Genomic DNA, 136,221 nt, shown 5'->3' with positions numbered 1-136,221 from the left:
ATGTTCAGCTCAGAAGGGGGATTGGCTGATGAACTGCAGGGGCATAACTGCATAAAAGACTCCCCCTTTTTTTAAGGACAGCCAGGGACCAACCAAAGAAAACCTTCCCAAAGAGAAATAATCATCCTGCAACTCAGAGTCATCTGTCATGGATCCCACATTCCTCCTCACCTCAGTGTACCCAGTGGCTTTGACTCCTAGCTCCATAGGCAGAACAAAAACAACAACAGACAATGTGTAAACTAATGATGTGGCCATGTTTCAATAAAATTTTATTAATGGACACTGAGATTTGAATTTTGTATAATTTTCATGTGTTATCTTCTGATTTTTCAAATCATTTGTAAACGTAAATGGGCCATGCAAAAGCAGACCAGAGCTGAACTTGGCCCATGGACTATGTTTGTCCATCTCTGCCAAAGAGCACAGTTCTGGCAGAGAAGAACTGAATTTGGTGCATTTTTTTAAAAAAATTCCCTGTACACAGTGTATTTTGCATTCATAAGCACCTACTGTGTGCCCAGTGCTGGGCCTCATGGCAAAGACAAATATGAATTGTCTGATTTGGGGGATGTGGATGCACATAACTATAATACTGGACTGGCAGTGATAAATACCCTAGGAAAGCAACAAACTGAAATTGCAGCTCCTGGTTGAGGGGACAGAGAATGCTTCATGACAAGGTGGCATCTGGAAAGTGAGAAATGGGTCAATTGCCTTATGCACCTAGTAATTATGAGCATCCAATCTGGCTGTGGTCCAGGATGAATTCCCCAGGGAGTCATGAACAGGCTGCGATGTCCTGGTCAGGCTGCGCAATGGCCCTCCGGAGCTAGCATGGCTGGGTGACCAAGAATTAATAAGGATAATTCAAATGGATACTATCAAAAATATATCAGTTTTTTAAGATTCTAAATTTCAAGCCAGTAAAAAGCAATTTTTGAAGTTATTTGAATCTTTTTATGTTTCTAATTTACCAAAGAATCCACCTGGCTAACTGTTCTGGAAATGAATTGAGTTCAAGGAATCCTAGGAGGGGAAAGTGCCACCGTGTACTCCAGCAAACAGTGTGTCCCCAGGGGCCCTAGTTTTCAAACGGAGCCATTGTATGAAAGCAAGCATAAAACAATCATTTCAAATATGCACTAGAACTCTGAGCTTCTATCAATCACACTATGCCCTTCCTGAATCCTTATTAAACAAGAAACCCCCATTTTGTGCTTCAGGAGATAATTACTAAACATTACACTGCCCTTTCCTTTTGGCTTTGAAATGGAAGTCTTTTTGGAAATCATGAATAGGAAAATAATAAATTACTCATCCCAACATAAAATAGGCAGAAAAAAAAATGAACTTGTACTGCAAGGATGAGAACTGAATTCTCCTTCAGTTGGTTATAAAAATGCCACTTTGCTCACCCAACAAAAAATACAGAATGAATCTCTCTGAGTGCCTCATATGAAAAAGATACCATCCTGGGACCTAGGATGCTCAGAAATGGAAGTGACATTAATCTGCATGCAGTGATCACCTCCCTCAAGCTGACGCACAGGCTGTCTGATGGGAGATGAGCATTCCAGTTGCTGGCACCCAGATGAGCTGCACTGGGAGGAAGCTCAGGCAGAGCGCTGCAGTCCTGCCTTCCCACTCAGGCATTCACCGGCTGCTCCTCTCTCTGCCAGCTTCATCCATCACCTTTCTCCTTCGCCTGGTCATTGGATTAGTAGATAAGAAACCCAAATGCAGGCTGAGTGCTAATCAGTAATGAACATGTACAAACTACAGTGCACAAGATCAACACTTCAAATTAAATTCATCATTATTTTTTTCTTTCTTTCTTTTTTATCTGTCTATATATCTATTTATTTGTTTATTTGTGTGTGTGTGTGTGTGTGTGTGTGTGTGTGTGTGATACTGGGGATTGAACCAGCACCCCACAAACACACACAAATAGGCAAGCACTCTACCAACTGAGCTGTATCCCCAGCCCTTATCATTAGTTTTTGAAAAATATTACATTTATATGGTTCAAATCTCAACTATTCTAAGTAGATATCAATTAAAAACAAAATAAGACTCCCTCCTGTCCCCCAGCCTCTCAGTTCCCCTCTTTCAACATAGCCAATGTTACTAAAATTTCCAAATCTCTTTTCAGAAATATTCCATGCATATTATAGATTTCTAAAGATACTATTTTAAATTATGAAAATAGTTACATTAGTTGAAGTAAAGAGCTAGGAAGAAGAGATACAAAATGCAAAAAGCTCAAATAAAAATATAAGTTTCTTCTAGCATGCATGAGGCCTTGTGTTTATCCCTAGCACCACAAATAAAAGAAAATAAATAGGAATTTCTTTCTCATTTAACAATCCAGAGTAGGTGTTCCAGGTCATTGGGTGGTTCTGTACTACAAAGTCATTCAGGAATCTAATATTCCTGAGAGCTGTGCCATCGTCATCTACCAGGTAGTTCCCATCACTGCCACTCCTGTGGGGGAAGAGCAAGTAGTCAGGTACCTTCTGTTGTGCACTTCACTTCCACTCTCTGATGACAGAAGCTTAGTCACCTGGCCACAGCAGTTTCAAGGGAAGCTGGGAAATACAGCCATATCCCAGCTATAACTCTGCTACCACTCTTGTGGGTGTGCCTTGTCACTCTAAGGAGCTGGGTTGTTTAGTCCCTGGCCCCTTCTCTACAGGTCACCCACAATACTTTTCCAGGCTGCTGTCATGTGTCTCTGCCGAATGAAGGCATCTGACCTTCCCTAAATCCTCTAAGGACAGCTAATATCAGATTGCAATGCTTAACTGTAATGTTTACCTCAAAGGAGGATTACCATGCAGAATAACCATGCATAATGGTTGGCCATACTAAATGCCTATCCAGTGGATATTCTGCCCTTTATTGATTTATCTAAAAATACTTTCATAGTGCTATGTTCTGTGTGCTTTATAAACATGAGCTCATTATATTCATGATAACCCTCTGATGTAGGCACTATTATGGTCCAATGTTCATATTGCAAATGAGGAAAACAGAGCCAAGAGAGGTTAAATTGTCCAGGGACACTGGTAGAAACATGCAATCCTGACTTTTTGTACTCACAGAATCCTGATTTCACTGAGCTCAGTAAATGACTCTTGCTTCCTTTAAAGGCAGAGATAGTCACATGACCAGTTCAGGCCAGTGACTGTAAAGTAGAAGTCAGAGGTCAGGAAGGAACCAAAGAAATCTTTTTTTTTCCCTGATCAAATAAGAGAAATATGGGACTGAGGCTATGGCTCAGTGGTAGAGTACTCGCCTAGAATGCATGAGGCACTGGGGGGTTCGATCCTCAGCACCATGTAAATGTAAAATAAAGATATTATGTCCACTTAAAACTAAAAAATAAATATTTTTAAAAAAATAAGAGAAAAACAGTTGTTACACATTGTTTGCCTTTTGACCCTTACCCTTCAGGACTATAATATGGATATGATGTCTAGAAGATAGACAGCTATTTTGTGATCATGAGAACAAAACTATGAACTAAGAATGACTGAAAGGGAGAGAAAGAGAAAGAGTTAGCCTTAGATTCTTTGTTATGTAATATGTGTGTGTGTGTCTGTGTGTGTGTGTGTGTGTGTGTTTAGTCCCATTTGGTTAAAACACTGAAATTTGTCCAAAGCTACCTTAACTGATATTTAAATATGGACTCTGGTCCTGATCATCCTGAAGTCCATAGGTCAATTGTCCTTTTTTAGGCGTACCCCTACTGGCCTCTCCTTCATTAGACCTGCCTTGTCCTCTTGTCCAAGACTTATTCTCTCTGTATCAGGCCCAATGCCAACTTTTCCTAATGCACAACAGACTAGCTTTTCATGACCTTGAACATCTGCATTCCAGAAAAGGAGTTTGGATATAGCCATGTAAATCTCAGGATGCAATCCCGAAACTGGATAACCCCATCTCACAACTGCTTCTGAAGTTACATTTACTAAACCCTTTATAAAGACCAAGAAAAGAATCAGAGACATCTTCTAAACTTTGAGAAATTATAGCCTTATTATAAAGTCAAAGAGGAAAATTTGTTGAGAGACCAAAGAATGAGACTCTCATCTCTGAAGGACAGTTTTCAATTAAAAAATGAGCCAAATTAGGGCTGGGGTTGTGGCTCAGTGGGAGAATGCTCACCTAGCATGCATGAGGCTCTGGGTTCTATCTTCAGCACCACATAAAAATAAAATAAAGATACTGTGTCCACCTAAAACTGAAAAATAAAAAAGAGCCAAATTAATACACATGCTGTGCAATATTGACAGACAAAATCCCAGTTCCTTTCGCAGAGAAGATGGTCTAGCATAGTGATTATGGACTAAGAACCAAGAATCGAACAAAAAATTTATATTCCATTGCTATTTGGGAGACTCCCAAAGACTATTCTGAAGCCAATCTTTTCTGTCACTTTTCCTTTGTTCTCATAGTGAGGGTGCCCTGGGCAGCACAGGAGAGAGGTGCATGCAGCTGGGATTCCCTGTTACTGAGCACAGCCAAGTTTAAGGGTTGTGGATTTTAAGCATAGAACTCTTGAAAGGAAGCATTAGCCCTCACTACTGATCTTTCTAGCACATTAGAAGCTTTTCTTTTCTTCTCAGAGCAGGGAAGCAATTATCTCCCAAAGATAAATCAGAAAAAAGAAAACTATAAAAAAAAATCCCCACTTTAAGCTGTTAGGATTCAGAGAACATCAGGGAAAGGTTGAACTAGAATGTTGAACAGTGAGGGGAAAGGGGGACCTAAAGAGAAGCATGAAAAGAAACCAGAGGAAGAAAATTATTAATATAAGAAGCAAAACATGCTCTGCATTGCTCAGTGTGACTAAAGCTCAGTGTTCAACACTTTCCTGCAGAGCTTCTTGTCCTAAGGAGAACTCCCTCCAAAAATAGATCATAGTCACTGTACCAAAATCTTTTCTTCAGTGAAAAAGGCCTTCAAAAATGTATTTGCATCTCCAGAGCCAAAGCAAAATACTTTCCTGTATTTTAAAACTAAGAGGATCAGGGGCTAGGTCCTGATGATCAGGGGCCAGGCTCCACTGGGATGGAGCTCCACGTTGCCTGCCACAGATCCAGGTGGAGCCACCTCCACAATACCCTGTGGTCCCAAAGCAGGAGAGGCCAGAGCTTTGGAGGCCAAGCCAAAGTCGAGGCCCACCACAAGCAAAGTCCTGTAGCCTGAGTGATCCATTCAATTCTCTAGGACAGATCTGGAAATACTGAGGAAAAGCTGAGAACCTGTCATTAGAGATGGGAAGAATAAGGGTTGCTTTTCTGAATTTGGGTCACTAAGGCTTTTTTTAAAATCATTTTATTCATCTCCTGAAAGAAAGAAAAAGCTTTCTAAATAAAAATAAGTTTCTCAGGAGACCAAAACAGGGGGACCAAAAGTTCAAAGCCAGCCTCAACAACATAGCAAGGCTGTAAGCAACTTAGTGAGACCTGTCTCAATATAAAAAATAAAATAAAAAGAGCTGGGAATGTGGCTTAGTGATTAAGCACCCCTGGATTAAATCTCTGGTACAACAAACAAACAAGCAAACAAAAAAAATGTAAAAAAATGTTTCTTAACTATTTGGAGTGGGGTTGGAGGTGGGTGACAGGGAAATGTATTGGGGTAAAACCGCACCCCCCCCCCGCCACACACACACTAAACCAGTTAGAATATGTGTTTCTAAATTCCAGATGTTTATTATTGAAAAATGAAGGAAGGAAGTTTGGTTTCTTTACCTGTAAGGTGAGGATAATAAGAGTTGTGAGGACTAAAAGGAATAGTGCTTGTCAAATGCTTACCTGTACTAAATACATGGTGAGCACTGAATATCATTAGTTTTTCTTACTTTTTATTTTGAAATAATTTGAGGCTTAAGAAAGGATCTAAGAATAGTAAGAATTCTTACATGCTTGATCCAGATTCTCCCATCATACCCATCTTACCTCTCTCTCTCTAGCTATCACTAATTTTAAAATTAACATTTAAGTTGTTATTGACGAAACACCTGTGCATGTCTTGTGCAGTCAAACAATTGCTGTATGTCAGGGCTTGGACAGAAAACCAGTAGCCTTTGACTGACATTCCCACCATGGTGCCACTCCCCAAATGAAGCCACTTAAACTCCATGATTATGCCTATACTCAATTCTTCCTGTGAAGACTCCATATTCTTGATAGTGTGCTTATACTAGTTATTGTTTTAGGTGTTACCCATTTGGGGCTTTAGAGAGCACATTCTTCCAGATGTTCCCTTTTCCACAGTTATTTTTATGGAAAGATTTAGGCACTTAAGCAAGCCCTTCACATCTGGAAACATGTTGTTCATCTTGGGGAAATTTTCTTGGATTCTTTTCTTCCCTATTTTTTCTGATTTGGGGGATTGAACTCAGGGGGTACTCTACTGCTGAGTCCCAGTCCTTTGTATTTTTTATTTTGAAACAGGTTCTTACTGAATTCTGGCCTTGATTTTGCAATTCTCCAGAGGAAGAAAATTATTAATATAAGAAGCAAAACATGCTCTGCATTGCTCAGTGTGACTAAAGCTCAGTGTTCAACACTTACCTACAGAGCTTCTTGTCCTAAGGAGAACCCCCTTAGGGGTGAGATTACAGACCTGTGCCACTGCACCCAACTTTGGATTGGCTTCTTGATAATTTCTTCCTATGTTATCCCTTGTCCTTTCTTTCTGAAACTCCTATTGGTCAGATGTTGGACATTTTAGATTCATCCTCCATGCCTTTTTATTTTCCTCCATGCCTTTTTATTTTCCTCTCTCCCTTTCTCTGACTGTCCTCTCCCTCCCCCTTTTTTTCTTCAGAGATGACTTTATTTTTATTATGTAACCTTTCTCTTGAGATTATCAACTTCATATTTTCATATCTGCTCTTTAAAATTTCAAAAGCCTTTTGTTATTTCTGATTGTTTCTTTTACATAATACCTTTTCTTGTCTTATATTGCATCTATTATATTAGTGACGGGTTTTATGTTTTCTTCTTCCTACATTGTCTATTTCCCCCAAATTTTGATATTTCTGTTTATTTATTTGGTTTAATTTTTTTACATTTGAAACTTTTTCAAGTCAGAAAATCCTAGATGGTCAGCTCATGTTTAAGAGAATTAGAAAATGTAAAGATGTTTGGGAAACTCTGAATATGTATGAGAGATTTCTGGACCATGAACTTTATTGGTGGTTAATCTGAGGGCCATTTGGAGGGAGCATCTGGCAGAGAGGTCTGTCTTCAAACTCTCTGGGAATGCAGCAAGAGGGTAGATAAATAATTCTCCTAACATTTATATTACTCCTGTTTCCGTCAGGATGATACCTCCACCCCAGCTTAGAAGGACAGGTTTTGGCATCCCATCCACCCTACCTTACCTCTCCTGCTATAGGAAGTCAGTCCTCACAATCCCATCATCAATCCTGAAGTAGATTCATCCCCAGAAATGGATGATGGAAAGGGACATGATGGTATGTGGGGGACATTCCACACCACAAAGCCTTGCCCACAATGAAGCATATGTTGTGTTGAACACTGCCTTCCTGCTGTTAACAACTAACAAGTCTTAGTCTATTAGTGTTGCTACAGCAAAATACCATAGACTGGGTAATTTACAAATAGTAGGACTTTATTTCTCATAGTTCTGGAGGCTGGGAAGACTAAGAGGTTCAATTTCTATCAAGAGCTACTCTCTGTTTCAAGATGATGATGCCTTGTTGCAATATCCTGGCGGGGGCTGCTGGGATAGTGAACACTGTTTCCTCACGTGGCAAAAGGACAGACAAGCATGAACTGACTACTTCAAGCCCTTTTAAAGGGCCCTAATCTCATTCTTTTTTTAATATTTATTTTTTAGTTTTAGTTAGACACAATACCTTTATTTCACTTATTTATTTTTATGTGGTGCTGAGGATTGAACCCAGGGTCTGGAACATGTGAGGCTGCTCTACTGCTGAGGCACAACCCCAGACTCCTAATCTTATTTTTAAGGGCTCCATCCACATGAATTAACTCTTAAACACACTGTCTCTTAATATTATTACTTAGCAATTAAGTTTCAGTATATGAATTTGGCAGATGTATTCAGATGTATTCATACCACTCCACAAAGCAGAGTCTGCTTTCCCTAATGTTTCCCTCAGCATTGGTCCCCAGCCCAAGCAACCCAGACTATCATTCTCTACATGAAAGCCCTTGTCTCAGACATGGTAGTGGTGGCAGGTTGGTGGTGGCCAGACATTATGTTCCAACATCAGCTCCCTCTCCTACCAGCCTTAACACAGACCAGGTCACCAGGGAAAATCCTCTTATGGATTTTATCTCAAGGCTTTGTTTTTGTAGACATGATTAAATTAAGACTCTTGGGGCTGGGGTTATAATTCAGTGGTGAAATACTTTTCTAGCATGTGTGAGACACTGGGTTTGATTCTCAGCACTGCATATAAATAAATAAAACAAAGGTCCATTGACAACTAAAAATTTTTGAAAAAAATAATCTTGAGATGGCAGATTATTCAAGTGAACCTAGTATAATCACAAAGTTCCCTATAAGTAAGGCAGGGGAATCAGATGCTTCCATGTGACAATGGAAACAGAGATGGGAGGAGAAAAAGAAGAGAGATTTGAGCTTGGAGGAAGGAGCCACCAGCCAAGGAATGCAGGGAAGCTTCTAAAAGCTAGAAAAGTCAAGGAAACAGATTGTCCCCTAGAGCACACAAAAGTAAGGTACCCTGCAGGCAACTTGATTTTAGCCACATAAAACCCAGTTTGGACTGTTAAAAAAAAGAATTGTATTATTTTAGGCCACTACATTTGCAGTGATTTGTTTGTGGTAAAAAATAACAAAAGGAAGGCTGGGGCTGTTGCAGAGCACTTGACTAGCACATGTGAGGAACTGGATTCAATCCTCAGCACCACAGAAAAAAATATAAACAAAATAAAAGCATGCCATCCATTTACAACTGCATTTTTTAAAAAAAAAAAATAGCAATAGGAAACTAATAACATAGGAAGAAAAATTGGATTACTTTAAAAAGTTGTTTGGCAATATCTACAGAGCTGAACATATGCCTACTTCGTGACTCACAATTCCAGTACTAGGTATGTACCCAACAGAAATAGGTACATATGTTCACCCAAGGATATCTAGTATCATGTTTATAGCCATATTGTAATGTCTCAAACCTGAATATTACCCAAATGTCTATCAGGAGTAAAATAGTTGAACTGTATTCACATCATGGAATACTATATAGCAAAAAGAATGAACAAACCACAACCACACACAGTATTCATCTCTAAAATTTAATATTGTGGTAAATTAGTCAAACAACAGGGTGACAGGGTGACAAGGTGATTCAAGTGCCAAACAAGCAAAACTAATGTATGCTGTTTGAAACCACTACTCCCCACAAGGGGGAGATATAAAGAGATCTTCTGGGGAGCTGGCAGTGTTGTTTCTTAATCTGGATTATTCAATTAGTGCAAAATCACTGAATTTGGGAAATGTGCACCTTTAAATATGTACACTACATATACATAGATAAAAAGCTTTAAAAATAGACAATGGGAAGAGACCTAAGACTTCCAGCAAATTTGCCCATTCCTTTCTGGGAACCTCCAAACAAACCATGGCAAAGGGCAACCCAGATCCAGGACTTCCAACTCCCACCTCTAGGGTAAAATGTCCCATGAACTTGCTTCTAAAGACTCCGAATGATAGAAAACAGTGAATCTTTTCTCTGTCAGACTCTCCAAGATAAGCACAGAGTTAAAACCATTTCCTTAGTATGGGGATACAGCTCAATGAGGGGTAGATCACTTGGCTCATGTGCAAAAGGCCCTGTGTTTGATCCCCAGCACTACCACCACCACCACCACCACCACAACAACAACCACAAAAACTGTTGTTTTAATTTCATCTTTCTTGATCTTTCAGCGGAGTTTAATATATGAACTGTATTTTTGGTGAATGTCATATTAAGCCTTAATAGCAGTGTAATATAGTTATGAATTCATAAAAATAAAAGCAAGAATGATTGTTCCCACTAACACTCCAACCAGAAGTGAGGCTCTGGCATTGCCTAAGTGATCAGGATAGAGCAGAGTCCCGCGAGGGCAGATTCACTGACCAGCCGCATGGATACGAGCTGGGCAGAAAAAGGGGCGCAGAAGCCGACCAAAGATCCTAGGGGCCTTGGGGACCCTACCACCCTAGCTCTAGGACGAGTCAAGTCTTTGGGGCCAAAGCGCAGTGGCCAGAGGAGGGGCGGGGCCCGGCTTATGAGAACAGAAGGCGGAGCTTCGGAGAAAAACCTCTGGCCCCCGGGACTGGACTGGCACGCGGCCCCCACCTGCGGCGAATCCCCAAGTCCGCGCGTCACTCCCAGCGGAATCGCCGCACAGCCCCAGCGTCTGGCGAAGTGCGCGCCTCCCGGCTCCCACTCCAAGCTTCTCAGCCCGCCGCCTGCCTCTCTCTGCCAACCAGGGGCGGGGACGGGGAGGCACCGACTAGCATCTGAGATTGGCGCCGCTAAAGACCAAAAACCATTACCCATTTCCGACGGCAGACTCGGGTGGGCAGCTCGGTCCGGCTTTGCTCCCTGGGGCCACCAGTTCGGAGGGTCAGAGCTGCCTGAGGGAAGCGACGGGCGCCGCTGCCAACTCGACAGAGAGTCTCAGGTCAGTGTGCGGCGCCTTCTCTGCCGGCTGCACTTGGGGAAACTTTGGGTTGCCGTGGCAGCTGCTGGGAGGAGGGCACCGAGGGCGCAGCCCGAGACCCCGAGGCCGCGTGGCCTTCGTGCGCCCCGCCCTCGAGCTCAGGCTCCGGATCTCGCACCTCACGTGCATCCTGACACTGCAGTGCCCCTAGCCAAGAATGAGACCCGGCCCACCGAGAGGCAACGGGCTTCACGGGCCTCCCCAGCGCCTTTGCCCCGCCACCCCGGGGTGCGCTCAGCCCGAGCATACCCTCTCGCCTCCTGCAATCCTCGCCGGTTCTCGGGTCCCGCTTTGCGGGGGGCGGCTGGGGCTTGGACCCCGCGGGATGCGGGTTCCGCCTCCTTCTTTGCCTCACGGCGCTGGGGGAATGTACCCGAGCCGCGGAACTGCTGGGTGTCGGCGGCGCGCGCTCGGCCGCAGGAGCGCGCGGGTCGGAGGGTCCAGCTCGAGCGCGTCTCCGTAGGTGCCTGGGGCCGCTGGGCAGCAGGAGATGCAGGCTGGGCGCAGATGGTGGGTTGTGGAGTCCTTTGCAGCCTCTGGCTCGAGCAACCGGAGTCAAACAGAGGTGGGCAGCTGGGTCCCTTGGCTCTCCAGCGCGCACATCCTTGGTGCCAAGGATGTGCGCGCTGGAGACCCCCTTCACGCAGAGCCGGGGTGCAGAGGTGCGCCTTCCCTGGGATAAGGGCAATGGCTGTCCTCTCTGGCTCGCCATTCCCCAAGGGTGGGCTGCATCCTCCCAGAGGGCTGGAGGTGAGGAAACCACTCTTCAGGGGCCCTGGTCAGAATCCCCTTTCGTGGATGGCAATAGCTTCAGCCCTCCAGCCGCTGCCCTGGCTCACAGAGGAGGTGAAGAAACATGCGCCCCGCCCCCATCCGTGCCCCAACGCTGTCGCCCCAGTCACCTTCCTTTGCCCTTCTCTGACAGCACTTTGGGCTTGCTCCCTCCCGTTCTTGGAAAAGCCTGAAGAGACGCCATGGGGGATCCAGAGACGCTGCCAGCATCCTCAATAGCTCGGAAATCTAGTCATCTTGGTTCCCTGAGATTGGAGGTGCAGGTTTGTCCTCCACCCACCCCTCTGTTACCTGTGTGTGTGTGTGTGTGTGTGTGTGTGTGTGTGTGTATGTGTGTGTGTATTGAGGGGGAATCTATTCAGAGATGTAGGGGTGTATATATCCCAATGATTTTTCCTAAAGGTCCTGGGGACAGCCCCAAGGTAATAGAAGATAACCTAGCCCTTTGTGGGTATGTGTAGGGAACAGTACTAGCTACTCCTTCCCTTAGGCATTTTGTCAATAATTCTTAGAAACTGGTGCTGGGGAAGAGCACTCTTCTTGGCCAGTCCCTTACATTTCCTGGGACAATCTCAGATGCATCTTGCTGGGTAGGAGAGGCATGCTTTAATTGTGGCTGGCAGGCTTTCCTTACTCCAAGTTGGCCTGGGCATCCTGGCCTTAGGCTCCCCAAAGGACCAGGTTTTTTCAGACTTGTTTGGGAAGAGCAAGGCAGCAAACCTCCAACCCCCAGGGCCTGTTCTAACTCAAGGCTGTACTCTGAAACCGAAAAAGGCTCCCTTAACTCCTTTCTGGGCTAACCATCTCTACCCTTCACTCCCGCAGAGGAGTTGAGCATCAAACCACTTGAAGACCTGTAAGAGTTAGAGGTAGGGGTTGATAGCATATAGGAATGAAGAGACTGCCCCACATTTTCTTGAAGTGGGCAGCAAGCACCTGGTATTGAATATCTAGGAATAGAGCCTGGAATCTTATTTTTAACAGATTCTCCCTGTGATGTTTATGCCCACAAAAGGTGAGAACCCATTGGTAGAGGAAATTTGGCCTCATTGTCCAACCCCACCAGCACAGAGGATTCACATGCAGAGGACCTGTATTTGCTGATGCATGTTTAGAAACTGTCATATGTTGAATTCTTCAGCAACAAGTATATTTGAGTATTTTTAAATTCTTAGAACTGTCTACTGTGACATAGATATTATCCTCATTTTAGGGGTGAGAAATTACTTCCCAAAGGTTGGTAACTTGAAGAGAGACAGCCCAGGTTCTTGACACACACACCTTGCTGCCTCTTCTGCATAAAGGCAGGACTCGGGTTAGTGGGAAGGACTGAATTTGAGCTTCAAACCTATTTGTGATGTTTCACTCCCTCTCTCCTCCACCATAGCCAGACAACTAACTTTATGGTGGGATAATGGATCCAATTAGAAAGTATAGTAAAAGGAACAAAGGAAAACAACTTTTTTGACCTAATGAAAGGAAAACAGGGAAATATTGGGAGAGAAAGCCATAGGAAAGGCCTAGCCTGTCACCTCCAAGACAGCTTTTAAAGTACCTCAGCCAAAATGGCACTGTCACGTTAGACACTGCATGAGTCAAGTTCTCCAGACAGAACCATGCTCTGCAGCAAACTGGTCATCCAAGAGACAAAGAGATGTTAAGAAAGGACAGAGAAACGTGTACTTAACCTCTGACAGGCAGGTGGATAAGACAAAGGACCTTGGGAGAATTCCCTTTTCTTTTCTTTTCTTCCTTAGCCTTCTCGCCTGGCTGAACCAGGTAAGGGCCTGCAGGGCAGGCTCCATCCTACAAACAGACACCCACCAGTTTGCTATGCATAAAATCTACTCCAGGCGCTTTTACAAACTCGTAATTGGTGAAATATGATAAACTGAACAAACACTGTAGAGATTTCTTAACAAGGAATTAAAAAACTAGACTCTAAATGAGAAAGATGCTTGCAGCAAATCATTGGTGTTTATGTGCCTCTGAATAGCTTTGATTTCCTTTGGTAGGAACTGACAGCTGGCTGCCAGGAGACTCATCCAGGGACAGAAGAGAAAAAGTGAAGTATGAAATTTGGAATAATGTTTTCAGGTAACTTTCTATTTCCATTTGGAGTGGGTGTGTAGAAGGGTGAGTATAGTTATGGTTTGAACTGCTTCATTTATCCACAGATATTTTTAATAGGACTCATAATTTTAAAATGCAACGATTTTCTTTCTTCCTGGCTTCCAGTCTCCTGGTAGCAGGGCAGGCAGAGAACTGGGGATCTCAACTTTCAGCCTACAGATTCTCACTTTATCCACATTTTCAGCTTGCTGCCTTCAAGTTCAGACCCTTTCTGATCAGTTTGCTCAGGTTATCAATCTTTGTTTTCTTGCAGTTAGTTGTCTGCTACTTGGGACAGGGTGAAATAGCTGGAGGCCCAGGTACTCTGTCTGCAGATTTTCAACTGTCCTCTCATCTTCAGTCCTGTGCCTCCCTGCCACTTTCTGCAATGCTTGGAATCTCTGAGTGCTCAACTTTATGGGCCCTGTTAATGGGTGGGCTCCCTTCTCTTTGAGCCTCCTCCCCTGGCTCTTTATTTTGCAGCTATCTACCATTCCACCAGCTCAACTCTCTTCCAGGGCTTATTTGAAATTACTTATCTGATGATTCGTCCCCTCTAATTTTCTTTGTTCTTGAGAATATATATATATCTTTTTAAAAAATTAACCAAGTAGTTCTAATTTTGATGGGGTCTTGGTTGTAGAGAGAGATACTGAAAGATTGTGATAAAATGCCATGATGAATTGTAATTGATGTTAAAGACATTCTAACTTTAAAATAAAAATGTTTGTGCAACTGTTTAATCATTAAGGTCTTATAAAAACATAGGATTTAGAAATTATAAAGAAAATGTACTTAAAGGATATGTTCTTTCCATTTCTCACTGATTATATTCCACTTATGTTTACAAAATATTATTTATAGATTCTGAAAAAGCATTTTTAGTATTTTATCTGTTACTTAAATAGGCTTCAGGTTAGAGATGTGATAAAAATAAAAGGAGTCAGAATTATGAGACAATGTTTGTGTATGTGCTGCTGAAGATTGAACCCAGGACCTCGCCTGTGCTAGAAAAGTTTTCTATCACTGAGCTACATCTCCAGATCCCTGAAATAAAAAAAAAAAAAAATTTAAGAAGGATGTAGTGAGTAGGAAGGCACAAGAAAGTCTTCTAGCATTGTTTAATTTCATGTTTCATCCACATGGAATATTATGATTGTCATTCCATAGGGGAATGTCATGAGCAGCGCTAGTAATAATTATTCAGAGGTGGATTATCTTTAAATACAAGCATATATTCGGTCACACCAATCACCAAAAACAAACAATTAATGCAAAGCTCATTGGGTGTGCTGGAGTACCCCAACTAGCATTCAAAGCACATTAATTAAACACTATAAACAAATCACACAATCCTAGGGCAACCATGAGCCCCCAAATACCTCCAATGCCACGCGACTTCTCTTAGTCAAAGAGCAGACGTTGTCCTTGTCTGGTGGTTCTCTCCAGCCGATGGCTAGACGTCAGGAAATAGTGGAGTCAGTCCAGGGATGGACGGCAAGGTGGCCATTCTCACTGATTTCTTAGAGCAAAACACTTCAATGTGGCAGGACCAGCAATTTAAATATAGTTTCATGTTGGTGGTGTACCTTGATGATTGGTTATGCCCAGTGAAAGTCAACGTCCATTGGTTATATCCAGTGAGGTAATATATTTGCAACTGGACATGTTCTTTGCACATGCTTATGGAGCTGCACTCCCTATCATATGTAACCAGTCATTGCTAAGAATGCCTATGGCTAGTGCCCCTTATAGCTCTTTATCAATTGCAAGCAGACATGTCTAAGCAGTTCAATGGCTGCTGTTCCTTATGGCCAACAACTTAGTTAGTCCCAGCATGTCCCAGCATGTCTATGGCAGATGCACCTTACAAGGAAGAACCCAACACTCTGATAGACTGAGCCTTTACCAGGACATATAGCTCATTAGTAGGTGTGTCGGGATTGAAACCTGGGCCTGCGAGTCTGAACTTCTTCCAGTTGGAGTGTTTTCTGTGTGGAAAGTAAAACTGAACTGGGGGGTTGCTTAAACACTACATATAATGAAGAAGTTGACTGAATTTTAATATCTCAGCTCTGGGTGCTCAGTCAGGATGTTTCTCTCAGACAGGAGAAAAGAACATTCTAGGCAAGAGAAATGGTCTTAATTAAAAAGTAAATTTAGCTCTATGAAAAATAAGTCAGACTTAAATATCAGAATATCAGCACTTTGGATGTACAAATAGATAAGGAAAGGTTAAAAAAAAAACACTTGAAAGAGGATGAAGGCCTAATGATAGGAGATTATTCCAGTAAGATACTGATTACAAAATGTGACCTTAGGGACTCAAATATGTACTATACATTTAAAGAATAAAATATCTATGGCTTTTTTTTCTCTGAAAAATTTAATGTTCAGAATTGTCCTACTAAATGTTAAAAAGTAAGCAAACCAAGTGACTTTAAAAGTCATTATAGCCAGCTGCAGTGATATGGATCTATAGTCCAAATTACTTGGGAGATTGAGGCAGAAGGATCGCTTGAGCCCAGGAGTTCAGGGCCAGCCTGGACAATATAGCGAGGCCTGTCTCTTAGAAAGAAAAACAAAAGTCGTCATAATGAAGAAAGAGTAAACCTCATGGAGTTGTTTTTGCTAGCCAGCCCTCCAGCCCTTGAGAGAGAGGATCTACCATTGTATTTATGACAGATAACTTAGGCAGCCAGTTGATACCATTTATTTGCTTCTTTAAGATCTGCAGCCCACAGCATCCCGCTTTCCACAGGACTGAGGTGGACACTGTGCCACTCAGGGATCCAGGTTGCCCCTATTGCCAGCTCCCTTTCTCCTGGAACCTCTTGACACCAATCTTAGTGAAAGAAAAGTTTTGACGGGAAGTGTTCAGATTTAGTGTTGTGGACAAAGGCCTTTACTTGAAAAGTCCAGAGACTTCCCAAATAGGTTCTTATGAGAGTTTAAAACAACAAAACTCCAAAGCAAGATTTCCCAAATAGAAAGCATATTTCCCTATATGAAAGTATAATATTAAAATATGGTACCTGGCAACTTGTTCATATTTCAGTGTTTCTTAAATGCTACTTTTTTCCCAAAGATTTTTAAAAATGACCATTTACTGTATCTATTATTACTAGGTGATTTATTACTAGTTACTAGTTACTAGGTGATTTCTATTTTCGATGTTATGTTCCAAATCACTTCTCTAAATTTCTTTGCTGTATTAAATGCATTTATAAATGAAAAATACTAAAAGAAGTATCTTTTATGATGGCTCTCTCACTGTGGCTCTTTTCAAATGTTTTGCTTTAGAATAGATCTTTTGAGTTGGAACCCAAGCTACTAGTAGATTCTAAATTCCTATGTTCCTGAGTCACAGGTATGTTTATCTCTGGAATAGTTCTTACAGAATGTGACAATGAGGACGTAAAATCAAAATGTTTACTTTTGTTGTGTTTACATATATATTTATTGAGTAGTTGTTCTTTGTTTGCATCACGAATGATACCAAAGTGGAGAGGAACAAGTTTATTCTTCAGAATGCTTCCTTTCATGGCAACTGCAATGGAAAGTTTGTGCAAAAATACTATTGATAACACCATGAATTATGTTGCAAAAAGAAGACCTCGTATGACTCTGTAAATTTTGCATGTATGCTATGCTTTTTTTTCTGAATGCATGTTTTATTTTACAATAAATAGATAAGAGTGGCATTATATGGAAGAGTATATGAAATAGGTACCGTTTAAACAATAATAATAAAATGACACCCCTATACATAGCACCAAGATTCAGAAATAGAACATGATCATTTTCTCTTAACTTTTATGTTTATCATTCTTTTTTGCTTTCATTTTAATTTCCTACTTATAAATGATCTGTAAGTAAAATAATTGTATCTTTAAAAAAACTGGGCAACAAGCACACAATTATACACATCAGGAAAGAGCAATATTTGCCAATATATGATGGCAGCTCTCAGAAGATAAATTGGACAGTCTCTGCATCTTGGTCTGGCTCAACGTCCAGGTGTGCTTACAAGAACTCCTGTAGGCAAGGTCAAGAGTGAGTGGGTCCTGGGAAGCGTGGGGCTCAACATTACAGAGCTGCTGGCAGTGCACAGTGAGACCAGTACTGGTATCTAAAGGGAATGAATGGGCTGTTCAGTCTTTCTCCTCTGAAGCCCACTAGAGATGAAATGAGCACCATGATTGCCACAGAAGACAAGTATAGAAGAGAGAGGAGCGACGTGGTTGGGACACAGCAAGCAAAGACAAGAACTGAGAGCAGGCTCCCCCTGGGATGTGGTCCTCTGCTAACAGATGGAGAAATGACCAAGTGATCTTAGAGAGGGTATCTTTGGTACTCATTATCCCAACATTTCCCTTCAGCATTTTCCTGGGGGTGGGTGCCTTTCCTACCTGAAGATGTCTAGCCCTTGGTGTCTCATGCTCTCCTTTTTCCTTGTTTCACTATTTCATCTTTGTCAATTACCTCCTCCAGTAAATTTTTGAGAGTTTGTCCTAGTTCTTGTCCAATGGCTTAGCTAAATATAGAATTTGAAACAGGTTCATTTTCCTTCAGAATTTTAAAGCTATTCCTCCAATGTTTTTCACCATTATTATTGGTAGATCTGAAACTATAGTAATTCTGGATCCTTAAGTATGAAACTTATCACCACATTCCCTGAACCCTACCTCTAAACCTGTGGAATCTTCTCTGTTTTAGAAATTTACAACCAGGTGTTATAAGTATGGTTGGCTTTCATTTATTGTGGGATGCTCTAATAGAGCCCTTTTAATTTGGTTATTCATGTTCCTTGGACATAGAAATTCTTCTTGATCTCGTTGATTTCTCCCCTGTGCTCCTACCTCTGCCCTCCAGTATTTTTTCCTTTATGCAGCTTCCATTATTTGAATGTTGAAGTTCCTGGTCTGGTCCTCTAATTGTCTTCCCCACTCTATTCATTTTGTTTGACTACTTTAAAGATTTTTTTTCTCTTTGACTTTTTTTTATCTTAAATTTACACAGAGCTTTCATGCAATCAACTATCAATAATTTTAAAAAATTTCTAATTAAAAAAATTACTTAACATTAAAAAAATTTTTCTAATCAGTTATATATGACAGAAGAATGCATTTCATTTCATTGTGCACAAATGGAGCACAACTTTTCATTTCTCTGGTTGTATATGATGTAGAGTTGCACCATTTGTGCAGTCATACATATACCTAGGGTAATGATGTCCTTTGCATTCTACCATTTTTCCTACCCCCATGCCCCCTCCCTCCATTATGGATCAGAATCCACTTATCAGAGAGAAAATTCAGCCTTTGATTTTTGGTGATTGGCTTACTTAGCATGATGTTCTCCAACTCCATCCATTTACCTGAAAATGCCATAATTTTATTCTCTTTTAATGCCAAGTAATATCCCATTGTGTATATATACCAGAGTTTCTTTATCCATTCATCTATCGAAGGGCATCTAAGTTGCTTCCACAGTTTAGCCATTGTGAATTGTGCTGCTATAAACACTGAAGTGGCCGTGTTACTATAGTACACAGTTTTTAAGTCTTTAGGGTGTAGACTGAGGAGAGGGATAGCTGGGTGAAATAGTGGTTTCATTCCAAGTTTTCTAAGGAATCTCCGTACAGCTTTCCAGATTGGTTGCTACCAGCAATGAATGAATGTGCCTTTTTTCCCATATCCTCGTCAACACTTATTGTTGCTTGTATTCTTGAAAACTGCCATTCTAACTGCCATGAAATTAAATCTTAGAGTAGTTTTGATTTGCATTTCTCTAATTGCTAGAGATGATGAACATTTTTTCATATATTTGTTGATTGATTGTGTTTCTTCTTCAGAGAAGTGTCTGTTCAGCTTCTTAGTGCATTTATTGATTGGGTTGTCTGTATTTTTTGGTATTTTTTTGAGTTCTTTATAAATCCTGGAGATCAGTGCTCTCTATCTGATGTATGTGTGGTAAAAATTTGCTCTCTCATTCTGTAGGCTCTCTCTTCACCTCATTGATTGTTTCTTTTGCTGAGAAGCTTTTTAGTTTGAATTCATCCCATTTATTGATTCTTGATTTTATTTCTTGTGCTTTAGGAATATGATTAAGGAAGTCAGGACCTAATCTGACATGATGAAGATTTGAGCCTACTTTTTCCTCTGTTAGGTGCAGGATCTCTGGTCTAATTCCTAGGTCCTTGATCCACTTTGAGTTTTGTGCATGGTGAGAGATAGGGGTTTAATTTCATCCAGTTTTCCCAGCACCATTTATTGAATAAGCTATCTTTTCTCCAATGTATATTTATGGTGCCTTTGTCTAGTAAGAGATACTTTAGAGATCTTATCAGCCTTCTCATCCAGCTTTTCTGTTGAATTTCCCAGATCTGTATCGTGTTTTTGCCTTTTGAGAACTTTTTTTATGGAATCTCAATATTCTTTTTTTTCATATGATTTTATTCTTATAATGCAGTTACAATATCTTGTTCATGTGAGGATAATGAGTTTTGAAATTTTCATTTTCCTAACATCTGTTTTCTCCAAGTTGCTTATTTCTTTTACTATGATGTCTGTCTTCAGTGTAGGAGGCACTTTGGTTTGTTTTCGAGCACACAGGTGAGGCTTGTCACGTGTAAGCTTCACTGTGGGATTATCTGGTGGCATGTAGAGGAACCTGCCTAGATGTTTTCTCTTAGCAGATCCAGCTCTTGAGAGGAGAGTATAGCAGGGGTAAGGGATGGCTTCCAGCCTTTTTGGAACTGAGCTAGGGAGTCTCCCAGGCAGTGGTCAAAAAGTGAAACACTTATTCCCGGTTTTCTGTTGTTGTTCTCAAATATGCCTAGTGTCTCCAACCCAGAAACCTGTTTCACCATTTCAGCACACCTCTGTGTAAGGAAAGAACCAAATGAAGAAAAGAGGGGGGAGAGATGTCCCAATAGTAACAGGTTTATTAGGGACAAACCTGCGGAGGGGATCCAGTGGAGACTGAGACCTGTCTTCCAACTTCTGCTTATAGCCTGGGGTCATTATAGGGACTTGAGAGAGTGGGAGAAATTTTGCATTTAGGCTGTTGGTAGGGGGTTGTCAGGAAAGGATGCTTGTGGTCTCACCTCCATTGTTGAAGTGGTCATTGTTTCAGGCCAAACCAAGATGACAGAGTATTGTCTGGGGGTTTAGTCAGAGTAACTGGGAGGTGACTCTTGTTCGAAGATGAAGGATATGTTTCAAAATGGCAATACCTGTGTCAAGTTCTCCCTAACATTCTGGACATCCAGAATAAGAGAGAGACACTGGTCTACTGCCAGTGACTTGGAGTTGTGGGAACCACCTAAGGCAATGCTTCCTGTGCACACAAATCATATGGGATCTAGTGAAGAGGTAGGTGCTGATGCAGTAGCTCTGGGCTTGAGTCTGAGATCTGCTGTCTAGTAAGCTTTTTGCTGCTGGTCTGAGGTGAGATCACACTTCCAGCAGCAAGGACCCAAGACTTCTCTAACAGCTTTTCACCTGGCCTTCCTTACTTTCCATGAATTCTTCATCACTATCGTCACCCCAGTTCTAAAGCTTCTGGCTGCTGCCTTCAGGATTCCGCGGTGTGTGTGGAGTTGGTTCTCAGCTTTATCTTTATCGTTGCTGACTCAAGGCCCAGCTTTCTCAGGTTGATAGAGTCAGTTGCTACTGGCTTACCAGCTTACTAGTTTCCAAAATGTCACTGTCCCCTTCTTTCATTTTCCCTCTATCTTTTGGGGGTGGGGGGGGTAATTCTTTCATTTTGTGGTGCGGTGGGGATTGGTCAGGAAGAAGCAAAATTGTGTGTGTTCTGCCATATTAACCCTAACTCTAACCATCTGCTAAAGTATTTCGCTCAATTTGGGTATATCCGTGTAAACAGAGTTTGTTTTGTAATTCATAACTACTGTGGTATGCCTCTGGGTCTTTGCATACAGTGTTCTCTAATTCTCTCTTTCTCTTTTGTATGCCTGCCAAATTCTTTGGTTTTTTAATTTTTATTTTCTTTGCAGTGTTGGGGATTGCTAGGCAAGCACTCTACTACCTGGATGCACTCACAGCCCTATCTGACACAGTCTTCAAGACCCAGATCCAGGGCTGGCTTCTGTGAAGCCCCCTTTGTTTCAGAGTTGTTGAAGCTGTTGTGTTGTCATGATTCTTCCTGTAGCCAGATGATTATACAATAATCCAGCTATGCAGTATTTTCCAAAGATTGTGAACTCCTCAGGGTAGGCTTGTGTCTTTGCATCTCAGTACCCAGTACATTTAAGAGCTTATGGATACCTAACAATTGAATTAATTTCTGTGCATGTCTATATTTTTCTTTTTTTAAATTTTCTGCTCTCTCTGTGTTTTCTTTCTATTAAGAGGTTATTATATCACATGTTCAAGGCCAACCTGGGCAACTGAGCAAGACTCCATCTCAAAACAAAATAAAAAGTTTGGGGATGTAGGTCAGTAATGAGGCACTTGCCAACATGTGCAAGGGTCTCAGTTCAATCCTTCAATCCCCAGTCCTGGGCGGGGAGAAAAGTCAATGATTAGCATAAATATAAGTTCTCAATTTCTAAAAACTACCCTATTAAATTAGATTTAAATATTACATAGACATCCATTTTACATCTAAATATCAATAAAAGACAAAATTTCCCTTAGCCTTAATGAAGGCATAATTATTACCCCTGACTAAAGTGATCTATTGAAGGAGTTTGAATTTAAAATATTTAAATAAATTAAATGTAAATCTTTTTCAGTTTCAATGTTTTTTTTTTAAGTCTACCAAGCTTCCAGGGCTCCTTTCAGATTTCTTGCCTATAAGACCTTTTTAGAGCAAATGAAGTACCATTAAAATTTAACCCAAACTTTGGATTGTGCAGAGGGGAGTGAGGGGAGGGACCGGGGAATGGGGATGGGAAAGATGGTGGAATGAGGTGGACATTATTACCCTATATACATGTAATGGTTGTACTTCTGGTCTGATTCTGCATCATGTTCAGCCACAGGAAGGAGAAGTTGTGCTCCATTTGTGTACAATGTGTCAAAATGCCTTCTACTGTCATGAATAACTAACTAGAACAAAAAAAAATTAACCCAGAAATTGTTAATAACACCATAGTCTAGTCAGCATGTAATTTAAATAATGGAATTAATAAAAATGTACAATCTCGCTCACTATTGCTAGCTTAGTGTGAATTTCAGACATCATGTCAGCTCTCTTAAAGTTTTGTAGACCAAATAATTTTTCATCACCTAACAAAACATAAAAATGCCTTTCAAATTGAAAATCTAGTATCACTTGCATTATTTAAGGGCATGTTTAAGTAATTTAATATTAGAGCTTTTACATTAAGCTACTACAAACATGCTATATTTTAGTTGATTCAATTGCAATTATACAGAACATTGGCATTTTTACTTAAATTTACTTTTTACTATTATTCATTTAAAAATACTTTTCACTGCCAGACACTGTGGCACATGCTTGTAGTTCTAGTCCCTCATGAGGCAAAGGCAGAAGGATTGCGAGTTCAAAGCCAGCCTTAGCAACAGTGAGGCGCTAAGCAACTCAGTGAGATCCTGTCTCTAAATAAAACACAAAATAAGGACTGGGGTTGTGGCTCAGTGGTAGAGTGCTTGCCTAGCATGCACGAGGCACTGGGTTTGATTCTCAGCACCACATAAATGTAAAATAAAGATATTATGTCCACCTAAAACTTCAGAATAAATATTTTTAAAAATAAATAAATAAAAAATAAAATACAAAATAGGGCTGGGATTTATGTGGTTCAGTAGTTGAGTGCCCCTGAGATTAATCCTCAGTACCAAAAAATTATATATATATATATATATATTTTCTTCCACAGGCCTGGGCTGTAGCTTAGTGGTAGAGCACTTGCCTAGCATGTGTGAGACTCTGGGTTCAATCCTCAGAACCACAGAAATAAAGCTATTGTGTCCATTTACAACTAAAAATAATTTAAAAAATATGTTTTAACAGGTAAAAAAATAAGTGGGTTATTATTTAAAAATGAGCTTTAGGGAATAACATGTTGGCATTCCATCATAAATATTCAAGGATGATTTCAAAAATACATTTTAGTTTGTAATTCCCTAAAGGTCATTTCTTTTCTAAAATTTACTTTGCAATTCATGATTTTTCTCTGCATTTGTTAATAACATAATCCAATGTATGTCCCCTTTATACCTATTTCAGAAATTGTGAGTGACAAAATGAATGTAAATTGGGACGTTGATTCCCGCTAATCTTTTGGTCTTCATCTTCTTTGATAACCAGCTATTGATTTCTGACTTTTGAAGATGGATGAAGGTACAAAAATTTCAAGTGATGGAAATTCCTTGATCAAAGCAGTCCATCAGAGCCGACTTCGCCTCACAAGACTTTTGCTAGAAGGTGGTGCCTACATCAATGAGAGCAATGACCTCGGGGAAACGCCTTTAATGATTGCTTGTAAGACCAAACATGTGGATCCCCAGAGTGTCAGTAAAGCCAAAATGGTGAAGTACCTGTTAGAAAACAGTGCCGATCCCAATATACAGGACAAATCTGGGAAAACTGCCTTGATGCACGCTTGCTTAGAAAAAGCTGGTCCAGAAGTTGTTTCTTTGCTCCTAAAGAGTGGAGCTGACCTCAGCTTGCAAGACCATCCTGGTTACTCAGCTCTTGTTTATGCAATAAATGCAGAAGACAGGGAGACCCTGAAAGTTCTCCTTAGTGCTTGCAAGGCAAAGGGGAAAGAGGTCATCATTATAACCACTGCAAAATCACCCTCTGGGAGGCACACTACCAAACAGTACCTAAACATGCCTCCTGCAGACATCGATGGGTGTCACTCCGCAGCCACCTGCACCACTCCTTCTGAGATAGACATCAAAACAGCCTCATCGCAACTTTCACATTTTTCTGAAACTGAACTGACCCTTTTTGGCTTTAAAGACCGGGAGGCCTGTGGAAGCAGTGATGATACCTGGGAACCAGGCTCTCCCGTGAGGAAGCCTGCAGTGTCCCCTAATGGGCCCAAGCTATCCCAGGGTCCAGCCTGGATCAAAAGTACCCCGTTATTAAAGCACCAGAACAGAGTGGCCTCCTTGCAAGAGGAGCTCCTGGATATTACACCAGAGGAAGAATTCTCCAAAACCAATGGGCTGCCACTTTCTAAGCGATTCATCACAAGGCACCAAAGCATTGATGTAAAAGATACTGCGCATTTGCTCAGAACTTTTGATCAGGCTGGTTTGAGGAAGATGTCATATGATGAAATAAATTATCAATTTCTGTTTCCAGATGGAAATCAGCCATGTGCTGAAATTCCTGTTGATCAGGACCCAGATCCTAACCAGACAATATTTACCTCCACCTTGAGAAGCATAGTTCAAAAAAGAAACTCAGGGGCGAATCACTACAACTCTGATTCCCAGCTCTCCGAAGGCCTTATTCCACCAACTTTAGAATATGGCAAAGCATTTATAGGAAAAAAGAAGATCCTCTTGCCATCTTCTTCACTGTTGTCAGACTCCAAAGAATTGTCAGAGACCATCCCCCCAGGGCCCCTGAGCAGGAGAAATCCTGCAGTTTTAGAAAGGCGGGGTTCTGGAGCTTTCCCTTTAGATCACAATATTATGCAGACCAGGCCTGGGTTTCTGCCACCCTTAAATGTAAATCCTCACCCTCCCATCTCAGATATCAATGTCAACAATAGGATTTGCAGCCTTCTTTCTTGTGGTCAAAAAGTGCTTATGCCAACAGTTGCTATTTTCCCTAAAGAATTAAAAAGTAAAAAAAAAATGTTGTTAAGGAGACAGTCTTTGCAAACAGAACAAATTAAGCAATTGGTAAATTTTTAAGAGAAGGCTACAAAACACATTGTCTTCAGATGTCTGTGTCAGAGAAATACACACCTAGAAAAGAAAGCTTAAATGTCCATCCTTTTATGTCTTGTAATTAGTTAGCCCATTGTGGTTAGATAGACTAAAATATTATGTTTTGAATTAAGCACTGTGAACATATGCATATTGTACAGCTTCTGCTAAGGTAATTCTCTCAAACAAAATGAAAGCTATTTTTCCTCAAAGCTTCCAATATTTATCAGCCTTCATGTGGTCCAGGTTTTCCATTTAAACAAAAATGAGCAAAGAAAGGTCACAATATTTTGAAGATTTAAAAAATTTTTTCAGAATGTTTTTATTAGGAAAAAATGTTTTCAAGTCATAATTATTTACCATTTTATGTCAACAAATAAGGTGATTTTCCACAATGCAAAAAGCATAAAAGAAAATGACAGCTCTAAAATGTTCTAACTTCAATCAACTCAAGGTACAAAGAAAGAAAGATCAAATTCTGAAAAAAAAATGTTGACTGCAGGTAAGTTAAGAGTTAATTTAAAAATTTAAAAGGTCAAAACACTATAGTTAAAGTAGGCCACCCGTATTTTTGGTGTCAGCTAAATCAGTATCAATCTGGCAGAGTCAGGGATTTTACAAGCTACTAATATCCTATGCCAAGTTTTTTGTGTGCTTTTTATTTTGCTTTGGTTGTTTTTAAACAACCTTATATACAACTGCTGTCTTATGGTATTATTCTTGTACCACATCTTTTAATTCCTGTTATTTTTGGAAGTAGCATCTACAGGTTTCCAATAACAAGGTAGTACAGAATTCAAAAAGCATTCTTCCTAAATTACATCAATATATACTTGTCTTCCAAAAAGAAAAAAAAAAACAACCAACAAGAAAAAAAAGGTTGACATTTATCACAAACAGAAAATAATGCTTGTTTCATTTTAAAAAAGAAAGGCCAATTATTAGATTAGTTTAGGTAAACTTAAAATTAAGAAAGCCAGTAGAAACTTAATGACAAAATGTATTAAATATTTGGTCAATATTAAGCAATATCTTTTAATTTCAATATGCAGTTATTAGACATTCATATAATAAAGATACATAAGGATAATCTCAGTGTGACATTCTAATCACGTAGTATTTTTGGACCTATGCATAACTTCTAAAAAGATAAATGCTACTATTATAAAATATTTAAAAATGATTACATTATCTACATAACTTTAAAGTATGGTGTTTATACAAAGATTACTTACTTTTTTCTAGCAATTCTAAAACAGAATAAACCAAACTATACAAAACCTGAGTGTACTAACCAGAATATTGTCATATACAATAGTATTGCTTTGCATTCTGTAATGGGGGAGATCTTAACAATAGGCATGATGCTCTTCTTGGTAATTTGACAAAAGCAAGTTATAATGTATATAGTGATTATTTATGTCTCGTGGCTTTTATTTTAAAAAGTAATGGGAGGTTTTTCATTTGATGTTTTGAAAAAATTAATATTCATCACATTAGAAATATTTTTATTCAGAACTTAAAATTGCACCAGAAATTCTTAAGTAGGTAAATGTTTTTTGTGAGTTAATGTCAAGAAAAATGCTTGTGTTCAAGTTGTAAGGATACAGTTTAAATGAATATGTAAATAGATTAGTTCATAAACAAAATGGTATCAATAAAAATTTAAAATATCATTTTGATTATTGCTGATGTTTACTTCTTAAATACTAATAATAAATATTTCTACAAATTTCAATGGAAACAGCCATATATGTTACTTTGAAGAAATACAAAATCAAGAAAAATCTGATATTCTCATTCCAACATGACAAAATTTTTATGGGATTAAAAATTTGGGGCCATATTTGGAAGAATTTTTCACCTGCTAGCCATCTTCAGAACATTGTAGGTGCTGAGATTTTTGGAGTCCAATTGTAAAGTTATCCCATGGGACTTTTCACTCCATTAAGTGGAATATATACTGTGGATACCAATGTGCAGATATTTGCAGTGTGTACATGTGTGTGTGTGTATGTGTGTGTGTAAGATCTATTTTAAATTATATTTTTAACTTTATGTAAGTATGATTTCATGTGAAATTCTGATGGTACTTCTTTAACTAGTTTTACAGGTACCATTTTCAGTCTCTTGGGACTGGTACTTCCAAGAATGTAGCTGACACTAATGGTAAGAATTGTTCAGTAGAGGACATCAGGCAGTCTCAGTTACTGAGACAAATGTTGACAATGTGCATCCAATTTGATTCTCATATGGCTTACTTGAGAGAGAGAGAATGAACTAGTGAGGGTGATGAGAAGTATATTCCTCAGGTTTTTAAAATTTTTTTTATTTCCTGATGCTTTAACTTCCTAGGGTCTTGTTGTTACTCTTACCTGAATAATGATAAAACTTTTTTTTTTAAATGAGTCTTGCTGTGTGTTACCCAGGCTGACTTCAAACTCCTGGGCTCAAGCAATACTCCTACCTCAGCCTCCCAAATAGCTGGAACTATAGGTACACTCAAAACCTACATTATTAAAACAAGAAGGGTCTAGCCCAATGAGAAGTCATAATTCTTAATAGATTAACATTTGAGTTTATATAGCCTTCTTTGGTGCCAGAACTCCTTATATTGTGTACCTTCTTTGAATGTGTCTATAGTATCTTTCTTTCTTTCTTTTTTTTTAGTTGTAGATGGATACAATACCTTTATTTATTTATTTCTATTTGGTGCTAAGGATTGAACCCAGTGCCTCCCATGTGCTGAGCAAGCACTCACTGGAGCTACAACCCCAGCCCATTTCTACAGTTTGTTCGTTTGTTTTGTTGTTTTTTGCAGTACTAGAAATAGAACCCAAAGGTGTTCTACCACTCAGCTATATTCTAAATCTTTTTTTTTTCAAGTTTTGAGACAGGGTCTCACTAAATTGCCAAGGCTAGCTTATGATCTCCTGCCTCAGCCTCCCGAGTTGCTAGGATTACAAACATGTGCCTCAGATACAGAATGTCTTCAATTCTTAAAAGGTAGGAAACAAACAAACAAACTGGAAAGAATAGTTAATATTGCAATTAACAACATTAACAAAAAAATTTTTAAAGAACCTTAATTGGCTAGAACACTGGAATAAAACCAATAGCCTAAAAGCTTAACAGTCATGGATCTCATTAGTTTAGGGTTTGAAAATCAGTTGCATACGATTAAGATGATGGACAATTAATGAGGGAAAAATATGACACTTATTTAACTCCTAGCTTAATATAATTCAAGTATGTTTGGGATTGCCAACAGGGATAAGACTATGTTATTAAAAGATTAATCAGTGCCTTCTACTGATTCTGCACTCATAGGTCATATCTGAAACAGTGGTTTTAATTCAAGATACCAAATCTTAAACCAAAGTATATACACAAGAAAATGAAAAAGATGGTAAAGGCACTTTTTTTTTGTTTTGTTTTTGTTTTTTGTTTAGTACTAGAGATTTAATCCAGGGCACTTTACAACTGAGGTTACTACAGAGCCACCTCCCCAGCCATATATATATATATATATATATAGAGAGAGAGAGAGAGAGAGAGAGAGAGAGAATTAGTTATTTAGGGACACCTTAAATTGCTGAGGCTGACCTTGAGCTTCTGATCTTCCTGTCTAAGCCTCTGAAGTTGCTGGGATCATAGGTGTGCACCATCACCTACCCTGAAAGTGTTTTAAATAGGTTGAATAATTAGTGTTGTTTAGCCTATAGAGAAAAGGACTCAGTTGAAATGAGCGAGTTGGCCTACAATACTCTAAGGACTGATGATTGACTTAGTCCAGAATCCTCCAGATAAAAACAAACTAGGACCAGAAAATGAAGTTACAGAAACATTTCAGTTCCCTTGTAGCTACTCAAAACTCTCTTTCTATGGAAAAGCCTGTTCTAGAAAGATGTGAACTGCCATTTCTGGAAATAAGCAGAGAGGATGTTGATCAGACATTTGACAAAAGAGATTCTATAAAGTCCTTTCAACCAGAAGGTTCTTTGAGATAGCCTTTTCTTATTAATAGCATTATGTAAAGTTGGGACAAGTTGAAAACTAATTGTCAAAAATAGATTTGGGGATTTCAATCACCACAAGACTTTTTAGCCATATTTTTGTGTTTATCAAGGGTTGATTATAATGGCACAAATTTTGATTGCCAGGCAAAATATTTCAATTAAAAGGGGCTTCCTGTCAATTTGAAAAGAAATTTCCTTTGGCATCCAAGGGAAAAACACTTCTACCAAAGGACATAATGATACTTCTTCCACTACTCACTCTGGATTCCTTTCCAAAAGGGGTCATAGTGTTAGTTGGAGTGATTCTCAGAACTACAAAATCAGAGATAGAAGGAATGTGGATGGAATCTGAGGCACACACAGGGGCACCCTTCTGTTATCATGTCCTGTGGTAAACATGAGCTATCACAACCCCATTAACACCACCCTCAAGTCCTCAGAACCCGCAGGGTTGGGGCACACCACCATACACTTTTTCAACTATCAGTCCCTACACAAAACTGTCAGCAGCAGAAAAAGTCCACCTCTGTCTGGGGAAGTCATGGAAGAATCCTTGAAGGAGCCCCAGCTTGGAAGCAGAGCTCAACAGGTTCTGTGAAGAGCACAAGCCCTCTACTCTAACACAGAGGTTGCTTGGTTTGCTGTTTCTTTTTTATTTTATACTATATGGGGACTGTATGGGCATCATGCATGCTAGGCAAGTCTACCACTGAGCTACACCTACACATTGAAAGCATTTGTTGTTGTTGTTTTAATTGGCCCTTGAATTGACAAAAGTAGCAACAGACTTTCACAAACAAAATTTCAATTAAATTTCCAAAACTGTTATTCTTTCATTCCACAGAAGGGATTAAGAAGAAAGGGACAATGACTAGCCTTATTGAAGCTTTTGCAGCAGCAGCCAGACGGATTCAGGACAGTTCAGTCACCAGGTGAGTCCGACTGGTACTTGTAGCAAGACAGGAACATAAGCAACCTCCTTAAGAGGACAGGAGGCTGGGAGTCCTTCTAGCCTGCCTGCTTTCTTTCCCTCCAATCATGGGACCATGTGGGTAGCTTTATTAAGATTACTGTGTTAGTCAACTTTTCAGTGCTATGACCAAAAGACCTGACAAGAACAACTTAGAAGATGAAAAACTTATTTTGGTTCATGGTTTAGAGGTTTAGTCCATGGTCAGATGATTCCATTGCTCTGGGCCCAAGATGAGGCAGAACATCAAGATGAAAGGGCATGGTGCAGGAAGCTGCCCAGTTGATGACAGCCAGGAAGCGGAGACAGCTTTAAAGTAAAAGAAGCCAGACATAATATAGTCCCCAAGTCCATGCCCCCATGACCTACTTCCTCAGCCATGCCCTATCAGCCTACAGTATCACCTATTAATCCATTCAAATCATTAATTCATCAAATGGATCAATCACTAAATTAATCTAATAATGTCCCCTCTGAATGTCCCTGCATCTACTCATCCATGAGCTTTGGGGGCTACCTCATGTCCAAACCGCAATAATTAGGAAATAATTTAAATATGTAGTAAAGTAAAAATTACTTAGGTGGGGAGAAGTATATACACACTGGGGAGAGCAGGGAAGATGGTATTTAAAAAACTGATAGGATTAATTTTTTTAGAAAAATCTTTCTTAAAATGGAAGATAAGTTCAGAATCAGGCAGATGGAGTTTTCATTCCCCCTCTCCCCAAAGTTGGTATGAAGTAGAAAAATCAGTGAGCTACTGAGAAATAAAGCCACACCCTGGCCTCTTTTCTATTTGGGTTCAGTGGCATCACCTGATCTTCTGACATACAACCTAAAAACGCTAAACCCCTCCCTCTCCCCCATACTCATTTGACTAGTTTTAAGCTTTGTAGAATTCTTCCTTTTTAGCCTTTCCTCTATCTGTTGAGCTTCTCCATCCCCCTCTGCTTCCATCATAATTCTGTCCTTCATCTTCTCTCACTTTTGAGAATCCTGAGTCTCCTAATTTGTCTCTCTCCTCCTCTGTCACTCTGATCACTTTTCTAACACTCAAAATTGATTATAACCTTTCTCTACTTAAAAGGTGCAGGGCCGGGCTTGGGGGGAATGGGGGGGATGGGGTTGTGGCTCAGCAGAACGTTCACCTAGCATGTGTGAGGCCCTGGGTTCGATTCTCAGCACCACATAAAAATAAATAAAGGTATTGTGTCCAACTACAACTGAAAAATAAATATTAAAAAGAAAGGTGCAATGCCTCCCACTGTTTAAGACAAAAGATACAAAGTTTAGTTCAGAAAAGGAATGCAGGCCCTGCCTCAGAGTCTAGTATGCCACAGGTAATTTTTAAAAATGTCTATGTCAGATCAGTATCTTCCCCACTGGCTGGTGTGCCCCCTCCGACTGCAAGGCCCTTCCTATGAGTGAACCCAATTCATCCTTCAACACACAGCCCAAGCGTGCCCTCCCTGCTGTCTCCTTTGGGCTCTCACCACACCCAGATCTGAGGAGTTTTAGCAAGTGTGCAACTCATCATTCACATCTCTCTCTCTCTCTCTCTCCCTATTAGAACATAAGCTCCTTAGGTTAGGAACCTTAGCACATCAGACAGAGATATTTGATGCCTGTTTCTTTCCTTCCTCAGAATTCCTACTGAGCTGGGAGGATTCATGGGATTCTCATTAAAAAAATAAAACAGGTGACTGGTGCCCAGACTAAAGGATGATGGGTATAAAGAGGGGAGAGAAGTAATTACAGCAAGTAGAAGGCTGACATTGATTGGGCTACTCAAACACTATACCCTGAACTCCTGCTGCTGAGGTCCGCAGAGCTCCCTAGGATCCCTCCCTACTACTTGAAGACCTCATTATCAGCTGTTCTTGGCTCCACTTATTCATTATCCTCTCATTTTCTATAGAAAGGATTTCTTTACACTACTGTCATTTTTCTTGCATTGATTCATGACTGTATGACTATAAGTAGGTTATAAGCTCCTACTAGGGAGACTTACATCTTAGTTAATGAAGTTAGAGAGCATTTTTCTATATATTCACTAGATATCCAATTAAATATGGCTGTGTGTGTGTGTGTGTGTGTGTGTGTGTGTGTGCAAAGAACCAAAATCTTAGCAAATAAGCAAACTGTTCCAAATTACTTTTAATAATTTCCCACTGGATAAATTAGTACATATTTGAATAATTAGCAATTCTATCACTCTTACAGGGACAAAATCATCTGTGCTTTTCTTGAATTTTTTATTAGTTCATTATATTCATACATAACAGTGGAATTCATTTTGACATATTCATAAATGCATATAACATCATTTGTTCTATTTTAATACCTTGCTCACTCACCCCCTCCCCTGATTCCCTTTCTCTGCTCTATTGGTCTTCCTTCTATTATTCATTATTTTTAAATTGGTGTGTAATAGTTCTACAAAATTAATTGTGATATACCCATATATGCTCTTATGGTTTAGATATTTTAGATGTTCCCCAAAAGCTCACATATGAGACAATGTAAAATGATTCAGTTATGAGAGTCTTATCCTAATTAGTGCATTAGTACCTAGTAGGGATTAACTGGGTGGTGAATGTCGGCAAGTAGGGTATGGTTGGAGGAGGCGGGTCATTGAGGGCGTGACTTTGGGGTATTTTTTCTGTCCCTGAAGAGTGGAGCTCGCTCTGTTTCCTGATGTCATGTTCCTAGCTGCTTTCCTCCCCTATACTCTTCCACCATGATATTCTGCCTCACCTCGGGTTCCAAAGAAAAAAAATTTCGGCAGGCGATGGTCTAAGACTTCTGAAACTGTGGGTCCTAAAGTAGACTTCTTGTCAGGTCTTTTGTTCACATCAGGGAAATAACTGACTAAAATCATGCACATAGCATAAGTTAGTCATTCTGAATTTTTGAACAACTGAATAAATATCTTATCAGAGTTAGGGTTAGGGTTGCTTTGCCAGTCTTGGGCAATAGCATTTGGAGGCTTTGGGATTTCAATACGTTAGACTGGAGAACTAGAGAAGGGACAAATAGTTAATACTTAACCATTTACCTATTTTAGTGTTTGAACTTCTTTCCAAAATTTTTCTATAAATATAAATACATACAATTTTACATAAATAGTATGATACCATAATGTTATTTTACAACCTGCCAAGATAGATTGTAACATCTTTCCACATGAAATTCATATATATAATTTACATACAGTAAAATGTACAGTTCAATAATGTTTTGACTACATACACATTGAAATAACCAGAAGAACAAGATACAGAACATTTTCATCAACCCCCAAACATTCCCATATGCCTCATCTTAGAAAATAACCTACCCATGCCCATGGGTAACCACTGTTCTGACTTCTATCCCAATATACTGGTCTGGGCTCTTCTTGAGCTTCATATAAATGGATGCTTATACTATGTGGCTCATGTAAACTGTTCCTTTTGCATGTTTTTAATATTTACCTTTTTTTTGTTTTACGTATCAGTAGTTCAAACATTTTTAGTGATTTTGCCATTTAGCAATCTTCTAATTGATGGAAAGTTGGTTGTTTCTAGTTTATTTTTGGCTAAAAATATAGTTGTTATGAACATTCATTTTTAAAATTTTTTTTAGTTGTAGATTGACACAATATTTTTATGTGGTGCTGAGGACAGAACCCAATGTCTCACATGTGCAAGGAAAGCACTGTACCCTTGAGGTAGAGCCCCAACCCCATGAAAATTCTTGTAGAGATCTTTTTATGCACACATATTAGCTCTTTCCTCTTGAATTTATGCTACAGTGAGAATGGCTGGGCCCTGGGTATAGATACTATCTTTATAAGAAGCTGCCAAACTGCTTTCCTTTCTTTCCTACAATGCACCATTGGTCCTCATTAACATTCTTAGCCTTTCTTCAAGGCAGGGTGTCACACGCCTATAATCCCAGCAGCTCCCTAGGCTGAGGCAGGAGGATAGCAAGCTCAAAGCCAGCCTCAGCAACGTGGTGAGTCCATCAGCAAATTTGAGAGACCCCATCTCAAAATAAAATAATAATAAAAGGTGGCTGGGGATGTGGCTCAGTGGTTAATGCCCTGAGTTCAATCTCTGGTACAAAAAAAAAATTAGCCCTTCTCGTTGGTATATATGGGTATTCCATTGTGGTTTAAATTTGCCTTTACTGGATGAATAATTCGATTGTGAACCTTTTCATATTCTTTTGGCCATTTGACTATTTTCTTTTGTGAAGCATCTTTTCAAGTCTTTTCTCATTTCTAATTAGTTTTTTTTTTGCTTTTTCTTATGAGTTTACAGGAATTTTTCATATATTTTAAATATAAGCCCTGTCAGGTATGTGTCAATGGTGGTTTTTTGATGAGAAGTTTTAAAATTTGATAAAGTTCATTTATCATTTTTTTCTTTTCTGGTTAGTGCTTTCTGGTTATTAAAAAGCAAAAAAAAAATCTTTTGCCTATTCCAAAGTCACAAAAATATTCTTATTCTCTTTTAAATGCTTTATAGTTTTAGCTTTCACATTTAGGCCTAAGATCTCAAATTACTCATGTATGGTGTGAAGTAGGGATTCAAGGTTATTTTTCCCATATGGATAGTCATTCAAAATTTACTTTAACAGAATACATTTTATAACTTCCTTGGGTGTTTTTGTTCCTAAGAACACCTTTACATCTTAACCTAAGTGCTATTCTGCTTATAGATTTCTCAATATAAAGGAATTATAATATTAATATTTAAAAATATTATCAAGGGTAAGATAATCAAGTAGCAATTTCTTCTGGACAAATAAATTTTATTTCAAATTTCATCAAAATGCAGTTTATTTATTAAGTCAAGTCTTTGTACAAAAGTAATTAATATATGTCATTGTAGAAAACAAAATTTTTACTGTAATTAAAAAAATTTTATTACAATTGTAAAAATTTTAATATGAAATTGCACCTTTCATTTTGGCAAACAATCACAGAAAATGAAATTTTAGGTGTTATATGACAAATAGCACTGTGCTCAACTAGAGATGAATATTAAAGTAGAAATACTATAACTATTTAAGTATATGTCTACAGTGTTTTGTGTTGTATCTTTTAGAACCATCTATCTATAATGCACGTAATCATAAGATGTCTTTTTTTGTTTAAAGAAACTATCTGTAGGGCATTAACTGTGTGATAGGCATTGAGTTAGATGTCTGTGTAATGTGAGTCTCACTTAATCCCCACAACTTTCTGAGAGAATGCTCAATTTACTCCCCACTTTATGGATGAGGAAAGGGAGAGTTGATGTCATTAAAATTGCCCAAAGTCTGTGGCTAGTAAAGGACAAAAATGGGGCTGTAAAGAAAATCTGTCTGCATTCAAAACCAAAACTCTTTTTTTCTCTATAGAAAACTAATTGATTTTCTGGGAGAAAAAAATAATTGATTAACAAAAGGCAAATTATACCTTAGGGCATTCTCTGGTAAATCAAATTTTACTAAATCAAAAAAGAAGCAACATATTTTTCTGAATGCCTTGCTCAGGACCATGCCAGGCAGAGCAAAGGATACAGATGTATGTACCCTTACCGTGAAGGAATTTACAATCTAGCTTGGGAAACATTTGGTAAATTATTATTATACTAAGCCCACTGAAGTCTCTTCTTATCAAATCTTTTATATAAATGAAGCATTACAAGGACATATGTCTAAAAGAGTAAGCATATAATAAGCACTTTTTGATTAGAAAAACTGAGCACAAGCCTATAATCAAGATATGGCAATTAATTCAGACCAAAGCAGAGGATTACAAAACCAAAACAGAAAATAATTTAGAAGATGTTCTTCTTAGAGAGTAAATTTGATTCCAATGGCCTGTTTAAATTCATGGTTTTGTGGTTCCAAAATGTCATAGAAAACTTGACTTTTATTAAAATGGTCTCAAATATGAAGCAAATCTTCAATGGAATAGTTATCATTTTTTCCAGCCCAAATTGTCAGACCTGTACCTGTATTAAAATAAAACAGAACTATATTGTTAAAATGAAAATAAGAAACATAAATGAGCAATTCCCATAAGCCTAAAAATATTCCAATTTGTCTCTGAATCAAAAGCACACAGATGAAAAAATTAATTAGCAATGGTGTAATTAATATTTTTCTATTTCATTCCTTCATCAACATCAAAGAGACTAAAGACAAAAAATTCACACTGATGTTGTCTAAATTATATCACCTCTCCATGTGAATTAAATGGCTTTGGAAACTCATACTGATGGTAATGAAAATGGGTCTAATTTGGGGAAAAGGAACTGAAGAGACTGTGTTGCTAATCAAGGAATTCATCCCCCCACATACAAATTCCACCTATAACCTGGTCAGAGTACAAAGCACAACTGGAAAAGAGCATAAATGTTACTGACATTCCCAACACTCATAGTCACCATAGTCAACCCATTCACTCACTATGCCTTTTGGGGGTTTGTATGAGATGTGAGAATGCCAAGAGATGTCATTAAGAATAATAGAACACTGGGCTGGGATTGTGGCTCAGCAGTAGAGCGCTAGTCTAGCACAGGCAGGACCCAAGTTCGAACCTCAGCACCACATAAAAATAAAGGCATTGTGTTGTGTCCATCTACACCTAAAAAATAAATGTTTTTTTTTTTTTTAAAGAATAACAGAACAGTGGCTGGGGTCCTGGCTCAGTGGAAAAGCACTTGCCTAGTACATAAGGGGCCTTGGGTTTGATCCTCAACACCACATATAAATAATAAAGGTTTTGTGTCTACCTACAAGTAAAAACATATTTTAAAAAACAATAACAGAATAAGTTTATATCACCTTCTGAGGAGTTAAAAAACAACATATGCAAATTTGTGTGGATATATGAATATGCTCAGAATCTAAATGTTATTTACACTCCTCATTTTCATTTCTTCCAGTGATAATACCACTATTGCATTAGAGTCTAGGGAAATGCAAAGCTGTTAAGCTCATATTTATTTTCTCATAAACATGTCAGAATTAAGGGAAAAATCTTTAAAGCATTTCTTCTACTAATGATAAGAAATAACTGCCTGAGGCATCTGGTCTTAAATTGACACATTCCAGCCCTTAAAAATAGTAACATCATTTTGGAAATATAATAACAAAAGAAAGTACTTTGGATTTTGTTGCATAGCAGCATCATATAACAAATCAAAAAGAATTTTAAACTACATCAAAGAACTCAAAATAGAAAAAAATGAAAATTAGTTTTGAAACCTGTATTATTATTATTTTTTTTTTGGCTAAAATGGAATCTACTAATTTATGGGCACCATGGTGACAAACCTTATAAAAAGACACAGATATGATCATTTAGGTTAAAAGAATAGCTTTCCAGTGTTATTTTTTGTCATTTAATATTCCTCTATTGTATTTAAACTGAAATGGGAGAAATAAAATTGCTGAATATTAAATTGAACTCATTTGAATCAAGTCATAGGCTTCATTTATTAAACTTTTTTATTGTGAAAAAACATGCATGGTACATAAAACATAAATGTAGATTTTAACAAATCATTATAAAATGAATGCCACTGTAGCCAAAATAAAAAGCAAGAAATAGCACACGGCCATCACCTAAGAAGGCACCTGTGCATCCCTGCTCCATCTCAGCCTCCTCTCCTTGCATGGCTCCTCTTCTACCTTTCCTCCTTCTCCCACTTTGAGAAGCAAAGTGTATAAAATAGGTCTCTTGTTTTAAAAGGAGAGGGAAATAAGAATAAATTCATATTTTACTCTGATGTGCATGAAGAGAATAATAACTGTGGTTAACAAGAAGCTAACGATGATGGTTAGTGAGATTGGGCAGGAGGATTAGGCAGATGGAGAGAGGATTTTCATAGTGTAACCATTTGTTTATTTGGTTTTTGAACCCATGCATTACATATTTAAATAATTATATTAAAAATAATTCTGAAAGACAACAAAAAGGCACAAAAGAAACAGCATGTAATTGTGTGAAAGAAGCTAGTAGTTTTACTCAATATCAATTTCCTTTTTATATCCACAGTACTAGATGACTTAACTACTGAATTCTACCAGATGTTTTAGGAAGAATTAACATCAATTCTTCTCAAATCCTTACCAGAAAATTAAAGAGGAAAGAATACTTCCAAATTCATTTTAGGAGGCCAACATTACCCTAATATCAAAGCTAGAAAATGATACTACAAGAAAAGAATAATTCAGGCTGATAACCTAAAGAATATGAATGAAAAATTCTCAAAAAAATATAGGCAGACTGAATCCAACAGCACTTTCAAACCATCATATATCACAATCATCTTTATCCCTCTGATGCAAGACAGTTTAAAACATGCCACTCAATAAATGTGGCATGGTACATTAATAGAATGAATGATAATAATCATATAATTGTTCCAATAGGTGTAGAAAAAATATCTAACAAAATTTAAAATCCTTTCATGATTAAAACTCAACAAGTTAGGTGTACAGAAGGAAAATTCCTAAACATAATAAAGCCCATATATGATATGCACATAACTAACATCATACTCAATAGTGAAAAGCTAAAAGTATTTTCTCTAAGAATAAGAACAAGACAAGGATGCCCATTTTCACCAGTTCTCAACATATTACTGGAAGTCCTAATCAAATCTATTATGGAAAAAAGAAGAAGGAGAAGGAGAAGGAGAAGAAGAGGAGGAGGAGGGGAAGGGGAAGGAGGAGGGGGAGGGGAGGGAGAGTGGTAGGGAGAGGGGGAGGGGAGGGGGTGGGGAAGGGGGAGGGGAGAGGGAGGAAATTAAAAATTTACCAAATTGGAAAAGAAGAAATAAAATTGTCTGTGTTTTCAGATTAAATTATCTTATACATATAAAATGTTAAAAGATGCTGGGAACAGTGGCACAAGCCTGTAATCCCAGCAGCTCAGGGGGCTGAAGCAGGAAGACGTGAGTTCAAACCCAGCCCCAGCAAAAGCAAGGCGCTAAGCAACTCAGTGAGACCCTGTCTCTAAATAAAATACAAAATACAGCTGGGATGTGGCTCAGTGGTCGAGTGCCCCTGAGTTCAATCCCCAGTACCCACCTCAAATCCCTAAAAGACTCCCCAAAAAAGCTGTTAGAAGTAATAAATTTAATAAAGTTATAGGATATAAAAATCAACATATAAAAATCAGTTGCATTTATTTACTATTATTATTATTTTAGTTGTAGTTGGACACAATACCTTTATTTCATTTATTTATTTTTATGTGGTGCTGAGGATCAAACCCAGGGTCTCACACGCATGAGAGGAGCACTCGACAGCTCCGCTGAGCCACAACCCCAGCCCTCACTTGCATTTCTATATACCAACAACACACTGGCCAAAAAAGAAATTAAAAGAGACATTCTGATTACAAGAGTATCAACAAGAATAAATTACTTAAGAATAAATTTAACAAAGAAGGTGAAATATCTCTAGACCAAAACCTACAAAGCATTAATGAATGATATTAAAGATGGCACAAATAAATAGGAAGATAACTTGTGTTCAGGGATTGGAAGAATTAATATTGTTAAAATGTCTATACTACTCAAAGCAACCAATAAAATCACTATCAAAATACCAATGGCATTTTTCATAAAAACAGATCAATCCTAAAATTCATGTGGAACCATGGAAGATTCAAATAGCCAAAGCAATCTTGAGCAAAAAGAATAAAATTGGAGGCACCGGACTCCTAATTTAAAATGACATTAAAATTAATTGAATATGAATGAAAAATCCTCAAAAATACAGGCAGACTCCTAAAATTACATTATAAAAATTACAAAAAAATTTTAAATTACATTACAAAAAAATCTACAGTAATCAAAATAGTACGGCATTAGCAGAAAAACAGACACACACACATCAATGGAACAGAACCAAGCCCAGAAATAAATCCACAGATTTACAGTAAACTGATCTTCAACAAAGTCTATAAAGTATGAATATAGACATTATCGAGTTACAAGACAATGAAGCTGGAAATTAACAAAATGAAAAAATTCTACCACTGAGGTGCCTAAAAAATTTCCTTCTAAATACCTTTGAGACAAAAGAGAAAAAGTTACAACTACAGATTATTTATAAATTAATAAGATGAAAAGCTACGTAACAGTGATAGGATAGAGCCAAAGAAATGGAGAGAGGGAAAAAAACAGTCTTAAATGCTTACATTGATAAATATAAATAATGACTATAAATATATTATCAAATATAAAAATGAATATAAGTAAGCTAAGAATCCAAAGGAAGAAAAGAAACTACAGAAAGTAGAATCTCTATTAATAGAGATAAAAAGCAGAAAATAATAAGTCAGAAGCGATAAAAATAAATAAATCCAAAAGTTGATTCTTAAAAACAAAATAAACTGGGGCTGGGGTTGTGGCTCAGAGGTAGAGCTTTTGCATACCATGCGTGAGGCACCAGGTTCGATCCTCAGCACCACATAAAAATAAAATAAATATATCGTGTCCACCTATAACTAAAAAATAAATATAAAAAAATAAAAATAAACTAAAAAAGAAAAAAAAATCACATAATCCAATCAAGACACTAGTGGAAAAGCTCAAATAAACAAGGGAATTATCTTAAAGACTTAGAAGTGGAGAGTAATAAACTGTACTTCAGTCAACCATATCTGAACAAATTTAAAAACCTGGATGAAACGAACAATTTTCTAGGAAAATATAATTTGTAAAAATTGATTTCCAAAGAGATAGAAAACATAAAAAAATCATTTACCAAGAAGAAAATAGACTCGGGCCTGGTGGAACATGCCTGTAATCTCAGTTACTTAGAAGACTGAGGCATGAGGATTACAAATTTAAGGCTAGACTAGGTAATTCAATAAGAACCTGTTAGAAAATGTTAGAAAGGGTTGGGGATACAGCTCAGTGTTTAGCATGCTCAAGGCCCTGGGTTCAATCCCCAGTACCACAAAGGGGGTTAAAATAGAAAAGTCATTTAGTTAAGCTTTCCCCAAACCATTTTACTATTGAATTTACCAAAACAAAGGTTCAGGCCATTTCATTATTATTTTAATACATCCAAAAGGAAAGATCCCTCGTTTATTTATGAAATGTGCATGACACTCATGCCTAAAACTGAGAAAGGAAAAAAAATTACAGACTAAGCTCACTTCCTAATGCAGAAATTCTAATTACAATATTAGCAATTAAATTGAGTAGCAAGTTAAAAGACTGATATATCATAATAAAGTGTTGAATGCAAGGATGGTTAAATACTATGAAATATCAAGATAATTTATCTTATTAATAGATACAGAGAAAACATTAGTATTTTTATACAAGTTGGAAAGGTATTTAGTAAAATTCAATTATCCATAAGAATACTAATATTTCTTTAGACTGTTATCACTAGAAACTACTAAAAACTTGTACATTAAAGGTAGAGAGATGTATATGTTTACTAGCAATACTATTATTTAATACTTTTCTAGAATTCTCAATCTTGACACTATTGCCTTCTGTGTGGGGCTGTCCTGTGTAATACAGGGTATTTAGAGAAGTGTGGCTGGCCTCTGTCACTAAAAGACAAAGGAATCCCTGTCCCTGCAACACACACACAAGCTCTGACAACTGAAATGGACCTCAGGCATTGTCTTCTGGAGAATTAAAATCCCCATAGTGACAATCTCTGTTATGGAGGTACTAAGCAACATACCTAGAAAAGAAAAAGAAATTTTTAGAGGTATAAAGGTTGAAAGGGAACAAATAAAATTAATATGATGGAAAAGAATATAATTTTTTGTTTAGAAATTAAAAAAAAATAATCTGAAAGACTTTTAAAAATGAATAAGAGAATTTAGTGTATATATATATATATATATATATATATATATATATATATATATATATATAAGGTCACAGTGTAAATTTACAGAAATCAATAACACACACACACACACACACACACACCCATGTATACTATATATATATAAAAAAACAACCAGTACAAGATAAAATGGTAGCAAAGAACCTATTTTAAATAGCAACTTAACATAAAATACTAAGTAGGAAAAAAAAACTTCATAAACAATGTAAAATATTGAAGTAGAGAAAAGCTTAAATGCTTTTGAGAAATACAAAAAAGGAACTGTACAAATGTATGTTTAATATGTCTTTAGGAAGACTTAACATAATAAACCTTCAATTCTCTTGATGTTAATTCAAATTATTCTTCAAAAAAAAAAAATAACAGGGTTTTTCACTTTTGAACCAATAGGTTGATTCTAAATCTCTAGTAGAAGAGGAAAGCAAGCAAAAATAACCAGTATGTTTTTTTGTTTTGTTTTATTTTGTTTTGTTTAGTGTTGTTTGGTACTGAGGATTGAACCCAGGGGTGCTTAACCACTGAGCCACATTCCCAGCCTTTTTTTTAAATGTAATTTCTTTAGAGACAGGGTCTCACTAAGTTGCTTAGAGCCTCCCTAAGTTTCTGACACTGACTTTGAACTTACGATCTTCCTGCTTCAGCCTTCCAAGCCATTAGGACTATAGGCATACACCACTGCATCCGGCTGCCAGTATGTTGTTTAGAGCACAGGTTAAGCTGTTTTAACACGGAAATTTCAAAATACAGTGACTCAGACATGACAGACTTTGTATTTCTCTCCCAAATTGTCCAACGGCAGGAATGAGGACTCAGGTGGCTGGGGGTCTCTGTTTCCATGGTCATCTAGAGCTCAGGTTCTACTCTATCTTCTTCCTCTACTAACTCCAAGAGTATTCTCATGCACAAAAGTGAAGGCTGCCATTTACCATCTTATTCACATTCTAACCCACAAATGTTGAAAGAAAAAGGAAAAAAAAAATGTTGTGAACAGATATGATGTTTGCTGGCCAAAATGTGGTCCCATAAGCACACCTAGTAAGTTGAGATCAGAAAACAGACTCTGGCTACATGGCCAAGATTCTAATAAAAGCTTATATCGGTCTCAATTGCTTCTGGAACATTTACAAGTAATCAGAAATTCAGAGAGGTTTTTATTCTTTCTGCCTTCTGGTTTGCTGATAATTCAGCATGTGAGATTTTGTTGATATTATTGTCATTCTCCTTGTGTTTTTTATATTTTCCAGGAAAAGGTGTAAGACTGGGAATTAAACCTCTGCCATGATCCTGCTTGAACTATAAGTCCCCATTATACAAATAAAATAATATGAATAGTCTAAGAGTCAAAAGAAGTTGAAGGGCTGAAGTTGTGGCTCAGTGGTAGAGCACTTGCCTAACGTATATAAAGCAATGGCCTCAACCCAGAGCAACACATTTAAAAAAATACATAAAATAAAGATATTGTGTCCATCTACAACTAAAAAAAATTTTTAAAGATGGTTATATATTTGTTTGCTTGTTTAAGATTAAAAAAAACTTTAAAAAACTTCAACTTCTCAGCAGAGCAACTGTTCTTGAACAGGTATGTTGTCAAGAATTGGAACCTCTCCATGCTTTGTGGCTTCTACAGCAGGATGAGTTCACCAGCTGCTTAAGCAAGAAGCAAAAACTGATTGGCAGTTCATTGTTATAGTTCCCTGACAAAGAATGAATGCTGTCCTACTTCAATGGCTTTCTCAACATCACAAGATTCATTCATGTACTATGCATTATTGACTGTTTCAAGATGAAGATCTTGTTTAAAGGTGAATGAAACATTGCTGCGCATCTTCTGGGAAGTGTTATTTTTTTAGAAGCCACTCCTCTTTTGTTTTAGTCAGCTGTTTTTGCAGCTGTGACTAAACAACCCAACTAGCATGACTGTAGAGGTCAAAGTTTTTTTCAGGGCTCACATTTCAGAGGTCTCATTCCATGGACAGCTGGCTCCATTCCTTGGGGCTCAGGGTGAGGCACAACATCATGGCAGAAGAGTATGACAAAGGGAAGCAGCTCACATGATGATCAGGCAGCAGAAACAGAGGCTTCACTTGCCAGATACAAATATATTCCTCCAAACCACACCCCCAATGCCTTACCTCCTCCAACCACACTCCACCTGCCTTCAGTTACCACTCAATTAACCAGCAGGTGGTTAATTCACTGAGCAGGTTTAGGCTTTTGTAACCCAATCATTTCCTCTCTGAATCTTCTTGCTTTGCCTCATGCATGAGCATTTGGGGTACACACACATCCAAGCCATAACATCTTTGTAGTATACTATTTATATTGTATTGTACAAATAATGTACTGTATATATTTATATTGTATTTGTCATGTATCATGTAGTAATGACATTAGAGCATGCCACAAAATGATTTATGCAGCACCTGACACCAGAGTAATCTAAATAACCTCTAAAACTCTTTGTTTAACATTGCTGCTTGTAACTATTTAAAAACCAGAAAATTCTCTCCAGAAGGCACTGATTTCTAAGTCTCTATGATTAAAGAATGCCTATGAGCATTTGGTTTTTCCCTTTAACACGAGTTTAGTAAATCCCTGTGAAGTGTGCTAGGCACTGTTCTAAATGCTGAGGATTCATGTTATCAAGATAAACAAGGCTGATGTTTTTATGTAAACTCCAAAACATCAGATAATAAGAGATAATTATTAGGAACAAAATTAAAACACCTACATCCACCATGAAGATAATTCTAACCTTCAGTCTTCTGGCAGAATCTTATTCAAATTTTGTTGCTTGAATCACTAATGATTGAATAAATATCTCAGTGATTTTGCCCTAATTTAAAAAAAATTAATTTACTATTTCTTCCTATCTCAAACAATATAAGCCCTTCCAGGACTCTAAGAATGACAAAAATGTTTTATAGTTTTTTCTATAGGATAATTAGAAAAACAGTCAAACTACAAAATTAGAAACTTAGTAGAATGAAAAATGATCCTATACTCCATAGAAAGAGTAACTAGGTAAGTCTAAAAACAATTGTACTAACCAAAGGTATATTTGGACCATCAATTTCTAAGCGCCAGTAGTTATAAGCCATTTATCCCACTGGTGACAGAAAGTTCCCAAAAGGCTTTTTTTTTTCAAGTATGACATCATGATCAGAATTGCATCTTGGAAAACATTCAATTTTAGAATGGGTTGGTGGCAGTGTGGAAAACAGATTAAAAAGGGACAAGACCGGAGACATGGGGACCAGTTAATGATAAGAGATGATGGTAGGAAGGGTGGCAAAGCAGAATCTGTGGAACTTGGCAACCACCTGGAGGAATAGCATGAGGAGAAAGTGGTATGGACAGTCTCTGCACACCCCAGACTATTAGGTTATAGTCTGTTGCTTCCGACAATGAAGATCAGTGTGTGGGGAAAAGAACTCGGACTTTTTGCATTTATCTTTGATTTCTTGTATTTTTTATTCAAAGAACATGTATTCCTACTGTATTTATTGAGGGGATATTTAATTTAAGGAAACCAGTAGCTGTATGACAATAACTAGATACAACCTCCGAATTTTCAAATGTTTTCTTTCTTAGTAGTCTAACCCTATAGGTCAGACATCATTTAAATAAATGCTCATAGAAGAACTGAAAAAAAATTAATTGTACTAATATTGTGTTGGCCTTTTATGCTGGCTACTATGAAAAACATCCATACATATAACTAAATTTTTTCAATAAAACATTTAGAGGCTGGATCTGTAGTTTAGCAGTACAGTGCTTGCCTAGCATGTGTGAAGAACTGTGTTTGATCTCCAACAACACACACACACACACACACACACACACGTGTTATATTCCAATATACATATTAACTTCAAATATTTGCTACTATGAGGTTAAAGAAAATGTATTATAATGCTAACTTACATTAAGTATTAATATACAAACATATTTGTCTTTGTACATTAATAAGATTGTATTGAAATGAATTCTAAATTATTTTTTCATTAGTAGTGATTATTTAGTGTTCTTTTAGCTACACATTTTTATCTAGTTCCTTTAGCATATATTTAGGCGATAAATTGAATGAGAAGGGAAAATTATCTGTATTATATCACTAAAAAGAGGCTTAAATCTCCCCATAGAGACTGCCAAGTGCTTTGGCAATTTTTTTTTATATGAAGAAACTAGATGAAAGCACTTTAATACAGGGAAGTTTTATAACACACACACTCTTAGTGGTTGAAACAATATATGAATAAAAATGCATACTTAAAACAATTAGCACTTCATAACTAAAACAAATAATAAAATACAATTTATTATTTGGCATCCTATTCACTAGGATACTCTCAATAATTACTTGTTAAGTACAGTGCTACAATAATTAACTTTTCTAATGACAATCCTAAGATATAACAAAAATCCTAAAATGCTTTCTAAATCATTTTTAGAAGATTTTATTTAAACATATTTATACATTGGCCTGTATTAATCGATATTCTGAATAGTGGTAATTCACTGTTTATATTAGAATTTGTTACTTAAAAACTTTCTCCTACCAGTCACACCTCACCCTTATTGTGAAAATATGGGTCAAGGATTAATTAATTTTAAATTAATTTTTAAAATGCATTATATAAATTCAGAATAAGGGGTGAAGATAATCACATCACTGTGCCTAAATATATGTTTCAACAACACCTTTTTTTTTGCAATATCTTTTGAAAGATAAGATACTTTATTGTGGGAAAAATAGCCTGCTTTAAAAAATTACTTTTACCTTTGTTATAATATTAATTTAAATAGCTTTTTGTTTTGACCTACTTACATGTGAAAAACTATAGAAAAAATAAATTATTTCTGCATAAACCAGTACTTTCCAGTTTGAAAGATCTAACACTAGATATTTAAGAAATACTTTCTGCTTAATAGGGAGAAACTCTTAGATTTCTTAGATCAACTGCCACATTGAACAGCTCAGGAATATCTAGTTAGCAGCTAATAATTTTCATCATGTCCACAGAATACTCTGTGTTAATTCAGCTTTTACAGGCCCATGTGGATTATGTTTAAAAGATCTATTTTTGATTGAGGTCTATTGGGTTATCAGATGTCTCTGTGAATTGAAAATTCCATAGGACTGAACATGACTATTTGAAAAGCACTGTGACACACTGTTAAAAGACAATATAAAATGTACAGAAATGGAATTCAGCCTGCACTGAATTTTCTCACAAATGTGGTGTACTTTTATATATGTACTTTTATATATCATGTTTTCCCATAGTCTTCTGGAGCTTGTGTGCTTGATTATTTGAGTACTATGTTTTCATGAAAATATAGTTCATCTGTATTATAAATGTTTCTCAGATGGAGGCATGAGAATATATTCTCAAGGGCTCTAGAGTTCTGAGAATTTACAATTTTTCATTTAACTGAATGCTTTAATTTCAATAATAATCTTTAAAAGTTAATACAGTATGCTACTTGATTTCCATGCAGTTCTCCAACGTTAATGAAAACAAAACCAGAGGCAGAGTTAATAAATAAATGATGGGTTTGCAATAAGAGAATGTCTAATAGCATCACAGGATACTGCAAAGAGTGGATGTCTCCCTGTAGTTCAATAAATCTCTTTCCTGCTTAAGTTAGCCAGAATTTGTTTCAGTTGTTTGAAACAAAGAACCTAACTAGGACTTTGTCTGGTACCATCTAATGTTTCTCTTTAAGCATAATGCTAGCAGCCATTGATTCAAATGATTCTAAATTCATCTAAAAATACTTTTATACATCCTGTTTTCCCATGCATATGGAATCAAACTACACCTATCTTTGGTACCTTATTCACTTAAAAATTATTTTAGAGAACATTCCTTATTAAACATAGCATCTAATGCACTATCTGTAATGAGTATATAATACTCCATCATATGGGTGTACCATAATTTATTCAACTGGTTTCTGTCTGATAGGGATTTAGAATGTCTCAAGTCCTTTTCACAACTAAAATACTTCAAGAATATCTTAGTACCTATTTCTGTGTGCTTATGTGAACTTCCACTAATAAGATAAGTCCTCACTGATGAAATTCATGGCTCTCTGCCAATTTCTTTTAAAAAAAATACTGGCCAGTTTACACTGTTTCTAGTAATCTATGTCAGTTTCTGCTATTCTCTCCAATCTAATGAATTTATTAATCTAGATCTTTCTCTGGATAATTTGTAAAAACTATGTGTTAGAATTCTTTACACTTCTCTGACATATATAAAAAGTACTATTTTACCAGAATCTTTCCATTTTTATGTATTCAAATGTATCAAAATTTCCTTTATAGTTTCTGTACTAAGGAGAAAAATATATTTACTATATTTAAATATCATCCCAGGATTTTTATGCATTTACTATTTGATGTTCAAGTCTTTAGTTCAACTGGAATTTATTTTGGAGAAGGAAAAAGGAAGCTGTCATCATTGATTTACCTGCACAGTTAAATGGCCATTCTAACATCAGTTATTAAACTTTTGTCCCAGTGATTTGCAATGCCAGCTTTTTCCTATACATGATAGATTTGGATTTATTTTTAAACTTTCTATTGACCAGTCTATTAAAAACATAGTATCCAAACTGTTTTAAAATATCTAACTTTATAATACATTTTAGTAGTTAATATGTGGTCCAACTAATTTTATATGAAAAAGATTTCTGAAATTATGATGAAATTCAAAGAGAAACTATTTAATCTACTCATAAAATTTTGTGAATTTATAACATAATAAAACGATGAAAACATTTACTAAACTTTCCTGTGGAATAGGATGTAAAATAAGTGAAGGCTCATCATGGAGTTTCAGCTAATGCAGGAGTCTGTGCACTTAAATACTATTTTCATTCTCTCGGTCTCTTTCTCTCACACTGTCTTTCAATTTTCATGCCCTTTCTGTCTTACATGTATACTCTATATTGTTAAACTAATAATACTTACCTGTTTGATTTCTTTAACAGCCAGAGTAACTGAGAACAAGATTGCCTAACTAATGCTGCTCTGACAGGGAATGTCACAGGTTGATTTAGTTCATTGCATATATATTCCATCTCCTTCACCATTGTCCAACTATACCCTGAAAGGAAAAGAAATTTAAGTTTTTGATTGGAATCTTGTGAGTTGATTAATAAAAAACTAAATTACCTATTAATAGGTAAATCCATAGATAATCTACAGGTAAATTCATAGATAATTCATAAAAATTTCCATTTGGAGTTGGAGTGAATTAAATAACATAAAACGCAAAAAAAAAAAAAAAATTCCCTTCAGTGCTGGGGATCGAACCCTTGTCCCAGTGCATGCCAGGCAAACACTTTACTACCTACTGAGCTACATCCCCAGCCCAAGGAAATGTTTTAAGTGGGAAATGTAGATAAAAATCATGCCATAAATACCCTAGAGCAAATTCAACAGGAAAAAATTAAAACATTAAGAATATTTTACTGGGCTGGTGATGTGGCTCAAGCGGTAGCGCGCTCGCCTGGCATGCGTGCGGCCCGGGTTCAATCCTCAGCACCACATACCAACAAAGATGTTGTGTCCACCGAGAACTAAATAATAAATATTAAAAAAATTCTCTCTCTCTCTCTCTCTCTCTCTCTCTCTCTCTCTCTCTCTCTCTCTCTCTCTCTCTCTCTCTCTTTAAAAAAAAAAAGAATATTTTACTGTGGCTGGAGGCTGGGGGTACAGCTCAGTGATAGAGCATGAGCTTAGCATGTACAAGGCCCTGGGGTCAACCCCAGCACCAAAAAACAAAACAAAAACCCAAAAAGATTTTACTAATCTCTCAAGTGTAAAAAAAAAAAAGCAAAATTTTAAAATTAATTAATTTATTCGTTCTAATCAGTTATACACGACAGCAGAATACTCTTCAATTCAGTGTACACTAATGGAGCACAATTTTTCACTTCTCTTGTTGTACACAGGATCACACCATTCATGTAATCATACATGTACCTAAGGTAATGATGTCTGTCTCATTCTACCATCTTTCCTATCCCCATGCCTGCTCTGCTCCCCTCCCTCCCCTTTGGCCAATCCAAAGTTCCTCCACTAACCCCATCTCCATTATGGATTAGCATCCACTTATCAGAGAAAACATTCGGCCTTTGGTTTTTTGGAATTGGCCTACTTCACTTAGCATGATATTCTCTAACTCTAACCATTTACCTGCAAATGCCATAATTTTATTCTCTAAAAAACACAAATTTGACACTATTTTTACTTACTTTAAAGGTTCTAAAGCTTTTCTCTTAGATATATCTATATCATTGATATTCATTAATATTCTCTACAAACTGAGATTTTCTAGTTATATTTTCTTTCTCAAAATAAGGTGGTGGGTATTTACTAGCTGTTCAAGTGACAATTCAAATCCGTTTTATTTTTGGCTATTCCAAATTATTTGTACATTTTAACTAAAGTAGAAATAGTGCCAGGCACAGTGCCTGTAATCCCAGTAGCTCAGGAGGCTGAGGCAGGAGGATCATGCATTCAAAGCCAGTCTGCACAACTTAACAAGGCCCCAAGCAACTTTAAGACCCTGTATCTAAAATATTTTCAAAGAAGGGGCTGGGGATGTGGCTCAGTGGTTAAGCGCCCCTGGGTTCAATCTCTGGTACCAAAAAAAAAAAGAAAAGAAATAGTGGAAAATTTGATCATGTTAGGACATGTTAACACACTTGCCTGTTTATAAACAACATCATAAAAATATTTTTAAAAATTACCGTCAACTCAAAAGTAGGTTGTAAAAAGTATCGTAAGTTAAATTCAGCATAGAAATCCTAAGTCAATATGTTGGTTTGGCAGTTAATTCCTGATAAATAGAAATGTTTTTAGAAAATAATATTTTTATCATTAGAAGAAGGGATTGCTAACAGAAGCTATGCCTTTGTTATTATAAACCTATGACCTCTCTTTTTAAAAAAACTATGCAACATAAGAATTAAGGGAGGATAAAGCCTGAGTTGGCAATGATGAGAAGTTAGGAAGGGAAAAGTAGCCTGGAGACATCCAAAGACCCACGTGTGGCTGCATTCAGTTCAGCCTGAGGCTAAGACTAGAGTTAGACTAAACAGTGAAATGGAGTTTAGAACCAGTACAGCAGTATCAGATAGTTTCTAGTTTATCATCCTCAAACATTTCAAATTATAGGCTATATACTTTAATTAATCTAATAAAAAACTAAATTATTAGAAAATTAAAGTGGAATTAGGTTAAAGCATATGATTTTTTTTCTCGATTATACCAATTATTGGTTATTAGCTAAATGTTACTACTCACTAGACAGTAGTTACTCTAAATTTATTCTGGATGCAAAACTTTACATCTGGGGCTGGGGTTGTAACTCAGTGGTAGATCACTTGCCTAGTATGTGCAAAACCCTCGATTCCATTCTCAGCATAGTGGAAAAGGAAAAAGCACATGAATAGAAACTGAACACCCTGAAATCCACAGGACAATCTTGATAGTCTCTAATGTCTTTTAGTTGATGATTTTATATTTAACATGTGGGTAAGATGGCCCAGAGAGTTGCTTACTGGCTGATTATCTAGAAATCACTACATAGGGATGTATGAAGAAATAGATAAACCCAATAGTGTAATAAGTTTCAACCAGGAACAAACTGAATGTGAGGTCCACCTGTAGAAAGACAAGAATAAAAAGAAGGGATCCAGCCTACAGAATGTCTTCTGGCTTCCCACTCTCCTGTCAGCCACAAAGAACATAATGAGGGCCCTGTCCAATGACTTGGGAGCAGAACTTGTGCTCTTTTGGTTTCATATCATTTGAAACATTTGAAATTTTTAACCACTTTTTGTTTCATATCATTTGAAAAGCTTTTGACATCTGACATATGGAGTTTGCTCTAAGGAAGATGGGGGTGTCTAAAACAGTTAACAAGTTGAAAGAGACCAATTTGGGACTTGTTCAAAGAATTTAAAGAGGCAATTTTGGTTATTCTAGACTTTGCAAATAAATATTTGCCACGGAAGCTCTGTGATAAGATACTACCATACACACAGTATCTATCTAAAATAACAGAAGGGTCATACACATACCTGTTGGGTCAGGTCTTTCTCTCCATTACTCTTACATTTTATGGGATGATTTTTTTTTACTTTATATTAAAGATGTTATTTTTATAATTGAAGAATATTTTAATTTGACCAACAAAAAATAAATTATTAGCATTATCACCTTCATTGACTTTCTCAGGATGCCATCCTGTTGTCCAACACAAGGAAAATGTCACATCTGGAAAAAAGAATGTCACAGTGTCTATAAATGGTTTTGCATTTACTACTTTGTTACTTCCATTTGGACCAGGGAGAATATCAGCATTAATCCATATGGGACACTTTAGGTGCCTCTTCACATTTTCTAAGAGTATCATGGATGGTTTCACAGCTGCCAGACTAAAAACATAGTTTGGTAACAATGAGAAATATTTCTAGAGTAAAAAGAAATTATTTTAGACTAATGGTTTTAAAGTTCTTGAATTTGTAATAAAAATGTAATATAATAATACCTGAATTAAATAAAATAAAAAATCACACACACACAGAAGAGAAAGTTAAGGTATCTCAAAATGTTGATTTATACTTATTATTCATGAAAGGAACTTAAAAGTTCTATCAGTACTTAAATAATTCCACTACTTATGGACCAAATAGGGGTTTCAAAGCTCTCCATATTAGGATCACTAAGTGTGAAACAATATAAGACATAAATATTCACACATCAGACAATGTATAAATAAGACAATAAATGTTAAATGTACTCATAACCTACACATACACAGTCATGAAATACCTAGTGTGTCCAGGCACTATATCTCCAGTACCAGCTCAAGACCTTAAAGGAAAAAAAAGAAATATTTTTTTTCCCTCATGTATTCTTTGGGTGAATTTGGAGACATAAACACATTTCTAAAAATAACTAGAAAGCAAAAAAAAACTATATTTCCTTAAAGCGTTTATGAGTTCCACATTTATTTTTCTTTTACTGTAAGCACCTATTCTATAAACTAGAGACAAGGATATTTTAGTTAAATTGAAAGGCTGGTTCTTTTTTTTTTCTTTTCTCCCTACATCTACTGAAGCTGACACCTATGTACTTTAAAACAATAAGGTTTTAATCAGCCTACATCACTTTTACTTTTTAAAATTATACACATAATGTACTAGAAAACCTCACTACTTCTAATTCTATCTTCTGACCTTTAAGATTAATCCTTCTGAACCTTTAGAAGTGCTCATTTCCAAGAAAGTTAACTGCAGCGAAGGCTAAGCATTATGAAGGTGGGTGCTGGAGAGAACACTCAGCAACACTCTCCACACTTTTACCTCATCTTAGGGGAGGACACTTCCATCTGTGCTTCTATCTTTCTTCTCTCCACTCCTTTTGTGCCTCCTACCTTAAGAGGAAAAATTAATATTCTCAGTAAGTTGGGAAATAAACCAGAGAAACCAGGCTCTAGCATTTAGCTTCTGGTCTCTCACTCCTCTTCTCCCACATATCAGCAGAGTGAAAGAGATTCAAGTCTTCTCACTCTTCTGCTCCTGAAATGAAGGCCCTAGAATGGCTCAAGAAGCCCTAATGTTTGGCTTTGTAGATTCTAATTTAAATACTCTCATTTCTCTGCTTTAAATTCTTCCTGTCTTGTACTGTATCAATGCCATGCTAAAACCACAAATCTAAAATTCATATGAAACAACAGAAGACCCAGAATAGTCAAAGTAATGCTGAGCAAAACGAATAAAGCTGGAGGCACCATAAGACCCAATTTCAAAACATACTACTAAGGTGGGCTGGGGATGTGACACAGTGGTAGAGTGCTTGCTTGGTATGTGTGAGGCCCTGGGTTTGATCCCCAGCACTGCAAAAACAAAAACAGAAAACAACATCAACAAAACATACCACATCGCTATAGAAATCAAAATAGCATGGTACTGAATATCTTATCCTACTTTCCTACAAGTTTTATATACACATTGGGGATGACAAAATATAAACTATACTTGATATTATAATAAGTAACTTCAAATTACATTTTAAAGGAAAATAATTCTTTGCTTAAACTCTGGAGTTGGCTAAAACTCCAAATAAAATTTAAAAACTTATTATTTTTATACTAAAGCATGTAACCTAGAAGCATAAAATAAGAACTACTAAACATTGACTAAAATATCATTCAGCTCCTCTCACACAGGTAGTGCAGCAATCTGGTTAGGGGCATGAACTCTCCAATTGGGGTGACAGCTCTTTTTACCAACAATGTGACCTCTGGCAGGCTACTTATCCCTTCGGTCTCCATTGCCTAATCTGGAAAATGAGAATAGCAGCAACGATCTACCTCTTAGGATTGTTACGAGTATTAAATGAAAAATACATGTAATGCTCTTACAACAGTGTCTGATGCGTAATAAGTGTTCTTATAACCATTAATTTACATTCATTCCCCTTCAAATGTTATGGAAAAAAATCACTATAAAATTTTAGTTTTCAGTGGCCCAGTTCTTTTGGGGTAGCTGCTAGCATTTAAGAATAAACAGTGGGGGGGGGGGGCTGGGATATAGCCCAGTTGGTAGAGTGCTTGCCTTGCATGCACAAGGCCCTGGGTTCAATCCCCAGAACCCCACCCCCACATACACACACAAAGGAATAAACAGGGGCTGGGGTTGTAGCTTAGTGGTAGACTGCTTTTCTAGTGTGTGGTAGGCACTGGGTTTGCGTCTCAGCACCACATAAAAATAAAGAAATAAATATAATAAAGGTATTGTGTCCATCTAAAACTTAAAAAAATTAAAGAATAAACAGGCTAATATATAGGGAGCCAAAGAATAGATCACAGTCAATAATCCAAGGGGCAATAGTAGATATACAAAAAAAATGAGCACATGAAAAGGCAAGGCATTCTAAAACTTTAAACTGCCAAGTATCAAGGATCAGATGCTTTATCATAGTGCAGAGAATGCCTAGGATCTGGTGCTACTTCAGCTGGCAAAGCTTAGCTGTCATCCTTAGGTAAATCACCTAATCTCTCTGCGACTAAGTCTCTTTGTCCATAAAACAGAGCTGAACCAGTCATCACTCGAAAAGCCTGATGATTTTAAGATAGCTCTTTAACTCTTGAACCTAGTCAATTAAAACCCCTGTATGTCAAGATTCTGTATATTTATTTGTTCACCAACAGAATAATGAGGCTTATTGATATAGTCAGCCCCATAAGAAATGGTTAGTCACTTTAAAAATCCCATAAAATCTCCAAATAATTATTTTTGGGGGCAGAGAGGATAATTCAATTTTAAAATATGACTCAGAGATGAGGCAGGTTTACTGCCAACCCTGGATTTCAATAGCAGCAGCCTTCACAGGGCTTATCACCGCTTTTCTGGTGTCACAGTTTATTCCTGGTTTTACCTATAATTTTTCACAACAAAATACTTAAAAGCAAAATTTCCTATGGTGGGCACATAGAAGTAATGACATTTAGCCTCATTCTTCATTATCAATGTCTCCAAAATAGTATTTTTAAGCAATTCTTTGGTTACTGAAAAGTTCCAAATTATTCCCTTTACACATCAACATAAATCAAACTGAATACACATAAACAAAACCTCTCCGAACCTTTCCTTCCAAGACTACTTATTAACAAAAGAACTTTAGATTTAGCAATCTGTTATCAGAATGATCATGCATGATAAATCCCTTTATAAAAATTAGCTTTAGCCTCAAAGAAACAATTATAGAAAACAGCTCAGTAGGCCTTAGGTCCACTCTGAAACATACTAGAGTCCATAAATCCATTTTCATTTTGGAAAAGATACAGAAGTAGATAGTCAGACTATGTGTGGCTATTAATTTTGCCCCCAAGTTACTCTATAACAGCCAGTAGCATGTTTGTACAAATACCTCTTGAAATCCAGCTTGATGCCTTTATTGCTCTTCACAACCTCAGTGAGCCAATCCTATAGAGTATTATCACTGTTTGTTTCAAGGGGATGGGCCATGACTGGTTGTGCATGCTCTGATCCATTACTTGGAAGAATTACATTGGCCTCTATCATATGAGCATTACCTGTCCAAATAAAAGAACTTAAGTTAATGCTGAAAAACTGTAGAACTGCAGGAGATGCCATGTCCCTCTTAAAGAAGATAAAAGAAAGGAAAGAAAACTAACACTGAGTAACTACTACATGTCAGGTACTGTACTTAATCCTTATTTGTTACAGATGAGCAAACATGCCAAGAAGCTAAATGAATTTACCTTAAACTAGTGTTCTACTTTTGAATTTTTCCAAGTAAATAAAAGTATTGTGTCCATCTACAACAAAATATTTTTTAAAGAAACCACACAAGATGGCTATCTTTAAAAAACTTTTTTAGTTATAGATGGACACAATACCTTTATTTTTATTTGTATGCACCTGAGGATTGAACCCAGTGCCTCACATATGCTAGGCAAGTGCTCTACGACTGAGCTACAATCCCAGTCCAAGATGGCTGTTTTTAAAAATGCACAGTAACAAACGTTGGCAAAGATGTGGAAAGATTAGAATCCTTATCTACACAGCAGTAGGAATATAAAAAATAGAGCCATTTTAAAAATATATGGCAGTTTAAAAAAATTAAACATACTATGACTCAGCAATTCTACTCTATAGACACATAATGCAAGAAAACTGCAAATATATGTCCACAAAAAAATTGTACATGAATGTTCATAGCAATAGTAAAAGTATCAAAAAATAAGAAACTGAAATATTTATCAACTGATGAATGGATAAACACACTGCAATATACATACAATGAAATGATACAATCATAAATAGACATGAAATAATGATAGACCTTAGAACATAAATGAACTTTAAAAATATGCTAAATAAAAGAAATTGGACACAGAAGTTCACATGTGAAGGAAGAGTACAGGGAGCTATCCTGAATTGTGATTCTGAGTTCAAGAAAAGTCTTCATAAAGGAACAGGCAATTTAATTGATACCAAAGGATGTTTAAGAGGTTAGCCAGGCAAACTGTGAGAAGAGAGCATTCCAGAAAGAATGTATATAGCAGTCAGAGGAGGAGAAGAGCTGGGCCATGAGAGGACTCTAAGGCTGGTACAGATGCAAACTAAGCATACTGGGACAGGAGAACTTGAAAAAACAGGCCAGTTTGCACAGGGCCTTCAGGCTATCGATGCAGTTTGAAGGCTCAACAAACAGCATTTCATTTTCTGAAAGAATTCTGAAAAATAAGGTAGCCAAATTAGTAGATGGGGTTCAAAATATTACTTATATTACCTATAAAGCTAGGTCAGTGGGTACAGCTTAATTGAGAGATAATTTCTAACTTCCACCATCATCCCCAAATCCAAATTCTGGAACAGTCCTTTTGAAGAAAGTTCTAGCAAACACAAATATCCAGACAGCTGTTTCTCACTGTTCAGGTGGAAGCAGAGAGAAGAATGCCCTCCTTTGTCCAATGAATTTGCTAGATTAGGACTAAAAAAATTTGGTTAGATATCAAAAAAAGGTATTGAATTAATCTACTCTTTAAAACAAACATCAGAAACTGGACTGACTTACTTTTCAATGCCTCATTCATCTGTGCCTTGTGGTTAGCTGCATGATACCAGATGATCTCAGTGCCATCTTCTGTTGTAATACGGTTATTTCTCAGAAAATATTCCAGTATATTTTCACTCCAAGATCCTAAAATGACAGTATTTACATGAAAAAAGAATGTTTCTTTAATGGGTAAAATTTTAAAATGTTTTATTATGTATAATAAGATAGATCATATAGATACATATTGATAGTAAAAATCTTGCTAAAATGAGGCAAATTAACATTATCAGTCATCTGATACAGTTACCTATTTTTAAAGTTTTTGTGGCAAGATAGCTAAAATCTCTATTCACTGAGCATAAATCACATATACACTATAATATCACATATACCCTCACGTTGAACATGAAATCTCTATATTTGTTCATCCAATGTATTTGCCACTTTGTATCCTCTGACCTACGTTTCATCATTCCTCCTTTGAGTAACCACACTTTTATTCTCCATCTTTGTATATTTCAAATTTTAAATTTTAGATTCCTCATATGAATGAAGTCATGAGTTTTTTTTCTTTCTGTGTCTGGATTATTTCACTTAGCACAATAATGTCCTTCAAGTTCATCCATATTATGGTGAATAGCAAATCTCATTCTTTTTAGAGCTGAATAATATTACATTGAATGTGTGTGTATATGTGTGTGTGTGTGTGTGTGTGTGTGTGTGTATGTGTGCATGCACGTGCACATAGGCACATATACCCAATGCATGCTCATGCATGTGCAATGTGTGGACATAGCATATCTTCTTGATATATTTGTCTGCCTTTAGACATCCAAGTTCTTTCCATAACTTGAGTATTGTGAATAATGTTCATAGAGATATCTTTAAGAGGTAGTGATTTTATTTGAGTATATGCCCAGAAAAGGGATGGCTAGGTGATAGAATAAAAAAAATAATAATAAAAATGAACAGAAGACTTATCCAGGGAGGATAACAAAGTAATTAGCCTGAGGAAAATACAAGATTAAAAAAACAAAGAATACTTATGATGTGACGGGTATATAATACATATGAGTAATATAACTAGTAGATATATAAGATGGTCTGAACACCAGAAGCATAAAAATGTAGAAAGAAAATAAAACCAGAAAAAAGCAGAAATTTAAGAGCAGAATATTTTACAATGTCTTCTAATGAATGTGACCCTAATTTATGTAAAGCGAAAGCTATAATTAAAACTTTTAAGTTTTGTGCAATTTAATTGTTTTCTCTACCTAAAGTCTTACTGTCTATTGACAATTTATAATTCAAATGACAGGCCAGGCATGGTAGTGCAGGTCTGTAATACCAGAGACTGGGTCCAGGAAAGAGGACCACAAGTTCAAGGTCAGCTTGAGCAACTTAATGAGACCATGTCTCAAAATAAAAAATAAAAAGGGCTGGGGATATGACTCAGTGGTTAAGGGCCCCTGGGTTCAAAACACCAAACAAACAAACAAGTAAATAAATAAAATAAAATTCAAATCTCATATTTTGCTACATATTCATCTTCAAATTATGATTCTCAGACCCTCATATTAAGTAAACTCGAATTAACAGTCATAGATTTATCTAGTATGTACAAATATAAATAATTCTCATGTCTATCAACTACTTTTGGCATACAACATTTTTCATAATTATATATTTTAAAATGAAAGTTAACTGAGACTAAGGCAGGTGGTGGCAAAAAATACTTGTATCCAGGCCAACTCCATATTATGCCATTTTCTAATATAGAACTGTTTTGAAAGCTTTAAAAAGCAAAAAAGAGGGAAAAAACCCATGTGAGGCCCTGAGTTTGATCTTCCACACCATAAAAAAAGTTTCTCATAATATTAACATCCCTAATTATTGTTTTTTTCACTTAAACATTGCTTACAAATTCCCTATGTGTAAGTCATTTGATCTCCATCTAACAACAGTTACAAACCTTAAAAAGGCTATCAGAAACTACAAATAAAAGTAATATTTTATCAGTGAACAGAGGAGCAAATAATTAAACTTCTTATTAATATGCATAGGGACCCAGCAACCACCCTAGATGATGGGCAATAGAATAAAGAAGGAAGGGTTAGCGGGAGAATCCACTATCCCCAGTCTTCAACACACCATGCATGGCCCTACTTAGCATACAGGATAGAGTCAGAGACTTTTCGGACTTAGATGGCAGTGCATAGCTATCATTTTTAAAATATTTAAGCCAGGCATTATAGAAGGCCTATTATTGGTCCTAACAAATGTCCAACTATAGGATGATAATTAAATCATAGTATATTCTCATGATAGAATGTTACTAATGTGGCTGTTACAAATAAAGTTTTTGAGACAGACCAAATGATTTAAATAAATGGTTACTTAATGGAATCTAGTTGTTAGATAATGATTCATAATAAGATATTTCCATAGCACCTTTCAACTAAACACTGCATTTGAAATTTTATAAAGGCAATTTATAAATTAATAATAATGGGCAACAAAATAGCCAAATTTTATTCTTCTATTGTGTGCATGTACAAATATGTAACAACGAATCCCACTACTATGTATAATTACAATGACCAATGAAACACTTACAAATACTGTGACTGAAGAATCTAAAACATTAGAATTAAAAAGTTCTTGGAGTAGGAAAGACAATGGAATACAATGGTCATCATTACCCTAAGTACACATATGAAGACATGAAGGATGTGACTCTACTTTGTGTACAACCATAAATATGAAAAATTGTGCTCTATATGTGTAATGTAAATTGTAATGCATTCTGTTGTCATATATAACAAATTAAAATTTTTAAAAAATTTCTTGCCCTTTTAATGAGTGAAATTGCTATATTGTACTTAACCACAACTATATACAGATGCTCCCTAACTTATGATAGGGTTATGTCCTAATAAATTCACTGTAAGTTGGAAATATCATAAATTAAAAAAAATGCACTGAATACACCTAACCTACTGAAAATCTGAGCTTAGCTTACTCTACTAAGCATGCTTAGAAGACCTATACTTGGGCAAAATCACCAAACACAAAGCCCATTTTACTATAAAGTGTTGAATCTCATGCAATTTATCAAATACTATATGAACATGGAAAATGAAATGTTTTTGCACCAGTATATTTTTGCACCATATAAAGTCAAAAATATCATAAGTCAAATCATCTTAAGTCAGGGACTGTATGAATATTTTTAGAATTTAAGAAGCCTCTGATTACCTATGATCCAGGGTAGTGGGGTTGAGAGGTAAGGCCTAATGGGATATGTTTGGCTCATGGGGGCACCACCCTCATGAACGGATTAATGTCCTTATAATAGGAATAGGCACACTCTGTCTTGTACTCCCTCACTGTCTCTTTCTGTCTCCTGCTGCTCTTCAGCTATGCTCCTTCTGCCACGTTATGACATAGCAAGAAAGCCCTTTAGCTCCTCCATCTTGGCTTTCTCAGCATCCAAAACTGTAAGCCAATACATTTCTGCTCATTACAAATTACCCAGTCTATGGTCTCTGTTATATATCAGCACAAAATCAACTACAACAATTTATAATAGTAAAAAATATAACCAATCTAAATGTCCATCAACAAATAAATGGATAAAATAATGTCATATGCACATACAACAAAATACTATTTGACCCTGAAAAGAAATGAAATACTGATACATGCCACAATATGAACACAATTTGAAAAATCCTATGCAAAATGAAAGAAGTCATACAGACAAGATCACATCACTGTACATTTCCATTTATATGAAATGTCCAGAATAGATATTTATTTATTTTTATGTGGTGCTGAGGCTCTAACCCAGCGCCTCGCACGTGCTAGGCTAGCACTCTACCACTGAACCACAACCCCTCCAGAAGAGATAAATAGGTAGGGATAGAAAGTAGATGTGCAGCTATGGTTTGAGGTATAAAGGGGATTTTAATTCTTTTTTTGGTGATGACAATAGTTTAAAATTAACTGTAGTGATAGTTGCACAAGTCTGTGAATACACTGCCAACTACTGAATTATACTGTTTTGAAGACTTTTAGAACTATATAATAAACTTACTTACTCTAAGCTGCTAAGAACTAGTGCTATAAAATTAATTTGTATATAAAGAAAGTGGGAGAAAGACTATGCATATTACATATATTAACATATTATATATTTTACATGTGGCTTGTACACAGAACCTCTTAAAGGATATACAAGAAATGGTAACACATGCCTGTGTGGAGAGGAACTGACTGAGGGACTGCAGGGAACCTTGCACTAAAAATCCTATTGTGCCTTTTGATTTTTTTACACTGAAAAGATACTATTTTTTAAAAAGTTAAGGGAAGAAAATGATTCACCTAGTGAAACAAACTGGTTAAGAATTAGCTAAGCCAAAAACTGTTCATGAGATTAGAATTCATTATTATTATTTAATGGCGTGTGTCACAATCTGGAAATTTTCACCTGAGCACACATTTATTCCAACATTTTGTAAACCTTGCACTAATTCAGGAAAATCTGTATTTTTACAGCTTAATAATGAGAGTGGTTAATTTTTTGAGTGTGAGCCTAGTCTGAGATTTGGACTTTCAGAATTAAACATTCTATGAGGCTTAACTATGCCCTAAAAAATGTTCACATTCTTTGATTCAATAATTCTTGTTACAAAAATCTTGCATAAGATTTTTTTAAATCAGAATTGAGGAAGAATAATAAAAAATTGTTCATTACTGCATGAGTTCTAATTTTTTAAAAAAAAGGAAACATGAGGAAATTGGTTAAATAAATTACAGTATAATTTTTGATTAAAAAATTCAGTCACTTAAAGTTATTTGTTATAGAAAGCTTTGTGACATGGTGATATTAGGAAAAATGCAGGATAAAAAATTTATATTTACTATGATCTTACTCTTCAGTCAGGATTGTGAGAAAACACCAAAAAGTTACTACTAGTAATGAGTCCAAATCCTGGTACTGGAAAGCTCTGACCTACTTCAATATACTTTAAATGCCCCATAAAGATTACCTATTATATTTACATTCTGTAAAATATCTAAGCTGATGAGGGAATGCGCCACCGAGGCTGTCTAATGCCACCACTCATGCTTATGTAAGAGAGACTGTAACCTTCTGGGGAATTGGACGTCCGCGGATTAAAACACCTTGGGTTCCAGGGGTCAAACAACAGCAAACACTAGTTAGTAGCTTGCAAAAGTCGTACACCGAGAAGGTGGCAGGCCGTGCTCCATGCCTTCCCTGCATTGTCAACCCTCAACCAATTCCCAAAGCAGCAGCGCACTTGACCATGGGCTATTCCCTATTCTGTCCATTGAAATTATGGGCTGGGCAAGTGTCACGATCCCTTCAAACCAACCAAGATCTCCAAATAATAAACCAGCCGTTCTCGGGCGCCCTAAACGCTCTTTCTTTAACGCCCTCCCGGGAACCGTGGTTCTCTACCACAGGATGGTGGGCGCGCGCCCATCCCCGGCCGCCAGGAGCCGCTCAGTTCAAGGAAAACTAGGTGAGGAGAGCTAAGAGGACCTGAAACACTCCCCTGCCGCCAGAGGAGCCTCTCAGAGAGGCCCAACTCCGGGCTCTGGCTCGGGAAGGCGGGCGGCGAGCTCGGGGCTCAGGGCCGCGCTGCGCACTATGACCGAGCCCGCCCAGCCGGAAGCCCTGGGGACCCCTGCTTACCCGGCCTGGCAGGCGCTGTCATGGTGACGGACGCCCGCCATTTGCGCAGGCGCCAAGCGATGGGCAACCAGCCGACAATCGCCCGCGTGGCAGGCGGACTCGGAGAACCACGAGCTCCTAGCTCCTGGGCGCACCAGCAAGGCCGAGGCGGAAGGCGCGGGTAGTGCCGCGCCTGCGCAGTTTCGCCTGCCCATAGCTGTGGCCGTGGCCGTGGCGGATAGAGCTTCCTAGGGAAGACCACAGCGATGGGAAGCATTTGCTGGTGTGGGGCACGAATTTCCAAATACGTTGGATATATTTTCTTCTTAATCTTAGAAAGGGTATCGTTATTACTCCATAAAAAGGAGTGTTGTTGCACAAGGATATTTAGATGAAGCTTCAAGTTTTCTCTCCCCTTCTCCAAAATTCAGTTATGAAGACACGAATTGGTGTGAAAATACTTTGTATATAAGCAGAGATATGGAAAAAAATGTGCTTTATATGTGTAATAAGAATTGTAATGCATTCTGCTGTCATATATAAATAAAAAATAATTTAAAGAAGAGAAAAACAAGAAGAGGGGAGACACCAGTATTCATTAGCATCTTAAAAGTGTCATCAAATCACAAATAATTCTTTATATTCAACCTAAAACATATTGTTCTTAGAATTAATTCCTCTTTTCTTATTTAAATAGTTACTCAAGTCTTAAGACAAACTTAAATGGTAAAACCATAAAATTGCTGTCAACTTTTATTATCTAAAAATAAATCAATTATATCATTTGATCCATTATTTATATTCCATATTTTCGGATATTTAAATTCTATAAATATGGACATTTATTTATATATCCATATACCCCACCTGTATTTTTTCTAAAGTCACTTTTAAAAATTATAGCATAAGCTGGGGTTGTAGCTCAGTGGTAGACTGCTTGCCTAGCATGTGTGAGGCACTGGTTCAAGCCTCAGCACTACATAAAAATAAATAAAATAAAGGTATTGTGTCCATCTACAACTAAAAATAAAAAATAAAAAGAATTATAGCATAATTGAGCATATTTCAGTAGCTCTAACTCTATCAACATACCTGTCTAAAACATTTCAAAAGCCAAACATGATGAAAGTGATCTTCCTCTAGGTATATTTTGCAAAGTATTCTGTCATTACAGTTGAAAACTTTGCTATCCAGTTTTTCTGAGCCTAATGTATACACATATTTATTGTATATGATCTGGAAAACCTCTCACACTGTGCATAAATCCTTGATTTTCAGTTAATATGCTATAAAATATAAGTCTATAAAGTCCTCCACATTATATAATGGTTACATACATATATAGTCTTCATTACAAGTAATACAAGTCTCTCATACAATTTCAAAATAATGGAGCCAAAAGCATCATGAATTGCAACCTCCAAAACCATAGGCCAAAATAAAACTTTTCTCATTATAAACTGATTATCTTAGATATTTGTTAGTGATTGAAAACTAACACACTCACACACAAACACAAAAAGCAATATCAAATATTTTTTTTTTACCTTATTAATGAAGAGTTAGCAAAATAGTAAGGTTGTCTTATAAAGAATTAGGGAAAGCAAAGTGTTTATACTGTCTTAAAAATAGAAGCATTGAACAAGATGCTAATTTAAGATCAAATTTGATTAATATCATACAGGCAATAAAGTAATTCTGAGGGGTCATTTTTATAATGTGGCTTTGAAATGCTTCCAAATATCTTGCCTAATTTGATGTTTTGAAGGATTCCCTGCCTCTCTATAAGAACATAGCATTTTATTAGACCTTATTTGAGAGAACTCAGAGTGAACCTCTGTTTTCTGAAGAATGTCACCCCATACCTTTGATCCTTTGATTCCTCATACTGAGTTACTGACCTCAACTCCTGGATTTCAAAACTCAAATGGTGTGACACAGTTTTATTCAGGTTTTTTGTTTTGTTTTGTTTTGTTTTTCTGCTGTGACTTCAAGGATCTGACCAGAACAATAGTAGAGGAGGAAGAGTTTATTTAGGGGCTCATAGTTTCAGAGATCTCAATCCATAGACAATAGGGTCTATTCCTCAGGGCTCAAGGTGAGGCTGAATATCATGGCAGAATAGTGTGGCAGAGGGAGGCAGCTCACATGATGATCAGGAAACAGAGACTCCACTCTCCACACACCACCACTAATGCTAAAGCAACATTAATACAATTGAAGCTATAGAAAACACCTATTCTTTTATTTTATGAAAGATATAACTCATGATTACTTACTGTCATTACTGATATAAGTTGATACATTTCTGTTTATTGTGACAACTAACTTTGTGTGAAAATAAAAATTAATTATGCAATTTTGTTCTATATTTTTTATGCACAGTTGGTTGCAATTACTTGGCTCCCCCACAATCTGTGAGCCACAAGATATCTACAGGATCACTAGAAATGCACAGAATAGAAGTTCTGTTGTTAGAGATCCATTTTGATACATGAATAGACACACAAACAATATGAATAAGCAAGGGAACAAAGCATGCCAAACAAACCAGAATGACTCAAAAGCAGATTCCACAAAAACCACAGTGAAGAAAATATCAGAGAAGCAATTTTGAAAGTATATATTTCAACTGATCTATGAGATAAAAGATAATGTAAAAAGTAAAATCACAGAGAAGACACAAGAAGTAAAATATCAATAAGGAAATAGAAGTTCTAAAGAAAAATCAATCAGAAATTTTCAAAATTCAGAAATCAATAAACCAAATTAAAAATGCAATGCAAAGCATCACCAATACACTAGATGACTTAAAGGACAAATATTCAGGTAATAAAGAAGTAGTGCATAATCTTGAAAATAAAGTTCATCATGGAGAAAAGATGTTACCAGACCATGAACAGAATTTAAAATATATATATATTATAATAAGAAGAAGAAGAAGAAGAAAAGGCCAAATTTAAGATTCACTGTGATAGATGAAGGTATTGAATTTCAAAACAAAAAATGAACAATCTTTTCAACAAAATAACTAAAAATTTCCAAAATCTTAAGAATGAAATGAAAAATTAAACACAGGAGGTATATACAACTCCAAATATATAGAATTACAACACTCCTAGACACAATAGAATGAAAATGCCTAACATACAGAATAAGTATAGAATTTTACTTATAATAGAATTTAAAAACCTGATAGTGAAAAATGATTGGTCATATTCAGAGGCAAACCGATCCAGATCTCAGCTGATTTTTCAAAGACCCTAAAAGCTAGGAGGTCTTGAAATAATATATACTAAGCTCTGAAACAAAACGGATTCTGCATAGAATACTAAATTATATCAGATTTTAATATGAGATAATAACATCCATAATAAACAAAAGTTAAAAAAAATCACAACTAGAAAGCTGGCATTATAAAACACACTCAATAAATATTTTATTAAGAAAAAATAAAATATGCAAATAAAAACATACAGAAACTAAAACTAAAAGAATAGTTAATCAAAGTAGAATCTATTTCAACTTGATAACTAGAAATGAACCAAAATGACAGGAAACATAAATCATCTCTCAATAATAATGCTGAATGTTAATGGACTCAACTCATCAACACCCTTTCCAAGGAGTAGCACATGCCCTGTCAGGAGAACAGAGCTTCAGTGTTTTCTTCATTTAGACATAGAAGCAACACTAGACCGTGTCTCAATTCTATGCCTGATATGGTGCTAGTCCAGTTTTTTGACATATACTAGGCACCTAAAAATTCTTGGTTGAATTGGATACAACCATCTTATTCCTTCTGCCATTTCTATATTGACCCAGAATCTCACATTTCATGTAATGACACTACAGCTAATTTTTCTGATTATTGAAAATTGTTGTATTCTTTTATGTGTTAAAAAAAATATAGCCAGGCATGCTGGCACATGCTTGTAGTCCCAGTGATTCAGGGAGGCTGAAACAGGAGGATCATGTGTTTGGGGTCAGCCTCAGCAACTTAGAAAGGCCCTTAGCAATTTAGAGACATCCTGTCTGAAAATAAAACCTGGGGATGTGACTTAGTCACAAAATCCCTCTAGGTTCAATCCCCAGTTAAAATAGTGCTCCAGACACTATCACCCTCTTATTCTTTCAACTTTCCCACCCCCAGCCATAAGCAGCCACTAATCAGCTTGCTGATATGGACATTTCATATAATGAATAGACTCAGACAATATGTAGCCTTTTGTATCTGGCTTCTTTCATTTTACATAATATCTTCAGGGTTCCTCCTTGTTGTAATATGTATCAGTGTTTCTTACATTTTTATAGCTGAATAATATTCCATTGGATTGATTTACACACACACACACACACACACACACACACACACACACACACACACTTTATTTCTCCATTCATCAGTTGATAAACATTGGGTTGTTTCCATTTTGTGCATGTTCTGGAATTTATCCTGGGAATATAACTGAGGTAGTACATAAAGAACACATTATATTTATTATAACGTTATGAAAGTGAAAAACTTGAAGTTACTGGAGTCTCCAACACTAAGGAATTGTTTCAGTTATGGAGCATCTGTATGATGCGTAACTCTATGGCTCTTCAGATGGTGTTGTATAAGAATTCATGGCAGAAAAATGTTGAGAACTAATTTTCAAGTGGCAAAACAGTACATAAAGTGTGATCCCACTTTATAAAAATGTTTTATATGCATAGAAAGGAGGTTGGAATCATATGTAACAGAAAACAGAAATTCTTTCTACATGGTAGGATTATGAGGGGTTATTTTCCTTTTATGCCTTTATTTTCTAATTTTAAAAAATTCCAGTAAGTACTTATTGAACACATAGTAAGTGCCACACATTGAATGGCACATGAAAAAAGGAATGTGTGGACTTATTTATTGTGTGCACACATATATATGCATCAACTTTTGAAGATGTGATAGAATCTTACTACCAGCAGTAGGATGTTATATTGTAAGTTTAAATAGATTAAGACTTACTGATAGCATACTTAGCAGATAAGAAAGACATTGAATCACTTTTTCTGGAATGGTGCTGTATATTTCTGCCTTCTCAATGGAATGTGTAGCTATTCTTTTTCTACAGGAAGTGATTGGAAACGGAATGCAGAGTTTATTTATACCAACCTGGGGTCACACCAACAAATATAAATATAAAAATTTATAGTGCGAATGAGACTCATTTCAAAGTAATTCCTTAAATCAGAATACGAACTCAGCTTGGCCTATTCTGAGTAGTTCCAAATAGTATTATACTGTCATGCTTTTTATTTTTAATTTATATTTTTTGCAAATATATATCTTTGATTAGGACTTAGACTGTTACTAAAATTTTATTTTATCCATGATATATTTTTTAATTCTTTGATATAGAGAAGGGTCTTATTTTTTAAGTATTTCAGTGAAAAATGAGTTCATTGTGAACACATCTTTTGAAGTGTATTTTCTTCATTGCAGGTCCAATTAATCATCTCGTGAAAATGGTTTCTCTATGGAAAGCTTTGTTTGCTTCCTACAAATACATGCTTATCCCCTAAGGGATGTGTTATAGTCCTTGTGGATATGTTATTTAGTATGTGGATTTGTTTTTTGTTTTACAAGAAATTTGCCTGTTTATTTTTTAATAGATTGTTTAGGATGAGGAGTCTGCGTCCTTACGCAGTAGTGTGAAGAATTCCTCCCATCATCCCCCAAGTAAGCCCAGTTGCTGTTTATGAGCAGTTCCAGTTTTTTTGTAGTATAATCTAAACCCGTTATTTCCCTGCTGTATAATAAATCAGATTCGGAACAACAAAAAAAAAGAAATTGCTCCCCCCCCCAAAAAAAATTTGCCAATTCCAGATATACACAATCTGTGTGGGAAAAATTTCAAATGTATCTGAAAGACACAAAAGTAGATTTGACCAATGGCAAGATATCCCTGTCCTTGGATACAACTCAGCACTATAGAGAGTCCAGTTTTAAGTTATGGAGATGGCCTGAAGCAACACATCTGCATATATCTTGTTTGAAAAATGGTCATACTTCACAATTTCAAACAATAACTAAATCAACAAATACACAGAATATAAACAAGCAAATAAACTTATTTCAAACACATAATTTAACTATACTGAAGTGGAAAACAAAATAACTCAAATAACTTCTGAACATTACTTTGACTCCATGCCATCTGACAATTATAAACAAATCATAATTGCCATTTCTTTTGTTTTATAACAGTGCCTCATTTAACTCTGAACCTACTTTCAATGCATTCTAGGATCGAACAAGGAAGTAAAAATATGAGATCCACGTTTCTCACTTTCAAGAGAAAGGAAGTACAAAAATAAGAAAATACAACACAACTCTATTGTGTTGCACTGGAACTAGGGTCAGTACAAACTCATAGCAAGATACAGAGAAAAAAGAGAAGAGACGCATGTACATGGAGGGTGTGTATGAACACACACACACATACACACACACACACACACACACATTTCCTGACTGTCTGCACTAAGACCTAGAATCAATGACATTCTAGTAAGGAATCAACAGTACACCTAGCACCCAGATCCTAACCCTCAATGCCATCATTAGTGAATAAGGAACCATAAATGGCTGGAATTATAGCTAATTCAGGGTGGAGCAGAATTACAAGGTGATTCTGGAAAATAAGGTGCCAGAAATCAAAAACACCTGAAGAATGAAGAGTTAATGTCAGGACACAGAAACCACTGCTTGAAGCTGGGCGCAATGGCACATGCCTGTAATCCCCGTGGCTTGGGAAACTGAGGCAAGAGGACTCTAAGTTCAAAGCAAGCCTCAGCAATTTAGTGAGACTCCATCTCCAAAAGGAAAAAGGTGAGGAGGGGTTGGGGATGTGGCTCACTCTAAGTGCCATAAAAAACAAACAAAAAAAAACCCCACTGCTTTAAAGGACTTTCCACTGGCCATATATGGAACAATTTGAGCATAAAAATAAATTACTGTAATAACAGATTAGATTCCACTGAATAAAACAGGAATCCATGAGTCCATGCTAATGTCAATATATTTTAAAAAAAAAAGAGTGAAAAAGAAAAGCTCTTTCTTACAGAATTTCAACTAAAAAATGCAAAAGAAATAATCAAATTAGAAAAACCACTATTTCACATAGTAGTAAATGATTTAGACTAAATCATCAATGGATATGAAAATTCTAGCAGCAAAATAGTGATCTAATCTCACAGCATTTTCCAGCAAAATATTTATTAATAAGGTACAAAAGAGTAACTATTCAACAAAGAATTCTGACTGACACTATTTATTTTTATTTATTTATTTATTTTTAAAATATTTATTTTTCAGTTCTTGGCAGACACTACATCTTTGTTTGTATGTGGTGCTGAGGATCGAACCCGGGCCACATGCATGCCAGGCAAGCGCACTACCACTTGAGCCACATCCCCAGCCCACTGAAACTATTTTAAAGAAATAACAAAGTTATCATGATCATCAGGAATGAGACAAACTGGCATCATACTGCCACATAATTGCACACTGAGAAGACACAGCACCATTTTTGTAGTATTCCTGCCTGAAATGCATAACCTTAAACTAACAATGAATAAAAACAGACCAACTCAAACTGGGAGACATTCTATAAAACAACTGGATTGTACTCTCAAAAAATGTCAAGATCATGAAAGTTAAAGAAAAAACTAAGGAACTGTTACAGATTAAAGAAGCTTTGAAAGAGACAAAGTACTATTTGTGTTCTTGGATTGTACTCTGGCTTGATTTTTGATTTTTTGCTCCAGACACTATGGAAACCTAACACTCTCTAAACCATTGAGACCATGAATATGATCTTCACATTAGGCAGTGTCATTGGCAATATCCTGATTTTGTAACTGTACTATGGTAATGTAAGAGAAATGTTCTTATTCTTAGGAAACACATGGAAGTATTTAGGTGAAAAGAATCATGATGACAGCAACTTACTCTCAAGTGGTTTACGAAAAGTGTGTAGAGACAAAACTGTAATGAGAATGTACTAAAATGTTAACTAGGAAATCAGAGAATGGTATGTGTTACTATTCTTGTAACTTCTCAGTGAATCTGAGATTATTTCAAAATAAAAAAATACTTCAGACAATGTATTTATTTTACATGTTGCTTTATCAGTAAGCACAAAAATGTTTCATGCAGTAAAAAAGAAATCTAATAAATTTAAAAACATTCTTTTCATTGTACAGAAACTCTAAGTGATAAGAGAGAACAGTCAGTTTATTTGGCAGTTCCATTTGTTTTTAGTGGTACACAAAGTAACAATGTATCTTGTAATCAATGGAGTCTTATGTTCAAAAAAATACAATACAAAGTCTCATAGAAAAAAATTGCTCAAAAAGCCAAAAACAACTAGCCCTACCATATGTTCTCAGAAAAAAATACCAATTCTAAGAAAATATAATTCAGTAAAAAAACCAAAGTAACTTTCTTATCAAAATCACTATTAATACCTTGTGTTGCTAGAATAATCCCACATGGCCACATCTAGGAGGCTTCGAACCCAGGTCTTTGAGGGCTCCTTGAGAAATTTTTGCTGGTAGATCCCTACTACAAGATCCTCTACAGTGAGAAGTTCTAGATCTTGCCTGAATTCTTCCATATGTAAAGAAAAAAACAATTAGTGAAGGTGTGTATCAAAATGGAAACAGGTACTATAACACACTTCTGCAGTGACCTATTGTTTTACTTACCTAATACTCGTGCCATTCGTTTCAAACACTAATTGACTCTGGCTCTATCATCAGACTGGACAAGGGGAAAAAATTATTTGTATTGTATGCCTACCTTAAGTTGATTTTAATTAATTAATGCTGTCCTCTCAAATGGGTGAGGGGAGATATAGGGAATAAAGACTGAAGAATTTGATAACTAAATGAGAACTATTAAAAACAAGTGATATACATTAGAAAAAAACTATTGTTACTACTTACCAGTTACATTTACCTAGCAATGCTAACAAACTGAGACTTAAGATACGCAAACACATAAAACTATTAAGAAGGAAAATATTATATAATCTGCTCGTGATTAATAAGTACAAAAGTTAAAACCCAATTTCTCTGACTCCTAGCCTAGAAGAATTCAGATAAAATAAATAATATAGTTTTCTCTCAGCATTACAAAAAAATGGGGGATGCTACATTAGACTTTCTGTAAAAGATAATCTTGTGTGGAATAATAGATGTTGAGAATACAGCATCCATTCTTCAGGTTAAAAAGACACTGCAGATATTTCAAAAGGAAGAGCTCAGAAAATATGTTATCTATCCAAGTGAAAATATATTCAGCTTTATAGTCTTCAAAATCTTTCCCTAATCTGAAATTTAAAAGAAAAGGAATTATATATTAATCACTCTGAAACTACTCAGAATTAATCTCACACACACAGTTAATACACAGACAAGAATCCTTTTTCTAGGTGCTTTCTGTGGATGTTCCAGTATTTAAATGGATACCTTACGAACTATTAACTGGAAATTACCTTGCAGTAGATAGGTGGCCAGTTCCCTGGGTTTGGATGAATAAATCTATACAGGTTTTGTAATACAGTTGCTTGGTCATGCCCCAATTCAAACTCTTGTGACTAGAATCACCTGAAGGAAATAAAAAGGAGGTAGAAGTTCAAACTTTGAACAATATAAATATTATGGTGTAGTCTAGAAGTAGGAGTAAGAGAAGAGAATAGTGGGTAGTTCATATTTTAAGCACTTGTTCCATGTGCTGTTATGCTTAGGTACTTAACATTTTAATTCATAGTCTTAGTCACTTTAGGAGATTGATGATATATACAAAAGTAAAGGCCACTGAGGATCCCAGAAATGGGTAGAGAAAGATAACAGTTGGTAAATGTGGGGTCAGGACCCAAACACAGGCTAAAGTGAGCAAGCCTGCAGTGTTTTCACTATTCCCGTGCTGCCTCTTGGGAATATTTTGTTAGTAGGGCTGGGGAACACTCTAGTAATGACTACTTTTTAAGAGGTTGTATGATGAAGACTTTCATTTCCAGAATAGACCAAATAATTTGAACCAACTATCCAGGAAAAGAAATAAAATTCCTTGGGAATATTAAGAGCATATGACAAGAGTAAAGAATTACTAAGTCAAGGTACACAAGAATACATAAATCCAGAGAAGCAAGGCTAATTTTGGAAAAGTTTTCCCCTGGGTTATTTTACCAGTTGGAAAAAAGAAAGCAGATGGCTGAGCAGTGTGCTTTTGCAGTTTTGGGGTTTCAACTTCTAGAAGCAGAGTTTCTAGAAGCCCAGCTAACAATAAAAAAGACAAGAATGAGAATCAAAATAAAGTTGATAAAGATTCAAAAGTATTTCAGATAAATAATTATGCTTATGTTTGACAAGTTCAAATTATGAATTTCAATGTAAAATTAAGAACTATAAGAAGAGAATGCAGGGGGCTGGGATTATGGCTCAGTGGAAGAGTGCTTGCCTTGCACACATGAGGCACTGAGTGTGATCCTCAGCACCACATAAAGTAAATAAATAAGCAAAATAAAGGTCATAGTTGCATCTCTGGGATAAAACCAGCTTGGTTATGATGTACAGTCTTCTTACTTTGTCGTTGAAAATTATTTGCTAATATTTTATTAAGGATTTTTGCATCTAAGTTATCAATGATATTCATATGTAGTTTTCTTTCCTTGATGTGTCCTTATCTGGTTTTAGTATGAGTGTGAAACTAGCTTGATGGAATGAATTTAAGTGTTCTGTCCCTTTCTGCCTCATGGAATTATTTGAGGTTCATTGGTATTCATTTTTCTTTAAAATTTTTGTAGAATTCAGCTAAGAATCCATCTGGTCTTGGACCTTTTTTTTTTTGGAAGTCTTTTACTACAATTTCTCTCTCATTGCTAGTTATTGGTCTTTTGGGTTTTCTGTCTTCTTGATTCAGTTTTGGCAGGTTGTATATATCTATATATATCCTATTCTTCTAGGCTACCCAGTTTATTGGAGAATAAATAGTTTCTAATGTTCCTCAAGATTTCTGTGATGTCTCTGTGATTTCTCCTTTTTTATCTCTAATTTTATTAATTTGAATCGTTTTTCTTTTGGTTGATTTTGCTAGGGGATGATCAGTCCCGCTGCCTCGTCCCTGCCACCGCCTCGTCCTACTGAGGTCGGCTTTGGGGGAAGCTAGGGCTGTGGTAGCGGTGGCGGCAGCTTCATTCCTGCCGGGAAGTAGGGCAGTGGGGATGGTGTCCATGTGAACTTCAGCCGGGGCAGTGACGAAGGCAGCTTCATTCCTGCTGCGAGGTAAGGCGTAGGGGCTGAGGTCCGCATGGGGGGCAGTAGGGCCAGCGGCAGCTTCCTTCAGGCGGCAAGGTAGGGCGGCGGGGCTGGGGTCCTGGGGCGTGGGCAGTTAGGGCGGCGGCGGCAGCAGTTACGTTTCCGCTGGGAAGTAGGGCAGCGGGGATGGTGTCCCCGTGGGCTTCGGCTGGGGCTGTGGCGGCGGCAGCTTCATTCCCGCTGTGAGGTAAGGCGGTGGGGCTGGGGTCCACGTAGGGGGCAGTAGGGGCGGTGGCAGCTTCCTTCAGGTGGCAAGGTAGGGCGGCGGGGCTGGGGTCCTGGGGGTGGGCAGTTAGGGCGGCGGTGGCAGCGGCAGCAGCAACTACATTCATGCCAGGCATCCACGTCACCGGTGTCCCGAGCTGCGGGGCCTTTTGGCTGCTCCTATTACTTGGCGGCTGGGGCAGCCTTCCCCACAAAGGGCTGCGGAGCTGCGTGGACGCCGGCAGCAGCAGCGACAGCAGCAGCGGCTAGCCCATGAGGGCACAGACATTTGTTGCAGTTCTTGGGTCTTTGTTGTTTTTCCTTGGGCTTTTACCCTTCTTTTCGTTAATTTTGTATAAAATGTCCCCCGTGATGTAAATATTGAGCAAGGAACCTTGGTGATGTGGGGAGCTTTGCCGAAAGTGCAGTTTGGATTCTGCTTTTCCCATGGTGGCGGCTGGATGACTCTTCATTGCTGGCCCTGGAAAAGGCTAGGGCAGCTTGTTAGTTGAGTTTTAAATTTCCCAGTGTTGTTTTTAAAGGTTCTACGTGCATAGAAGAGGGATGTTCACCTTAAATAAGCATATGAGCGGTTAACAGGGAATGTTTTCCTCTGGGAAAGGGAATTTGGTAGCTCTGACCCATGTCAGTCTGTGAATATTTAGACCTGTAGTGACTTTTTAACATTTTTCATAAAAACCTGTTATTTACAGTGTGTCATATGTTGTTAATACTCCTTGCCTTAACTTCCCTGGCAAATGTTTTTCATGCTTTCTGAGAAAGTAGACAATTGATAGATTATCCAAGGAATGGAAAAAAATGTGAGTGGGTGATTTCGGACAATCCCTGAGAGCTGGCATTGTAAGACTCATCCTATCCCCAGTAACATTTTCATACAATAAATGTTAACACTTTTGAAGCCTTTTTATAAAGATACAATTTGGGAATGATATTAAGATAAGGAAAAGCTGTTGATTGATTTCTTAGATTAACATTTCTTCTTCCCTTTTCTCTTTAAAAACGTTTTCCAAGTGACAACTTCATGAAGATGGCCAGTGATAAGCAAATGTCCGATGATGATGACAGCCCCAGCACCAGCAGTGGCAGTTCAGATGTGAACCAGCAAGACCCTGCTGCTCCAGAGCCTGAAGATCATGAAGAAACAACCTTCTGCCACCCATTGGAAGAAGAGCACCAAACTCTCTAGGAAAACCACTGGTAAGTTATCCACTAGTGCTAAAAGGTAACATTGTCAGGTTGTCTTCCAAGCAATTAAATGCTTTTATTTTTACATCAAGAACAATACTGCAGAAATACTTCATGACCAATTTTATTTGTACTTGAATGAATTGTCATCCTTTAGGGAGCATGAAAACATCCTCACTAAAATTATGCTTCTAAGCAAACTTATTCTGTACTTTGGTAATTTCAGCAAGAGTCCTAGAGACTGAATTCTCATCCTGACAGTTTAAGGAGTTGGCAAGGAAAATCTGTGAAACTGAATTAGATGGTACATTGGGGATGTTTCTTTTGTGAGTTATACTCCTGAGTGAAATTAGCACGTGTCCACGTGGGTGTCAGTCCAGGCATCTGTGGTGTCAGCTTCATAAAAGGAAATGTGTAACTTTTCATGAAAGGAAATGATCAAAAAAGTTTATATTTGCTAAAAAATGTTGAATGTCAGGCCTTGGCTTTTTTTGAAAAAGAAGATTTTAAATTTGCTTAGTTTTACAAACAAGTCTTTAAATCTTGCATAATAGGTACAATTTTTTTGTAGTCATCCCTCTTTGTTCTTGTGAGATCAAATAAAACTGAAAAGTAGCCATTAACAATCTCAGGTGTCACTTTGCTGTTAAAATTTTGCACATCTTTAAAACTCCTGGATGTTCTTGACATAGTATTGAAAATCAACAGCAGAAAAAAAAACATTTGTTCGTTGGAAGTGAAAGATTATTTGTTTCCTGCTGACTTTTATTTTCTATGATGGCAAAAAAATCCATCAATGGGACTCCATCAGTGATAGTGGTTGTATTGAGTAGAACTCTTGAATCAAACATAAAAGGTACCTATAGCATGACCTAATGTTGATGTTTTGTTGTTTTTCATTGATCACAACTAAAAGAAAAAGAGAATATAAAAACTGATCAATTATTGCATTTTATAGTGATTCATGTTCTTATTTTTCTATACATTTTCACCGTCATTGCACCATTAATCAAACACTAATGAACTTGAGAATATTATATTGAATAGCAGCAGTCTTTGAAATAATTTAAAATTCTTCTCAGTGTGTTGTAATCTTGTGGAGAGAACATTAAACAACATTTGAAAACATTGTAAATTTCAAGAAAATCACAGAAATGCTTTTTCCCCTTACCTCAAGGCCCTCTTTCCTCCAAGAGTATGAAATTTAAATTTACATGCTGTACCTAAGATCAGAGAAAAGAAATGGTTAAGTAAGATTGCTAAAATAGTCCTTGGAAGTTTTTCATTGGTAAAGGTATTTGTAAATTTTAAACTTTTTTTTAAAAAAACAGATAAAATATTGACAAAACTATTAATGTGCTCTTGCAATAGCTTTCTAACTTTTACCCCAGTAAATGTGGATTGAAGTCATTGTCAAAAATATTCTAGGGCTTTTCCTCCTTCCATTTTGTCTCATTTGCATATAAGCTTCAAAGAGAATTTCTTTAGTAAAAACAGTTTTAAAATAGATTTTATATCGTTTTGTTGAGTAGTAGTGGAGCACTTTCTCAAATCAGGTGTAAATGACCTACCTATTTACAGTAGCAAGTGAAAAAAAAGCTGCAATTTTCTGTAAAGGAGTTTGGGTTATGCCTCTGAGAACAAAGAGGAAGCAGTCATGTTAGCATTACTGAAGGCAAAACCAGCCTTCATTTACCTGCATGATGGTAGAGGGCATTCTGATTTTCTGGTTATTTTTTAGACTGTCTCAAATACTTTTTGTCTGTTCCCATTTCACTAAGGGAATTCAGAAGGATCTAGCTGAAATAACCCTTAATCCTCTCCTAACTGCAGGTAAGAAACAACTTTTGTTGTTTTGATTTCTAAATTGTGGAAACAATATTAGGAGATGAATGTATTATCCTTGTATGTATGTGCAGCAGAAGAGGCTAGCTAGCTATGTTTGCTTTCTTAAAGCTTTGCAAGTGCTTTAAACAAAAATTGCCTAGGTAATTAAATTAAATTAGGAGAAAAATACTCTTAGCATGTATCATATATTCTGTACTTATGAATATAGTGATCTTGTGCTTCTTGCTGAGATTTGTTTGAGTGGTGTTGATTTTTCTGTTGTTGTTCTGTGTAATATATTTATTCACAAGTATTTTGTAGAAACCTGTAAGGTTTTAAGTTTTAAAGTTAGTGCTTGTGTGCAATCTGAATTGATTTTCCAAATTTAGAAATTGTTGAATATGGTGTTACAAAATGTAAAAGCATTAAACAGGAGTATAGTTGTATCTGTTTGATTTATTCAGTAACTTGCCTAAAGGACAAATTTTATGTGCTAAGCTATGGTTGTAGTTGTTATTTTCTAGAAAACACATTGTTGGAATTATTTACATTTTAAGCAAATATCCTAATGACTTGGGAGAATTCTTAGTAGTATCTTAATTGGAATTGTGAGAAGAATCAAATTCAGTGGAACTCAAGAATTTAAGATTGGTTGACAAATTGTATTAAAAGTAGCTGGTTGATTTTTTTTATTTGTGTCTTATATAGTGTTCTGTTTATTTTTGAATGGTGACTGTATGGTTGATAAAATTTATCAAATTTAGAGAGCAATATTATAAATAAATTGCATAGAAGTATGTGCTCAAGAATGTGAGGGGAAGGGATGGTATAATTAAGGCAGTGTTATGCTTTGATATAAAAATGTTTTGGTGTTTAACCTGTGTTTTTGCTACAAATTGTGTTTGCACATGTTGATCAGCACCATCTCTGAAGACTACTTGAGACATAATAAGGAATAATCCATTTGCTACTTATTGTGTGTGTTAACCAGATTCCCAGATAAGGGGGATCTGAACTGATTTATCCAGTGAATTAACAGTTTTGCTTATATTTGTAGTCACAGCCATTTCAGTTTATAAAGGAGACATGAATGTGAACTAATTATAAACAGAGTGGTATGTCAGATCTCAAAATATTACTTAAAAAGTATACCGCTCAATAGTGTAGCCACTAGCCACATTCTGACTATGGACCAGGATGTTGTGGTTAGTTCAAAATGTGATATACTGTAAGTGTGAAATGCATACTGGATTTTGAAAACTTAGTACAATTTGTAAAAGAATAAATATTTTAAAGATATTTATTACATGTTGAAATAATATTTGGCATGTTTAGTAAGTGTTTTAAAATTGTATTTTTATCATTTTAGCATAGTTATTAGAAAATTCAAAATTACGTGTGTAACTTGCATTATAATTTTGTTGAACAGTATTGCTTTAGAGAAGAAGTAAATCAGTATTTCTTTTAGCCTTCTAAATGGTGTGTCAAATTTGTACCATTTAGGAGGTCAAGTTAAATTTGCTCTGTGGAAGAATCACTTAACTTTCTGAGTATATTCTGATAATTTTCATTACGAAAGATGTAAAGATCTGTCAATTTAAAACTCACATGTCTTAAAATTGCATGTCAGGTCAAACGTTTTTAAGGGTTTCTGTTGATTTTCTGCAAATGGCTTAAACCAGTGTATGAATATACATCTAGAGAACATAGTAGACTGTGGTGAGACGTTTCTGCCGCTTATGCAGACTATGGTCACCATTACAAGATGGCGCTGGCTCCGCTGTGGTTTGTGACAAACAACTCCTTATTTGGGAGAGTTGGCGCATGGCTTTTCAGCACCCTATGAGAAAGTTCCACATGGCAGCTTCGCATTGGGCCTTGAGATGCTTTATTAAGGCTGGGAGGGGCATCCGAGGGGTAGTAGACGAAATATCAAGGGCCTGAATAAACCGATGAAAGAAGATTCCTGAGTTGCGTCTTCCTTGCGGGCAAGGGGTCGCGACAAGTGGTGCTGAAACCCGGGAACCAGAACTTTCAGCAGTCAGGGGTGGTGCACCAGTTAGTCCCAGGTAAGTGGGATCCGCGATCAAAGCGGGGCAGCTCCTCTGTAGATAAAGAGAGAGCGGGGAAAAATAATAAAATAAGATGCTCCTCTGTAAATAAGGAGAGAGCGGGGTTTTGTATTTTCACTTTCTTTATACTGCTTGGAACAGTATGGGTGCTACTTCCTCAAGCCCAATTTTGCTGGCCTTGGACGGGTTACTGCATTCTAAGGGACTTAAAGTGAAGAGGAGCACATTACAGAGGTTTTTAGAAGAGACTGACTCTGTAGCTCCTTGGTTTGCTTTTTCAGGGAGTCTCACGATTCCCAGTTGGGACAAATTAGGGAAAGATCTGGATTTCGCTTACAAACAAAAAACTTTAAAGGGTGGTACCATTCCGCTTTGGAAATTAGTGAGGGGGTGTATAATGGATGGTAAATGCCAGAAAGCTGTGAGCGAGGGTCAGGCCGTTCTTGAGCAATTGCATGAAGAGAAATCGGAGGGGTCACATAGCGAGGTAGCAAAAAGTATTAGGAGTAAGAGTGGTGAACAGACAAGGGAGTCTGAAGTTAAACAGAGGAGAAGGCTCTATCCGGACTTGACTGAGTTAAAAACTCCCAAGGACACAAGTAGCTCGGACAGTTCTGAGGAATTGGACAAGTTATTACAACAATTACGTAAGACTTAGATAAAAAAGAAAAAACGGGAAACAACAGATGTAAAAGCCTGCTGTGAGAAGGGTAATAAATCTAGTTCTGGGGAGGTGGAAAATCTAGAGGAGGAGCCAGTACTTGATGCTGCTCCACCCTTCCCCATGCCTCCAATAGTTCCGCCCCCGTACGTGGGAGGAGTCCAAGGCTCCGGGAAAACTTTTCATTCTCAAGTTTGGAGAACAGTCAATACAGATCTCAGACTTTGTTGCTAGGATGGTGGATGCTTCAGGAAAAATTTTTGGTGATCCCGATAGAGCCATGCCCTTGATTAAACAATTGGTCTTTGAACAGTGTACTAAAGAATGTAAGGCAGCTATTACTCCTTATAAAAACAAAGGCATAGAGGCTTGGATGAAAGTCTGTAGAGAGATAGGTGGGCCATTAACTAATGCAGGCCTTGCTGCTGCTGCAGCAGTTACAGCTGGAGTAGCCATGGCCAGTCAAGTACAAACTGCTGCCACTATTAATAATGTTATTCAACAAACTTCCACCATACTCGAATCTCAAAATAAAGTTAATCAACATATTTTGTCAGGAATTTAAGCTGCCAACCAAAGAATAGATTTACTCCAAGCTCAGGTAGAAGAATTGGCTGACTTGGTGCTTTTGGGTTGTGTTGACCAACGTGCACATTTGTGTATAACCTCTGTCAGATTTAATGATTCCAGAAATGCTTCCCGCATCATTGGCGAATATTTGGCCGTAAATTGGTCCATGGCAGCGGAAGACATGATCCAGTCTCAACTGACGAAGATAGCTGTCTTGAATAGTACCCGTGTTGATCCCGTGACTTTGGGTCAATTCACCGATTGGATATCTTCTGCCTTTTCCTTTTTTAAAGAGTGGGTGGGAGTAGGCATTTTTGGTGCAATGTGTTGCTTCGGTATGTTCCTCTGTTTGTGATTTCTCTGTCACCTCAAGTCCCGCAGTGCTCACGATAAGGCTATGATCATACAAGCTCTTGTAGCTTTAGAAAATGGCAACTCACCTCAAGTCTGGCTTGCGCATCTTAAACAGTAAATCTTTGACATGGTCATTGCACCCCAAGTTATTTTAACATTGCACTGGGATCGACATGTCCTCTTTTTACCTTCTTTCCAGTGTTGGAAAGCCCTTGCACTCTGCAGGTCTTGATACCATTGCACGCAGACGGGTTTCCACACTAGTGCTTATCTATCGCCTTAAATTCCGTGCCTTTCTTTCAGGGTGCTGCCAACTTGTTTGTAGCTGTATTTCTAGACAGCCACAGTTCAACCTCAGTTATCCCCTCTTGTTCACCATCTTCACAATACAGGATGCGAGGCAAGGCACGGCACTTGAGTGATCCATTGAGAAGAGGGACCTCAAGGGGAGCATGTCCTATTGCATGCGGGTTTGACGTCCACGCCCCGTCCACGCCCCGCCCCACGAAAAAAGGCGTCGGCTGATATGGAGTCAGGTCTAGGGAAGGGCCCTCCTTAGGACTGAGCCATACTATGCAGGCACTTCTGCACAGTGGGATAGGACCTCTACTCTCGCCTGTATTGTTTTAAGAAAACAGAAAGGGGGAACTGTGGTGAGCCGTTTCTGCCGCTTGTGCAGACTATGGTCGCCATTACAAGATGGCGCTGGCTCCGCTGTGGTTTGCGACAAACAACTCCTTATTTGGGAGAGTTGGCGCATGGCTTTTCAGCACCCTATGAGAAAGTTCCACGTGGCAGCTTCGCATTGGGCCTTGAGATGCTTTATTAAGGCTGGGAGGGGCATCTGAGGGGTAGTAGAAGAAATATCAAGGGCCTGAATAAACCGCTGAAAGAAGATTCCTGAGTTGCGTCTTCCTTGCGGGCAAGGGGTCGCGACAGTAGACATATTGAATGCTTTCAGAGCAGTAATGTACTGGTACATTTGGTAAAGGAATGTACTTTAATAAGTATTTAACCCAGGACTGTTTCCACAAGGTCACAGGATTATTTTAGATGGAGTAAAATCTTTCTGTGAAATAGAAAGTAAGTTTCACTTATCGCATATTTTTTCTCTTTATATACCAGATTTCATTTAAGTTCATGAAATAATGCTTAACATTTAGTGATTTAACTAGTGAAGCAGTAAAACTTTGGGCTTGCTTTTGCACAGTAACATGGAATACTTATATCGATTTTCTTTTGTCACAGTCTTTGGTGACTGTTGGCTATTGAAAAGGATATCTTTTAACTTCTCTAGTTCTTTAATATCTGAGTTTGTTTGTGGCTGTGTAAGTGATTCAGGAAAAAAAAACAAATGTAAAATACAAGTTTCTTAGGAAATTAGAAGTTATTTCTTACTACTTTGGGGAGAGACTTTTTTCCATGTACCTCATATGTAAAATAATGCAGATGCTTTTGTGTGTCTTTGGATTCTCCTGGGTAGAAGGTTAGTTTTTGTAATTTTGATAGAAAAGCCTAAATTTGTGTTGTGTTTTTGCTTTCATGCCAGAAAATGCAATAGATTTTGGTATTACATTTCTTTTAACTCATAGCTGTATAAATGAGAATTTTAGCTTTATGGTAGTTGTATTATTTAGATTTGTTAATTTATGTTGTAATTAAAAATGGGATTCCACAATCATAAGTACATTTAGAATTTGTGGGTTAATATTGCATGAGACCTTTGAAACCTTATGCTTGCTACTTCCAGGTGCGATTATTTAATTATGGCTTTTGGTAAGGTTGTGTGTGTGTGTGTGTGTGTGTGTGTGTGTGTGTGTGTGTATAAACTTGTCAAAGTATGTGACAGTGTTAATTATACCTCAGGGAAGACATGTTAAGTGTATCTGGGTACATTCAGGAAAGTGTTGAATGAGATATAGGAAAACCAGAATTACTTGTACTAGGGAGATTTGTCTTAAATCCCTTCTTTTGTTTTAATTAATAAGTTATTCTTTAGTTACGTAATTAGGTCTAATATACACATGCAGGATGGCCTTTGGGTAGATATCATTGTCAAATTAAATGCATGACTTTAAAAGTGTTTGATTATATGTCAATAGGAATATTTCTTTTTCTTTTAGTAAAAAAGGTTGTTGAAGATTTAATTTCTAATGATTTGATGGTATTTTAGGTTTTAAGTATTGAAGGCCTGTGGGCCAATGCATTTTAAACACAGGGAAATAATATATGTTTTTTGGTTTATGCTTATACTTTTTACTTCTATATTTTAGATTAGGGTATAAAAATCAATTCACCAGTAAGCGTGAAGGGAAATTATTATGAACATACATTTGTTTCACAAAAATTTATGGACGAGAGTTGTTTAGTAATGTGTTGACATTTACGTTCTATTTATCAAAGGATGTGCTTCCTTTTCCACTTATAGTCAGCACTTGTGTAAATAGCAAAAGTTTAGAAAGGTGCTGGATTTCTAAGTTAATCTTGAATTTCTTTTCCTGTATAGAGGGTACAAACATGTACTCCTAAATATTAATGGGTTTGGGCTGAATCTATGTTAAAGAAGATATTCAAGAGTAATTATAAATCATTTTTGGATGAGGGGAAGGCCTTCAAGAGTAATTGTAAATTGTTTTTGGATGAGGGGAAGGTAGATATTACAGTTTCAAGTTTATATTAATCATATGTTGACTATCAAAACCTGAAATCAGCTACTATAATACTTGTAAATACCATAATACTTGCAAATTTTGTTAACTTCCCTTTTTAAAAGAAAGAAAAGGAAGTAGCATAAGTTCTAAATCAGAAGTTGGCAATTTGCACATAAGAGTAATTTTCTGAGGATAAACTGTGTTTCTGATGGTTGCCATATCTCTCACTATTGTCCAGTGTAGATTAGAACTTTGCTAATTAAAGGGTAATCTTCAGACCATCAACATCTGTATCACAGGTGTGATTGTTAAAACTCAGAATGTTGTTTTCCCCTAACCAGAAGTACTGAGTCTGAATCTGAATTTAATGAGATTGCTAACTGAATTGTGTGTCTATTGAGGTTGGAAAAATTCTGCTACTGAAGCAAAACTGTTCAGATCCATGCTGTGCCACTATTGGCATGCCACTTTATATAAGTTATGGGATATTTTTGTTCTTCAGTTTCCCAAGTTGTAAAATGAAAATTAAGTTGATCTCCCCATTATATAATTGCTGTGAGGATGAAATGAATTTGTTGAAAGTTTTGTTAACCACATAAATTGGATCCCTAAAGTGGATACAGCATGATAAAAGTAGGTGAGACAATTTAGCAGCATGCCCTCACTCTTGCTGGTGTTTGCTCCAGTGCATCCACATCCTACTTATAGGAATAATTACATCTTTATTTATCATCTACTTATTGAGAACATATCAAGCAGTTTGTTTTAATGTGAATAAAAGCAGGTTTTTAAAAACTTGAGTTAAAACAGAAAATTAGCCTAAAAGTGTTGATCATAGATGAACAAATACTCAATCCCTTCCAAAAAAATATGTGTAAACTTAATGATACTTAAAAAGAATGTCTTGGGGCTGGGGCTGTAGCTTAGTGGCAGAATGCTTGCCTAGCATGTGTGAGGCACTGGGTTTGATCCTAAGCATCACATAAAAAAAAACATAAAATATATGCATTCTGCCCATCTACAACTACAAAAAAAATGTTTTAAAAAGTATTTATAAGAATACTATGACTATGACTGCCCAGTAAAGTATAATAAAAATTTTTAGATAATTGTATTAGTTAATGTTTTCCCCTCTTTAAATATCCCATTTTAAGAGTTTGTGATTTTATTCAGAATGCAGTAATTTCAATATTTGTAAAATTTACACTCATAATAGTATAGTTTACCAATTACTTCAACATAATGTAGTGTAATTCCAGGCAAAACAGTGAGTTGGAATTCAAAAAAAATATTAAATAACTCATATTCTTTACTTTTTTCATAATTGTGATATTTAATATTATTCACTTAAAGATTATTTAGCTATCATTTCTATTTGCTTATAGGAAGTAGTTGATAATTACAGTAAACCTAATTGTGTCTCCCATATATGCCAGTGGAGCAGAAGGACTCAGTTACCATTGAATGATTCAAAACATTTATCCAAACTAGTGATTGATTGAAAATAATATCTCCCCCACATAAGGTCACATTTTTATTAGCTGTCTATTATGTTCAATGACGATAGGGTAAGGAGAAAGTGGGTGAAAACCTTGGGTACTTTTTAAAAACCTAAATGGTTATTTCAAAGCAACATGAAGCAAATTGTTAATTTTCTTTCTGCAAGTAAATGATTGGTACCTTTTTCTCTCCTTGAATGTGTTGCTGTAACAGAATGTAGATTATGTTTAATTATGAGGGAAATCAACAAGTCTTGCTTAGAGTACAAGAGCATTCAGATTGAGAAAACTGAATGGGAAAACTTTATCTTCCATTCTACTCTTTTCTACAAATATGATATAACAAAACCACTTGTAGATCTATTAGATCTACAGGCATATAAAGTGATGATTTTTTCTTTCCATATTTCTTTAGACAATAATTGTATTTGGGGGGGCTGGGCTTGTGGCTCAGTGATACAGTGTTTGCCTAGCATGTGCGGCGCCCTGCATTCAATCCTAAGCACCACATAAAAATAAATAAATAAAATAAAGGTATGTATCCAACTACAACTAAACATTAAATTAAAAAAAGAATTGTGTTTGGGCATTTCATTAGAATTTAAAAGATGAAATATCTTTAAATATTTAATGTTTCTTTTGCATCTGGATCACAGAAGTTTTTGCCTCTTCCCCCATTTTAATAGTCTAGGAGATAGTTGACAATACCTGGAGACATTTTGCTTTTCAAAACTTGGGGAAAAAGGCTCTAGTATACAACAAAGAATTGTCTCCCTTCAGGAGATCTTAATGAAATAAAACATATATATGTTTCTGTTATGTTTCACTAGGAATATTGAAGTAACTTGTGACTACAGAATGCAAGTCACCTTTATATTGCCTTAGTGATGAAAATAAAAACCGAATGAAGAGCATGGCTTTCTCACCAGTGTGTAATTTAGTGTCAAAATCTAATATAATGTAATCATCACTTTCTGCAATCATAGAAAGTAATGTAATTGCCTCTTTGGAAAAAGGTGAGAAGAGAGTATCAATATCAAATTTGGAGAAATGGTAAGAGTAAGGGAAGCATCTAGAAGAGATGGGAAGGATCACTCTCTAACCACAAATTCTGCACACCTCTAGTTTTCCACCTCCTACCACATAACAGGCTTTCTAAAACTTTACTTTTTATTTTTTGCCTTAGATAACTTAGCTAAAAATTATTCCAAAATTATGTAAAATAATGTAACTTTGCATTACTAAACTTTTGTTTTCCATAACACATTAAAAGGAAAATTAAATAATAAAACAGACATAATAAATTCTTTTTTGATATAATCATTTAAATATCTTTTTTAGACAGCAGTAATTCAAACAAAAAATACTTCCCTTACTTAAAATGTAACATTTTATATTAATGAATCAGGAGGCTAAAACACTAAAATTGTCAGACTCAGTAAATCTTTCAAACATTTCATCTATAGAGGCACAGTAAACAGTGTAAATTATAAAAGGTTTTTTTTTTTAAATATATAAATTCCAGGTCAAAATATATCAAATCAAACATATATCAACTTTACTTCTCAATTTACTTCTCAATGTAATCATATTTTGTTGACTCTAAATAACACATCCTCTGGTAACTGATAATGACATTAAAATTTGTATCATCTTTCTGCTAAAATATAGTAAGCTCTACTCTGAGCCCCTCGTTCATAAGTCTTACATCCCGTTATCCCATCGTCAGCAATAAAGCCAATGAGATTATTCTAAAATGTAAACATCCCCATGTTATTCCTGTCTTTGCTTATTAAAGGACCAAGCAATGTACTCTCTAATTTCTCTTTTGCCTATTTTCCCTTTGTTATAGAAATATATTGTGCATTTCAATCAAATTAAAGTCTTTCAGTTCCCTTAACTGTCTAATATATTTCTAGTTAGGCAGATGATGATGCACCTCCTGAAATCCTATTTTCTTTTCACAGACCTCTCAGTCTCACTCTGCTCCATCTGGAAATATCCAACTCCTCTTTGGGATCCTTCTAAAATTTCCCTTTTGTGAACATACACTTTATACAGTCAACTTGATGACTTGCTGCTTCCTGTCTGGTCTATTTTAGAAATATTTGCAAAACTGCATTTATTACTTCATATCACAGTTATTCATTCACATCACTATTTCCATTTGCTGACTATGAAAGAAAACCTTTCTGGTTTTGGCATCTGCCTTGGAAGCAGCAGTCTGAGCAGATAGCCTGGAAGACCTCTTCTTGGGCTTCTTCTTAGCCTCACTTTCTTCAGAGCTGACCTTCCTCTGGAACTTCCTGGCTGGGAGCACAAGGCTCACGCAGGTGCTGCAGGCAGTGGCTCTCAGGAACCTTCTGAAACTGTGCTTCCTGGCCACTGCTGCTGTTCCCACCACATGAGTTGCTGTGACACACCAAGTATTCAATTATTTTAATGCAGTTTTTACCATAATTGAGACATAACTATAGGCAATTTTAAATCTCTAAATTTTGTGATTTTAGCTACAACACACCTTATAAAAATCAAATCCTTACTATTATGTTTGTTTATTCTGCTTTCTAAATAAGTTCTCATTTTGTCATTATTGCCCATGCTTACAACCTTCCTTTCTCTTATCTCTAGCCTAGAGAACAGTGACCTGCCCCTACTTGCTCTTCCTGTCATGAGTCTCTCTCAAGTGTGCCATTCTCCCCTCTCACAAGCATTAGTTTCTAAAATAAACATTTAACCATGCCATACCCACAAAAGTAAGAAAGTATTCTATTATTTATGCAATAAACTCAATATTTATTTATATGTCCCCTAGCTCTTCCAAGCATGATCACAAATAGTCTTTCAAATTCCCTGTAGGAACAAACTCAGCCCCACTAATACTTGTACACATAATTCCTTTGCTTCACACATTTCCTACCTCTTCTGATTTTTATTGTTTCTCTGTCTCTATTTATGCTTAACATTTGCCAACATAGCCTCCATTGCCTCTAGCTCTTTAAGCTCCACTTAGAATTCTCTTTTTTTTCATGCCCCAAAGAATTTCTGCTGTACCATCATTACTTTCCCATCCTAATAAAAGTGAGAGCTTATTAATCTAATTTCCATATACTTTTTCAAAAGCTTTAATCACAACATTAAGTGTGCTTTGTCTCAGTTTTTACAAATAGATATCTTCTCCATTATGATGCAAATTCTTTCAAGATTAGTATCATATTGTATCATTCTTTAGATCATCAACATCTAGTATATAAAAAGAAGAATGAAAGAATAATCTAAATATAAAATATATCTAAAGTTTCTAGTTACTGTGTATTATATTCAATATTCAGAGCTATAATATTAATTCTATATTTTGTGACAAGGAACTTCTTACAATAATTCTACAGTGCAAGTGGACACAATCTTTAAAGCCCAAATGAAAGCCCCACACCACTTACTTTCCCCAGTAATAAATGTTACTTTTGGATTATGCTAATAAAATCTAACCTTCCATTAAATAGATGATTTCTGAATATTCTTGAATAAATTACCTCTTAAACAGAATAAAATTAGAATGGCATTCACTTTTTTAATTAGCAATTTTTAAGACAGGCAGAGATACAATTTACATACTGAAATATGCCTGTCTATTATATATATATATTATATATTATACATATCATACATATATTTTTGTCAGACCTAGTATTTCTCTATCCTCTAATAGATAATGAAACAAAGGTACTTGAGTTTCTTAAGTGGAAAATAATGCTTCTGTGGATGTGGGGAGTAGTTTTTAATTGCCTACTATTATCTATGAAATAAATTTAAAAGAAGAGTTAAGTCGGATCACTTAGAAATGCTTGATTTTAATGCTTATAAAAATTGGGGCTGGGGATGTGGCTCAAGTGGTAGCACGCTCGCCTGGCATGCGTGCGGCCCGGGTTCGATCCTCAGCACCACATACCAACAAAGATGTTGTGTCCGCCGGGAACTAAAAAATAAATATTAAAATTCTCTCTATATAAAAAAAATAAAAATTGAACTTACACATATTCTGAAAAACACATTTTTTAAATCAAACTTAAGCTCATTTCACTTTCTCTCTTTAACAAGCCATCAACACAAAAGCTTTTATCTCTTCCACTCTAAAAAGGAATATGTTATTGTGGATAGGTGAAGGAAACAGCAAAATTATAAAAATTAAATATTCTGTGTCACAAGTCTTTTATGAGGAATAACATTTGTTTGATTTTTATTTTTTGAAAACTAAACATAAATGCTAATTCTTTAAAAATTGGAATGGAACTTATTGATGTCTATTACCAGTATCCTTATTTTCACTGTGTCGCAAAGGGGAAATTGTGCCCATCAGGCCAAGAAACTACTCCTACATATTACACAAGAGAACTTAAAAAAAATCTAAGGGAAATTGGACAGTGGCATTTGTAAAATCAAGCAGCATGATACAAAAATTTGAGATCTATCTGTGTAAGTCAGTAGGATGATTTTATTTAAAGAGAAAAATTCTCCACTATCTCTCAGATTGGCAAAATCAGTTTCCTTTGTCATAAATTGCTTAAAATTCCAAAAGATAAGATTGATATGTCAGTGACTTGTTCAGATGGCTATCCCCTACCTTACCTAAGCCAATTAACATCACTAGAAATTTTGTTCATATTGATTTTTCTTTCTTAAAGTATAAGCAGGAAGAATTCCTCACTGTCTCAAAACCTGCTATTTTTTTCTCAATTATTTTGTGACTTTCTGGCTATTAAGTAGATGGAATAATATTTAATGCTCACACAACTGGAGCATCTGAAAATGAAGGGAAGTCCATCTTCCTTAGCCACTCTGTCTTGGTGGATGACTCCAGGTTCCAGTGCCAAAACAAATCAGGAGAAAAACATTGTCTCAGAAGTATCTTATTGTGTGTTAAAATGGCAAAAATAACAAACTGAGGTGGGTGTTTGTTTTTTAGAATGCAACACAATTTCAAAATGTACTAAATTAATTTTCCAAAATAGTATAATAAGCTCTCTCAGAAATTCCAGTGATGCAGTGGTTATTTGCATTTTTCCGATTATATTCTATTTTTTCCTCAGAGGGAGACCTATGTCCAAAGGTAACAAGCCCTATCAGTTGAGTGTCATAGCAATCATGCAGAAGCTTCAGCATATCAAAATGCCAGAAATCAGACAACAGAGAGAGAAGATGAACATTTAAATAATAGAAAACTCTTCAGTAGCGCTTAAGTTTGGTATAGAAAGAAAATGGGAGGTGAGAAGAAACTAAAGAGTTAATGAGGAAATAATTTATGAAGAATTTTATAATGCCTTCCATCCCTTGTACTAAATAATTAAAGTTTTAAGTATAAAATACAGGTTCTTTTTACATTTTGGACAGACTGGCTGTGCTGTAGTGTGGAAATTTGTCTTGGATGGGAGCCAGAGCCACAGAGAGAGATCATTCATTCATCCTGTTGTTTCAGGTATCTACTTACCAGTTAATGATGTCTTGATCTCAGGCAGTTTCTGGACCTCAGCATTATGATGGTTCTGCATTGCAGAATTCTGTGCTGTTGGGGGTTTTGCTGTAAAATGTAGTAGTTTATCAGTAACCAAGGCTTCTACTCACCAGATGTCAGTAATATTTCCCTCACCTCCAGTATAACAACATCTCAATATCTTTAGGCATTTTCAGATGTTCCCAGGGGAGTCTCCCACCCCAGAACACTGATTTGTGGTAATAACAAAGAGGATAGAAGAAGGAGAATTGGAGCAATATTTAACTTGTTAACAATAAAATGATGATGTATTGAAAGAAACATTTGAGGGAAAGGGGTAAATTGTAGATGCAAAATTTTAAGTGTGTCTGCTTTTACTTTTTACTGGGAACAGTTATGGTGCTTATATAGGGAGGTGCTGATATCAGACATATGAGCTGAAAAAGTAAATTGAAAAATACACACACACACGAGAGTCAGGATATTATTATAGTATTCCAACATAAAATTAAGGGGAACTCAACTAAAAATGATAATTAAAGTAGAACAAACCAAGGCAAACAATTTTCAAGCCCCTAGTGTCAAGCTCTACTCAATCTCTCCAGTTTGAACACTATGCCCATCATATTAACTATTTTAGAATATGAGAATACAAAGAAGTACCAGTAGCTATTTTAGAATATGAGAATATAAAGAAGTACCACATTTTAACATTCAGAGTTCAGAAAATATTTATCTTAGCTACTTATTATTTGGAATGTTCATAAAACACAATGTAATGTCTTTTTGAAGTGTCTGTGATTTTAGGGATATAATATGGAAAATCAAAGACAACAATGTTCTGTTACAAAAATGTGTTTCATATTTGATGTTAGAACACAACACATTTGTTTTCTAAGTTAGATTCAATTAAGATAAGGAGCTTAAAGTTATCTGGACAGAAGAAAAGAAAGGAATCAGTCATCAGTTAGAATGAAAGAAAGCCCATGATTGCACTTGAAAGGGTGTTAGCAGAAGCTTTCCAATAAATTCACAGAAGATGCTTCTGCTTTAATAAATTGTTGTGCTATCAGCCAGGCACGGTGGTGCACAACTGTAATCCCAGTGGCTTAGAGGCTCTCGAGTTTAAAGCCAGCCTCAGCAACAGCAAGGCGCTAGGCAACTCAGTGAGACCATCTCTAAATAAGAATACAAAATATGAGGGCTCAGGTTGTGGCTCATAATATAGTGTTTGCCTAGCATGTGTGAGGCACTGTGTTTTACTCTCAGCACCACATACAAAGAAATAATAAATAAAGGTCCATCAACAACTAAAAAATATCTAAAAAAATTCAAAAGAGGGCTGGGATGTGGCTCAGTAGTCCAGGGCCTCGGAGTTCAATCACTAGTATCAAAACAAATAAGCAAACAAACAAACAAACTGTTGTACTATCAAATCCTTTTGCAGCACTTGAGCTTCACTTTCTGTACTTGTACTGACAGATCAAGGTTTGGTTTGTTCCAAATCTATAAATTGGTGCCAATTGTCTGTTTATCTTCTGAGCATGAAAGGGAAATCTCAGCCTTGAACAATTTTTTTTTTATTATTAGTGTTATTATTAATGGCTTGGTAAGAACCACAATAGTGCTTTTATGAAGCATAAGAAAATTTAGGGTTCTAAGACTTTATTCTGAAAAAAAAGTAATTTTATAAATATTATTTCATGTTCAAAGTATATTCACATACAGTCTTACATTTTCAAATGACCAAAGAATGAGGAACACTTAAAAATAATGTGTTTCATTATTCACATAGGTGGTAATAAAGTTGTAGCTTAAATTTTAGCATTAGTACTCATTCTCTAATTTTGTGTTATTTCTACCTATTGTCAAACATCTAACAATATTTTAGGAATAGGATGTCAATTTTTCATGTTCATAAAGTTCAATGTAAAATAAAAAAGAATTATCCTCTTGATTATGGATAATATTTTCTGTATAATCTTATGAATCATTACTATTGGATTAGCGTTTTGCAAAACCAGGATCAAAAATGTTTTTTTTTTCAACTTTATTACCTTTTTATACCTATTATTAGAGTAAATAAATTGGCATCATAATTTTAAGTTAATAATATTTTTTTCACATAATGGATATGCTAAAATTAAATCCATTCCTTTATATAGACTTGTAGAAGCTACACTCAATTTTCAGATGCTATAAACAATGTCATAGTAATCTTCATATATAAATAATGTTTATATATATATATGTACTTGTTATATTTTGGAAGAATATTCATGAGCTAAAAGGTGTTTATATTTTTTAGTATTTTTTTTAAATCAGAAAATACATTAATTTGCTCTTTGATTAGTCCAAATGCAGCTTAAACTTTTCCCATTGTCCTCCATCTTTTACAACACAGTTGCTTTCAGTTATTAAATTGTGGAAAAAATAAAGACATTACTCTGAAACAACTCTTAGTAGGCAAAAAATTTAAAAAATGTTATCACTAAGAGATAATCTATAAATCTTTGTGACACTTGGTTCAATTCTCAGCTCCAAACTCAATAAAATTTCAGGCATTTGCATAAGTTGTTAATTATCTAATAAAGCAACACTATTCTTCATTTTTCTAGTCTAAGGTAATATTATATTACCTTTGTAATATATGGTGGTAATAAATTTAACTTTTTTCACCATAAGTAGTGGACTTAAAATCCAGTAAATTTGATCATTCTATTGCACATTGCTGGTTTTTATTTGTTTTTTTTTTCATTACATTGACTGATTTGCCTGATTTTCATATTGATTACTCTTCCTTTTTCTTTTTTTTTTCTCTCTTCCTTCCAACATATTAAAAACCTGGAATTCTCTTTTCTTTCTTTCAAAGCAATTTTTTTTCTTTTACAAATATTTTTAGATTTTTTAAAAAAAATATTGCCCATCTCTAAATCTAAAATGATTTTTCAACTTAAAAATTTTTACATATTAGTTAGTATGTATTTCTGCATTTCTTATATGTTAATGCTGCCTCTGTATTTCTTATTTAGTAAGGTATGTGCCCTGTCTCTTCCTAATTGTACAAGAATCATTTTTTTTCAATTGATAATATCACTTTTTCATGTAAATTTTTACTATTTGATAGATATAATACTAATTTTATTTGCAATTTATGGATTCTTTTTTGTGAAGTCATTTAAAATAATTTTGCAGTCAAATCACTCATTACCTTTTCTTATGTTAGCCTTTTCTATATAAAGCCAATTCAATGTAAAATTAAAAATTGGCTCATTAAATTTTTCACACAGTTATGATTTTATATTTAATATTTTAAACAATAATTCATTTGATTTTCAGCCTGAGAAGAACTGGGTTAAAATGCCCATTTTCTCCATTAATATTTCAAAACTTGGAAAAGTCAGTAATCTTTGAGCATATTTAAATGGAGCCTATTAGGAACCATAGGTGTTAAATTACATAATATGTGTAAACTTTTAACAGATGTCTTGCTAGTAGTAAATAATAAATGATGCGGAAAGTTATTTATGGCTTTATACATAATGAGGTGTTTTAATTTATTATTTACCAAAGACATATTTATCGGAGAAGTTTAGGCTAAATATGTCTTTGGTAAATAATCTCTTAAAGTTGGGATATTCAAGAGATAAGTCAAAACTTACATGAATATAGACCTGAAAGTAATATGAGTTTTTCCAATTATAGTTGGAATATAATGAAAAATTAAAAAGTAGTCATGGATACAGGACACATAGAGAAACTTCCTGTTCAGGAACATCACTTTGGTCTTTGGAGACTTATGTCTTCATTCTCTGACTCTTTAAATGGAATAGTACAATAAATAATTAATGTCTTAAGAGTGATTGCAGATCAACAAGCAAAGATAAATACAAAAATGGTACATGACACAGTGTTCCTATTTAATATCCTTGAAGTAGTTTCAGATTTAGATTGCTTCTAGGCACCCAGGCCTCTTAGACATCATCAGGAACATCTAAATTGCTTTCTCACAACTTCTACAATGTTGGGGAGCACAAATCAAGTCAAGATGGCATCTGTCAGTTTGCCAGGAGGAGTGGTTTGTGAGGCAACGCCACAGAGCCATTAAGATGATAAGGATTCCTTATTGGTTGACTGCTGTATCTAGATAATGCTAATTGAATCAAGCTGTGTGTAATCAGTTAGGTATATATATCTCTGCTGTTCAGCAATAAAGTGGTGCCTGCTACCTTGGGTATCAGCTACCTTGAGTTCCTGCTCAGTTCCTGCTGAGTTTCTCCTCAATAAAGCAGTTCCCGCTTCAACCTTCAAGTTGCTTTTCACCTCCCGGTTATTTTGCACAGCCGGACTGCGGCGCTACAAAGCCTTCTTTTTACTCTTATCACCTCAATTTAGAAGGTACCTCATTAAATTGCTTTCAGCCAATTCGCTTTCTAAAAAATTCACATTTCACATACAATAAAGAAATTTCTTTAGCTCTACTCTTTTAACTTGAACTTGATAGCATACGGGCATTCATTAAGTTTCACTGTCAGCAGAACAGCACAAATTTAAATTTATCACAGTTTTGTGATCCATTTTTACTAAATAGCAGAAGAGAAAGTGTTATGTTAAGGGCAGTGTGAGTTTAATTTTCTGTATCATTTAAAATTACTTGAGTGCATCCCCAAAGAAAAATAATAATTAGCTTCAATGTAAATAAAACCTTAGCATGAATTGTTTGCATATACTAGCAAAAGATATATAAGTGAAAATAATCTACGAAAGTTCATAATGCTTATCTAGCACACAGAAATCTACGGGATAATAATAACAAGAGACAAAATTTGATGTGTATCAGAAAAAATATATTTTAGTGAAAAAAGTTTGAAATTTAATTGTGGCTTTAAAATACTCTTCTATATTAGATTATATAAATACACATATTTAATTTTATTGTAATTAGCAAAAGGTAAATATTGCATCCTGGTCACTCTCCAGAAATCTGCCCATGTCACAGATGGGTGGACGGACAGCACCCATCTCACCCTGTGCAGGCAAGCAAGGAACTTCCTGTCCCAGCCACATCAGTGGAAGATACAAGACAAGTTCACCTACCAAGGTATGAGGGAGGATGTAGGGACCAATGCCCAGAGACACATTATTTTTAACAAATGCAACACTCACTTTCTCAGCCACTGGAAGTGGAGCATAGGTCTACGGGGGGAGTGGCCAATCTGACCTATGGCCTCTCACCCACCTACCAGCACCACTCACCAGGGCTGCTAGGAGGTGCAGTCATTGGCTGACTGCACCAGGCATGCTGGGTCACAGTGACTACTGCATCCTTCTGTCAGCACTCAGGCACCCCTCAGTTCTACTGGACCTGGGAGAGACTGGAGGGGGATGGGAGGATTTGAGGATATACTTTAATATGTGTATATATAAGTATTTGCTTAGTATATCTTTATATGTGTGTATATATGTATATATTTTACGTATTTATCGTGTCTTTATATGTGTGTATATATTTTACGTGTGTATACATACATGCTTATGAACTTTATACTTCCATGTGTATATTGATAATTAATTGAGAGTAGAGCTTCTATTTATCATCTTTATTTTTTTGAATACTGTTTCTTCCACATTGATAACTCTGGTTTTGAAGCATAGTGGGAATAATTTAATTTTCATGTCTCATAAATGCTCATTTATTTTGTCCCATAATACATATCAGTCAAAGAATAAAATTGCAATACTTCCACAGTATGATTACTGGAAGCATTCTGGGGTTTTATTGTTACTTTTGGTTTTGGTTTTTAGCATATACTCTCTCATTTTTTTTTCTTTCTTTCATTTTACTTTTTGCATTTTCTTTTTATTTTTTGCCAGTGTTTTTTAAATTGATTTTAAAAAAATAAATGACAGCAGAATGCATTACAATTCTTATGACACATATACAGCACATATTTTCATATCTCTGGTTGTATATAATGTATGTTGACACCAATTTGTTTCTTCATATATTTACTTTGGATAATGATGACTATCACATTCCAACATCCTTGCTAGTCCCCTGACCCTTCTTTACCCTCCCACCCCTCTTCCCTATCTAGATTTCATCTATTCCTCCCATGTTTCCCATCCCTACCCCTTGATCTTTTAGCCTCCTTATATCAGAGAGAACATTCAGCATTTGTTGTTTTGGGATTTGCTAACTTCACTTAGCATTATGTTCTCCATTTACCTGCAAATGCCATGATTTTATTCTCTTTTATTGATGAGTAAAATTTCATTGTGTATACATGACACATTTCTTTTATCCATTCATCCACTGAAGCGCATCTAGATTGGCTCCATAGTTCAGCTGTTGTGAATTGTGCTGCTATAAACATTGTTATGGCTGTGTCCCTGTAGGATGCTGTTTTTAAGTCCTTTGAGTATAGACCAAGAAGAGGGATAACTGGGTCAAATGCTGGTTCCATTTCCAGATTTCCAAGGAATCTCCACACTGCTTTCCATGTTGGCTGCACCAATTTGTAGTCCCACCAGTAATGTATGAGTGTGCCTTTTTCCCCTACCTCCTCGCCAACACTGTTGTTGTTTGTCTTCATAATAGCTACCATTTGGACTGGAGTGAGATGATATCTAAGAGTAGTTTTGATTTGCATTTCTCTAATTGCTAGAGATGATAAGAATTTTTCAAATATTTGTTGATTGACTCTATATCCTCTTCTAGAAGCGTCTTTTCAGGTCCTTGGCCTATTTGTTGTTTGGGGTTTTTTTGATGCTTTTTGAGTTCTTTATATACCCCAGAGATTAGTGCTCTATCTGATGTGTGAGGGGGTAAAAATTTGCTCTCAGTATGTAGGTTATCTGTTCACCTCACAGATTGTTTCTTTTGCTGAGAAGAAACTTTTTAGTTTGATTCCATCCAATTTATTGATTCTTGATTTTAATTCTTGCGCTATAGGAATCTTATTAAGGAAGTTGGGGCTTAATACCACATGATGAAGATTAGGCCTTCATTTTCTTCTATTAGACACAGAGTCTCTGGTTTAATTTCTAGGTCCTTCATCCACTTTGAGTTGACTTTTGTGCAAGGTGAGAGGGATTTAATTTCATTTTGTTGCATATGGATTTCCAGTTTTCCTAGCACCATTTGTTGCTGACTTTTCTCCAGTGCATGTTTTTGGCACCTTTATCTAATATAATGTAATTGTAATTTGGGGGGTTAGTCTCTGTGTCCTGTATTCTGTATCATTAGTCTACCAGTCTGTTTTGGTGCTGATACCATGCTGGTTTTGTTACTATTGCTCTGTAGTATACTTTAATATATGGTATAGTGATGTTTCACTATTCTTGCTAAGGATTGCTTTAGCTTTTTTGGGTCCCTTATTTTTCCAGATTAATTTCATGATTACTTTTGCTGTTTCTATGAGGAATGCCATTGGGATTTTGATTGGAATTGCATTTAATCTGTATAGTGCTTTTGGTAGTATAGTCATTTGATAATATTAATTCTTCTTATCCAAGAGCAAGGTAGGTCTTTCCATCTTCTAAGGTCTTCTTTTATTTCTTTCTTTAGGGACCTATAGTTTGCATTGTATAGATCTTTCATCTCTTTTGTTGTTGATTCCCAAGTATCTTATTTTTTGAAGTGATTGTAAATGGGGTAGTTTCCTCATTTCTTTCTCAGAGAATTTTTCACTGTTATAGAGAAATGCCTTTGATTTATGAGTGTTGATTTTGTATCCTGTTACTTAGCTGAATTCATTTAGTATTTCTAGAAGTTTTCTGGTGGAGCTTTTTGGGTCTTCTATGTATAGAATTATATCATGAACAAATAGTGCCAGTTTGAGTTGTTCTTTTCCTCTGTGTATCCTTTTAATTCTTTCATCTGTGTAATTGCTCTGGCCAGTGTTTCAAGAACTATGTTGAATAGAAGTAGTGAAAGAGGGCATCTCTGTCTTATTCCACTTTTTAGAGAAAATGCCTTTAATTTTTTCTCTATTTAAAATGATGTTGGGAGGCTGGGGATGTGGCTCAAGCGGTAGTGCGCTCGCCTGGCATGCGTGCGGCCCGGGTTCGATCCTCAGCATCACATACAAAGATGTTGTGTCTGCCGAAAACTAAAAAATAAATATTAAAATTCTCTCTCTCTCTCTCCCTCTCTCTTTAAAAATAAAATAAAATAAAATAAAACGATGTTGGCCTGAGGCTTAGCATAGATAACTTTTACAATGTCGAGATATGTTCCTGTTATTTCTAGTTTTCCTAGTATTTTGAACATGTAAAGGTGCTGTATCTTGTCAGATGCTTTTTCTGCATCTATTGAGGTGATCATATGATTCTTTTCTTTGAGTCTATTGATGTGATGAATTACACTTATTGATTTTTGTATGTTGAATCAAGCTTTCATCCATGGGCTGCATCCCATTTGATCATGGTGCACAATCTTTTCGATATGTTTTTGTATTTGATTTGCCAGAATTTTATTGAGAATTTTTGCATCTATGTTCATTAGAGATATTGGTCTGAAGTTTTCTTTCTTTAATGTGTCATTGACTGGTTTTGGTATCAGGGTCATATTGGCTTCATAGGATGAGTTTGGAAGCTGCTGCCTCTTTTCCTATTTCCTGAAATAGTATTTAGGAGTTCTTCTTTAAAGGTCTTGTAGAACTTGGCTGAGTATATATCCGATCCTAGGCTTTTCTTGACTGGTAAGCTTCTGATGGTGTGTTTTATTTTATCACGTGATATTGGTCTGTTTAAGTTGTGTATGTCTTCCTGATTCAATCTGGGCAAATAGTATGACTGAAGAAATTTGTCGATGCCTTCAGTGTCTTCTATTTTATTGGAGTATAAGTTTTCAAAATAATTTCTAATTATCCTCTGTGTTTCTGTAGTGTCTGTTGTGATATTAGCTTTTTCATCATGTGTGCTAGTAATTTGAGTTTTCTCTCTTCTTCTCTTTATTAGCATAGCTAAGGGACTTTCAATTTTATTTATTATTTTAAAAACTTACTTTTTGTCAATTTTTCCATTGCTTCTTTTGTTTTGATTTCAGCTCTAATTTTAATTATTTCTTGCCTTCTACTGCTTTTGCTGCTGATTTGTTCTTCTTTTCCTAGGGATTTAGATATAGTGTGAGGTCATTTATTTGTTGACTTTATTTTTAAGGAATTAACTTCATGCAATTATTTTTCCTCTTAGTATTGCTTTCATGGTGTCCAAGAGATTTCGACATGTTTTGTCTATGTTCTCATTTACCCCTAAGAATTTTTTAATCTCCTTCTTGATGTCTTCTGTAACCCATTGTTCTTTCAGTAGCATATTGTTTAGTCTCCAAGGGATAGTGAAAATTTTATTTTTTATTTTGTAGTTCATTTCCAATTTCACTCCATTATGATCTGATAAAATGCATGGTAGTATCTCTACTTTTTTTGTATTTGCTAAGAGTTGATTTGTGGAATATTATATGGACTATTTTAGAGAAGGATCTATGTGCTGCTGAGAAAAAAAAGTGTATCCACTTGATGCAGGTTGAAATATTCTATATATGTCAGTTACATCTAAGTTATTGATTTTATTATTGAGTTCTATACTTTTTTTATTCAACTTTTGTTTTGAAGATGTGTCCAGTGGTGAGAGAGGTCTGTTAAAATCACCCAAGATTATTGTGCTGTGGTCAATTTGACTCTTGAACTTGAGAAGAATTTGTTTGATAAACATAGCTACGCCATTGTTTGAGGATATAATATACATTTATGATTGCTATGTCTTATTGGTATATGGTTCCCTTGAGCAGTATGTAATGTCCATCTTTATTCCTTTTGATTAACTTTTGTTTGAAGTCTACTTTACTTGATACAAGGATGGAAACCCCTGCTTGCTTCCACAGTCGATGTGCATATTATGATTTTTTCTATGCTTTCACCTTCAGTCTGTGTATGTCTTTTCTTATGAGATGAGTCTCCTGTAGGGAGAATATTGTTGGATCTTTGTTTTTTAATCCAGTCTGCTAGCCTATGTCTTTTAATTGGTGAATTTAAGCTATTAACATTTAGGATCATTATTGAGACATGCTTTGTATTTCCAGCCATATTTATTTATTTTTATTTAACATATTTGGAGTTTCAGGCAAACAGAAATTCAAACTTGATTTGCCTTAATTGAATAGATAGTGTATTAGCTTATAATTCACTACCAGGGATCTTAGGAAAGGCAATAAGCTATGAAAGCACAATTTCCCAAATTTGCCTTCCTTGTTTCCTTACTACCATACAGTAGGTATAAAGTATGCTCCCAAGGTTGATATGTGGGTTTCTGTATGGAATCAGGCAGCGTTTCAATAACATCTATGACTCAGATTTTTAAAATTTCTTCAATCCTGCAGTTGTTTTGTCCTCAATTTTATGTGAATAACAGCTTGGCTTCTTTTAAAGAAAAAAATACATATATATATATTGGTTCAATAAAATAGAATAACCAGTGATAGGCAAAGTCTATAAAAGTGGTAGATTCAGTTGCTTAATAAGGTCACTAGTAACACAGTTTCTCTGTACACTGACATGAGGGGGGCAGCTTTACACTAAAATGAGCTTTCTGGATGGAATTGGATGGCTTCCAGCACAATGAGCACCTTGGGCTGCCTCATTTACAATTAGCTCAAGAGAGAGTGCTGGAACAACATGGACAAGTTGTCATGAGCTTTATTCTTAGAGAACTAGCTGAACCAAATGTTTCACAAATGCACAGAATAGTTCTATGAACTCTCTGCTTTCCTTCTTTTGCAACTGGGTTTCAATAGTCTATTTTTTTCCACACTTTACCTTAATTGCAAATTTCTAGTACAATGATTTCAGTTTTTGCTATCGGTTAAAAAGCATTCCATTTCTCATTCGACAGATGGAATTTGCATTACATTTCCTTAAGTCATAAAGGAAAAGTGGTGAATGATAACTCTAACTCCTAACAATAAGTGCCCACCAATGCTGCATTAATTTAGTGTCCATGATAATTTCAGAGGTTATTCATTATATCTGAAAATTCATACTATTTATCATTACCAATCTAATAAAATTTTCTTAAAATTTGTGAAAGATTATTGATAAAGCTAACATTATTTTAACCACTTGTGGAGAAAAATAGTTTTAAAGGAGAACATTATTAAGAACTGATAACCATATTTTATGACTGATAGTACTTGTTTGATCCCACTAGTTATAGCACAAATGCATTCTTTAAACTTATATTTTAATATTTTTAATTATTTATAATGAGCATTATCATCTAAGGGCAAAGCTCTTTTAATATGTGGAATTAAATTTGCTATGTTAATACAGCATCAGTTTCTGTTCTATAAGGTATTGAAATTCAAGAAAAACTTTGTCAATGTATTGAAAAGAAATAAGCTGAAGGAATTTTTCCTCAATCTTAAAATTCATATTTCTTTTGATAAATGTAAATGCACAAATATTACCACAGCCTTCCCCAAAACTATTTCACTGCAAATATTTATGTAATGTTTTTTTGTTGTTGTTGTTTGGCTAATGATGAACATTTTGAAATGCTACTAAATAGTTTGTAGGGTTAAATGAAATAAAAAATTTGGTTCTGATTAGTATAAATAAATAATTATGAATTAGATTTGAAACAATTGAAAATAATCACATATAACTTCTAAAAACAGAGGAAAGATTATTTTACAGATGCTTTGATTCAGAAGAACTTTCTTTTGAATATTTTTCTATTTAATGCCACTGAGATGTATCTCCTCATGTAAGTCACTAATCTTTCCTAAACTTAAAATAAACTCAATAACATCATTTTGAAAGTTTAATTATGTGTTTGAAGACTTACATACAATTTGTTGCAGAATAACCAAGTATTAGTTACTTTTTCAAGCTAAAAATTTACTTTAGCAATACTTACTTATCGGAACTATAAAATGTAGTGGTTCTTATATAACTACATTTACTACTTGATGGGTAACTATTACTTATGTGAAGCTCTTTGATTAAATGAGATTAGAGCAATTGATTTTTTTCCAACAAATTTATCTTTTGTTTTATAGTTTGACTAATACTTAGTATTATATTAAATCTAAAGCAAAACAAAACTAGTTATTATTGTTAAATAAATATCATCAAAGGTTTTAGAATCACACATAGTGGTCCAGATACCAGGAAAAATTAGTCATGGTAGGTTCATAATTACTGGAAGAAACTCAAACCAGACCTGGTAAAGGAAAAAAAAAAACTGTTTTGATACATTTTAAGAGAAAATAACTTTTCTAATGAATGGCAAAATAGGACTGATGGAGAGAGATCATGTTTAAGAATGAAGTGTTTTGGGTAAAATTAAGTTTCGTTTACTCCAGTGTTTTGGAAGAACAGAAAGGAGATCTAAAACCTCCATGTCCCAAGTGTTCAGTTTGCCTTGTATCATGTATGAGACAAGAAATGAACAAGTCTTGTAAAAGGCTAGGTAAATCAAGTCTTGTAAAAGGCTAGGTAAATCCCAAGTGTTCAGTTTGCCTTGTATCATGTATGAGACAAGAAATGAACAAGTCTTGTAAAAGGCTAGGTAAATCATTTACCTTGGATAGTAAAAGAAATTGTACTAAAATTAATATTAGCAGGTCTGTTATTGAAGTCTTGAATCTTCTGCTGTGTCCTCTTAAGTCCTCTTAAGAATCTTCTGCTGTGTCCTCTTAAGTATACCCAAGTATCAATATTACTATATTTAGAAAGTAGGTTTAATTCCCAAATAGAGAATGTTAATGAAATCTTTGGCTTTATTCTATTTTTCAACCTTTGAGTGGGTCATTTAGTGATCTTTTCCACCATGAAAATTCACATTTTTTTGGCACATTTTATTTATGTCTGTTTTTATTTAGTGTTTTATTTCTGTACAGTTTCTCTATTACCTTGTCCTGGTGAATATTGTGGCAGAATATATGGAGGATGAAACAGAAAATTTCTGAAATTGTGTATTTTGTGGCTGGAAACTGTTAAATGGTACATCATTGTTTTTAATGGAAAAGACTGACTGAAAGCAGCAATGTCCTTTAAGCATACATACATACGTGAACAAAATCTTTGTTAAGCAAAAATGCCCTGTGCAGCCAGGAATAGCTGAAATACATTATACATTATACTTACTAGTAATTTTTTCTAACTCAATAAATTTCTCTCTATTCATTTTCTTGCTTTTAAAACCAGAGGAGAAACACTTGTCTTTTTTAACTTTCTGGATTGTTTCCCAATTTGACTGCAATAAAATATGCAGAAAAATTTTGGAAAATATTACAAAATATACAAATGGAAGTGAATAATCTTTGCTTACTTTGTGACTCTTTTTCATTCAAATGCTGTTGTAGCTCAAAGTGGGTAACTTATCATTCTTCAATTACCTTTAACTGCTCTAGAATTTGGAAACCACACTTCATCCACTATTGATCTCTTGCTTTAGTCTTTACAAGTTTTTATTTCTATATTGTTGTGTGTTGATCCAATTGATTTTACTTCTCAGTGTAGTTTCATGTGTAATTAAATTGGTATAAATATGCCAATAAATATTGGAGAGTGTACAATGTCCACAGACCTTGTTCTTAGGCATATGTTGCTGTAAACTCAGTTCTTCATAAATTATATGTAATGTTAATAAAATTGTGAATGATATTCAATGTGATTTTTGTATGGATTCTGTGTATAAGAAGCTTTTACCCTATTGTACCTGAAAAGCCAACATTTTATGATAAGAAACTTAATCTTTACATACAACCTTCTCAGTTTACCTCTTACTACTTGGCCCTCAGAAAATTAGACTATAAAATATAGTTCATTGATTATTTTGTCATAAGTATAAGGCCTCACTCAACCTTAACTCCACATGCATTTCTCTAATTCCTGCCCTGAAATAACACTACCTATAGAATAACAAGGATGTCAGAATTTACTAATATACATGAAAAAATTATCATTGACCTCATTCCATGAAAAATGAAATGTTTCCAAGGAGGATGAAGTCTAGAAGGCCATTATGCACACAAGAAAGATAAAGCTCTTCTTTCATGTAAGAGCTACTTTTAATTTTGTGGAAATTCACTAGGAAATGTTAAATGTTAAAAAGTTAAAATTTGAAAATTTATAAATGAATATATGAAAATCTGGGGCTTATTTTCCTATATCTATATCCTTCTTTTAACTCTTAATTTCACCATAAATAAAAAAATAATGATCTGACTTATGCAAATTGTGTTCCACATTAAGTCTGATTAAAATGTGTAAAAGTATTAACAGATGCTAGAGTATTATTCACTCAACAGTATGTTTTACTGTTACATAGGACATTTAGTCAAGTGGAACACTATGATGTCATTTAACAGGATGCAATACATGAGTGTTAACACATAAACAAATATTCAGTTATAAAGACATATTGCCTACATAAGTTAAATGTAGGTTAAAAAATGCACTGTAAACCTGGCATGATGGTCCATGCTTGTAATCCAAGCAAATTGGTAAGCTGAGTAATTTCTGAAATTTAAATTCAGCCTCAGCAACTTAGTGTGGTTTCAGAAACTTAACAAGACAGTCTCAAAATTTGAAAAAGTGGAGAGAGGGCTTAGGAATGTGGCTCAGTGTATAAAAATACCTAAACTTAAACAGAAATTCAAAAAAAATAAAGTTTAAAATATTACACTTGAGTGTTAAACATCAAAAATAGATTTTATATAATTCTTTTCCCAGTATTCAAAAGTGAATAGTAACTTTTGATTTAGAAAAACAATTATATTCTTTCAAAGATGAGGTTTCTTCATTATGCATGTATATTTATGACTGATATTTGTACAAAATAACCTGACAATGCTTAATAAATTCAAACAAAATTTAAAGACAACTACTTGCTTTCTAAACTTAAATGAGTTCTGTATTTTACTCATCCTCATATAGGTAATAACTTTACTATACTCTCACATTTACTAAAAATGTTTCATTGTTATATACGGCATACATTTTGGACAAAATCTGTTCAATGTTCACTACTACTATGAGTTTTCAGATGTTCAATGAATTTAAAATTTAAATACATTTTGGAAATATTATTTAACTTTTTAGAGTTACTGGGCAAAATTAATTCTCCAAAAATAAGCAGTGTTTTAGAAACATGTAGCTACATTTTTTTTTCCATTTGTATTTTCTCTAACCAGTATGTATCAACAGGTGCTGAGTATTGCTGAATAAACTTCAGAGGCATTGTCACATTGTCAATTTTCATATTTCAAAATTATCTCTATGCTATGGTTATTGTGGTCATGATTAAATGTTGTCCCTTTCTTAGAGTAATGGTACGATGGGTTCATGTGTAGAGCTTCTCTCCAGTGGGTTTTCTCTGATGCCTAGTAATATATGATATATAATTTAAAATGTTTCTACATTCTCTACATTCAGATGTCTTCTTTCCAGAATAAGTAGCCTAGTGGTGAAAAGAATTGATTTCTTATTTAAAGCTTTGCTGCATTGTTTCAATTTGTAGGGTTTTTTTTCTGTATAAATTCTGTGGTTAATAAGGTTTAGTCTTTCTTTTTTTAATGCTTATTTTTTATTTTTAGTTGGACACAATACCTTTATTTCACTTATTTATTTTTATGTGGTGCTGAGGATTGAACCCAGGATCTCAAAAATGCAAGACTAGCACTCTACCATGGAACCACAACCCCAGCCCCAAGGTTTAGTGTTTCTTTAAAAGTATTATTACTTTATTCACATTTCAAATTCACCAGGATGTCTTTTGCTATGGTGAATAAAGTTTCATTTTTTATTAAAAGCTTTTCCACATTATTCACTTTTGTAGGGCTATTCTCCAGTGTGAGTTATGTTGTGGTGAATAAGGCCTGTTTTATTGCTAAAAGCTTTGCCACATTCCTTATATTTGTAAGGTTTCTCTCCAGTGTAAAATCTACTGTGGCAAATAAGGTGTGATTTTTTACTGAACGCTTTGCCACATTCTTTACATTTGTAAGGCTTCTCTCTAGTGTGAGTTCTCTGTGGCAAATAAAGCCTGATTTTTGAGTAAAAGCTTTGACACATTCTTTACATTTGTAGGGCTTCTCTCCAGTGAGTTCTGCTGTGGTGAAGAAGGTGTATTTTTTACCAAAAGCTTTGCCACATTCTTTACTTTTGTAGGGCATCTCTCCACTGTGATTTCTGCTCTGGCAAATAAGGTTTGATGTGTCACCAAAAGCTTTGCCACATTCTGTACATTTGTAGGGCTTCTCTCCAGTGTGAGTTCTTCTGTGGTAAATAAGGTCTGATTTTTGACCAAAAGCTTCGCCACAATCTTTACATTTGTAGGGTTTCTCTCCAGTGTGAGTTCTCCTGTGGCAAATAAGGTGAGATTTTTGACCAAAAGCTTTGCCACAATCTTTACATTTGTAGAGCTTCTCTCCAGTGTGAGTTTCTCTGTGGCAAGTAAGGATTGATTTTTGACCAAAAGCTTTGCCACAATCTTTACATTTGTAGGGCTTCTCTCCAGTGTGTGTTCTGCTGTGGTGATTAAGGTGTGATTTTTGACCAAAAGCTTTTCCACAATCTTTACATTTGTAGGGCTTCTCTCCAGTGTGAGTTCTCCTGTGGTAAATAAGGTCTGATTTTTGACCAAAAGCTTTACCACAATCTTTACATTTGTAGGGCTTCTCTCCAGTGTGAGTTCTCCTGTGGCAAATAAGGTGAGATTTTTGACCAAAAGCTTTGCCACATTCTTTACATTTGTAGAGCTTCTCTCCAGTGTGAGTTTCTCTGTGGCAAGTAAGGATTGATTTTTGACCAAAAGCTTTTCCACAATCTTTACATTTGTAGGGCTTCTCTCCAGTGTGAGTTCTCCTGTGGTAAATAAGGTCTGATTTTTGACCAAAAGCTTTACCACAATCTTTACATTTGTAGGGCTTCTCTCCAGTGTGAGTTCTCCTGTGGTAAATAAGGTCTGATTTTTGACCAAAAGCTTTACCACAATCTTTACATTTGTAGGGTTTCTCTCCAGTGTGAGTTTCTCTGTGGCAAGTAAGGATTGATTTTTGACCAAAAGTTTTGCCACAATCTTTACATTTGTAGGGCTTCTCTCCAGTGTGTGTTCTGCTGTGGTAAATAAGGTATGATTTTTGACCAAAAGCTTTTCCACATTCTTTACATTTGTAGGGCTTCTCTCCATTGTGGGTTCCTCTGTGGTTAATTTTTTTACTAAAAGCTTGGCAACATTCTTTATATTCATAGGGCTTCTCTCCAGTATAAATTTTCTGGTGATGAACAAGGCCTGATTTTTTATATGATTTCTGGAGTTCACTCTCACTTGTAGTTTTCCATATTTTCTTTTGTGGTAAATAGTCAAGATCACGACTTCCATATTTTGCACTTATCACTTCATGTAATATATGTTTTAGGCCATTTTCTGTTGAATATTCTTGGATATGATTAGAAGTCATGGCTAAAATAAACAAAAATAAAAAAATACCTATTAGAGTGGGATAAATATATTTTGCATACATAACATGAAATTAAGGTAAAATAAGTACATCAGGAGTGTAGCAGATTAGTAAGTCCAAAGTCACCATAAATCCAAAAAATATATTAGTTCAATAAAAATGTACAGAAAAAAATTACCTTGAGAATATTATCCAAATTCTTGTAGAGACCACAGTATCCAAGAGGAGTACATCATTAAAAAGAGTAATATAGAAAAGAATCATTAACACCCTTTTGTCCTTCATAAGATAGTATTGGGTATTTAGGAAATATCTACCAGCTACCTTCACTGTCAGTCGAATAAGAGAAATGTAAATCATATACAAATATTTCTGGCTTTTTCAAAGAGTGTCCAAAAAATCGTTTTTGTCTATCATGACATGGAGACATGAAAACAACTAATAGATTTTTAATGATAATATCATAAATATTCAACAAGGGTAAAGAGGCAATGGACTCTTAAAAAGAAATATGAACAAAAAATTTACTAAGAAATATACACATATATGTCTATAAACTATTCTGTAAAAACATTTTGAAATGTTTGAAACTCACCTATGCTATCATAAACCGTATTAGTCATGCCTCCATGGATGTAAATATGCTTAATGAAGATCAAAAACAACATTGTCAAGCCATACTTGACAATTATGCTGCAATTGATTGTCTGTTATTGTTACATCATAAAGGATATCAGAAGTTTAATACCACATGTTCCTTCAATTTAAGTTATAATGGTAATTTTATTTCAAAACACTTCGATTACCTTAAAGATATCATTAATAAGGTTCAACAAGATGATGGATTTTGGACTTGTTGGATTGGTTAACTTCATGTTTACTCAATTTCATCTGGGTCAAAAATATTCATAGGTGGATGTTTACTGATGTTGGAACTTGCTGTTGTCTATGCCTGCCCTATTTTTTGCCCCCACCAGCATTAAGGAGATAAGTAATATTATTTATTCAAAAGGCCTTAAAATAGGGGAGGTATTAGGTATTCTGATCTTGGAATTTACAGGAAAGTGTGGGGGTGATTGTAACTGGCACCCTGAGTCCCACAATTGCAATGCCCAGCAGTTTCTCACTGAAGATATTAAGACAACTCTACAGGTGCACTACCTAGTTTCTGTGGTAATGTCCTTAGGGAGAAGGGGCTCTATATTTGTATTAACTGGACCTAATCTTGGTTAGCTAGCACATGGGGTTAAAGAAACACTGGGTTAGAATGTAGTCATGGTACCAGAACCTATGTAATTTTGGGATATTATATGTGCTGCTGCTAAGAGGGGTGGCCAGTAATTTTTTTATTTTTTCCTTTTCACTGTGTGTATCTCTCTCTTCTGTTTTCTCCTTTAAAGGTTTCTTCACAAGAATATTTGAAACAGATCATGCTGGCCCTCACAACAAAAGCTAAGTTTTGATGGTTAATCTGAATAAACTGGGACATCACTAAAGAAGAAAACAGAGAATAAGGAATTTGAAAATGTGATAAATATAGGGCAGTATGTGTTCAATGATTACAATCAAAATAAATAAACCTAAGCTTCTGAAAATATCTTCTACTGGGTAACTACTCTTTCAATATTTTTTAGTTTGTTTTTCTCCTTGACATTTGAATGACTCAACTGTGTTCACTGCTATGTGTAGTCTACAATAGTTTACATTATGTATATATACATATATATATATATATATATATATATAGAGAGAGAGAGAGAGAGAGAGAGAAATATCTGTATTAAAAATGTCATTTTTTCTTTGAAACACAAATCTGAAACTCATTTATATAGAGAAGTTCCCAGTAGATACTCTGCAACAGAAGTAAATTAAATAATAATTAGTAATTAATAATTTTAAAGGAAAGTTTAACTTACCCAGGAAGGCCAAGTTTCTGTAGTTCTCTAGCATCACATCTCTATATAAATTTCTCTGAGCAGGCTGAAGGCATTCCCACTCCTCTTCAGTAAAATCAATGGCTATATCCATAAATGTTAACAATTCCTAAAATAAGAATATGTAAATAAATAACACATTGACCACAGGAATATTTGCACAGTCTGTAATGCAAATACAGTTGAAATTAGGGTTAGTAGACTATCATGTAGGTAGTGTTTTGGAACTCAATGATACTATTATCTACAGAAAAAGTGATTTAAGTTCAAAAAAGTATACATACTCCACATTTATGAAACATAATATAAAACTCAGGCATTATCACAAAAATATATATTTTGTAATTTTTTATATCTTGATCTAAATTATACATATTTTTCAGATGAGAAAATCATGTTAATTAAGAAAGGGAATCCACAAATTTTAATTGTACAACCACTAATCAGAAATTTACTAATGTGTAGAATCCTATTTGTTATTTCTGATAGAGCTGGCTATTCTGAATGTGTAGTGAGATCTCTAGCAATTCCAATATCAATGGTATAAGAGAAATTTTGAAATGCAAAAAGGTAGGTAGACCACTTAATGTAAATAATTAATAGTTTATTTATGTTCAAACATTTTATGGTTTTATGTATGTTATTAATATAAAAAATAGCAACAACAATCCTGTTTGAATTTTTCTTTTTCCATTTTTTAACATACAAAATTATATATATATATATAAACTTTGATCGATGTTTATATTATACATATAGATCTTCAAACAAATACACTTTGGTTTTTTTTTAATTTAATTGGTTCTTTCTAGTTCTACCTGACAGTAAATTAATTTTTATGGTATTATGCAAGCATGGGATATATCTTATTCTAATTAAAATCCTGTTCTTGTTGGTGGCTTCAATGGTAGGATTCACTTATGGATATATATCTTTTATAGTTCTATTTTTGTCCCTTTTATTTATTTATTTACTTAATTGTGTTTGTTTACCATTGTGCAATCTACTGATCTTCTTTTCTTACCCTTCCCCACTTTATAAGATTTAGATTTTACATATCAGCAATAACTTTCAATATTTGATTTTAAAGAAATGGTTTGTTTTACTTAGCATAAAATCTCTAGATTCATCCATTTCCTGGCAAATGTCATAAAGTCATTCTTCTTTATGGCCGATTCATAATTTATTGTGTACATAAGCAACATTTTTTATGCTGTCATCATTGAATGGACCCATTCATCATTGAATGGTTGGTTTTATATCTTGGTTATTGTGAATTGTGCTGCTATAAACATTAATGTGGCTGTGTCAATGTAGTATGCTGATTTTATGTCCTTTGGCCATATATAGTGCACTCAAAAAACTGGGTAAAATTGTGCTTCCATTTATTTAACAATATCCATACAGGTTATTATGTTTCACTCAGAACTCCATACAGCTGGAAAAATTGGAATTCATCTATACCTGAGGTGAAAATAGAACATACAAAAAAATTAGTAAGCCATAAAATGACTACAATTTATTATCAAATCATACATCCCAATAAAAAGTAAAATTTAAAAACTAAAAGTAAAGAAAGTCTTAAGCAAAAGAGCAAAATTAGAAGCTATTAAAGATAAACGTAACACAGAGTTACCAGTATCAATGTTGGTGCTTTTAAAAAGAAAATGAGCCCAGTCTAGTGATGGACAACTGTAGTTCCAGTGACTGAGGTAGATAAGAAAAAAGGATCATAAATTCTAAGACAATATTATATATAATACTGTCATGTATATATATATATATATATATATATATATATATATACATATATTGTATTGAGCAACTTAGTGAGGCATTTATCAACTCAGTAATACTCTGTCTCTAAATAAAATATAAAAAAGGACAGAGGATGTGGCTTTATTGTTAAGCACCCTAGGGTTCAATCTTCAGTGCAAATTTTTAAAAAAGCAGATACAATTAAAAAATCACTAGCAAATTTGAAAATTCAATTTATAAAAATTATATCAATTATATAGTACATAATTGCAAATATAGGCATATATAATGACTTCTCACTTTATGGAAAGTGAGAAGTCATTATATATGCCTATACACTCTGGAAAATTTATCCTCAGAATTTTCTGCAATTTTCCAATACTCTGAGGGCAATGACAGAATCTAGATGGTATAGACTAGTACATGGCTCATGTCCGTGGTTGTACATAAAGTCTACTGCTGACTAAAATACCATGATGCCACATGATTGATGTTATGAAGTAAAATCAATCAGGGTAAACCTCATAATAATAAAATAAATGGTGGAACTACAGAAAACACCAACAACAAAACTCTTAAAACATGCCAGGATATTGGGAAAATAGTATGATAATAAGATGCTATTTTATCCCTTCACTCATAAAACTTAACAACATATTTTGATACATTAAATGCTGAATATAAGTTATTAATAAATAATATTGAAATAAATAAGAAAGTACAAAGCTCAAAAGTTTACATACAAAAGATAGTGTTTATATGGTGGTGCACACCTGAAATATCTACTATTCTGGAGTCTAAGGCATGAAGTTCAAAATTTAAGGCCAACTGAAAAAACTGAAAAAAACCCATCTGGAAATAAAATTTAAAACAGAGCTGAGAATATGCTCAGCATTAAGACACTTTGGTTGAATCCCTAATATCACAAAAGAAAAAAAAAGGTTTTTTTTGTTTTTGTTTTCAAAATTATACAATATAATAGAATTAAACTTATGAATTACAAAATATTAATACAAAAAATCTATTCATCAAATGATTACATTAAAACCTGCAAAACTGACAAGTTAAAAATAAACCCTAATTTCCTCACATATAATCAAACACTTATAAGAAGAATAAACACAACAGAATGCATAAGAAAAACAAAAAAATCTTGAAGAGTTGCTTTAAAAAGTATATATATATATATATATGTGTGTGTGTGTTCAATAATCATAAAAACTCAAAATCTTTAGAAATTAGGTAACATTGAATAAAATCACATCATATAGATGAATTAAATAGTATTGATGAATATGTGGAATAAATGCATACACAAAAAAAGAAAATAATAATTTAAGCTTTTATTATCCATTTGTAGAAACTGTTTTGTAATCATATGTATATGACACACCAACACAGGAAACAGACTAAAATTATGGCAACTGTTCATGAGAATACATCCACATTCTTCCAGAGTTGAAACCAAGGGGCATGGCTAAAGAGGAAGAAATAAATATTAAATTTTGTAAAATATAAATTCTAGGAGCTAGAATTTTTGTTGATGTATTATATCCAGTTTGACAAATACTATAAAATACCATGTATGTTTTATGCTGATGTCACATAAATATTGTATTTCATATGCAAGTATGTTTATGAAAGGAATATGCAGTATTTGAGAAAATAAAAATACAGAAAAGAATATAAAAGACTCTAATATTCAACATATTTACAAAGAATAGAACTATTATAAAAATGATCATTTTTCCCAAGGTACCCTTTAATAATAACTGGTCATAATTTTACCATTCTTTACTTTTTATTAAAGAAGGAATCAAAGCAAAAACTTCTAAAATTTTCCTGGAAAGATGAATGTATATAAAATTAGACAAGTACTCTCTCACATATAAGAACAAATGTACTAGTGATCATTACCTGACACTAATGCATGCTATAATATTACAACAGTGTAGTAATTTTAAGATAAAGAAATCACAATACAGAAAACTACATAGGGTAGTTCATATGTATGCAAATATCTTTTTATTGTTATTTATTATAAGTATATAAATCAAAACATATCAATAAAATATTTAATGTTAATGAATGCTACAATCCAACTTCAAGGTAGATGTTAGAATAAAAGGCATAGATTACAAAAGTGACTTGTGTGCAGAATGTGTGTGACACTGGAATTATACACAAGCATTCACCAAAGAGCAGATATAGAGATAATTTTAAAAAATAAAATAAAAATAAATAAACGCAGAATACAAGCCTACCTCCATTTATGGATACACCAAATATATATACTCCTGTTTTGAGTCCTTTTAAAAACTGTAAAGGAATTAGAGGTACACAAATTGGAAAACTGAAAAAAAAAAAATATCGACCAGGAGGAGATAAGTAGAATGCACCTGAAGATTTTTCTGATTTGAGCAATATGCAAAATTACTGGAACAAAATGCCCAAATCCAGTGTTAATATAAATAAAGATTGATTTGCATTTGAAATATACTATTTAACTCTAAATTGCCTGTAGTTTAAATGCTAATTTATCTGTACACACAGAAGAAGGAATAAGATATGCATGAGTATTTATTGGGGGGGGGGGAATAAATGGTTTTTCTATGGCCATGCAAGACCCATGGGCTTTATTCTATTAGGCCAGAGTGGAAGAGGTGTTAAATCTTAAGGCAATCCCTTAATCCTTTAGAGGGATTTGTCAGCATTCTCTGAAAATGCAAATAGCTGTTGCTGACAGTTGAACTATTATCTAGACAGTACCAAAAAATTAACAGGGAAATGCAGACTACCACTGAATGCCAAAGTGGCAGTTTAGCACTTCCTGATCTCTCTCACCCAGCTCACTTTACTAATAACACCAGACCTAACCAATTCTTTCTGTAAGTAATTTGTCCCGAAATTAAATTTTTCCATTCAATGGACTACATCTGAAACCTCAAAGCATTGAAAGCACTGGTAACTGTGCAGGTGCAAATCTCCCTAGGAGTGTTTTTCACATTGGTGTGCAAACATTGTAATGGGCTAAAATCTTGAATATTAGTGAAAAAAAATGGTTACAATCACAGATCCCTCTTTATTTCTAAAATAGGTGCATATCATTTTTTTTTCCAGTGAACATATGGCACCCTGGAATCTAAAAAGCTTGCATCAGAATTTTAGTGCACCATCCAACTATAAGATCTTCTGTATGAGCACAGCTGTTAGAATGGCAACTCTCAAAAGGTGGAATAGTAAGTAGTACTCCAATTATATAAACATAGAAGAAAGAAACAGTGTGCTAGACTATAAAATTAGTGAAGACATTTAAAAAAGGGGAAGTTGAGAGTTCTCTCAGTTATTTATTTGAGAAACTAAGCTCTCTACATTTATATTGCTCTTGAACAAGAAAAGCCCCAAGTACTGGTCTAGACTTATGAGAGGCATTAGATGTACCAGCTGTGGGATCCTCATATTACATAGTTCTAAAACACAGTTCCAGGAGAATACCAGAGTAGGGAATGAGAATGCTCTCATATACATTTCACAAAAGGAAATCTGAGCATAAAGACACTCTGACAGGTTGTCTGCCTTTGGAGACACAAAGGAAGAATAGAAACACATGATTTTTTCAAGATCAAGTGATTCTTTTTTTACTTTTCAATCATGTAAAATGCTCATAAACAACAACAAAAAATTTTGCTTTTAATATTTTTCTATGGTACTGGGGATTTGAAACATCAGCATGTTCATTCTGGGCTACATACCCAGCCATGTTTTAAAATTTTGAGACAGGTTTTTCTAATTGTCTAATTAGTCTACCTAAGTTCCTGATGTTTACCTTGAAATTGCAATCTTACTGACTTAGCCACTTGAGTCTCTGTAATTAATATGCATGTATCTTTGCACCCAGAGAGAAAAAAATACTTTAAAGTCCCATCCAGTTTTTGGTATAACAATTGAAAATACCATGTTCATTTGAAATATAATATGGGTAAAGTAACTGATAATACTGGGAAGTGGAGAAGTTGTCATTGAACAGGAAGCTAAAATTTATGTATAAATACAACTCAAAATACTGGAGCATAAATTTAAAATCACACTCAGTAACTGTTTGAAGATTAAAAAATATTAAAATGTACCAGGTATGTAGCTAAGTGGTACAGTACCTCTGGCTCAATCCACAATACCACAATCTCCAAAAAGAAGAAGAATGAATTCAGGAAGAAAGAAAAACTGAGATACCTATAGAGTATCTCACCCCACTCCTGGAGGAAAAAATACATGGAGTTGTGATTGGGATGATCTCCTCACTCGAGAATCCACAAAACAATCCGAGAAGATTTGGAAATATTGCCACAAATGTTCTCACACAGAATTTAAGGTAGGGGCTGAAGATATTCTATAGGATACTATAGGATTTCCAGTGTCTACTGTTAATATATGGTCCACTTGACTGGCCAGTGGAAATTCATGGCTGACTTTTCTCAGGAGAAGACACAGGACTGCAGAAACCAAAGATTACACCAGATATTCTAGCCAACCATAGCCAGTTCCCACCAGAGTCAGTGCAGCCAGTTTCAACCAGACTCACCATCCAGTCTCAGGATTTCACTGCACACTCATCATTTACTCTATTTATTTATTTCTAAAATAAATATGTTCATTATTTGCTATCTCCACAACATGTCATTAAGTCAACAACAAATTATATATAAATATTTCTAGGATTGGCCAAATTTTATTCCATATTTTATATTAAATCCCAAAATCCAGATAATAGAATTCATGATTCACTGCCAAAAATATTACAGAAAAAAATTTTTAAGGAGTGGATGTTTAGTAAGTATGTCTTTTAACAATTTTATTACCATATGATTTTAAAGAAATTTATTCATTTTCCTGCAGCCATAGTGAAGAGAAATTTCTTATTTATTTTTCCTTTGGCAATTAACAAAGATAAGCCCTAGAATCTACTTTAAATGAGCTACACTTACAATCATACAAGAAACCTAAAATAAATGATGAGTAAAGAAAAAAGTCAATTTTAAAAAATAATTTAAACCTTTTTCTTTCTTTTTGAAATAAATCTCTAGCTGCATTTTTGGATCCTTTTCTCATCTTTTAAGCCAAAAATATATAAAAGACAGAAGACTGAATTTCAAATTTATACATGAGATATGTTTATTAACTATAAAAATTTAAAATATTTAGAAATTTAAGAAATACAAAATAAAAACCCATCATGGAAAAAATTAAGTAATATTGGTGAACATTTAAAACAAATTAAAAATCATTAACTCAAAAGGAGTTTAAATTAGTATCTATTTGTGGAAACTAGTTTGCTATTGAATATACATGATACTCCCCATCACAGAGACTTACTGAAATTTGAGCATATGTTATCATGATAACATGTAAGTATGCAATGGTACTCATCCAAACACTTGAAGCCCAAGGGCATGGCTCAATATAATGTACATCTTGGAAGAGATAAAAAATAATCTGTAGGAAAAATGGTCACTAGGGCCAGTCACATTTCATAACATATCCAGTTTAAAAAAGAGCATAAAACACTATGTATAAATTTTACATACGTGCCTTATGCAAGTGGTATTTCACATGTGTACATTTTTAGAAACAAAATATGTAAAACTTATGAGAAAATGAAAGTCACAAAAAGCACATAAAAGACTGAATTATACATCCCATGTAAATAATAAAACTCATCATTACAAAGGTGATCATTTTCCCCCAAGTTAACCGACAATATATCTAACCAAAACTGCTATGTACAAATATGAATATATCACAGTGAAGTCTACTTTTATTCTATAAAACAATAATTTAAAAAATCTATAAATAGGGCTAGGGATGTGGCTCAAGTGGTGGCGCGCTCGCCTGGCATGCCTGCGGCCCGGGTTCGATCCTCAGCACCACATACCAACAAAGATGATGTGTCCACCGAGAACTAAAAAATAAATATTAGAAATTATCTCCCCATCTCTCTCTCTCTCTCTCTCTCTCTCTCTCTCTCTCTCTCTCTCTCTCTCTCTCTCTCTCTCTCCCTCTCTCACTCTCTCTTAAAAAAATCTATAAATAAATATGATAGAAGAAACTTGGAGAATAGGGAAAGGGGAACTACTGGATACTGAAGGGGAGTAAATTATATTTTATGTTTTATTGTTATGTCAAAATAAACCTGACTATTAAATACAACAATAATGTAATAATAAAAAAAATCATCAAGCTTTACTTTAAATGACGTAGAAAACCAAAGCATAAATTTTTAAAATTCATCTACAAAGTTATATGTAACTTTAGCCAAAAACCTTTTCAATTATAAGAGCAAAAAAAGAACTTATCATGGCCTACTATTCATATATATTGTGAAAATATAGTATTACAATAATAAAGAATCACAATATAAATAAGTTTCCCATATGAATACATATGGGGGAGGCGGAGGATGTCGTCGCCGCCGCCACCCGCGGGCCCCCGGCGAGCCTGACTCCGGAGCGGAGGATGGAGCCGGCGCTGGGCGCTGCAGCGGCTCTCGGCGCGCCCCCGACCAGGTGAGAAAACAGAGGCACAGAGAGGTTAAGGAATCTATCCACATTCCCACAGCTGAGGCTGCTCCTCTTCTTGTGGTGGAAGAACAGCCCTTCCTGGAGCTGCCATTTGATGCAGAGGCCTGAGGCGAACCCCTGCCCGCATCCCTCACTGCCAAATTCCGGGAGCCAGTCGAATTTCAAAAGTCCGCTGGCCACAGGGCTGGTGCGCAGGCTGGGACCTCTGACCACAGCCAGCTAAGCCTGGGAACACGGGCAGCCGCGGACCGCCCAGCCTGGAACAGCCGTCTTTGACCCCGACCCTCGGATTAGCAGCCCCATGAAGGTGGCCAGCCATGCAATGTTCCTGGAAGGCCGTCCTCCTCCTCGCGCTGGCCTCCATAGCCATCCAGTACACCGCCATCCGCACCTTCACCGCCAAGTCCTTCCACACCTGCCCCGGGCTGGCCGAGGCAGGGCTGGCAGAGCGGCTGTGCGAGGAGGGTCCCACCTTCACCTATAACCTCTCCCGAAAGACCCACATCCTCATCCTGGCCACCACGCGCAGCGGCTCGTCCTTCGTGGGCCAGCTCTTCAACCAGCACCTGGACGTCTTCTGCCTGTTCGAGCCCCTCTACCACGTCCAGAACACGCTCATCCCGCGCTTCACCCAGGGCAAGAGCCCCGCAGACCGGAGGGTCATGCTGGGTGCCAGCCGGGACCTCCTGAGGAGCCTCTACGACTGCGACCTCTACTTCCTGGAGAACTACATCAAGCCGCCCCCGGTCAACCACACCACGGACAGATCTTCCGCCGCGGGGCCATCCGGGTCCTCTGCTCCCGTCCCGTGTGCGACCCCCCGGGGGCTCCCGACCTGGTCCTGGAAGAGGGGGACTGCGTGCGCAAGTGCGGCCTGCTGAACCTGACCGTGGCCGCCGAGGCCTGTCGCGAGCGCAACCACGTGGCCATCAAGACTGTGCGCGTGCCAGAGGTGAACGACCTGCGGGCTCTGGTGGAAGACCCCCGGTTGAACCTCAAGGTCATCCAGCTGGTCCGCGACCCTCGGGGGGGGGGGATTCTAGCGTCACGGAGCGAGACCTTCCGCAACACGTACCGGCTGTGGCGGCTCTGGTACGGCACGGGCAGGAAGCCCTACAACCTGGACGTCACGCAGCTGACCACCGTGTGCGAGGACTTCTCCAATTCCGTGTCCACCGGCCTCATGCGGCCCTCCTGGCTCAAGGGCAAGTACATGCTGGTGCGCTACAAGGACCTGGCCAGGAACCCCATGAAGAAGACCGAGGAGATCTACGGGTTCCTGGGGATCCCCCTGGACGGCCACGTGGCCCGCTGGATCCAGAAAAACACGCGGGGCGACCCCGCCTTGGGCAAGCACAAATACGGCACCGTGCGCAACTCGGCGGCCACCGCCGAGAAGTGGCGCTTCCGCCTCTCGTATGACATTGTGGCCTTCGCCCAGAACGCCTGTCAGCACGTGCTGGCCCAGCTGGGCTACAGGAAGGCCGCCTCGGAGGAGGAGCTCAAGAACCCGGCCATCAGCCTGGTGGAGGAGCGGGACTTCGGCCCCTTCTCGTGACAGGGCGCCCCACGCGGGCGCCGGGTTTGCTAAAGGGACCGTTTTAACTGTTGCCTTATTCCCCACCCCCACCCTGTCTTCGTGTCCTTCCCGCCCCCTGCCCAGCCGCCCCCTTCTGCCTTTTTGTCTCGATATTTGCACTACTCGTCTGGGACGGGAACCGGGCAGAGGGCGCACGTGAAGTGGGGTCCGCCCCCCCCCATTCCGACACTCGGAGGTTGGGTCTCCCTGGGACGGGGACGATGTTTACAGCGCCCCGCGCACACATTCACGCACGCACATGGGCCCACCAGGAGAGGCACCCCAACACACGACTTCTCAAGTTTTTTGGAATGAATGAGTGGTTGGGGGATGGTAGTTTTTGCACTGTTTTACTTCTACCAGGTAAGAGGATGAAAACGAAAGGACCCCTCTCTCGAACTTTGGAAAGGGGTCTGTCCCTCCCAGTCCCTGCTTCCTGGCCCTGGCCCTCTTCCTCCCATAGAACAGAGAACCCCCCTCCTGCCCGCCCTTGCCTGTCGGTGAGCAGGTTTTACTGTGAGGTGAACGTGGACGTCGTTTATTTTTTCCAGTCTGTGGTGATGCTGTCTGTCTGTCTGAGTCTTGTAGCTGCCCCTGGACCAGTGATGGCTGATGAATCTTTTAAATTTCTGATTGATCTTGGGGTCCATTGTGATATTTCTTTGTGCCAAAAAAAAAAAAAGAGTGAATCAAGTTTGCTAAATGAACATTGAAATGCTTAAAAAAAAATGAATACATATGTATGTAAAACCACTATGCTTTATTGCAATAGCAAATTCTAGATAAATCAAACCATAACAAAAATAATCTCAGCAACTTAGCTAGGACCTTTCTCAAAATAAATTTAAACCTGTTAGGGATGTTTACTGGTGAAGAGTCCTTGCTTCCCCAGTGCTGAAGGGTATCACCAGAGAAGTGTGCCAAGGCAAGTTTAGACCGGAAAGTAGAAGCTTTATTAAAGGACAGTAGAAAAGACTTCTCCCCAGAAGAAAAAGGGGACAAAAGAGGTAGAATCCATGAAACGGATTTTTTTTAAACTAAGGTCTTTTTAGCTTTTTTATAGCTAAGGTCTTCCTTTAGCTATCCTGCATTCCTGTCACATTGGTGTCCTTTGTTTTGTTTCTTGCAGTGTTGGAATATAGATGGGAAGGCCCAAAGTGTGGAGGACAGGTGGGCTGAAGGAGTAATCTGGGCAGGAAGGGCTTTTGGATTAGCATCTCCATATTTGCTGTGAGCTGCTTCATTAAAATTTCCTTGGGATGGGCTCAGGGCATTGGGGACATTTTCAATTCCTCTTATCCTGGACTCCATCCTCAATATGGTGTTTTTTCTTGATTTTACTGGATATTAGACCCAATTTACCTAACTACACTAACTACCTATCTGTAAATCTGGCTCCACTACCAAGGAAGGATATGGCTAAGTAGTACAGTATCTCTGAGTTCACCTAACTTTTACAAAATAATAATAATGAAGAAAGTAAAAATAAAAGAATGTCAAAATGAAAATTAGCCAGCTCAAAAGGAATTTAGGTACCCAAAAATGGCAGCTCCTTTCCTGCAGGAAAATGGACCTTGAAGATTTGATTTTGAAAATTATTCCACCTGTCAATCTCCAGCATCTGGTAAGACACTGGGCTGCAGGAACACACCTGCCAAATAGTATTTTATGCAGATTCTGAGGATGCCCTTTGAGCATAAGGAAGGCAACAAAGAGTCTCTGCCACTGACATGTTCCCCCCTGGTTGGCCAGTAGGACTGAGGACATAGTGGCCAAGTGGAGGAGTTAAGCCTGCAGACTCCAGAGACTGCCCGGTCCCAATGTGCTAGCTCCTGTTTTCAACACAGCCAGTCGTGTGGTTCCAATAGTCTTCCTCCCTCAGCCTGCTAGGCCAATGCACATCACCATTTCCTTGTTCTCAGGAGTAGGGCTACTTGGGATCCTCAGTTCCTGCACAGTAGAACAACCTGTGACTCTGGAGTGTGAGACTACAGATGGCAAAAATGGAGGACTCAGGAGATAAGAAGCGAAAGCCCACCCTCCTCCTCCTGATAACACACAATTGGACAGTTCCCACAAAATGCTCTTGATTGGAAAAGGCTTCAGATCATGAACATTGAATCTGAGAGAAGTGAGCCCTTTTTTGAGTGACAGGGAATATTATCCAATCCAGGCATGAATAAGGGCTAGAATCTCAGATCGTTGAGTGCTGTTTTTTTTTGTTTGTTTGTTTGTTTGTTTTTTGTTTTTTTGTTTTTTGTTGTTGTTGTTGTTGATTTTAAACTGAGAAATGTACCCCAGAGTCTCAGGATGCTATTATTTTAAGGCAGGGTTGTTTTCCCATTTTGGGGAACTAACCCAACCAACAGAACATTTTCATTTAAACTTAAATATAAAGTCATTTCAGTTTATGAGTTATATATGCTTGTATATTATTCAGGAATTAATATAAAATAATGACAATAATTATCAAAATTTCTTTCTTTATTTTTTGATCTCCATTCTTTTTAGGTTACAGATTGAACTTTGACCTGGGAAGAAAACCCTAAAGTAAAAATGCCCAACAAAAACAACACATAAGTGGCTGGGATTGTGGCTCAGCAATAGAGTGCTCACCTCCCATGTGCAAGATCCTGGTATCAACCCTCAGTACCACATAAAAATAAATAAGTGAAATAAAGGTATTGTGTCCAGCTACATCTAAAAAAATACATTAAAAAATATAAGGTACAAGGTGAGAAACCAGCCTCTACCTCAGAGCAAAGACTGTCCAAGAAAGGGGGCATGACTCTTGTCCTTGGAAAGACAAACAGAGCACTCCTAGGCTCATACCCAACTTGCTGAGTTGTTTATCTACAAATAACAGGAGAGATCTGCTCTGCCTGGTGTCTCTGACTCAGTCAGGCTAGGTGGGGATCCATAGCAACCCCCTAGCAGCCACCAATCAGCATGAGACAGGAAAAATTCCTGGAATTCCAAATGAAACTTCCAGTAGTTTATGGTAGTTGATAAAATTTTGGGAAACCATATAGTTCACCATATAATCCCCTAATGGCCTAAGCCAATCTGTTCAAATGAATCCCCATTTGTACTAACCAATCATGCTTACCCAACTTGTTCCCACCAGTGAATGTGCTAATCATGTTTTAGAGTTGTTTATGATTTTCCCAAGGTGTGTGATGATTTGCTAAGAGATGCTATGATGTATGTGGGGTTCCTGCCTTCCCCAAAGAGTTATAAAACTGCTGCAAACCCCGGGCTCAGGGCCTCTATTCCACCAGTTTCTGTGTGGATGAAGGACTGAGCTACCTTGCAATAAACACCTCCTTGGTGCTTACATGGATATTGGTCTCTAGTGGTCTTTTGGGGGTCCTGCATTTAAGCATAACAGTCTCTCTTGAAACCCATGGAAAAAGAATTCAGCACTCCAGTTCTCTAGGACTGTAGTTTTACAGCACAAAAAGTTACAAAAGGGGGGTGACTTGAGAACTTACATGAATAACAGGATTTTCACAAGCATAATACAAAGACACATGGTAGGTTAATGGTCTAAATGGTTTAGCACTTAGGGAGTAAATTTAGATCACACCATCAGAATTCATGATGCACCACTAAAGTTTCCGAGTTGTGTTTTTATTTGGTCAGGGTAAGCCAGAATTTATGAGTCATCACTAAAGTTTCAGGGAGGGTTGTTATCTCATCAGGGAAAGCCAGACATGGGTGAGTTCAAGGCACTGGTAGGTATGTCAAGCAAATCACAGTAATTTATAATGAAGCAGAAGTTAACTTTTCATGCCTTTGTGATGAGATAGCTCCCAATCTTAAAAGAAAATTAGGCTGGATTTTCCACTTGCTATAGCCATAGCTTTTAAAGTATATGTTTCATACTTTAACAAGTATGAGAATTAAATTATTAATATTAATTACTACTAATTTTTATGACTGAATAGAATAGGAACTAAGATATTTGTTATTAAATGCATAAAAATTTTGATTAATATATTTATAATATAAATATGGAAAATTTTGACAATGATAAAAAGACATTTAATATAAGGGATTCAATATTATAAGTCCCTCATGTTCAGTGGGTCAGTCCTTCAATGATATTTCTCATTTTTTTTAGGTCATTTTGAATTACACTTCTGCAAATGTTTGTTTAAGTATTCAAATTTAAGATTTTGTATTTTGTAAAGTAGAAAAATGGCAGATTTGAGCTCCTTTCAGGATTCTAAAACTTATAAGCCATTTAGGGCATCTTAGCACTTTTTTTTTTCATATTTGCACACAGTCCAATTCTAGAGATGAATGAGTTGCAGATATAGTCTACTGTTCTGAGCAAAAGAGAAATTGCCTTAGGATATTTCTAAAGCTTTTAACTTTTCTAACTTTTCAGAATTTTTGGTGATTTAAAAAAATATTTATTTAAAAAAATGAATTGTTTGAAATTAATTATTTATCTTTCCTGCATTATTTTTCAGTTTCATTGATTTTTTTAGAAGAACTAACAGAACAGAATTCCAAAAGTGTTTCATGTAAATTTAAAGGTATGTTTCTAATATTCAAAATAGAAAGCAGAAGCAAAACATCATCTAGTTTGGTGGTTCTGCCTCAAACTAAAGAGTTATTTATTTATTTCTGCTATTATTCACTAGGTTCCTGAGGTTGCAGAAATCACCACCCAACACAGATAAAAGTCTTGTTAGTTTGATTCTCACAACCAATTCAAGCTAAAATACATTAGTATCACTGTAGTTTCAGACCAAAGGTGTTTCTAAATAATAAAAATATGTATACATAAATATATAAATAAATATAAATGAAAATATAATATTAGATTTTTTTCTTGGATAATCATTTTGTATGTATTTCCCTTTGGACACAGTTCTGGGAACAAAGTGTCACAAATAAGACATAAATCCTACAATGCTACACAGAGTAATTAAGCACATACTAAGAGCTTTGTATAAAACTTGGCATAGTGACTAGAGAACATCATAGAGAATTATACCTAAGTGCTAAATAGGAAATTCATAGTCTTTAAGTACATGAAGAGACAAGTGATCATAGCAAATTTTATAACTCAGTTGCTGCTAATATACACAGAGATATATATTAAGAGATGGTTTTATGCAGATTTTTGGTTTAAAAAGGGAAAGATCAAATAATGGAGGTGATTTAAACATGAGCAATAATATTTTTCTGCATTCAGTACCTTTTTTGCAGATATATGAATTATAATTAATTCCAACCAGTAAAATGCAGAAATAGTGTAAAGATTATTCACCAGAAGTAAAACTACTTAAAAAGAGAACCAAAACTTCCATTCCTGTCCAAATGTTTATTCCTCACAAAAAGACTGCTTCTTTTGAACCATTTCTATAGATATGATTTCTTGTAATAAATATTTTGGTGATTTTTGCATATTACTTAATATATTTATGCTTCACATTTTCTCTTGTCATATTTTACTACCTATATTCTGAAAGAAAAAAATTCTAACTCCTAAACTCACTTGATATTTGAGATATCTCTTAATTTGTAAGCTTATATCATTTCTACAATGAATACTGTGTTTTCAGTAAAGAATGACTATTTTTATGCACCTGGCTCATTTACAGGAGTTTTGTTGTGTTCTTTGGCTTTATTTACAGTGATGTAAAAAAAAAAAGGTTAATGTTAAACCAAAACACAAAAGACCACCAACTCAAATTTTAAATCAAATTAAATCAAGATTGTATTGTGTACACAAAAGCTGGCCAGGACTGCCACTTACAAGATTCTATGCTAGAGATCATCCCCCTGATCTTCAGGAAAATGTTTTTACAGCACAAAAAGTTACAAAGGAGGTGGGTATCTAAGGTACTTACAGCTAACAAGATTTTGACAATCATAATACAAAGGCAAATGGCAGGTTAAGGATCTATGTGGCAAACATTTCAAGGTGGAAAATAAATTCAGCTCCAGACCTTAGAATTTATAAGTTGCCACTGAGATTTAGAGAGAATTGTTATTTGGTCAGCAGGAGCCAGAATTTATGAGGCACCAGTAAGGTTTTAGAGAGGGTTGTTATCTGGTAAGTGATAGCCAGGCATAGGTGAATTTAAAACACAGGAAGAAATTACAAGCAAGTTTAAAAATCACAATATTGTCAGGCCAAAGAGAAATTTTAGTTTTCTTACACAAAACAGAAATAAACTTTTTACCTCTAAAAGCTCTAAGAGAAGATTTTATTTATTTTTGTATTATCTCATATCTAATGGCTTCTGGCATTTCTTTGTTGTGACCATAAATGCTTCTCTTCTGTGTTTATGGGGCTTCCAAAACAAAATATATAGATAAGCCCTTTTCATAGGGATGATTTTTCAAACATAGCAAGTAACTACCCTTTAACCCACAGGGTCTGACAACCATATTATAGGATATGAAAGATCCTGCAATATGCAACCATTGTTGACAAAAGATTGACAAAAGTCAATTCATTGCACAGAATGAGTGAGGTGACTCTGCTCTACAGTCCACAACAGAATGTAAAAGAGTCCCCAAAGTGAGTTTAAGACAGGGCTTTACATGACATAGCTGACAAAATCCTAAAAACAAAAGAAAACATAAAAGAAAACACAAATTCAGAGAGAACCATACCCACATGATCTCATTTGACAGAATCAAATTCATAAGAGGAACAGAGGTAAATCTAAAGGGATTTAAATATATTTTCTTTTTCTAAATTTCTATTAATATCTTTCAGGATTATAGAATTCTGGATCTCCTCAATTACTACTTCATCATTACCTTTAACCTACAATGCATGAGGCACACAGAATTTACCCTCATACTCATGTACTTATCACTTATTTTTTTATATAGAAATGCATATGTATATGAATATATTTTTCCCACATTTCCAAGATTCTACCATAAAAATTTCTGTGATATCACTTCCCTGAAATGCATTTTCATTATTTCATGTCAGTTCATCTAAATATTCTACATCATGTGTTGGAAAAGTTGAGGCAACTCAAAGGCCCTTCTTATTTGACTATTTATAAACTATAATTAAACGTCAACCTTGGTACCTCCAAATAACTTAAGTCTCATTCACCTTTCTCATTCATAGTGCTTTATTTTTTAAGTAGGTAGCAGAAATTTTATTTTGAAGAAGAGTAAGTGATTTAAAGCCATTCAGTGTACTTTAGAGGATCCCAAAAAACCTATGGTTGTGGTTCTTAAACAACCTTACCACTAAAAGATCTAGATTACACTCCAGGTTGGACACTGATACTATGATTCCATGGGAAATGGTTTCTTGGTTGTGAATATTGTCTTTCCCTTTCCCCTATAGTCTTGAAAATGTGTGGATTGTGTGAAGTATTAGAATCACTATTTTCAACACAGTTAGCATGGACCCATTTGATAATAGAAGAAATCTATATTCTAAAAAAAAAGACCCTTCACCAAGGCCTAAAGAAGTGATAAAATAATCCCTGGAAAATATAACAGTCATCCATTAGATTACTTTTTTAAAAATACTAAGAATATGTTTAGTTATTAATACATTACCGTACTAGGAAAAGTAATATAAATGCAATTTTAATTTTTAAAGTTGTTTCTGATTACTACAAAAAGAGTACAAAAAGCTGGATGCATGGGCTGAAGTTGTGTCTCGGTTGTAGATTACTTTGCTAGAATGTGCAAAGCACTGAGTTTGATTCTCAGCAATACATATAAAGATTTTTTGGTTGTTGTTTTATTTTTTAAATACATGACAGTGGAATGCATCACAATTCTTATTACACATATAGAACAATTTTCATACCTCTGTATATAAAGTATGTTCACATCAATTTCTGTCTTCATATATGTACTTTATTTTTTTTGAGAGAGAGAGAGAGAATTTTATTATTTTTAGTGTTCTGTGGACACAACATTTTTGTTTATATGTGGTGCTGAGGATAGAACCCCGGCTGCATGCATGCCAGGCAAGTGCACTCCTACTTGAGCCACATCCCTAGCCCCATATATGTACTTTAGATAATAATGTCTATCACATTCCACAATCCTTGCTAATGTTTACATAACACTCCTAAACTGGATACTTCACATAAACTGCCTCAGGGATTCAATGCATTAATCAAATAGATTTTATTCAGCCTATGCAGTGCTGTAGGAATGGCTATTATAAAAATCTAAAATTGTCATTTGTGGTGGCTTATGCCTAAAATTCTAGAAGCTATAGAAAATGACACAGAAGAAATGTCAGTACAAAGACAGCCTCAGTAATATAACAAGGCTACAATAAACTTAATGTGAGCCTGTCACAAAATATAACATAAAAAAGAATGTGGATGTATCTCAGTGGTATGCAACTCTGGATTCAATATCCAGCACCAAACCATACAAAACCAAGCAAATATCTCATAATGAATAGGGATTCAAGGGTACACAAATATGTAAAAATCTTGGTGACAATATAAATTTAATAAATATATTTTTATAAAAGTGTTAAGGTTAATTAAAAGCCCAAAATAAAAATGCCACATAATCCACTACTAATAATTTGGGATAGCAGTGCAAAATCGTACATGTCTGTACTCCCAGTGGCTTAGGAGAATAAGAGGTAGGAATCTAGGGATTTATTCTCAAGTTAAAGACCAGCCTCAAGAACTTGGCAAAGTCCTAAGAAACTCAGTAAAACCCTCTCTCAAAAATAAATAAATAAATAAAAGTGTTGGAGACTGGGTATGTAGCACACCGGTAAAGTGACCTGGGATTAATCTCCAGTATTTAAATAAATAAAAATAAATAAATAATAATTGTTGGTAAAAAAAAAAAATGCCATACAATCCAGTAATAATAACTTTGGGTATATATGTAAAAACATTGGAATCCTTTTGCTAAATATATTGCCACACATCTATTTTTTATTGTACCTTTATTCACAGTATCTAATAAAAGGAAACAAATAACGTACGTTTTTGATAGAAAGTATATCAAAAAATGCCTTCCAGCTGCAAAGCATCCAATTAGTCCCTTCAGAAGCTACACACTTAAAATTCAAACTGATCTCTAGAAGACAAGACTCAGAGAGTGGTATTTTCTAAATACTCCAAAAAAATTGGAATCTCTGGGCACCTTGTTTCAGATATTCTAAAACTCAGAACTAGGTCAGATGGGAGGTCAGAATGAGAACACAAGACATAGTAAATTCTTTAATGGGGAATATTAACTCAGACACTGACATAACCAAAAGCAGAGTTGCAGATAAAAAATAGATTCTGTTTCACTGATTTCTGGGTTATGGATTAAAATCAAATATATATTAGAAAAAAAAGTTAAGGCTACTGGTTAAAATCTACATAAAACAGGTATTAAAAATGTACCAGGGGCTGGGTGTGTTAGTGCAAGCCTGTAATCCCAGTTGCTGAAGAGGCTGAGGAAGAATTATCAAAATTTCAAAACCAGCCTTAGCAGAAATGAGGTGCTAAGAAACACAGTGAGATCCTGTCTCTAAATAAAGTAAAAAAGAATCCTGGGGATTTGTCTTAGTAGCCAAGTGTTCATAAGTTCAATCTCCAATATTTCCCATAAAAAATGTACCAGGTGGCTGGGGCTGGGGCTCAGTGGAGCTCACTTGTCTGGCACATGTGAGGCACTGGAATATAAGGTCTATCAACAACTTTATATATATAGTACCAAGATATTAACATGGACTTTGATCTAAATTGCGTGTACTTCAGCCCTTAAGATTGAAGTTGGTTGGGGCTGGGGATGTGGCTCAAGTGGTGGTGGGCTCGCCTGGCATGCACGCAGCCTGGGGTTGATCCTCAGCACCACATACAAACAAAGATGTTGTGTCCGCCCAAAACTGAAAAATAAATATTAAATTTAAAATAATCTCTCTCTCTCTCTCCCTCTCTCTCTCTCACACACACACACTCTATCTTTAAAAAAAAAAGAGATTGAAGTTGGCCAGGCATGGTGGTGCATTCCTGTAATATCAGCTATTTACAAGACTGAGACATAAGGATCATGAATTCAAAACCAGTCTCATCAGTGGTGAGGCACTAAGCAACTCAGTGAAACCCTGTCTCTAAGTAAAATACAAAATAGGGGTAGGGATGTGGCTCAGTGATAGAGTGCCCCTGACTTTAATTTCTGGTCTCCCACCCCAAAAAATGTGGCTGAGTAAATAGCTCAGCTTGTAGAGTGCTTGCCTTCCTAGCATGAGGCCCTGGGATCAATCTCCAGTACAGACAGACAGAGAGAGAGAGAGAGAGAGAGAGAGAGAGAGAGAGAGAGAGAGAGAGAGAGAGACAGAGAAACAGAGAGACAGAGAGACAGAGATTGAAATTGCATGTAATTTAAATTCAAGTTAGTCCCACTTTTATTTTTTCCTTCCACACCAGAATAAAAGTTTCCTGAAATATTTGGAGTGTTTGTGTGGATTATTTATTTTTTTAAATTTACATATTTTTATGTGTTGCTGAGGATCAAACCCAGGGCCTTGCAAGTGCTAGGTGAATGCTCTATCACTGAGCCACAACCCCAGATTGTCTGAGCATAAATAAATAAACAAACAAATTAATAAATAAATAAACCCTCAATTGATGACCCATTACAGTTTTTACAAATCCTTAATTGGGACACATAAACCTCATTTAGGAGAGAGTCATTCTTTTTAATGTCACCTAATTTTATTCTTCTTGGGGGCTTGTCTAGGTGCTTGTCTCATAAATTATGAAGAAAAAAAATCTATTTAAGCAAGAAGAAATAGAACGCGCACCATGTGGTATGAGGAATGATACCAGAAAAAAAAAAAAAAAACTCATCTTTGTGTTCCATCTTAGAAGTTTACTGATGGTTTTAGGCAGAACAGGAAGCATAATGCATTTATAATAGGCTTTGAAAAAGGCATCATGACTACCATATGGGTTCACTTTCATTATTTCTATGACCAATCCTTTTTTCTTCAAATTCAATCAGGAATCACCCCTGGGGCAAAGGACTTTGAAGATGTTCCCACAAGTGGGCTTCAAGGTCTTTTACATTTGAAATAGGCCTTAATGGTACTCATTAACATCTTTTGGTTAGCCACCAGGTGTAATTGAGTGATGCCCATTATCCACATTACATGGTCATTATACTATCCTATTTTATACTTATTTTCTGTGAACAGAGAACCCTAGTTTTGGATATGTGAACAGAGAGATAGAAAACTAGGGGTTTATTCTAAGACCTATGGAGAGCTAAACTGAAGTTCTGAATTTCAGATTTTTGTTTTGGATTTGAAATACTGCTTCTACTACATTTAAAAATCTCAGGACTCATGAAGAGAATGAGTTAAAAGCCAGCATCATCAAACTTGTGAGGCCCTAAGAAATTCAAAGGAACCCTGTCTCTAAATAAAAATATTTAAAAAGGGGTGGGAAAGTGAATCTGTGGATGAACACCTCTGGGTTGAATTTCTGGTACCAAAAAGAAAGCAACATACACACAATAATAATAATAATAATAATAATAATAATAATAATAATAATAATAATAATAATTAGACAAACAAACAAACCCTCATGAGTAACAACCCCTAAAATTAATAGCCTCTCTCATGCATAAACACAATAAATGGATTTGTAGTTCTCTCCTGGTAATTATCTCAGTCTTCACTAATCAATCTGGAGACATGCTGGACTCATGGCACATGGAAGCCCACAAAGGGCTTTAGAAAGAAGCTGAAAACACCATACAATTATGGAATAAAATGCCCAGGTTTTCAACTGCTGATCTAAGCCTCACTAGACTAGTCAGAGGTAGGTGAAGGCTAAGCTACCACAGAGAGACCCTCTGGCCACAAAACTCTGGAGAGGACCACGAGGAGTCCCTAGCCATTACTGCCAGTTTCCACCATTGCAACTCCTGTCAGCTTTAAGCCACCTTCCTACCCAGTCTCAATATAACAAGGCATACTTACCATTTTCTGACTCTCAGGGTTCTCAGCGTTCTCCCTGTGGTTTGTTTTCAGATTTTGCATAACACAGACACCTGGGCTCAAGATCCAGGACAGAAGCCTACAAAATGATTGAAAAAATGGCGAGTTTCAGACACAAAGGGAACAGAAGATTGTGGAAGCCCTCCCCCTCATCACTGGCTGCGTGAGGATTGAACAGTTCTCACCTAAGTGACTGATTGGTCAAGGCTTCAGGCACTGCCTCCAATCTGAGCCAAGTGAGCACAGAATCAAAGTCTGAATGACAGGCTGCTCCATTGTCATTGTTAACTGACTACAGATCAGGGCTGAGAATATAGCTCAGTCAGTAGAGTTCTTGTTTTGCTGATATAAGGCCATGGATTCAATCCCCTGCACTACACGCACACACTCCCCCCCCCAAAAAAAAAGAAGATTAAATAAAGGACTTTGGGGACTAGGGTTATGGATCAGTGGTAGAGAACTTCCCTAGCATGCATGAGGTACTGGGTTGAATACAAAGCACTGCATTAAAAAGCCACCCAAGAGAGGGATGTGGCTCAAGCTGTAGCACACTTGCATGCCAGGTTCAATCTTCAGCACCACATACAAACAAAAAGTTGTGTCTGCCAAAAACTAAAAATAAATATTTTTAAAAAGCCAATAAACAAACTGCTAATGATACTGTGTCCATCTACAACAAAAAAATATTCAAGAAAAAAAAAGACTTTGTATTGGACTTGTGCAACCTCACTACAGAATTCATAAACACTTTTTATAAATAATATATACATATATGTCTTCAGACAATGTATAAAATTCTCATGTGATGTCTTTTCAAGTAACTTATATTACAGGTATGCTTCACAACCTGAAATTCTCCCCACCTCACTTATTATTATTATTATTATTATTATTAGCCTGTTAATTGTATTAAATGCCTCTGTATGGGGTTATTCTAAGGCAAAGTTTTCTTCGAATAATAGGACCTAGCCCAGAGAAAAATATATTGACACTTATAACTGTTTATAAGGTTAAAGCAATTTATGAATAAATATGTATATATATATTTTTTTATGAAAATGATATCACAATTACTTTAATATATTTTTTAATTTTTCTATTCTTTGTTTCATAAAAAAAACAGTTTGAACTTTAAACTCTTTAGCAATGTTCTTATATCCCTTTCCCCAAATAAATGACTCACAAGTATAATTCAAATTATTGAGACCCATAAATTTTTGATCTTTTATTTTAACTAATGAAGTCTAAAGATTTTCTTTTTATTTTCACCTTTAAATGAAACACACTTTTATAGCTTTCTTGTTGTGTAACTGACCTTTAATATTCTGCAATTTTTACCCCTATTCTGATCACTTTGGACTATTGATGTTTTTATGGAGGGGATCTCAAAGTGGTCATGCACAAGGTAGGAAATGGATATAGTAAGATAAGACTAGTGATTGCTGATTATGTAGATTTTGCTATACAAAATAAGTATTGGTGGATGATATGGGGGTAGGGAGAAAAACAGCAATGAAAAAAAGAAGAAATACTTGAATAGTAGAGGGGTTCACATGCTCCGAGTCTACAATGATAGTGTGAATATAAAGGGTAGTGTTCTTGGAAGCAGCAATAAAATTTGAGGGAAAGAAAAAAGTAATTTTTTGCACAGTTCCCAAGTGAGAGAGCCAGGTGAATGGGTTCTGTGTTCAACTCTTACCACCTAGGAGTGGAATTTATACTTTATAGGGTATGTCTCAGTAAGTAGTAAAACACCATTTCTATGTACCTTTACACTTTTTCATAGCTACAAGCTGACTTTGACAATTCCAGTCACATTACATCTTTGCACTTGTTAGCTATTCATTAATTAATTCATTCATTACATTATTTATTTGTTTTTCATTAATTCACTTTTTTTAGTTGTCATTGTTTTTACATTACTGGTGATTATATATTTGCATAAATATTCTGAATGTTGACTTTTGGTTAAATATTGTTTAATGTGTTTATTCATACATTTACTTTTCATTGAAATGTTTTTCCTTTGCCAAGCCTGATTTATATTAGACCTCAATCTTTATTTATGAAGACAAGATAAAATCACATTATTCCAAATAACTCAAGGATTTATCATCTTTGCAGAACCCTAATCACCTGCTTAAGTTGACCCAGTCTGGGTCAACTAAAAGCTGTGTCAAAACTCCTCTTTTTTTCTTATATACACTTTAATAAAGAATTTCTCTCTCACTTTTATATATTGGAGAGTAGACTAACTTCCCAAGCAGTAGTTAATAACCTAGATGAATTTTCCAACTAGCTCACTATTACTTTTAAATTATTTACATCCTTGACACTAGATTTAGATACACTGGATATTAGTCCGGTCTTAAGAAATGTACCATATTTGGGACAAAATTTCCAATTACCATCATCACCTCTAGTGAATAGAAATGTGAGAGAGGGGCTGAGGATGTAGCTCAGTTTTTAGAGTGCTTGCCTTGTATACACAAGGCCCTGGGTTCAATCTCTAGCACCACAAAAAAAAAAAGAAAAAAAAAGGAAATATGAAAGAAATTATACAAAAAAATGGTGATATCTAGGAGCCATAAAATTTTTCAGAAGTGTTTCATCAGCTGTAACCAAGACACAAAAATACCCAAATGTCAAAGCTGTCAATTTATCTAAAAAAAATCTGCCACCATATTTTCCCAATTGCTGTTGCTGACAGATGAAGTTCACTCTAGCTTGTATTATAGGTGAAATAGGGGGGAATCCAGTAAACTACTCTTCGCTTGAGTGAGATTTTAGCACTTTCTGAATCCTGCCCCAACCCTGATACACTAGTAATAAGGCCATAAGTACCAATTACTCCTAGAAAAAGTTTTTTTTTTGGGGTGTGTGTATGTGTGTATTGAATGTTTCACATTTAACATATTTTGTTTATGTTACTATGTCCCTGATACACTAGTAATAATGGCAGAACTATCAATTGTTCCTAGAAAGTGTGTGTGTGTGTGTGTGTGTGTGTGTGTGTGTGTGGATGTGTGTACTGAATATCTCAACTTTAACATATTTTATTTACCTTACTATGTCCTGAAGTTTCAAACTCTAGAACAAAAGGTGATTGAGCTTATGTAAATCTCTGTAGATTTCAAAAAAATGAATTTACATTCTTTTCCCAGCACTTTTATGAACTATGATACCAAACAGCTGTTCAGAAAGAAGCTTAAAAAACAATGATCCCTGTTTATTCCAACAAATCTTTACAGAATAGTCCTACATTTGCTACTTCATATTGAAAGGGTGAAG

At 35.8% G+C, this 136,221-nt stretch overlaps 1 protein-coding gene, 1 long non-coding RNA gene and 2 pseudogenes across 3 annotated transcripts; 3 read left to right on the top strand and 1 right to left on the bottom strand.

The window, feature by feature from the left end:
- The first annotated feature begins 10,324 nt into the window (after window positions 1–10,324).
- On the top strand, window positions 10,325–27,216 carry LOC144370404 (ankyrin repeat domain-containing protein 34B-like). The gene is made up of 4 exons (XM_078031138.1): window positions 10,325–10,709; window positions 11,674–11,803; window positions 13,556–13,637; window positions 23,958–27,216. Exon 4 carries the CDS (start codon window positions 23,981–23,983, stop codon window positions 25,523–25,525), a length of 1,545 nt encoding a protein of 514 aa, XP_077887264.1. The 5' UTR covers window positions 10,325–10,709; window positions 11,674–11,803; window positions 13,556–13,637; window positions 23,958–23,980; the 3' UTR covers window positions 25,526–27,216.
- Window positions 27,217–32,770: 5,554 nt separating this feature from the next.
- LOC144370403 (protein FAM151B-like) lies at window positions 32,771–63,899 on the bottom strand (annotated as a pseudogene).
- Window positions 63,900–80,264: 16,365 nt separating this feature from the next.
- LOC144370402 (uncharacterized) lies at window positions 80,265–124,247 on the top strand. Of its 2 annotated transcripts, none has more exons than XR_013430381.1 (6): window positions 80,265–80,402; window positions 91,529–91,613; window positions 96,609–96,729; window positions 110,499–110,706; window positions 115,911–116,029; window positions 123,456–124,247. It is a non-coding gene; the product is annotated as an uncharacterized LOC144370402 (long non-coding RNA). The 2 variants fall into 2 exon arrangements; XR_013430380.1 differs by lacking the exon at window positions 80,265–80,402 and adding an exon at window positions 82,701–83,073.
- On the top strand, window positions 119,240–121,651 carry LOC144370401 (carbohydrate sulfotransferase 1-like; annotated as a pseudogene).
- Window positions 124,248–136,221: the final 11,974 nt, after the last annotated feature.

This window comes from Ictidomys tridecemlineatus, chromosome 14 (assembly GCF_052094955.1).
Source record: "Ictidomys tridecemlineatus isolate mIctTri1 chromosome 14, mIctTri1.hap1, whole genome shotgun sequence".
NCBI lineage: Eukaryota > Metazoa > Chordata > Mammalia > Rodentia > Sciuridae > Ictidomys > Ictidomys tridecemlineatus.
The sequence above is the reverse complement of the archived record's forward strand: the minus strand, read 5'-3'. Positions and strand labels throughout refer to the sequence as shown.

Excerpts from the sequence above, each read along its gene's own strand:
- LOC144370404 (XM_078031138.1), top strand. The coding sequence starts at position 23,981 with ATGGATGAAGGTACAAAAATTTCAAGTGATGGAAATTCCTTGATCAAA.